General features: G+C 43.0%; 1 protein-coding gene across 2 annotated transcripts; it reads left to right on the top strand.

The window, feature by feature from the left end:
- The first annotated feature begins 29,697 nt into the window (after positions 1-29,697).
- On the top strand, positions 29,698-101,510 carry pitx1 (paired like homeodomain 1). 2 transcript variants are annotated; one of them, XM_062970348.1, is made up of 5 exons: positions 29,698-30,154; positions 74,142-74,214; positions 77,261-77,505; positions 86,223-86,431; positions 100,620-101,510. In XM_062970348.1, the coding sequence occupies exons 3-5, from the start codon at positions 77,337-77,339 to the stop codon at positions 101,187-101,189; spliced, it is 948 nt and encodes a 315-aa protein (XP_062826418.1). In that variant the 5' UTR covers positions 29,698-30,154; positions 74,142-74,214; positions 77,261-77,336; the 3' UTR covers positions 101,190-101,510. The 2 variants fall into 2 exon arrangements, with proteins under 2 accessions (XP_062826418.1, XP_062826419.1); XM_062970349.1 differs by lacking the exon at positions 29,698-30,154 and adding an exon at positions 38,586-38,873.
- The last annotated feature ends 34,049 nt before the right edge of the window (positions 101,511-135,559 follow it).

Genomic DNA, 135,559 nt, shown 5'->3' on the forward strand with positions numbered 1-135,559 from the left:
CATCTTGTGGAGATTAAAAATGGAGGCAGGTTATTTCCAGTTTTGCAACAGACTTCCAGAATGGCCTTCGGCAGTTCACCTAATCCAGTAGTTCCCATCACTGTTATGAAAGAAAAGAAATAATTACCAATTTTGCAACTTACTCATTCTATCAGCAGTGGTTAATTCCTACCCAATAGCACTTCTTCAGAGTTCGGTGCTGTTCTATATCGGCAAGACTTTCATGTTTTTTTACCTTTTGTGGGTGGAATTAAAGTAATTAAAGACTTAAAGCACCATATGACTCATAGATTTACAGAAGTGTGATCTCTGATGTTTTATTTATCCTGGTTTAATGGAAACAAAATGAAAACAATTCAGCCTATTTCGAGCAATTTAAAGTCAGATTGCCTTGAATGGGAAATTTTAAAAAAGAATGTGCTAGTTTCCCCCATTAAACCCACTGGAGCTTCATGTGCTTAACATTGAGTCACTTGTGACCAATAGTTTAAAACAATTTAAATTATCCCAATACAATGCTGTATATCAAACTGTTTTTAGCTACTGACATTTTCATCTTACCTTAAAAAGGGGGGGGGGGGGAATCCATCAGTATTGTAATGAAAATGCTAATACCTCTGTGATGTGAACTTTATAATTAAAAATAATGAGAAGGAGGGATGCTGCCTAGTAATTTAGCAGTTCCATTCCTGTTGTTGAGTGAAGAATGCTGAACCATCAAGAAATGTTGGCTTTCTCTTTTGGCTTTTCATTCAAACATTATGTTCTACAGCTTAAGGCCAAAGGATCCCAACTCTATGATGAGAGCAATAACCATTCCAAAACATGTATAAATGACCCTCTTAACTGTTTATGAGACATTATCTGAGTTAAAGCAGAGTTGGAGAAATAAACTTGAAGTAGGAAGAGCTGGCTCGTCTCCCAGATGGAGTTTGATAAAGTGTCTTTGTCAGTGTTTCTTCTCAGTTTTATGGCTGCCTTTAACTGCTTGCTGTTCAGGATTTTTTATCAGAAGATGGGGAAAGGAGTGGATCCAAAGCAAAGTGGCTTTTCCAAACAATATTCTCCAAATGACTTTATGTGAGCAGATACCATGTTATCTGGCTATCAAGATAACACCATTTATTCCTTTACTTGCCATGGCAGCCTGTTGTTCAGATTCCTGGATCTGGTATGTATAATGAATTCCTTAGAACAGCAATAAATTTTCAAAGGGCATCTGGTTCCACCAACTTCTTTCCCAATAGCATTAGTGGCCATATTTTTTAAGTGAATCAACATTGAAATTAACTGAATCCAATGGGCCCTTCATGTCTTCTTGAATAATTATTCTGTGGCTATTTACAGGTTTCATTCCACTATGAAACTGGAGAGTGCTAAATAATATGTTTCAAAAAAAACAGAAACAGAAAACAAACACAAAAAATGTAAGAGAACAAAAGGATGCAAAAGCCCAGATTGATATATGTATGCTGCAGTGCTAATAAGGACAGCTCAAATTGTGTAGTTGGGTCATTAAAAGCTCATCACAGTTTGTTTGTTTGTTTGTTTGTTTTTTAAAAAGAGATAAGAAAGCTTTCAATGGATTCTTAGTTGTCTGCAGACACAAAGCCATTTTAATTTGTATCACAGTAAGCAGGAGAATTAAGGAGGCCAAAGGCAAAGCTGTTTGCTCAACCTCCCCACTCCACACACAGAACCCCACTCTGTCCATCCATTTCCCCTGCTGATTGGGCTTTTGTGCTCCACTACACCAGTGGAAGCAAGTTAAATTAAGAGCTGCCAGACAGAACACCAATGACTCCATAATAGGACCAGTGCTACTCTCATTCAATGGTACCTGCATATAACAAATGCCTAGCATGAAGGGAAATCTGATAGCTGGTTATATGCATACACAGTATGACCCCCATACTTGCAGGACCAGTACCCACAGTTTCACTAACCCATATCCAACAAAATATGTCCTCTCTAGGAATTCTCCTGATCCTCCAGATAATTCTACAGTATGTTTTGGCCAGATATTACAATAGAGTTGCCTGGGAGGACCTTACAAATTCCTAGATGAAATATTTCTCTAGGAATATTCTAGGTCTTTCAGCATGACTCAATAGTAACCTGGGGCAGAAGTCTTTCATTTCTATATTTTTTGATATTATCCAGAGATTTATATTTCTATGGTAGGTTTAGGTACATATTCTCAATGGACACAGAGATTGTATGGTACATACAAGTTGATTTTTAGTCATCAGTTCATGGAAATAACTTCTACTTTGGACATAATCTTCACACGTTTATTTATATCTTTGTTATTAATTTCTATAGCTCCATAAACTCCCCTCACCCTGATTCAGAATTGATTTAATATTTGCAGGTCTTCTGGATGAGTATTAGGAAGAAACATCTCTACTCTCCAAGAGTCCTCTCCTGGAACAAAATGTTGCTATACACTTGTGATGATTTTGAAGATACCATTTTCGTTTCTCTACAAGAGTCTTAGATCTGAATGAGAGTCAACCGCAGCATAAACCGTTTGTAAGAAATAATGAATTGAGCAACTCGGTTTCAGATTATTCTCTAGTTTAGTCATCTACTCACCTGCCTAGTCAAGTAATCTTGTTGCATCATAGCCACAAGCTGAAAAGGAACTCATGGCTGTGGACATGACCCTAAACTGATACATACTAGTCTAGACGATTGCTTCTTAAACTGTTGAGTCCAACCCCAAATGTTGGGGTCATGAAAAATTTGGCAACAGTAAAATGTTTCCGAATGCCACTCATTTACATAATTCTTTTAGGAACAACATCACTGTTTACAGTCTGCAAAAAATGCTTCTGCTGTATTCCAAAAAAAATGGAAAACCAGCCTGATAGGCAAGCCTTGCAAATGCTGCTTTATTCAGTATATCTTTTAATTTATATCTATTTTATATACCTATTTATCTGGGGGTCACATAAAATCTGTCGGGTGGAAAGGGATGATGAGTGGGAAAGGTTTAAGAAACTCTGGTCTCTCCACCACACACAGACACAGTTCAGCCCAGACCTTGCAGTATTGAGCATCAAGATCTGGAAAAAAAAAGTTCCACACATGTTTTCTTGAACATGAACAGATCTCAAACCAGAATTGAGGAGGCTATCTCAATGAAAAGGTCACCCGACCTCTCACTGAAAATAAGTAGTTAACTTTTTTAAAAAAAAAAAAAAAAACCCTTTCCCGAAATCCCATAAATACCAGCAAAAGACATTGATCCAAATTAACACACGTGTTCGGAATTCCAAAAACAAAACGGGGGAAATTATATTTCATTAGCAATACAGCTAACCATGACAAGGAGAATAAATGTACACAGCAAATGAGATAAAAATTTGGTGATATAAATATCTCAGTTTCTTATTTTGCCATTCTTCATTGGGACCATGTGTGCTGCCTTGCAGTCTTTGGAGAGAGGGTAGGATACAGATGCTGGAAGGAGAAGAAATGGATGCACTGTAACTGGAAGTTTGGCAGTGAACAAATGGATATGCTGTACTCCAATACTGTGCAGAGATACACTGTTAACATTATTTTCATTGTAATCGAACTTGTTCCCCATGAGAATCAAACATTCTTTACTCATTACGAGAAAAGCAAAATTGACTGGTGATTTCAGCAGTTCTTCCTGTGTGTCTTCAAGAAGTTTCCAATCTATGGTAACCTAAGGCAACCCTGTCATGGAGTTCTCTTGGTAAGGATTGATCAAAGAGAGTTTTCCTTTGCCTTTCTCTGAGGCTGAGAGATGGTGATTTTCCCAGGGTCACTCAGGGTGAAAATGCTCAAACCAGAAATTCCCAGGAGAGGGGGCATATTGGTTGAAAAAGTGGACAAAGGTGATGCAATATCATTTATAAACACTACTTTTATCATTTTTTTACAAGGAAAGGCTCTAGAGCAGTGGTTCTCAACCTGTGGGTCCCCAGGTGTTTTGGTCTGCAACTCCCAGAAATCCCAGCCAGTTTATCAGTTGTTAAGATTTCTGGGAGTTGATGGCCAAAACATCTGGAGACTCACAGGTTGAGAACCATTTCTCTAGAGGCTTGAGGGGGGCACATATTTTGGACCTGGAGGGTCGCATATGACTCACTGCTGCAGTTTTCCCATCCTCACTCTACATAGACTATATATTGACTGTGTTAATGGAACTATATAACAGTGATGGCAGACTGGGAGATTTCACCTTCAGGAGCCACCTCATTTCTATGTCTGTCTGGGTAGCTGACAGTATTTCTTTTAAAGATACTGTGCCATACATTAGTTTTCCGAAGAAAACCCTCAATATCATCGAAGCCCAACTCTGGCCTTCTTAGGCCCCTTCTACATTGCCATATAAAATTCAGATTATCTGAACTGGATTGTATGTCAGTGTAGACCCATATAATCCAGTTCCAAGATGATAATGTGGATTATCTGTTTTGATAATCTGGGTTACATTGCAGTGTAGAAGAGGCCTTAGATAGTCCTTGCCTCCTAGTGAGTGAGCCCCCATGCTTCTCAATGACATCAAAATGGCATGTGTTTACTGTATTGGAAGTCATTATTGGTCTTATATAGTCTACTGGCATTACAATTTAAACCCCTGCCCTAAGGGAAATATCTTTTTTTAAATACTGTGAAATCTTTCAACTCCCAAAACGTTTCTGAAAGTCCCCAATGGAGTAGGCCCATTGAATCAAAGGGACTTATATAACCTTTGGCATGAAAAGTCTCACTCTGGCCCCTTCAACACTGGATATAGCAGTGTAAAAGGGGTCACAGTCAGCAGGTCTGTGCTAGTTAAGATTCACAATTGTTTGCAGCCCAAGAAGTTTGACTTTTCACAAGTCAAAACATCTCATCAAAATGTCCTGCCCTTTGGCCTCTTCCAGTCAGATGTTAGGAGCCAAGCTCACAAAATAAATGGAGTGTACTCCTCAGATGCCTGCAAACAGGTTTGATTTTAAGTGGGAAAAGAACAGTCAAGAAAGTGAGCAAGAGCTCAAGCAGATGTTATTCAGTTCTGCTCTAAGTATGTTACCCCTTTTAAGCACACTTATGCAGGTTATAAAAGCATATGGTTGAAGAGTACATAACCAAAGTGCGATTCCTTCCACCATCCCAGTGGCTCTATAAAGTACACAGCTCTTTCCTTAAAGAAATCTCCTGCCTCTTTAAACAATGGAGCTGAAAAATCTGGAGTCAGTGCTTAAAGCATTAAGGTGAAGCTGCTTTATGCCAGAAGTCTGCATTTGCCATTCTTTCATTCTCAGCTCTGCTATCCAAGTAAATAGTAGAAGGGGGAAGACAGGATTTGGATTTGTAGGGTTATTTAAAAATTATTATCTGCTGTCAAGGCTGGATCCCTTTTTAAAAACATGTTGCCCCTTGGAAACCATGTGTCAGAATGAGAACTATAAAATGTCTGCTTTTTATCCCATGGAGCACCATTCAGAAATTTACAAAGGACCAAAATATACATTTCAAATCAGGTCCACCTTTTTGAAACACCCTGTATTAAGAAAGAAAGAACCCCTAACATTCATGCAAATTAAATAACACTATTTTATGATAGTCCTGTACCATACTGCCATAGTAAATGTTTTGGAATGTTCTTTTCCACATGCTCAACTCCTAACTATTCACATTTAGTAAAACTGCATTTTTAGCATGAATGTCCTTGAGATGATGCAATCCTTGGGAACAAGATTGAAACCACATTCTAGTGTAAGGCCCCATCTACATTGCTATACAATGTAGTTTGAAACAACATTAAATTGTCAGTGTAAACTCATATAATACAGTATAACTGCATTGAACTGCATGATAAGAGTCTACATTGATCATATAATGTCATTTGTAGCTGCATTATATGTCAGCATAGATGGGGCCTAATAGCTTGTTTCCAGGAATTCCCACTAGCCAAATATTTTCATGACATCCAGAAACAGGCAACTGCCAGAATCACTAAAGAAGTCAGATAATGGATGCCTGGACTTCTAACTTGTGCCCAAATGAAAACATACACTGCTCAGAGCTTTTCAACAAATGTATTGCCATTTTTAATGAGAGCTTTTAAATAAATGCCTAAGACATAAAATGTATTTTTTTGAAACAATATTCAGCATGAAATAAATCATATTTGAAAGAAGTATTTCTGAAAAAGTACATTTTATGCCCCATCTACACTGCCATAGAATGTACCTTCAGAATACAGTTTAACTGCATTGAACTGAATTATATGAGTCTACACTGCCATATGGGGCTGCAGTGGCGCAGGTGGTTAAACCACTAAGTTGCAGAACTTGCTAACTGAAAAGTTGGCAGTTTGAATCTGAGGAGTGGGGTGAACTCCCATTTGTAGCTTCTGCCAACCTAGCAGTTCAAAAACATGCAAATGTGAGTAGATCAATAGGTACCGCTTTGGTGGGAAGATAACGGCGCTCCATGCAGTTATGCTGGCCACATGAACTAGGAGGTGTCTATAGACAATGTTGGCTCTTCAGCTTAGCATCACCCCCCCCCCCCCCAGAGTTGTTCACGACTAGACTTAATGTCAAGGGGAAACCTTTACCTTTACCCTTACACTTCCATATAATGCAGTTAAACTGCATCCTGAAAGTACATTATATGCCAGTTTTAGAATTCTAACATACAATCATCCAGAGTTATCAAATCTACTTCAGATAAAATCAGTGAGCTAGCTATCGAGGACTTGTGTATGTATGTGTCTTTAAGTTATTTGTTAACCTATGTCAACCCTGTGTACTTCACAGGATTTTCACAGCAAGGAATACTCAGAGGTGGTTTACTATTGCTTTCCTCTGATCCTGCTTACTTTCTAAGATCAGAAGGGATCTAGTGCCTTGAGGGTGAATTATCACATAAAAAACAAAAGACTGGACATCTGGGTTTCCGGTTCCTTTCATAAAACTTAAACTGAGCTGCAATGTTCAGACCCCAAGTGAAATCCAAATTTCAGCTTTTAAAGATATCAGTAGTATCACATAAGTGTTGGTATGTGAACTAAAATATCAAGCCACTATAGTAAAGTAACCTCAGGCAGTATTGCCAATGATAGAAGATGCTAGAGTTGCCATCCTAAAATACTTTAAGGACTCCACTTTTTGTTTTGAAGCTTGAGTTAGAGGTTGGTGCTGCCTCTTTCATCAAGCAACAGACTCCACATGTCACCGGGTGTATCTACACTGGAAAATTAATGCAGTTACACACTAAAATCGCTTATCTCAATATTGTGGGATCATGGGAGTTGCTGTTTGGTGAAGCACCAGCACTGGCAGAGAAGTCTAAAGATCTTGGAAAACAATAATTCCCAGGATCCCATAGCATTGAGCCATGGCAGTTAAAATGGTATCAAACTGTCATGTACATGTACCCACAGCTCAGCATTCACTGCCTCTCAATACAAAATACAGATTTGCCTGACATGGCTAATCACCATATTGGCCTCTGAGTTCTCTAGGTGCAGCATGGGAATTCCCAAATGCCACACTTACTGGTGCTGCCTAAAGTTTGCACTGGGACAAAACTTGGCACCTAAAACAATATGCAATACAAGCCAACATGGGCAAACGCAAATAAAAACTATTCAGCTGATAACAGTATAACATCAGCTGTGCAAATTCTAATTATCCATATGCATACACAACTGGGCATAGACTTAACTCTTTAAATTTACTTGGTATGTCATAGATAGGTGAGTCTCTTTAAAAGAATCAAAATATGGGCCTTTGCCAGAGAAGGCAGGACGTTGGGTTTGATGGATCAACACTATCTGGATTTTTTTAATGTTCATAGGTTTACTTAAGCACAAAGTACAGTAAACTTGTGTGTTTAAAAGCAAACTTTTAAGTGCATTCCTTAATCCTGAAGTGAACAATATATACTGTAATTGCACTTACACACCTTGAATATTTTGGGCAATTATTAAAACTCTTCCCCAGAAATGGGTGTTTTCTTTCACAACAGTGCATCTAACATTCAATAATAATAACAACAATAACAATAATTTTATTTTCATATCCCACCACCATCTCCCTAAAGGGACACCTTACAAGCAGGACCAAGCCCAACAACAATAGAGTTTTCCAATAAAAAACACATTTAAAAACATAGTAAACAAATAACAATCTAATTAAACAATTTAAAACAGCAGAATATAAAATCCATCATTAAATGAACCAAAGCAAACTCAATAACCAGAACCAGGAATATGGTGGGCAGATCAGAATTTAGAGAGGGCTGGGCATAGGCTTGTGCAAAAAACAGATTAAAGGGCCAGGACTGCTGGTAAAGTGCCTGAGTTCAATCTAACAGTTAATTAGGGCTGAGCATTCATGGACAGGTGCCTAACCATTATCAAAGGCATATTAGAACATCCAGATTTTGAGGTCCCTGCACAGGCCCGTAGCCAGGATTTGATTCGGGGGGGGGGGGGGGGGGGCTGAGTCTGGGTGAGAGAGGATCTACCCTAACAAACCTTTTGTATCATTATCCCAATACCCCGATGCATATGGGATATATTGAGCTTGGTGATCAGATCATGATATGAATAAACATAACATTAAATAATAAATGTTATTTATTTACTTTAATTAACAAAATGTTTAGAATACTTTTTGGTCTGTGTTGCGGCGGCATCCTCTTTGGTGCCTGGGCTGTCGGCGCACTCCCCTTCCTCTCCCAGCACCGAAGGCTGAAACCAGGGGCACCGAAAAGGAAAGAGAGTGCGCCAAGGGCCCAGGCATGGACAAGGACGCCACTGTGCCACGTACCAGTAAGGCCTTCTCGTAGACCACCCTGAGAATTTGGGGGGGGCTGAAGCCCCTCAAGCCTCTCCCCCCTGGCTACATGCCTGTCCCTGCAGAAGGTGGACAGAGTGGGTGCTAGCCAAATCCCCCTGGGGAGGGAGTTCCAGAGGTGGGAGCCACCACCAAAACAGCCCTCTTTCTCGTCCCCACCAACCATGTTTGTGATGATGGCTGGAGCAATAGAATGGCCTCCCCAGCAGATCTTAGAGTCTGCACTGGTTCATAGGGGAAAATGCAGTTATGAAGATGGGCAGCACCTGAACCATTTAGAGCAGTGGTTCTCGGCCTGTGGATTCCCAGATATTTTGGCCTTCAACTCCCAGAAATCCAAACAGCTGATAAACCCACTGGGATTTCTGGGAGTTGTAGGCCAAAACACCTGAGAACTCACAGGTTGAGAACCACTGCTCTAGAGCTTTGTAATTGATAACCTGCATTTGAATTGGGACCAGAAACTTATAGGCAACGAGTGGAGCTGTTTTAATAGGGGCATCATCTGCTTTCAATAATTAGCTCCAGTTAGCAACCTGGCTGCTGACCTTTGTACCAGTTGCAGTATCTGGGCCATCTTCAAAGGAAGTCCCACATAGAGTGTGTTGCAGACAGTAATCCAATCTGGGTGTAACTAAAGCATGGTCCACCATGGCCAAGTCAGGCTTCTTGAGGTACAGCCACAGCTGGCACACAAGTTTTAACTGTGCAAAGGCCCTCCTGGCCGCCACCAAGACCTGAGAATCAAGTATCAGCGCTGAGTCCAGGAAGACCCCCAGACTGCAGACCTGTGTCTCGAGGGAGTGTAACACTGTCGAGCATAGGTTGCCACCCTATACCCAATCGATCTCGCGACTGACCAGAAGAACCTCTGTCTTGTCTGGATTAAGCTTCAGTTTGTTAGCCGTCATCCAATTCATCATGCGGAATGAAATGAACCCTTGTTGTGTGCACACCTTGCATGAAAAGTCAAGGAATTCCTAAGGTATGGAAAGGATGTATACCTACAACTCTAAGAATTCAGAAGGAATGCTGAGCAGAATTAAAATATGCAATCTATCCCCACTAAATTATATATACAAACAAACTGCACAGTCTATAATTTCCTGATTTATCCGTCTGTAAATCATTTTGGAAAGGATTTTTGCTTACTTAACTATGTAAAACTCCCCCCCTCCTTTTTCTTTTCTAGAAACAAGAATCTAGATGGAATGCTCTTTTTCTAAGATAAAACTGCAAGTTCCATTCAGTTTTCAGTCATACACTCATATATTGCATATATACTAAATCTATGTGTTCAGAACTTTCCACATTATGATGTCTTAGTGAAGAAAAATTTGCATTTTCGAAGGTGTCACAAGACATAAGATTTTGTTGTTCTTGATGATTTCACTATTGCAGATTAACAAAAGCTATATGGAGCCCTTGGTGGCACAATGGGTTAAACCCTTGTGCCAGCAGGACTGCTGACTTGAAGGTTCGGTTGTGGACCTGAAGGTTACTGGTTCAGATAAGCTCCCTCTATCAGCTCTAGCTCCCCTTATGGGGACATGAGAGAAGCCTCCCTCAAGCATGGCAAAAACATCAAAATACCCAGTGTCCCCTGGGCAATGCCCTTGCAGAAGGCCAATTCTCTCACACCAGAAGCGAATTGCAGTTTATCAAATTGCTCCTGACAGGAAAAAAAAGCCATTCTTCTGGAAACTCATTCAAAGATTGTGCCATTAGATTTGAGTAACAATGTTAGTTAGATCAAAACATCAGGGACAACATCTGAGCCAGATTTGATACAACCATATTTGCACTTACAGATCCTTAATCCTGGATGATTGGGATCTCCAGCTGAATATTATGAATAAGGAAATTATCAAGCCAAAGTAGAACAATTTAAATTCCTCTTGATTTCCGCTGGAGTGCATACAAACTCTCCAGTTCAAATAAAGTACTGTAATTTCTTATGTAATAAAGGAATTGATATAGATTCAAGAAAAGAAGTAATATTCTTTGAAAACACTTTTCAAAATCATTGCAGTTCTCCATGTATGTTTATTATATGTTGGACCTATTATTGACATATGATTAATTTTTCCTTAACCATTAAAAAAAGTTCTAGAACTCTATATATTTGGTGTGGCAAAGTGTGACCCCAAACTGTAGCCTGGAGCCCGGCAAACCCAATTTTTAAAAAATTGTGTCAATTTTCAGGTGATTTGTTTTACCTCAGAATCTACCAAATCAATTCAAAATGGCAGCATACACAGTATTTTACTTCCTGCACTGCCCAGTCTGCCAATACCTCCAAATTCCTGGGGGGGGGGGGGAATCCAAAAAACTGAGTATCAGCCAGACTCTTGACCAGAAGTGACTTTTGGCACACTGAAATGCAATGATAAACTCAGCTAGTGTCCTGCTCACAGAAGATAAAACATCACCCATCCCCTCCATAGTTGGCTACCCTGATATAGAATATACGTGTCATTACCTGAATTAGTGGTGGTGACTTTGTGTTTAAATTACCCATGTTAATACAAATGAAATTATGTCCAGCATTTGTATCAGCTACTTAGTTAAGTAAACTTTATATTATTAGGTCCAGTAAGTACTAACTACTAAACTACTTAACTATTAAGTATTCTAAAATACTACCACTTTATATATATACTTAACTAATTAACCTGCTGCTAACCATTCTGCCTCAATAATGCAAGCTTGATTGAAACAAGGTTTACTCATGTGCCAATCACTAGCAGAATGGACCTCCTTCTCATGCAGCTGATGCCCTGTAAAGTAGATTAGGAGTTATGATCATGGCAACAGGGTTGCAATCATGACTAAGCAATGACCATGAAAATTGAATAGTTACCAAGTTTTACTCATTTATGAAGAAAATGGTCCATTCTGCCAGTGAACAAAGCACAAGTGAGTAATGTTTCCATCAGATTTAGGAAGGTCTGGCCAGAAGATACTTAGATAGGTAAAGGTTTCTTCTGACATTAAGTTTAGTCGTGTCTGACTCTAGGGGTTGGTGCTCATCTCAATTTCTAAGCTGAAGAGCCGGCATTGTCCATAGACGCCTCCAAAGTCATGTGGCCGGCATGACTGCATGGAGTGCCGTTACCTTTCCACTGAAGCGGTACCAATTGATCTACTCACATTTGCATGTTTTCGAACTGCTATGTTGGCAGAAACTGGGGCTAAGAGCAGGAGCTCACCCCACTCCCCGAATTTGAACCACGGACCTTTCAGTCAGCAAGTTCTGCTGCTCAGCAGTTTAACCTGCTGTACCACCAGGGGCTCCCTGATAAGAAGATACTGATCAGCTCAGGCCCATAGGATTTTGATTCAGGAGGGGCTGGGATTTTGGTTCGGGGGGGGGGGGGGCTGAGTCTGGGTGAGAGAGGATCTACCCTAGAAAACCTTTTGTATCATTATCCCAATACCCCCATACATATGGCATATATTGAGCATGGTGATCAGATCATGATATGAATAAACATAACAGTCTAAATAATAAATGTAAAGCCTTCTCGTGGACCACACTGAGAAGCCCCTCAAGCCCCCCCCCCCCCCCCCCGGCTACATGCCTGGATCAGTTACTTGATTAAGATACAAAATACTGGCCAGTTTCATCAATAAAATCATTAATCTATATCACTGTGTCACTTTCTCATTGTTAAGATGGAGACAAATTAAAACACTGTCAACATTAGACTACAATCTTTTAAATGTATTTTACATCAAGTTCCATGAAAAATGAACCAAAACTAGTAGGTCTAGGAGAAGTGGAGATGAGATTTGCCATATGAATGTGTGCAAAAAGGTTTGATCTATCCAGTTTGATCAAAGTAAGTTGATAAATTTGAGTCCTAGAGCAAAATAAAATGTAGAAATCAAAAGTATTTGTTTGGAAATATTTGACAAAAGCAAACTCTCACTATCATCTCATCAAAAAACAATTTGGTTCTCTCCTTAATCTGACATCCTTTCAAATGTTAAAACATAGCTGCCATGTCACCTCTAAACCTTCTCTTCTCCAGGCTAAACATATCCACCTCCTGAACTGTTCCTTTTACTATTTTGCTCACCCCCATCTGGACACATTCTTGTCAATATCCTTCTTGAATTGTGGTGCCCAGTACTGGAGAAAGTATTTTAGATGAGTCCTGACATATTACTTTCCTCAATCTAGACACTATACTCCTATTGGTGCAGCCTAGTATCCCATTGACTTTTTTAGCTGCTGCATCAAAGACAAAGAGGAATATTGCCTTACAGATGGATAGTCTCAACCAAGAAAGCTACACGTCTGGGATTTGAGAGCTCATTGAATAACCAGGGAACTCTCATTCATTGGGTCTCTCATTTGAGGTCTCTCATTCAAAGGGTCTCCATCAGTTGAAGTCAACTTGAAAGTAAATAACTATGACAAAGAGATATTTTCTCAGTCACCAGCATGTGTAAGCAAACATTTCAAAAACAGCTTCCAAGACCCAAAGAAGTCCACCTTCTCCTGTTGGGGACAATTTCCCAATGGAACTTCAGCAAGATTTAGAGCAGTTCTATTCTACCTTGACACCACTGGCCTTTCATTTACAGCACTGGTATGTCTTATAGATTTGCCACACCACTGTGGCCTTTATTCCTGTGGGAGATATGATAGCAGTGTGACATTTGGGCATTACAAATGTTGGCCCAAGTCCACCAGCAAAGGTGCTGAATAGGAACTGCCGGGGAGCAACCAGCTTAGTTTGTATCCTGAATTTCTCCAAAATTACCCCAGTGGCATAATACATTTTCAGAACACAGACCTGCCTATTGTGCTTAAAACCCTGCCTATTGTGCTTAAAATATACAGGCTTTGGGAAATGAAATAGGAGTTTAGAATATAAATTGATTCTGTATGCTGATAATGTGGTAGTCTTTGCTTTTGATCCAGTATTGTCACATGGAGTAAAATAATCAATGTTACACTAGCAAAAAAAGATGATGTCAATTTGCATAAAACATACATTTTTGTACATTGATTTCAGAGTTTTAACATGTGTATTTGCATTTTATTGCAAAGGCATAGCTGTGTTTTAATGGTTACTGGTTATCAAATGTAATCAGGCTCCATGTGATGTTTCATTCTAGCTGAGGAGGTCTGATTCCAAAAACTCTGATACAGTGTTTTATATAGACAGATCAATGTCTACGGTTGAGTACTTCAAGTTAATGCCTAAATCCCTCAAATCCTATCCTTTGACAGAAAGTCAGTAGCAGACAGAGATCTTTACAGTTATTTCCAGCATAGCCCATGGGATTGCTGGTGATGGGAAATCCTCTAACAAGAACAATTTATCAGTACAAAACATATTTCATATGTGCAAAATCATCTACAGTATCTCAGTAGTACTTCTAGTCTTCCAAAAATAAGAGAACCATTCAGATGGGAGAAAGAATGTTGTTTTAAATATATTCAAATCTGGCAATGAAGAAAATATATTACTCAGTCTTTAATAAGTTTCCAAAAGACTACATTTTAGAACAGTTATTCACCGTGATGGTTAACTTAACAGTGCTTATAATGTGGCAGTCTTCACTTTTGATCATATATTATCATACACACTGCTATTTAAAAGGTTGAGTGTTAGACCGAGAGTGCATCTATGCTGTAGAATTAATGTATCTTGACAACATTATAATTCCCAGAACTCAATGCTATGGAATTCAATGAGTTGTAGTTTTTCAGTCTTTTGCCTTTTCTACCAAAGAAAATTTTCTACCAAATTACAAATCCCAAGAGTCCATAGCATTGAGCCATGGCAGCTAAAGTAGTGTTAAACTGCATTAAATCTATAGTGTAGATGGATCCTAGTACTTAGAACATCAGGTTTGAATCTTTGCTCATCCATGAAAACCCACTTGGGGATGTATATACACTGCCAGGTTATAATACAAGTTTAAATGGAATGACTCAATACTATGGACTAATGGGAATGGTGGTTTTATAAGATCTTTGGTCTTCACTGTCAAATAATGTTGATTACTCGCCAAACTATATCTACCATGATTCCATAGCTTTGAGCCATTGCGGTATATTGAGTGTCAAACTGCATTAATTCAACAGTGTAGATACACTCTGAGTTATTGATTTGCTGTGATCGTGATCTTACTTCCAAGTATAAAGAAAGGTGCTGGTAGGATTTCATGTTTTGCTCCAAAATAATTTGTTGGCTGTGGTGACTATTTTGGACAAGTCAGAACACTGGTTGCTGCTCTTCTTCAGACAGCAAAATGCCCAATATCTAGTGGAAGGTGCAAGAGTTGTTAAGCCAGTAAGAACAATGATTATTGCTGTCATGGTAAATCTATGTGTCTTATTCTCCAAGAAGTCCAATACCAACATATTTTATCATGAGGGTAAATCTTTTTTAAAATTACACTAATTGGTTTTAATTTATGATGTTGATCCTTTTCACTGTTCTCATTGTTTAATTATATTCTATAGTTTTAAAGTTTGTTGTAAATTTTGTGGTAAGAGTTCATTTTTAAAGGTAATTTGCCAATACAGTTGCTGCTGCTCAGTCGTTTAGTCGTCTCCGACTTTTCGTGACTTCATGGACCAGTCCACGCCAGAGCACCCTGTCGGCTGTCACCACCCCCAGTTCCTTCAAGATCAAGCCAGTCACTTCAAGGATACCGTCCATCCATCTTGCCTGTGGTCGGCCTCTCTTCCTTTTTCCAATACAGAAGAATATCACTTATCCAACATTTGCTTATCCAATGTTCTGGATTATCCAACGCAGTCTGCCTCCTGCCCAAATCCACAGCTGTTTCTCTAGGCAGCAAGGACTGAACTTTTTATGCATTTAATTTCTGACAACGTTGTTACTGTAAGTTCATTTTATTCACTTCTATCTTTATTTGTAGTCAATTTGTTAGTAGCCAATGTTTTTGTAGTCAATATTTTCAATACATTGTGATGTTTTGATGCTAAATTTATAAATATAGTAATTACTACATAATGTTTTTGTGCTTAATTTGTAAAATTATAACGTACTTTGGCGTTTAATAGGCATTTCCTTAATCCCTCCTTATTATCCAACATTTTCACTTATCCAACGTTCTGCCAGCCCGTTTATGTTGGATAAGTGAGACTACTGTAATTTCAGTAACAAAATGAAAGAAAAATAGATAGTCTGACCTCATTAAACAAGTCTGAAAAGTCCCATTTGAGAATAACAGGGACAGAAAAGGTGCAGGAAAAATCTATTGCAGTGATTCAATGGAGGAGTAACCTTTATACAAGGCACCAGCAAGGTGTAGTGGTTTGAACATTGGACTGACTGGTGACCAGGATTTGAATGTCTGCTTAGCTATAGAAACGCATTGGATGACTTTGAACAAGTCACACTCTCTCACGCTTGTTTGGCACACAATGGTCCTCAACACGGCTACCAAAAAGGCATTTTCTATCATGTGTACTGCCCCAAGGATGTGAGTTCGCATAGCTTTTTGAGGTGGTGGGGACAACTAATTTCTGGAGGATGCCAGAAATCACTGCCCAGAAACTGTAATACTAAATGAAACCTCTCTTTTCAGACAAAACATACCTCTTGGCTTACAGAAGAGTAGGTTTTGGCTGACACTTTGTAATGTAAAGGTAATTTGGCCATAGAATCCAATATCTGTAGGGGGCTCTTTCCCACAACTGCTACCTCTGGATTTCCTGCACTAAGACATGGGTTAGCCTACCAAGCATCCCACAATGCCTCCTCCAACTCTATTTTTCACTTTCTGATATTTTTGACTGAGGTTGGTGGGCCATAACATGGGAAGTCACCTACCTTTCATGCTCTGCTTGTTAGATTTCTAGAAGGATAGATGGACTGGATGGAGTCTTGGTGTACTCCAATAATGCTCTTTTATCATCTTTATTTGCACTCCATTTGTGTCCTGTCATGAACTAACACTCATGACAGGGGAGCTGGGAATCACATGATCCTTCAGATGTTGCTGTATTAAAACTCCCAAGATTCCTCATCATTACCTGTGCTTAGGACTGGTGGGACTTGTAGTTCAACAACATCTGGAGAGCAGGATGATCACCATACCGGATAAATAGCAAGGGTTTTTATCTGTCGTTTCTCCCAGTTTTCTCTTTTGAACAATTCCAGTCCCAAGGATTGAAGAAGCCATGGCATAATCATACGAGGCAGCAAAACAGCAGTTAGCATTGGCATGCCTGCAACATGTTTGCTGATCCATGTCTCCTTTTTGCAACTGTAGCCTGTATAAATGTTTGCATTCCTTGTCATGGATCAAGTAGCTCATGCGCTGAAATATTAATAGCAGGCACGAAAGAAGAAATACCCATAAAACTATGACTACTAAGAAATATAATATAATCACAACAGATCCCACATTTAGAAACATACTCTGATATTATCAGCACCTTTCAGATCAATAGCATTATGTATATATGTTTGGATGTTAAAACTCACAAAGAATATATTACCATCTAGCTTGATGTCAGTAAATACATTTCTGTTTACAACTAATAATGCCATAGGTTTTTAAAGTATTCATTTGAGCACTTCAAATACCCATAAAATTGCTTGCTCTTTGTAGAATATGAATGTAGCCTCTCTGTTTGAAGTTGCAACTAGCTAGCAGACTTTACTAAGGGAATGTATATAAACACATTGATCTGAAAATCCAGAGCCTCATACCAACATTTCCTTTGAAAGTTTGGAGAGAGGAATTTCTTTTAAGTGAATGTTTACTACCGAAACATAGAAAAGGGTTGCAACACATTTCTAAGTATGGTCAACAACATAGGAGAACAGGAAGGGGGGGGGGATTTTAGGAGCTTTGGTCCAAAAAAAATAAGCTGTGCATGTAGGCAGGGAAGAAAAAGAGAGGCAAAGAGAGAAGAAGATACAGAAGGAGAAGAAGGAGAAACAGCAGGAGGAGGAGGGGGGCAGGTGGCTCTCATACCCAATGCAGCCATCTGTTCCCCAAAAATGACTTTTCCAACAGGAATAAAGGGTGGGGGGAGGCTGTCCAACACTTTCTTCTATTCTTCTTCTTCTCCAAAGACCTCATCACACTAGAACTTGGATCCACTTTAAATCCCCTTTAGGGAGAGGCCTTTAACAGCTCAGCCACATAAGTCCTGGGCCTCACCAAACTACAAACCCCAGAATTCTGCAGGAGGAAGAAACCGGATTAATGGTGTGATGAGGCAGCAAATGTCCCTCCAGCAGTTGCTGAACAAAGATATACTTTATTCCAGTGTTTCTCAAAGTCTGGTCTACCAGATGGTTTAGACCAATTCCCAGAATCCCTGATCATTGACCAAGGCAGCTGAGACTTCTGTGAGTTGAAGTTCAAAACACCTGGAGGATGAGAGTATGGGAATCACCGCTGTATATGCATATCTGCTTCTATTTGAAAGAAAAATAAGAAATAGTTGGCTTTTTATCCCTGATGAAAGCAACATCTTTTTAAAGAAAACCTTGGGACAAGTGAAAATGCTCAAGCTGGAACAATTGGCAGCTAAGCAGCAGGGATGCAACTGTGAAGGCTGCAAAATGAGGGTATTGAGCCCACAAAATAGGAGTATGGCAGTGAATATCCTTCATACTTAGAACTTATATATTCACATTCCCTTCTTTTCTTTGCATGTATTTGAGTCATTGCGGGAAAATAGAGCAGAACATAAATGATGATGATGATTATTATTATTATTATTATTTCCAAACTATGTTTTTAAATACTCAGCTGAACGTACTGCAATACTAGAACTTTAGGAACAGAAGAAGAAAAAATCATGATGGGACAGAATTCATATTTGGTAAAATGTTCTCATTTTGCCACCCCCAGACACCCATAGCTATAGCCCGGTCATACTAATATTGCATGCTACAACTACAATACAAAACATATATCCATCCAATTGAAAGGAGCCAAAAGTTCAAGATAAAATGGGCCCCTTTTGACCACTTCAGATTTTTTGTTAAAGAGACCTTGCTGATCCCAGATTTCCCAAAGGGTTTTGGCCCTGCTCAGATTTAGGGATTAATCTGACTTGGGTGCAAATCCTTAATAAATACAATAATAATAACCACCTATATGAAATATGGCTCAACATATATTGTGTGCCAATGTGTGTTATGAATTGCTTCCCTTCTCCAGTGTATATATCAAGCACATAAATACTGAGCACAAAACATTAAAATAAGCAGATCCCAGGGTGGAATCTTCAGAATGCAGGAAGGTTACTATTAAAATGGTCATGGCATAGCAGATTTGCCTTAACACACTAGGCATCCCTGTTTGGAAATGTACCTTAACAACTGATCATTAGGAGAGTCTTCCCTAGAGCTAATTTGCAATGTTTCCCATTGCAGCATGAATGAAAGAGCAAAATGCAAACATTTCCACTGGAGCCATTAATGAATCTCGGGAAGGGGGGGGGATGAGGATTAGATCTCTCATTATAGACAAGGAGACCAAAAGGAGGGGATGAGAGATTATAAAACAGAAGTTGAATACTCTAGTGTGCAGGGGCTGTAAACCATTTTGTTACACAATCCTTAATTGTATTATCATACAAAGCAGGTTTTTAGATACATTGGCTAAAGTTATCTCATCTTCGGAATTCCTCCAGTGGGCGCATCATAAAGTTGAACCAGATAGACTAAAATAACTATTTATTTCATAATTGAAAAGAGGATATAGACAGGGAATTGGTTTTAATATACCCTTTCTGACTGACATTAATAGGACTGAGAGCATTAATCATTCCGTTGATGTGATTAATCACTTAATGCATCACAGAATTATAGATCTACTCCCTCTGAAAAAGTGTTTGACAATGCCATTAAAGAAAGACAGACTTCCATAAGACATGGCCTCTCATCCTGCAGTGAAAAGGTGAAAGTTTTTTTTTAGTCCAAAAACCAAATTCAACATCAAGATCAAATTCTAGTAGAGCCTAAGGCAAAAACGTAGGACCAAAAATAGCAGCATAGTTTAGCTCAATGCTGGAACTGCCACTGAACCTTAAAAAGTCATCTCCATCTTTTAGGACTGGGACAAACCTATGCAATACTAAATAAACCCACAAAACAATAATAGCTGAAGAAATCCAGAACCCCAGGAGCCAAAACTGAGGGATTTTGAGCACTTCAGTCAAGTGAGATCTAATGAGACACATGTTCCTCATCCCTGTGATATCCATATACTTCCATTGTAAACCGTTCTTATTTCAAAGCAATGAACTTGGGGAGGAGGTCCACATTTCAAGTGGAATAAACGCCTTTAGCCCTAAACCATTATTAGTGCTATGGTTCTGTTTTTACTGCCATGACAACATCCCATGGAGTCCTGAGATTTTCTGTTTGGGAAGGAAAAATTAGAATTCTCAATGCAACAGCAAAAGGAGCCCAGAAAACTGAGGGATAACAGTTTGTGGAAGCATAGTGCTGTGACTGTGTTGTATGAGATGGCTGAAGCTTACTTGACTTGGCCTCCCCTGTAAGACAGTGAAGGATAGTCCAAATTTTGTTCTGGGTGTTTTGTACTTCAGATCACAAAATTCCTGATTGTTGGCCACGCTATCTTGGGCTTCTGATAGTTGAAGTCCAAAACACCTAAATGGCCAAAGATTGGGAAGCACTGTTCTAAGATGCGGCTTAGTCTTCTCTTTGAAATGCCTTCACATGTGCAAATGGACTGGTGTAGCTCTCATTGAAATGAGGAGGGCAGTCCCTTTGTGCTGCCAGTGAATTAATACCGCCTGTCTCACCCCTAGTCCATATGCTACCTTCCCACAGTTTGCTTTCATACTTGAATCCTTTCAAATCCAAGGATTTGGACTTTAGAGGGAGGGCATTTAGAACCCTCAGCCCAAAGACTAAATCCAAACTACAAAGCCCAGGATTCCATAAGATACATCCATGGTTGTTAAAGGGAAATGAATCATAGCCTGGTTCTTGTGTAAGGGTCCTTCCTAGCAGGAAGAGGATGATGGGAAGGTGACAGCAGCTAAGAGGGAACCAGGCCTGGGGCAGGGATAGAAAAACAGGATAAAGGGGCCAAAAAGAGCAGGGGAAAATGAATAGGAAGTGATGAGCATACAAAGGGGGGAATTGAAATAAAGGGAAGCAGAAGGAAGAAAAATAAAAGTGGGGGAATGGCAAAGGGAGGCAGTATCTGAGAGGCTATCAAGAGACAATAAGAAGCAAGGAAAATGGAGAAGAATGGGAAATAAACAGTGAAAGGATACAGTACAATATACACAAAAGAATAACAGTTTATATAATTTTTAAAAAGTACTTTTCTAGAAGAAAAGCAGAAATCTTTTTTCTCTCTCTTTCTCTATAAATTGATAGTTTAAATATGTATTTTGCCTGTTGTTTATGTTGTTGTAGTTTTCTGGGTGGTAGATATGTATCTCTTTTTAATTTTTCAGTTGATGTTGTTATGCTTTGTTATGGATATGATACTTGACAAACATGAATTTTAAAAAAACTGAGGGGAGAAAAGCAGAATTGGGTGAAAAGGAAAGCAAGGGCTAAACTCAAGCAGAACTCCTAGTGCCACCTGCCCTGACTACTAACCTATGTCTCTGTGGCACAAACAGGTGAAGACTGTAGCTGGAAGCAGGGGCGGTTCAACAGTTAGGCAAACTACGCGGTTTCTGAAGGCGCCATGAGACTGGAAGGGTGAAGCCTGCCTCCCTCTCCCTCCCTGGCTCCCCCACCCTCTTTGCGCCTTCCAATCTCTTCCCCCTCCCCCTCCCCCTCCTCCTGGGTCGGCAGAGGCCCCAGTGGCGGGCTTCGGTAGCTGTGGAGGATGGCGTCCACCACTGGTGGGAGGAGGTGGTGGAAGCGCCCTGCGGCCTCACAGTTCTCGGAGCCCAGAGGGGGGAGTGGTGTCACAGAAGTCACTGCCGCCGAGAGGAGGAGGAGGCGGAATAGGCGGAGGAGGCAGGGACAAAGCAGTGGAAGGAGAGGAAGGCCGTGCCTGGGCCTCCCTCCTGGTCCTCCATCCGCAGTGCCCTCTGCCCAGTCATGGCCTTCCTCTCCTTCCACTGCTTCGTCCACGCTGCCTCCACGGCCGAGGCCTGGCCTGCCTCCACAACCAGGCCTGCCTCCGCTGCCTGGCCTGCCTCTGTGGCCGCAACCTGGCCTTCGCGACCTGGCCTCCTGCCTGGCCATGTTCCAGAAGCTTTCTCTCCTGACAGTTAACCCACACTTATGGCAGGCATCCTCAGAGGTAGTGAGGTCTGTTGGAAGCTAAGTAAGTGGGGTTTATACATCTGTGGAAAGTCCAGGGTGGGAGAAAGAGCTCTTGTCTGTTTTAGGCTAGTGTGAATGTTGCAATTGGCCAGCTTGATTAGCATTTAATGGCCTTGCACATTCAAAGCCTGGCTGCTTCCTCCCTGGGGGCATCCTTGGTTGGGAGGTGTTAGCTGGCCCTGATTGTTTCCTGTTTGGATTTCCCCTGTTTTCAGAGTGTTGTTCTTTATTTAGTGTCCTGATTTTAGAGGGTTTTTTAATACAGCCCTATAACCAGAATATCAAAGCAGAATAAACCACAATATCTGCCTTGATCTGGGTTATCAGAGTCCACACTTCTATATAATCCAGTTCAAAGCAGCTATTGTGGATTATCTGCCTTGATATTCTGGGTTATATGGCTGTGTGGAAGGACCCTCAGGGCTCTTCCACACAGCCATATAACCCAGAATATCAAAGCAGAATAACCCAAAATATCTGCTTTGAACTGGGTTATCTGAGTCCACACTGCCCTATATCTCAGTTCAATGTTTGGTGCTAAATATAATAATTCCTGCATAACATGACACTGTATTGAACTGCTTTTTCTGTTGATTTGTTGTAAAATATGATGTTTTGGTACTTAATTTGTAAAATCATAATGTAATTTGATGTTTAATAGGCTTTTCCTTAATCCCTCCTTATTATCCAACATTTTTGCTTATCCAATGCTATTATTTTTCAGTGATTGGTTGGGGGGGGGCAAAATTCTGTTTTCTTACACTTGAAAATTACCTGGGGCCGGCCCTGGCTGGAAGCAAGTAGTAGAAACCCTAAGCTGCACCAAATACTGGTTTGAAAGGAATCTCTAGGCAAACTAAGATTTTTATGAGTGGAAGCTCCAATCCCATGTAGTTAGAAGCGCAGCTCAGGCAGGGGAGTAGCTCTGAGGCACACCAGAGACTTCATTAGGAGGTAATCTCCCTCCCTGCTGAACCCTAATCATGAGTCAAGAAAAAGTAGGGAAAACATTGGCTGTAATTATTGTTTTCTGGTTCCCTTTCCTGACATTCCTTTCTCACCAAGTTCCTGCGATCTCAAACCACACCAGGAAGTAGTCCTTCTGTTCATTTCTGTTTGGATATCTGTATGTGATCCTTTGTTTAGGGGGACCAAAAAACCCCAGAAATACAATGAAAAAATGATTCCTAATAATACGTTATTAAACACTGATTTAAAGACGATCATCTTTTGCTCTCTTTAATTTTACAGCCCTTTAAACAACTGCTCCATTGCTACATGGACTCCCAGCCAAACAGGAAGCCCATTGTTAGTTGCCTGAATTAAGTCAGTAGAATGCATTAATTTATGAGCTCCCCAGTGGGTTTTTATGACCTTCATACCACCTTGATGTCTTGAGCAAGCAAAGCCTCTCTCTCTCAGTGTGTACCATCCCAAATCAATCCCACCTCAGCAGTCTCCTTGGCAAGCACAAGGCGCTCATAAAACGCTCACATTAATATCATCCTACCATCTAAAAACTGACTAATTCCCAACACATGAATTCCATCCACCTCTTTCCTTGTAGGACATTTGGTGAGTGTGCAATTGGGCAGTTCCTCATTTATTGAAATTTATCTTCTGGTCCATTCCATACTAGGTCCCCTTTTTGTTTTATATGGAGAATAAAAAGGTTTTGTCATAGATCTCTTGACACGATTGAGACTCCCTTCCTTAGTGAAAATCTCTAGCATTTGTGGATGTTATGGAAGTGACCAGGTTTTATTGAATAATTGAAAAGGAAAGAAAGGGTGAAAAAGAAGGGAAGGCATGTCTACAGTCTTAGTTCTAAATCCAATTGCTGATCCTATATAAAGTAAATCCACTGAATCAGATACTAAATGTTAAATTAGCACTTACGTTAAGCATGTGATTTAATGGTTCTACTCCAGTTTGGCATCGCAGTTGGATTTAGGCCCTGGAGAATGCGGTCAATATTAATTTAATAAACAGAAAGCACAACTTCTGGATCATATTCTGGGGCCCAAAACATCTTTTGCTATAGATGCACAGATTCAAGAAACCAGACCTATTTTTCCTATCCTGTTTACCCCAAAATAAGACAGGTTCACATTAATTTTTGCTCCAAAAGATGTGTTAGGGCTTGTTTTTAGGGGCATACTTAGTTTTCCAAATTTACTTTTTTAATGAACTATATCTAAGTCATTTTTGAAATAAGGCTTAAATTTCGAGCATCCTCAGAAATGCTGAAAAATTGCAATAGGTCTTATTTTCAGGGTAGGTCTTATTTTGGGGAAAACAGGGTATCTATCAGTTCTACATACCTGGAATATGACCCAGTACAAGTAACATTTCCACTTGGCTCTCAATTGTTCTATAGGAATTTATTTTTAACCAGAGTTTGGGAGTGCTACTCTTTGCTTTAACTGTAATTCCCAGAATTCCCTTGGGTTTTTTTAAAAAAAAATCTGGGAGTTATAGTCCAAAAAGTAAATTTCCATATTATAAACCAGTCCAGAAAAGGTAATGGAAACACTGAATGAGCCCAGTGTAAAACAGATACTGCATCTCAAGACATTAATTTTTTTTAAAGAACAAGGGTAATTTTCTTCTCATTACATTCACAATATGATGGATTTCTCAGGAACCCTGTTCACATTGTCCATGTGGATTCCCAGCTTAGCTAAAATTTGTTCTAGACCATATCTTACATGTTAGTTGAATTCCAAACTGATTCTGGGACTATACTTTATTTTAAGGTACATTCCACAATCAAAGTCTAGCAATGCCAGAGAAATCTAGGAATGCTTGAAAGCAAAGTGTGAGTTGTGCTCTTAACTTTGACCTGGATGTTTGGCTCCAGACCATACACCATAAATCATGTTAAAATATTCATTAGAAAACCCCACCATTCTAATGGCTTAACCCTAACCCCTAAAAGCTAGCCCAAATAGATAGGCCATAAAGACACATGGCCTTTGCAGGCATCCAAAGGAAGAAAGTTCCAGGGATGTGAGTGGGAAGCGGCTGTCCATGAACCCTTGATGTCTGGATCTGAAGAAAATGTGCAGTCATTGAGAGAAGCCCTCTGTTGATTTCAGAGATGGTAATGGGACTCCTGTGTCTGCAATTTTCATGTAATTCTCTTCAAAAAGAAGATGCTCTTTTACTCCACCATAATATGAGGAAGCTTTTGAAGTCTCATGAAATGAATTGAAGCAAGATGTCAGTCCAATAAGTGCCAAATCTTTTTTAAAAACCTGCTATCCAAAGTGTCAAAGTGGGTTCCAACCCATTTTTTCTATGCATACTGTCAATGTCTATGCATACTGTCAATCTTCCTTTCCACCATTTCATCCTATACATTTATTTTCCACTTTCAATATAATTTATTACCTGTTCAGGTAAAACAGTTCATTTAAACTGTGTGCATCTCCTTAGAACCAACTCTTGCAGTTCTCAGTATGTCTTTCTGCCAATGTGTACAGAACTGCCTTCTGAAACTAATTTTCATCCTAGTAGTAAGCAGTGCCAGCCGCCTTAACTTCATATTTTTTTTAAAGTCGGTTTAAATCTATAATTTCTCATCTGAATGCAGACCACTGAAATAATACCACTAATGTTAACCCATTAGAATGGTAGAGGTTTCTAATTAAAATTTAATATTACTAATTCATCATCATATTACTAAATTCCTAATGTAATATCACTAATGTTCCAGTCTTTTAGCATACATACTGAACCCTGTTGGATGAGGAGAAGGGCTCTCCACATGATGGAGCTGTATGGAGCATACTTTGAACAGATTTGCTGAAAGCAGTCGAATACAGGCTAGTGATGACTGACTTAAATCCCATTTATTTCAAAGGGAATATTAGAAGCATGGTTAAATGGATTTTGGTTGCTGAAATGGGCATCTGTTTAACCAGTCTGTGGCGAAGCATTTCTGCTGCTGCAGCTATCTGCATAATGGTCTGGTCAGCACAGCAACTCTGGTGGTAAGAATATAATTGTTTGAAATCCATTTTTAATTAAATGACTTGTTGACAAGATTAGCCCTTGCATAATTTGGCTTGGCATCCAATTCCTAAACTCCAAAATTAATCTCACTGAGTACCCATTGCCTAGCAAATATAGGATCTGTGCATATTGTTAGTCTATAGGCTCTGGCAATGGGTAAGAACAACAGAGCCAAAAATGGCGTGGATATGCATCTTTGGCCCCTGTATAAAATTCCACTTGATCTGCTTTGAACTGGGTTATATGGCAGTGTGGACTCAGATGACCCAGTTCAAAATAGATATTGTGGACTATCTGCCTTGGTATTCCGGGTTATATGGCCCATTGTTTTCAAATGCATTGCAAATCCAAAATTCAAAATGGAACAATATCTTTATGAGAATGAACTAGATAGTGTGAAAGCTTTGGAGGTCCCTCTTAATGGGTTCTGGGGATGTCTGCTTCCAGATCACCTATCAATTCATGATGATCTCATGAATTTTGTAGGCTTTTCCTAGGAATACTTACCCGTTCTTTCTTCTAAAATATAGCCTATAAAACATGGTATTCGATGGCAGTCTTCCATTCAAGTACTTATTGTACCAGATACTTCTCAGACTGATGATGATGATGGCGAGGATGGGGAGAGTAACAGGGCAAATCAATGGCCATGAGTCACAGGAGCTTTCTGGGCTTGATCCCTTTGTTTCCTCCCCCATCTCCCCAAACTCCCCAACATCCTATATCTCGCGAGACTAAAGGATGTGGTATTTACATACGAAACAGAGGCCGGCTACTATTCCTTCCATCCACTCAGAAGCAGTAGTTTGAACAAGAAAGGCCGCGTGGATTGGGTTTTCAAAGGCAACGCCAAGTTAAAGGGGCAACGCCGCGGCATCGTATTTGCCTTCTTCCCCGCAAACATTGAGAAGGAAGAGGGATACGAGTTTTCTCTTTTACCTGCCCCTGCATCTGAGTTTGGCGAAAATGGAAAGCAGAGCTTGAAAAACTGTTGTTGTTCTTTGTTTGTTAAAGTTGCTAGAAAACACGGCGAGGATACGGCAAAAGCTTTGTTGTCACTTTTTCCCTATGCCTTCGAGTACTTTCTGATGTATGTCGACCCTAAAGAGACTCTGTCACAGAGATTTCTTGGCAAGATACCTACAGAAGCGTTTTGCCTTTGCCTTCCTCTGATGCTGAGAGAGTCTGACTTGCCCAAGGTTATCCCATTGCTTTCAATAGCTGACTGGGATTTCAACCCTGGCTTCCTGAGCCATAATCCAACACGCAAACCACAACACCATGTTGATTTATTATAACATTATAGTATCATCACTAGCTCCTGCCTTTTCATTTGGCTCTGTTGTACAGACTCTGGATTTGTAGCTGTGGTGTACTTAGGCCCCATCTACACTGCCACATAATCCAGTTTCTGGTCCCAGAATATCTGCTTTGAATTGGATTACATGTCAGTGTAGGAATATAATCCAGTTTGAGGCAGATAATCTGGGATCGCATACTGGATTATATGGCAAATTAGATCCAGCATTAGGGCTTCCAGACAGGCCCTATATCCCAGGATCTGATCCCAGGTTTTCTGCTTTAAACTGAATTATATGACTCCACATTGCCAGATAATCTGGGATAAACAGAAAACCTGGGATTAGATCCTGGGATATAGGGCCTGTCTGGAAGGGCCCTTAGGTTACTGAAAAAAGGGCCCGGTACTGGTTCTGGTTGAGGGCCATAGACTACAGAGGCACTGAAATTCTCCAGGAAACTATGATTATGATGACAATGTAGCAGAAATATGTTTGTGGTCATTAACACAGAAAGATGTTTGAGACACATTAACTTTGACTTCCCTGCTAGGGAGCTCTAATGCTATTTAGTTCAGGATACTGTGCCTCAGAACAATGGTTCTCTGGCTGTTCAGTACTTTGGTTTCCAGGTTATCCCACTATCATCCAGAGTAGATGGGGCTTCACCTCCAAAGCACTTAAAGGACCAATATTTGAAAAGCCATGCTGCACAAAAGGGAGGAAGAGGCAAAACCACCTCTCAGAATTCCTAAGAAGAATCTATGAAATACATGAGGTCACAATAAGTTGACAGGCCACTTGAAGGCACAGACAAAGAGAGTGATGTGGTGGTTTGGTCATTGGACAGTCAACCAGAGTTTGCCATTAAATGTTGGTTATACATGTTGGAAACTGCCCTGAGTCCCCGTGGGGGAGTGGGCAGTCTACAAATAAAATATTATTATTATTATTGACACAATGACATTGTATGACACAGCAAACAAGATAGATATGCTGGATTATTATTATTATTATTATTATTATTATTATTATTATTATTATTATTATTATTATTATTTCCTTGCTCTGCCTTGGAAAACCCCTGGCTGACCTTGAGCAAGTCACATATCCTCAGCCCCAAAAAATCCCATGACAGGGATTTCAAACTACATTATATGGAATTGTAGATGGGTCCTTAGGGAGCTGTGACAGGGAAAAACAGTATCAAACCACTATAATTCTGCAGAGTGAAACCTAAAACTGGGAGTAGGAGGTTCAGTGAAGATTGGAGCCTCAACCTAGGCAATGAACTCATCCTCACTGTAGAATGAATACTGTTTGAAACCGCTTGAATCGCCATGACTTAATGCTATGGAATGGCGGGGTATCAAACAACAGATCCCACGCTTCCATAGCACTGAGCCAAAGTGGTGCCAAACAGCATTCACTCGACAGCACTGGTTCCCAATCTATGGTCCGTGGACCACCAGTGGTCCGCAAGAATTAAAATACGGTCCACAACCTCACTGTTACTACTACAGATAATAACACAGTTCAATCAAAAAAAAATTCGTGAGTCTTCGTTTTTAGGCCTGTTCCTGGGATTATTTAGGGCGCTGATTCGGAAAATTGCATTTGGATAGACCACACCAGCTCTATATTATTAAATATGGTTTTCTGTGGGCGAGCAGGTGGCGGCTACTGGATGGCATATGTTCTGTACCAGAAACTGGAGCTGATGTGGTCTATCCAATGCAATTTTCTGAATCAGCACCCCAAATAACCAAACCGAATCTAAAATTGACCAAAAACTGATTAGTAACTCTTTTGGTACTAATGTTGGAGAGTGGTCCCTGGTAAAAGTGGTCCCTGACTTTAAAAAATGGTTAGGAACCACTGGAAGTAAATGAACCTGGCGAAGAGCGGGGATGAATGGGGGTCTCTCCCTCTTCCTTCTCAGCGGGAAAGAAATCCCAGGCCTCTCCCCTTTGCCTCGCTGGATGGCAAGCCCTTGCTCGGTTGAGGGAGACGGGGGTCCCCCTCCCGCGCCTCTTCCTGGCCTAGGAAAGGGATGCTAATGGGCCTGTCCCTTGCAATGGCAAGGTAAGGGGGGGGGGCCTGGGGGCGCCCCGAGGGGAAAGGAAGCCAGGCAGCCAATTTGTAGCCAGGGCCGCGATGGAGAGGGGCTTGATTGGGAAGAGAGAGGCGGGCGAGGGAGGGAGCGAGGGAGGGAGGGCAGAGAAGCGCTCGGCCAGGGACGCGCTCTCTTGGAGGGAGGCCACCGGGATGCTCCACGGCCAATCTGCTTCCCCCTGGCTTTCCCAGCTCGCGAGGCCGGGCGAGGGAGAGGGCGGAGGAACTTGCCTTTGCCCCTTCCCCAATCGCACACTGAACAAACCCGCCCCGGTTTCCTGACTCGACGGCGCCGCGGTGCCAGGCGGAGTGACGTCAGGAGCGGCCCTCCGCCCGGGAAAAGCCCAGGGCCCCGTCCCGGCTCGTCCGCCCCACTGCCGCCGCGCAGAGAGCTCCACGGACCCGCTCCTCGCCCCACGCCGAGGCCAAAGGGCCGCCCTCTCTCTACGGCTGCCTTTCCAGGGCTTCCCCTGGACACCCGCACACACCCCGAACGCCTTCCACGCCTGCGGGAGCCTCGGGGGCCCCATGGAGCCCACTCTGGGCGCTCGCTGAGAAGAGACTCCTTTCGGGACCCGCGAAGGAGGCCAAGGTAAGCCAGGCGTGACCAGAGGGGTGAGTGGGAAGAGTGTGTGTGTGTGTGTGTGTGTGTGTGTGGAGAGAGGGTCCCTCCAGTCCTGTCCTCCAAGCTTTTGGTCCCAGAGAGCGCGAGAAACGGCTTCCTCGAGGGGGCGGGAGGGAGAGAGGGAGGGAGGGAGGGAGGCCGCGGGGAAACAGGCTCCGGCGTGACTCCCCAGCATCCCCATCTCGGGCTGGAAGCCTCTCCCTCCTCCTGGTCACTCCCACTCACCCCAAACACACACACACTCAGCCTTCCGCCACAGCCCTAGAGGGCAGGGCTCCGTCCCCCACTTGGGAAATCATGTCCCCCTTTCTCTCCTTCCTCTTGCTCATCTTCTTCTTTTCCTCCGCTTCGTCTTCTTCCTTCTTCTTCATATTCTTCCTCCTCTTCTTCTCTTCTTTTTAAATCGTTTTCTTTTTCTTCCCCCTTTTCTTATCCCTCCTCTCTTTCTTCTTTTTTGTCTGCTCCATAGAATCCTAGAATTGGAAGAGATCTCACGGGCCATCCATTCCACCCCCCTGCCAAGAAGCAGGAAAATCGCATTCAAAGCTCTCCCGACATATGGCCATCCAGCCTCTGCTTAAAAGCCTCCAAAGAAGGAGCCTCCACCACAGTCCGGGGGAGGGGGGAGAGAGTTCCACTGCCGAACAGCCCTCACAGTCAGGAAGTTCTTCCCAATGTTCAGGTGGAATCTCCTTTCCTGTAGTTTGAAGCCGTTGTTCCGCGTCCTAGTATCCAGGGCAGCAGAAAACATCATCCAATTTCATCCATTTCTCTTTCTTCCTCTCCTGATTCCTTCTTTTTCGTTCTCATTGTCTTCCTCTTCCCTTCCTTTTCTTCATCAACTTATTTTTCTCCCCCTCCTTTTATTTTTTATTTGCTTTATTCCCTTTCCTCTCCTCTTCCTATTTGTCTTCTTTTCTCAATTTTCTTTTCTGTCATCATTTTCTTTTTCTTCCTCCTCCTATTCCTCTTCTTGTTCAAGTTTTTTATTTTCCTCTTCCTCTTCCTCGCTCTCTGAATTCCGCCTCTTTTTCTTCCATCTTCTTCCTCCTACTCCTCTTCTTCTTCATTTCCATTTTCTTCCTCTTCTTCTTATTCATCTTCTTTTTCTTCTTCATTTTCTCCCTCTTCTTCATCATCATTTTCTTTTTCTTTCTCCGCCTCCTCTTCCTTTTCTTCATTATTTTTTTTCATTTTCTTCCTCCTCTTCATCACTTTTTCCTTCCCCCTCTTCTTATTCCTCTTCCTCCTCTTCCTTTTCTTAATCAATTTCTTTTCCTTACCCCTCTTCCTATTCTTCCTCTTTTTCTTCCTTACCCTTGTTTAGTTATATCTTTCATTTTCTTCCTCATCCTCCTCACCCTTCTTTTCTTTCCCCCTCTTCCTCTTCCTCCTCCTTTCCCCGCTTCTTCATGGATTTCTTTTTCTCCCCCCTCTTCTTATTCCTCCTCTTTTTCTTTTCATTGTCCTCCTCCTCCCCTTCCTTTTCTTTATCATCATCTTCCTCTTCCTGTTGTCGAAGGCGTTCATGGCCAGAATCACTGAATTGCTGTGAGTTTTCCGGGCTGTATGTCCCAGAACTTGAAGCATTATCTCCTGACGTTTTGCCTCTATGGCAGGCATCCCCAGAAGTTGTGAGGTTTGTTGGAAACTAAGCAAGTGGGGTTTATATATCTGTGAAATAATGTTCGGGACAGGAGAAGAAATTCTTCTCTGAGGCAAGTATGAATTCCTGCCTGAGGGGATTCCTTTGTTGGGAGTGTTGGCTGGCCCTGATTGTTTCATGTCTGTAATTCCCGTTTTCAGAGTGTTCTTTATTTACTGAAGCCATTGAAATCCACAAACATGTGAACAATTTTAAGAGAAAGGAGGAAACCATGAAAATGAACAAAATCTGTCTACTGGTATTAAAAAAAAAACCTAAAATCAGAACAGTAAATAAAGAACAACACTGAAAAGAGAAGGAATTCCAGGGAGGAAACAATCAGGGCCAGCTAAAACCTCCCAACAAAAGATTCCCCCAGGCAGGAAGCTGCCAGGCCTTGAAGCTGCAAGGTCATTCAATGCTAATCAAGGTGGCCAATTGCAATATTAACAGGCAAGAGTTCTTTCTCCCCCTCTGGACCTTCCACAGATATATAAACTTCCCTTGTCTAGTTTACAACACACCCCACAACCTCTGAGGATGCCTGCCATGGATGTGGGCGAAACGTCAGGATAGAATGCTACTGGAACATGGCCACACAGCCCGGAAAACTCACAGCAACCCATCTTCCTTTTTGCAGCACTTTTCCTTCTTCCTTTCTGCTCCTTCTGTGGACCGTGGGCCTTAAGTCTCTCCCTGCCCCCTAGCTGCCCCCCTCCCCATTGCCCCCCCCCCCGCCTTCCCTCCTTGGGTCTTCGGCGCGGCTCCCCTAATTGCGTCCCGGGCTTAGCCTTGAAGTTGCAAGTCCTTGACATCTTTATACCTTGTATAAATTCTCGAGGGCTCCTGCGCTTCGTCAAATCTGACAAATATGCCCGCAAATATCCTTCCGCGGCGAGGCTGGCTTGGGGGGGGGGGGGGGGTGCGGCCTGGCTGTTCCTTCCTCCGGGCAGAGGCCCCTCGGAGCCGGACTCCTCTCCGGGCGGCGAAGGGAAGCGAAGGGAAGGGCCCCGGGCGGCGGAGGCCGAGCCACGACCCTCCTCCTGCCCATGACAAGCAACGCGCCCTGAGGCTCCTCATAAACGTTGTATTTTTATGGAATTCGATGTTCTTTTTATGGCCGCAGCTACTTGATCAGTCCTGAAGGCTTCTTCCGTGTGTGCAAGATCTCTCTCCCAGGGATTCAAATCTGGCCAGCTGCTGAAAACGCTCACTTAATATTTTACAGGTGTATTTGTCTAGAACTCATGTAACTGTTGCTTATGAATTATTATTATTATTATTGGGTGGCAGTGAGTTTTCCGGGCTCTATGGCCAAGTTCCAGAAGCATTCTCTTCTGTGATTTCGCCTGCATCTATAGCAGGCATCCTCAGAGGTTGTGAGGTCTTTTGAAAACTAGGCAAGAGGAGTTTAGATATCTGTGGAAGGTCCAGGGTGGGAGAAAGAACTCTTGTCTTTCCGGGCCAGCTGACACCTCCTAACAAAAGATTCCCCCAGAAGTAAGCAGCCAGTTCTTGAAGCTGCAAGTCCATTCAATGCGATTCAAGCTGGGCAATTGCTAAATTAACACTTGTCTCAAACAGACAAAAGTTCTTTCTCCCACGCTGGACTTTCCACATATATATAAAATCCTCTTGCCTAGTTTTCAACAGACTTCACAACATCTGAGCATGACTGCCATAGATGCGGGAGAAACGTCAGGAGAGAATGCTTCTGGAACATGGCCATACATTTCGGAAAACTCACAGAAATCCAGTGATTCCAGCCATTAAAGCCTTCGACAACACATTATTATTTATTATTCAGACTATTTTGGTTGTTATTTCTACTCGGGACTTGTATAATTTTACTAATTATTATTATTATTTTTTAGAAATGGGACTGAAAAGGGATGATTTTATACCGCCAGAATATTGTGCTTTTAAAAAAAATAGACCGAAATAAATATCCGATCTAACTAGGAAACTGGAAGTGAGCGTTTCAATAACAGAGAAAATCAAAAATACTGGACTGACGTAAATGAAAAAGATATAGGAAACTAAACTGCGGCTCCTTAAAACGCAAATGAAAATTATGGCATTAGTAAAGAATCTATTTCTTTAAAAAATCACTTTAACTAAGAGTACTTCCACACAGCCATATACCCAGAATATCAAGGCAGAAAATACCACAATATCTGCTTTGAACTGGGTTATCTGAGTCCACACTACCATATATCCCAGTTCAAAAGCAGATAATGTGGGATTTTATTCAGCTGTGTGGAAGGAGCCTAACTGTTCTGCTAAGGTGTTGGGGATAATTTTTGTTTCCTTCTACGATTTAGAGATTCGGCCTTAGTGAGCGTCCTTTACACTCGATGTGTGGTTTAGTCGAATTAAAGCATATTGACATGGTCCACAAATATAAAGTAGGTTTACCCATTAGGCTTTAAGACTCAAAACGCACAGCTCTTGACAAAAATAGAACCTGATTTTCATCTTGAAAGGGGCTCCAACTCTTTAAAAACTGCACTCTAACTGCCAAGTCCTTTTTCTATCGAGATGAGTTACTTTTTACAAAAATCACACATATGTTTCAAATCGGGCTGTGAGTTCCTCAACGGGCTTCAATCCAAGCAAAACTCTGGTGAAAATGGATTGGGAATTAGAAGCCTTTTACCCCAATGACATAAGAAGGAAAGCAATTGTGTAGACAGTCAATATAGGTTATAGCTTGTTGAGATGGTGACACTTCCAGCCCCAGTCCTCCCAAAGGATAAGTACCACTTCTTCTAAGACTTGAATTGGTCCCTAATTTGGAAAAAACCAAACAAGGTCTTGGTCATCGATTTTCTGGTGGGTGAAGGAGAAACAGTGGTCCGGTTGTTGTAGAAAGCTTTCATGGCTTTCACTGGGTTGCTGTGAGTTTTCCGGACTGTATGGCCTTGTTCCATACAGTCAGTTAACCCCGCCCAACAAAGGATTCCCCCACGCAGCAAGCAGCCAGGCTTTGAAGCTGAAAGGCCATTCAATGCTAATCAAGGTGGCCAGTTGCAACATTCACACTTGCCTCAAACAGACAAGAGTTCTTTCTCCCACCCTGAACATCCCACAGATATATAAACCCCACTTGCCTAGTTTCCAACAGATCTCACAACCTCTGAGGATGCCTGCCATAGATGTGGGCGAAACGTCAGGAGATAATGCTTCTAGAACATGACCATACAGGACCGAAAACTCACAGTAACCCAGTTCATATTATTATGTTTCTACACGGGATACAGACCTGCGCTCTCCAGATATGCAGTTTGACTCCTCTTTAACTGCCATGGCTCAGTGTTAGGGAATCCTGGGAGTTGTAGTCCGTGAAGCACCCGCACTCTTTAACAGAGACGCCATGGAGCCATGGCAGTGAAACTAGTATCAAACTAACTGCGTTCATTTTACAGTGCGTGCACACCCATAATCTTGGGGAATATCCCATTGAACCCAGAGTGATTGATGCAGGAGTAAACGTAGGCTCGGGTTGCATGTCAACTCCTGCCCAACATTACCCGCCTTGTTCCAGTGTGAAATGGCTTTCTAGGTGAATACTATTTTCTATTCACTTTGATTTATTTTGCATCTAAAAAGGAGGTTCAGTTTCAAACCGCTGCCATTTCCCTTTCTCCGGATCTTTGTTGTTGTTGTTGTTGTTGTTGTTTCCTTGCTGAGTGCCTTCAAGTCGACTCTGCCGTTCGCGGACCGGTTTGCTTGGCAAGATTTGTCCGAAAGGGATCCTCCATGGCCTTCCTGGGGTGAGAAAGTCTTGGCAGAATGAATGGAGTTTGACACCCCTTTTATTGCCATGCTATGGAATCCTGAGAGCTGGAGTTTAGTGAGGCAGAGATGGCTAAAGACCTTGCCAAACTACAGCTTCAATGCTTCCATAACATTGGGCCATAGCAGTTAAAGTGGTGTCAAGCTCTATTCATTTTACAATGTGAGTCTCCCAGTGGGTTCCAGGATCGAAGTGGGATTCTGAATCTCCAGAATCATAATCTAAGTCGCTGGTTCCCGATCCTCCTCCTGCAATGTATCTGTTCATATTTAAGTCCTGGGAGAGGGCGAAGAATTGATCTGTGCCTGGGATGATGCCATTGTCGTCTCATATAAATCAGTGAAAAAATCCACTACGAGTTGCAGATGGTATGAATGAAACCCAGATTCTCTGTGTGTAAGTCTTTACCAAGACATAACACCTCCCCGGTTAAGCCTGCCCAGAATGGCATTGCTTGGGGTGCCCGTAAACCAGAAACAACTAGAAGGCACACAACAACAACAACACAGCCGCTCTCGAGCCCTGCTTTCTTCCTCCTGTTTCCCCAAGGATCCCTGAAAGGCTTCGACCCATGGCAGGCCATTTTGAAAGGCCATTCTGCCATCCCTCGGGGCACGAAGGCTTCCTTCCAAAGAGATCTAAGCTCTTCCCTTTCCCCTCGACTTCAAGGGAAGCGAATGAACTTTCCTTTTAGCCACTACCGTGCTGGGCCCACCTTTCAAAAGGATTCCCTTTCAGAGAAATGCTCGAGGGCGAAACGATCCAAAATAAACGAACTGGGGGCGCGTCTAAAGGGCAAAATTAATAGGGACAGTGCCTTTGCTTCTCCGTCGGGTGTTGAAGGCAGTGAGGCTGAAAATCTGTTTTAGAAAGGAAGCAAGAAAATCCGTAGACCACGATTTGCAGCAAAATCTGTGGTCCAATCGGTTGAAACGTGTGTTTTCTTTTCTTTTCTTTTGTTTTTTGTTTTTGTTTTTTTTTTTGTCAATGGGGGCGAGGAGGTGGCGTGGAGATGGCTCACTATCTTGAAATACGTTACAAAGATATAGTCAGTGGCCCTTGAAAGGGCTTTTTTGGCTGAGGTTTTCTCCATTTGTTTCTTTCGATGTGGAAAAAGAGATCCACAAAGATACATTCTGTTTTTTTTTAAAAAAATTCAACCATTGTTCTTACTTGAGGAAAAGGATGGTGGTGATGGCGGTGGTGATGACGATTGGAAGGCGGAAATAGCAAGCCTGTAGTGGTTCATGGGGGGGGGGGGAGAGAGACAGGATCCCTTCCCGGCTGGCTCACCTTCAGCGGCCTCCCGCACAAACTCCCGTTTCCCCCTTTTCCCCTCAATAGATTGGAAAACAAGTCTGTTCCTAGAAGAAGGGGCAGGCTGACCCTCATGGGACTCAATCTTTTCCCTTTTTTTCTGTCAAACTCATTTCAGGAGGGCTATCCGAGTAAACTAGACCCCCCCCCCCAAAGGCACCAGATCCCAAATGATTTTGGAAGCGCATAGATAGATAGATAAATAGATAGATATTCATATACCGTATTTGGTATATATATATATAAACTAATTATTTTAATGTGTTGTCGAAGGCTTTCATGGCCAGAATCACTGGGTATTTAAAAAAAACCTCTAAATTCGTGACAGTAAATAAAGAGCATCACTCAAAAAACAAAGGAATTTCAGACATTAATCAATCAGGGCCCGCTGCCAGCTCCCAACAAAGGATTCCCCCACGCAGCAAGCAGCCAGACCTTGAAGCTGAAAGACTATTCAATGCGAATCAATGTGGCCAATTGCGACATTCACACCCGCCTCCAACAAGCAAGAGTTCTTTCTCCCACCCTGGACCTTCCATAGATATATAAACCCCACTTACCTAGTTTTCAACATACCTCCAACCTCTGAGGATGCCTGCTATAGACGTGGGAGAAAGTTCAGGAAAGAATGCTTCTGGAACATGGCCAGACAAGTCGGAAAATTCACAGCAATCCTATGATTTTTAACTTATGAATTTTAACGTGCATTTTATTGACGTGGTCTTGTGTGTATGTTGTTATATATCTTTTAATAATGTTGTGTTTGATCGCTCTTTTTAACCCTGTTGCACCCAGCCGCAAGGAGAAGCGGGTAATATGTTTGTTACTGCTGCTGTTATCATTACCATCACCAAACTCTCCGCCAGCTCCCTCCTCCGTTCCTCTGTGAGTCGGGGCGGGGGGGGGGGACGTTGAAAGAAGTTGGCGAAGGGATTCGGGGGAGGGATTTGCCTCAGGCCTGGTGTTGTTTGGCGGGTCGTGGGGCCTGCAGTTCTGGGGCAAGAGGGGTCCCGACGCCAAGCGGAAACCCCGTCCCTTTTCCGGGAGGGAGGAGGGGTCAGGAGCCTCTTTTCCTCCCCACTTTTGGCCCGCAGGTTAACACGAGGAGGCCGGGAACGGGACGACAGCCACCGATTCGGCAGCCAGAGAGCCTTGGGGTGTCGTTTGTATCTGTCAGGATGAATTAAGCCTTCGGTCTTTCTGGCCCCCTTCTGTAGTCCCTTCTCCCCTTGGACAGCAATGTATGAAAGACTTCGCCTGGTGCCTCGTTCTGCCTTGTCTCCTCCTATTAGAATGCAGACGGGCCTCCCCGCTTCTTCCCGCCCACGGGAATTCCCGCGAGTGGAAAAGTGGCAGGACTCTGCCTTCTTCTCGACTGGGTTGCTGTGAGTTTTCCGAGCTGTATTGCTATGTTTCAGAAGCATTCTCTCCTGTCGTTTTCCCTGCATCTATGGCAGGCATCCTCAGAGGTTGTGAGGTCTGTTGGAAACCAGTCAAGTGGGGTTTATATATCTGTGCAATAATGTTTAGGGTGGGAGAAAGAACTCTTGTCTGTTGGAGACAAGTGTGAATGGTGCAACTTGCCGCCTTGATTAGCATTAAATAGCCTTGCATCTTCAAGGTCTGGCTGCTTGTTGGGAGGTGTTAGCTGGCCCTGATTGTATCCTGCCTGGAACTCCTCTGATTTATTTACTGCCTTTATTTTAGAGTTTTTTTAAATATTGGTAGCCAGATTTTGTTCATTTTCATGGTTTCCTCCTTTCCTCTGTATTTACTGTTTGCTTCATGTGGCAGTGTCGATGGGCTACTTTGTTGGACTTCCATCCCCGGTGTGCTGACTGGGGAGTTCTGGGAGACATAGTCCCCGAAAGCTTCCTCGGAGTCTCGTAGGCAAAGTCGGAGAGAGGGGGAGGGAGAGAGAGCAGGTAGGTGGTCCTGGACCATCGATTCCACTAATCTGCTTTTTCTAAACTGACTTTATCCACTTCTCGGGGGCTTAAAGCTGGAATGTCACTCGAAGGACCCGGTGGGCGCCTTGGCAGGCCGGGATCCCAGGCAGCAGAAGCCAGTCTGGCAGTGTGAGCTCCCCATTCTCCTTTCAAGGGGGAGGATAACGCAATGAAGCTAAAAGGGGGCTTTGCCTTCGGGCAGGGAGGCGGGAATGCAAACATGGCTCCCAGTATTGGAAATAACTGCACCCAGTTTCTGGGCACATATCCTTTTGGAACTAAATAGCAACCATAACCTTATTGAAAAGGAAAAATGATGTTCATATCCATTTGGAAAATGTGAATCTCCATGAACATGTGGAGACCACCTTTTAAAAACCACTAGTCAAGAAAGCATGATCTTGTTAAAAGTCAACTCTCTGAACAACTGATATTCACAAGCATTCACGTAATGGCACACAGGTAACTCAGCTGTTAAACTAAAGAGCCATGTCTTTAAACTGCCAAGGATAAAGACATGCCACTACAAAAATATATTTGGTTAGCAGAAGATGGTTGTTTCTTTTGAGTTGAGATTGCAGTTACAGTTGCCCAAAAGATATGCACTCCCTTGAAACCTCTTAGTTTAAAATATGCACTCGGAGATAAGCAAAACAAAACAAAAACAAACTCTTCTTTGAAAAGTAACATATCTTGTTTACTCACAAACATCTTGAATTTATTCATCATATGGGCACATTTCTTATTAAAGTTCAGTTATAGATAGAATGTAGTTCCCTCTGTGTTGAGTACACAGGGTATCATTCTTAATCAATCATCCATAGTTTTTAAGTATAGTTGTACTCACTGAAGTCCATAAGTCACACTCCTGTACTGAAGTACAAACAGCAACATGCATCCACCTCCACTGAGGTGTAAAACAGATTTAACACACTGAAGTCTATAATCACACATATCCACCTCCATTGAACACAAAATGGAGCCCTGAGTCTGAACATGCTCAGTGCAATCACATGTCTATAACCCCTCCCACACCAAAGAGGTACAGTCAAACTGACAAATCAACATACACGTAGAATACAGGTTAGCAAATAAACAGTGAAAGGCTTGGGTGGTTGCTATTTCCAACACCCAGCGCCTAGGCTTCCCTAGGGGCATCTACACAGTGCAATGAATACAGTTTGGCACCACCCGAACTGCCAGGGATCCATGCGATATAATCCTGTGAGTTGTACTTTGGAGAAGTACCAACTCTCTTCGGCAAAAGAAGCTAAAGACTTTGTGATGCCAAACTGCATTCATTCTGGCCCAGTTTGAATGAGGTTCCAGGTCCGAAAGCAGCCCTCGGAAGAGACACGACCGAGGCCCTTGCCTTCTCTTTCCTTCTCCGCCCCTCCAAACAAGCCCCCCTCCGCCGGCATCTCTAGACCACTTCTCCTCCGGTCGAGAGCGGAGGGATTCTGTTTCTTCGACACAAGAAATTGTGGGAACTGTTGTTTCCTCTCTCCGCTCCCCGCTTTCCCTCTTCCTGTCTTTCTCCCCTTCCTTCCTTCCTTTTGTTAGGCTGGGTTCCAAGTGTTGCCTGCCGATATAGTGGGTTTATTCCAGGCATGGGCCAACTTGGGCCCTCCAGGTGTTTTGGACTTCAACTCCCACCATTCCTCACAGCCTCGGGCCCCTTCCTTTTCCCCCTCGGCCGCTTAAGCGGGCCTGAGGCTGTTCGGAATGGTGGGAGTTGAAGTCCAAAACACCTGGCGGGCCCAAGTTGGCCCATTCCTGATCTATTCTGACCGGGACTGAGTGGGGTCTTTCCCCCTCTTCTTTCTGGCAAACGGTTCAAGGAGCTGTTTTATTGTCCCGCGTAAAATAAAATGCTCTATAAAACCCCGCCTGGCCCTGGATGGCTGCCACGAGGGGAGGCCCGTGGGGCGCCTCAAGCGGCGCAGCCTTTCCCCCCTCCGCTGGGAGTCAACCGAGACCAAAAAGGGGGCGAGGGATACCGAGCCCGAGACCCTTTGAACCGCCACACCTCGATGCAATGGGATCCTGAGAGCTGAAGCTTAGTTGACACGGTCTTTAGCCAATGCCTCACCAAACTACAACTCCCAGGATTCCATAGCACTGAGCCATGGCACTTCAAGCTGTGTCGGGCTGCATTCATTCTGCAGTTAGAAGGACCCCGAGAGAAGCCTCCCTTCCCATCCATCAAATGTGTTTGGAATCGAGACTCCGAGGCGGACTCCCAGTTCGACTCCAAGCCCTCTGTGGATACAGAGACCTCGTTTCAGGAATCTTCATTTATTGAGCCAGATACCTCGGTTGTCTTGCCTACGTGGTTTCGGACTCCGTTGGGGAGAAAAGTCTTACCCAAAGCCCATCCTTTCCTCCTTTAAACGTCAGTACTGTATTCCCTTCCTAATAAAAGACCCCTGAAACCGTGCTTCACTGTCGGCTCTGTTGTTGGGTTTTTGTGGGTTTTCCGGGCTGTATGGCCATGTTCCAGAAGCATTATATCCTGACGTTTCGCCCACATCTATGGCAGGCATCCTCAGAAGTTGTGAGGTTTGTTGAAAACTAAGCAAAGGGAGGTTTATATCCCTGGAAGGTCCAGGGTGGGAGAAAGAACTCTTGTCTGTTGGAGCAAGTGTGAATGTTGCAATTGGCCACCTTAATTGGCATTGAATGGCGCCTGGCTGATTCCTGCCTGGGGTAATCCTTTGATGAGTCTTGTTCTTTATTTACTATTCTGATGTGTACTGGTAGCAGATTTTGTTACTTTTCATGGTTTCTTCCTTTCTGTTGAAATTGTCCACATGTTTGTGGATTTCAATGGCTCTGTTGTTGTTGTTGTTGCCAAGGGACGCTTCCCGTTTGATGGCTGTGGCGTGGGATCTGGTCTTTTGTTGCCACAGCCAAGTGGACCTTTGAACCTTTGGAGACTCGAGTGGGGCGTGTTTTAGCACTGGGATGAGAGCGATTTACCTTCCGTGGAGGTGAGTGCTTCAGACTGAATGTAGTCATTGGCTCAAATGGCCGTCTTGATGTAACGGTCTGAACATGGGATTGGGATTTCGAAGGATCTGGGTATCCACTTAGGCAAGTCCCATCTTCTCGGTCTCAGGGTCGATGGTAAACTTCATGATTGCGTGGCCATGTCTAAAGGGACAACAGCACAGCTTCGTTTATGGGTGCTCCGGGTCCACCTATAGAAATAGTGTTGATGGGTAGGTGTGGGTGTTATTCTATACTTCTTTAGGTTGTATTGTTTATATCCTTGAGGTCTAGACTCTATTACTTGCTACACCAAACAACCAGATCGATTAATCCGATTTCCTGGAGTTTAATCGGTTTTTCTTTCAGCCCCTTTATATCTAGCAGCCGGAGCCCCCGTGGCGCAGTGGGTTAAACCCTTATGCCGGCAGAACTGCTGACTTGAAGGTTGGGTTGCTGACCTGAAGGTTGCCGATTCAAATCCAACCCGGGGAGAGCATGGATGAGCTCTCTCTGTCAGCTCCAGTTCCATTGGGGGGGGGGGGGACATGAGAGAAGCCTCTCACAAGGAAGGTAAAACATCAACACGTCCTTGCAGACGGCCAATTATCTTACACCAAAAGCGACTTGCGGTTTTTTAAGTCTCTCCTGACAGGAAAAAAAATCTAGCATTTGCCGTTTAAGACAAAGGTGTTTGGAGTTGCTGGGAGAGTCTGGGCGTAAGTAAAATGAAAGAAAGGGCATAAGTAAAAAAAAAATACCGAAATGGAATATATGCTAAATATTACGGAGAGCATTTTTTCCTCTTAGTCTGGATCTACACTGCACATAATGCACCATATGGTCAGTGTTGATCCATAAAATCTAGTTCAATACAGTTCAGTCTGCATTATATGGCAGTGTAGATTCAGCTTCAGAGATACAAAGTAAAGAGCAATCATCTTTAATTGTGGAGACAGCTCAAGGGGGAAATCAATAAAATACTCCAAGTCCACTGGTGGTCAACGGGGAGGGTGAAGCCTAATATAGTTATAAGGGGTATGTTTTAACTCCAAAGGTCAGTAGAGAGGTCCGATGCAAGCCCAAGCGAGGGTCCTGCGCCCAATGGGTCCTGAATGTGAATGCGCCTGCGGTGGGTGCGTGCCTGCTTCGCCCATGGAAAGCCTCGAGACTTAAATGGGAACCAGGCCCGACATCTCCCAGTGATGGCTGCAATCTGGAAATCATTTTCGACAGGGTATTGGAAACTGATTTTGGACTACAACTTTTGGAAAGGCGTACAAAGCAGCTGTTGATATGAGAGAAAACACCCACTCACCCCTAACCCTTGCGTCCTCAGATAATCAGCTAAAAGGTAACTTACTCCGTAAATTATGGAGTCCATTTCGCTCAGAAGGGAGTGCCAGTTAAACTCAAGGCGAAAGTGTGCACAGGAAGGCAGCTTGAGGGGTTCCCTTTTTCACTGGGCCTTTGACGGTAAGGGGTGGTCGGGGGGCCTGGATTGTTGGCCTGGGCCTCATGCTATAGTGACACTAAATTACTTATATAAGTTATACACTGCATTTAACAACTAGCTAGGCTTCGTTTAATGTTTCAATACAATTCCTTATAGTGAACAAACACAACTTCAGCCAGCCTGGTGCTCCATTTCAGATCTCTTGCATTTGAGAACAACCACCAAGAAGAATTCAATTAACATTTGAATGTCCTCATACTGAGCAAAAGTCCATTTTGGCCGCCTCCAGTACGTTTCAGTTTTCTGGAGTCTTGTTTCCCTCTCCTTCCATCCATCCATCTGTCTCTTCCTCCTCCTGCTCCTCCCTTTCTTAGCTGCAGCCCAGAAGGAAGAAGCTCTTGGAGACCGAAGTCCTCCTCCTCAAGCCCTTCTTTCTGGTCGGTGGCAAAATCTCTCTGTTCCTCCCCGAGGCTCTTGCTTCTTGGCTGGGGTCCAACGGACGGGACCGGGGCTGCCCAGGCCGCGTACCCTCGCCCTTTAATCCAATGGGAAGCCACTGCTGGCAGCCCGAGGGGAATGGGAGACGCCAAATCCAGGGGTAAGGAAAGGGAGCAAGTTTCTCCCTGGACTCAAACAGTGCTTTACTCCCGATTATTCGATCTGAGTAATATGGCTCAACCCACGGCATGAAGCTACTGAGAAAACGTCACACAATCTAGAGTGCAGAATTCATACAGTTTGACACCACTTTCACTACCACGCTCACTGCTATGGAATCCTGCGAGCTGTGGTCTGCGGAGGCAGCAGCACTCTTTGGGCGAGAAGGCTAAAAGCAATGGTAACGTTTCCCCTTGACATGAAGTCTCCTTCTGCTGGACTCTGGGCGTTGGTGCTCATCTCCAGTGTTGTTCGTTGTCGTTAAACACCTCCAAGGCCATGTGGCCGGCATGAATGCATGGAGTGCCTTTACCTTCCCGCCGGAGCGGTACCTATTGATCTACTCACATTTGCATGTTTTCGAACTTCTAGATTGGCAGAAAGGGAAGGCTAAAGACCTTATAATAAAACTATAACTCTCATGATTCTATAGCATCGAGCATGGCAGTGGTATACAACTGCCTGAATTCACACGCATGCCCAGTGTTTTGCTTCTCGTTTTTTAGGCACCATCCAGTTCATTTGGGCTGGGCTACTATGTCTCCTTTCTAGCAACTGGTGTGCGTCTGTTTTTGTGTTGTTTGACCTTCTGACCTCACTTGGAGGCCTAGCCAGCCGATCCCATCCTCAGATAAAAGCTCTATTGAGACCCAGTGGCTTACAAGCTCCTCTGAGACCTCTACTTTCACATACTTCGATTTTTAAAAATCGAACCCTATCCCTCCAGAATCGGGCAACATTCACTGGATTCTCCCATTCTCTAAATCCAAGAAGCTGAAGACTGATTCTTGGTGTGGTGCCCTTTCTGGAGGTAACACGCCTCAACGGTTATAACAAAAATACCAGTTAAGAGATTATTTTAACCACTCAAAACTCAAACCCTTTCCGTGAGTAAACGCGCACCAGAGCCCGTGTAAGGGCCAACACGCCTGAATGCTTCGATCCTTTCCCTTAGGATATTTCATTCCTCTTTTGAAAAGGGCGACAGGGAAACGCTGACGGTTTCAAAGATATATCGTGTATACACAACACTTACAAATAAATAGGCAGCCAGACAACTCTGGGTCCGCGTTGGCGAGGTCCCTGGGAGAGCACCTTCTGCGCCAGAAAAAGAAAATAATCAGGGCTTCGTTCTAATAAGCTTCTCCTTGGACTTGGAGAGGAAACGGTGTCACTTGCTGTTTAACGATTTTCAATAATTTATCGGCCAAGCGCGAGGCTGTGGAACACTAATAAACCTGCCCCAAATCCGCCGGGGGGACAACCTTGGGCCGCCAGGTGCCTCCTCTGCAAAGCCATTTCGGGGGGAGGGGAAGGCGGCCAGGTGAGGACCAGACTTTTGAGGGGACGGACAACCGACACCTTTCTCCGCAAGAATGCCCTTTGTAGGTAGGAAGGGAAAGTCTAAAACTGAATAGAAAGGCAACGGGTCAGCTTTGGAGAAGTCCCTAGGAGCGCGCCTTTTGCCTCAACAAAAGCACAGTTATCTCAGTTTGATGCCAATTTCAATGGTGGAGCACGCCTTAAGAGCGTCAGAACAAAACAAAAAAAACCCTCTCCAGGTGTCATAATTATATCAGTTTGATCCCAGTTTCAACCGGCGGCACCATCCTATGAAATCTTGGGATTTATAGTTCAAGAGAGACTTAAGAATTATTTCGTCCCTTCCCCCCATAACCACAGGATTTGAGGTTATCGTTAGATTGAAATCCACAAGCATGTGGACAATTTCAACAGAAAAGAGGAAACCATGAAAATGAACAAAATCTGTCTACCATAGAAAAACTCTAAATAAAGTAAATAAAGAACAACACTCCGAAAACAGGGGAAATCCAGGCATGAAACAATCAGGGCCAGCTAACGCCTCCCAACAAAGGATTCCCCCAGGCAGGAAGCAGCCAGGCTTTGAAGTTGCAAGACTTTTCAATGCTAGTCAAGGTGATTAACTGCAACATTCACACTTGCCTCCAACAAACAAGAGTTCTTTCTCCCACCCTGGACCTTCCACAGATACATAAACCCCACTTGCCTAGTTTCCAACAGACCTCACAACCCCTGAGGATGCCTGCCATAGATGTGGGCGAAACGTCAGGAGAGAATGCTTCTGGAACATGGCCATATAGCCCGGAAAACTCACAGCAAACCAGGTTACAGGAGCAATTGAAACTCCAAAGTCCAAAATTCCATGGGATGGATCCATGGATGTTAAAGTGGTACCCTCCGTGTTATGATTCCGTATTTTGGATACATGGGAGACATTTCTTTGGGGCATCTCAAAACCTCATCCAGGCCTTACCTGGCCATATATTTTGTTTGAGAAATTGCCTACTGAAAAGGATGGGTGACTGCAGAATGAATGCAGATGAACACCACTTGAACTGCCATGGTTTAATGCCATGGAATGATGGGAGTGGTAGTTTTACAAAATCTTTATCCTTCCCTGCTAAGACTGGTGCCTCACCAAATTAAAATTCCCATCATCCCATAGCCCTGAGCCATATAGCACTTCGGACTGGTGTAAAACTGCATTAATTCTACAGTGTAGATGCACCCCTGGCCGATAATCCTTTAGTAGGAGAGGGTGTGCAGGCCAAGGGCCATCTCAGATCCACCACGGTAAAATGCCTCCATAAAAGATCCAAGGGAATAAATCTCGGGCAATCAAAACATATATATCTTTTAACGTTTTGTTCAGTGTTAAAGGATATGTAAGAAACTCAGAGGCAACTTCTGAAAGACCCCTTTGGGAGGCACCCTCCCTCAACCCAAAATACATTTCCCACGCGTGCTTTGAACCTGCTGCTGCCCACAGTTGGTCCAGGGCCTCTGTGTGAAAGGGAGAAAGGGCTCCCATCAAAGCGCAAAGGGGTGGTTTTGGTGGGGTTATGTTAAGATATCAATGAATAGCAAGGTAGGAAGTTTGATTTGATTTACAGCCGCTTTTTTGGGGTCTTCCCGCCTGTGTTGGGAACAGATGCTTTCTATTTGGGGCGCATTTTCTCCCTGCCCGCCTCCTCCTTTTGTTCCTGTGGAATGGGAGGCATTTGGGACGGAGTTCTTGAGGCGTTGGAACCCTCCTCCCCCTAGAGAGAAGTCAAGAGAGGTCGGGATCTAATTCTGCTCTTTCGTGAAACTCCTAAGGTTTGGCTTCTCAACGGTAAGATAAAATGCTCCGCCCCAAAAACTTCCGTTTGATAGCCAGTCCATTTCTCTCTGCCCAGAAATTAGAATATAAATGGCCCAGATTCGAAATGAAAGCATAAATGCGACTTCGATTTTAAAACAGATTTTGACCTAAGCGAAAATAATTCTTCGGGGTTCCAGTGTCACTGAGCTTCAAGTCAGTTTAATTACAATATGTATGGGTTCTACACGGTAGAATTGATGCAGTTTGACACCACTTTAAGTACCACAGTTGAATCCTATGGTATTCTGCGAGTTGCACTTTGGTACTGCATCAGTATTTTTCGTCAGAGAAGGTTTAAGACCCGTGGCAGTTAAAGTGGTGTCAAGCTTCATTCATGCTACAATGTAGATGCACTCTATGTCATGAATAAATAAATGCATATTTCATGCATGTTTGCTTACTCCGAAGTAAGACCTATTACGTTTAGTGATATTTCCTCCAAATAAATGGATATAAGTTTGCTATTTAAAACCGGAGCAGCCTTTCTTTGGAGGACAGTGTTGTAGAAATTATGTTTAATCCTACCTTTCTTTGGCATATTGACATAACACCCTGATATTTGGAATATTCCAGGAAAGTATGTTGATAGATTTTTTATGAGGAAGTGTACATATATTTAGGTCCATGAACTTACTTAAAATATATATATTTCACTCACACGCATACATATATATGCATATGTATGCGTGTATTCTGTCATGCAATATTTTTAGCAGTTAGCTGTTCAACTGGATTGCCTGAAAGGAGGCACCCTTGCAGGCCTAGATACAGAATATAATTTCAATGCAGGTATATATCTTCTTAGCCATTGTGATGAGCGTTAGACTACAACCTTGAAGATCAGGGCTCAAGTCTCTGCTCCGCCAAGGAAAGCTACTGGATGAGTCACACTCTCTCAGCCTCGGAGGAAACCTCCTCTGAAAAAATCTTGTCAAGAAAAACCTATACAAGGGTTGCTATAAATCAAAGTCGGCTTGATGGCATGGGGATGTTTACTTCTTATGTTATTATATGGCTCGAGACATCCCATATAAGGCTAATAGAGTAGCTGGTGGAAAGTAAATAATTAATCGTTTAGGTCCTCCGTCGGAAGATTACTGGAATTCCCTGAACGCAAACAAACCTCGCCCTTTCCCCTAAAGTTTAGAGAAAGATAGAACAGAATTGCATTGGCCTTGGCATGGTTTTAGGTGAGCCGCGACCTGGTTAAGACGGGGGTGGTTCGTCGGTTTAGGTATGTTTGCCTGGAAGTAAAAGAGCAGCACAATCTAGGTTTTCAAATTGAGCCTTTTTGTGAAGCTAGGGGTATGAAGCTGGTCTCCGGTCTGTGTGTTGCAAGTAAGTGAATGAATGCAGATTGACAGTTGACGCACCACTTTAATTCCGAAACCTGAATGCTGTGGAATCCTAGGAGTTGTAGTTTGATGAGGCACTCTTTAGCAGAGACTTTGTAAAACGACGGTTCCTATGATTCTAGAGCACTGAGAGCCAGCAGTTAACATGTTGTCAACCTGCATTCATTCTACACAGTAGATGCACCCCAAAGCACTCCTGCAACGTTCCCTTATCCTTAGGGTTTGCAAAGTCAAATCTGGGGCTGCTTCACCAGCAACAGCTGCCCTTGTCTCTAGATTATTTCCTGTGCCCAGAGTCCTTCCTTTCCTGTTCCGGGTCACTGCCATTTTTCTCTCTTTCCGCTCTTACTCAGCTGCCCAAAGCCTTTGGAAACTTGTCCTACATCTCCCTGGCGACGCCCCACCATCACAACCTTCCCCCCGCATTTCTTCTCTGTTTGTTTCTCAACAAATGAAGAAAAGGACGTCGGTTCGCATCCTTCTCGCCTTTCTCGTAAGGCAGTGATTCCCAAACTCTAGTCTTCCTGGTTTTAGGACTTCAGATCCCAGAAGCCTCGTCTGCTTTGCCCAATGCTTAGGGATTCTGGGACCTGAAGTCCCAGAGTCTACTCGTGTAAGGCATAAAGGTGAACTCAACCAGCCTCAAAACTTCCTGACTTAACAGATCAGAAGAAACCATCGGGAATTCTCATGCATTCAAAGACCACGGTGATGTCGCGGCCGCATGGGTGCTTTTCCTCTCTCCCTTAATAAACACATAGGAGAAAAGGACATCAAATAGAGGAGTTAGGGAATGCAGGGAGAGGGAAAGGGGTTGAAAATAGCAACCTCCCAAGCCTCTCACTATTTATTTATTAATGTATATATTTGCCAAACTGTATTCTATGTGTATGTTGATTTGCCAGTTTGACTGTACCTCTTCGATGTGGGAGGGGTTATAGACATGTGTACTAAGCATGTTCAGACTCAGGACTCTATTTTGTATTCTGTCTGCTTTACACCTCAGTGGAGGTGGATACATGTTGCTGTTTAGACTTCAATATAGAAGTCTAATAATGAACTTCAGTGAGTACAAGTATACTTAAAGAGTATGGACTATTGATTTAGAATGATACCCTGTGTACTCAGTACAGAGAGGCTACATCCTATCTGCAACTAAACTTAAATAAGAAATGTGCCTGTATGGTGAATTAATACAAGATGTTTATGAGTAAACAAAATATGTTATTTTTCAAAGTTATATATTTTGGAAAATTACAACTGCAATTACAATTTTAAATAAACAACCATCCTCTGCTAGCCAAATATATTTTTTGTAGTGGCATGTCTTTGTCCTTGGCAGTTCAAAGACATGGTTCTTTAGTTTAACAGCTGAGTTACCTGTGTGCCATTACCTGAATGCTTGTTCATAGGGTTGACTTCTAACAAGGTCATGCTTTTCTTGACTAGTGGTTTTCAAAAGATGGTCTCCACATATTCATGGAGATTCACATTTGACAAACGGATATGTGCCCAGAGACTGGGTACAGTTATTTTCCAATAAAGGGAACCCCAGTTTGGAGCGTAACACCACCTTCACTCAGGGTGCATCACTGTAGAATGAATGCAGTTTGACACTTCAATTGCCATGGCTCAACCTTATGGAATTCTGGAGTTGCAGATTGGCGAGGCACTACCATCTTTTGGCAGAGAAGGCTAAAGACCTTGTGAAACTACCAATCCTACGAGTCTATAGCATTGGACCATGGCAGTTAAAGTGGTGTTCTACAGCCTAGACGCACCTTGAGACTCGTCCTCCAGGTCTATGAAGTCAGCTAGACACAGACTGGAGAGGTTGGATCCCATTCATGAGTCAAAATGGAGGGGCCCTCCCTCCTGCCCTGTGCCAGGGACTCGGTGTGCCTGCTCCGGTTGAGACCAAGGGAAGCTCCGGGTCGGATCTGTCCAGGTGCCCGATGTGGACTGCAATGCGGACCCCGCCCCGTGGAGAGGTCTGCAAAGGAAGCTTTGGAGCCGGGTTAATCGGCGGCCAACCCTTCCCAGGCACGCTCGGCCCACAAGGCCAACACGCCTCGTTGGAGACATCGATCTTGCGTGATCCCCAATGATCCCTCAGCCCTCTGGACCTGGCAAGGAGCGAGGTTTGATGCTAGTCTGACGGGCAAACCTGCTCCTCCGCCCTTTTGCCCGAAGGGCTGGGAGAGTCCCGCGAGGAGGCGGACCGACCGCATTTGACAGCAACATGTGCAGAGCCCACAGCCTGGCGGGACTGTCTGCGCATGCCCAGAAAACCGCGTAGGAGAACCTGCCTATGTCGAAAGGGGAAGATCAGATGAATCCTAGAATCATAGAGTGGAAAGACACCATCCAGTCCAACCCCATTCTGCCATGCAGAAAAACACAATCAAAGCACCCCTTACAGATGGCCATCAAGCCTCTGCTTAAAAACCTCCGGAGAAAGAGATGCCACCACCTTCCCAGGCAGGATATTCCACAACCGAACAGCTCTTCTGATCATGAAGTTCTTCCTAATGTTTAGGTGGAATCTTTTTCCCTGCAATTTTGAATCCATTGCTCTGTGTTCTAGTTTCTAGAGCACCAAAAAGACAAGCTTTCCCCTTGCTCAATGGGACATCTTTTCAATTATTTAAACATGTGTTGTCGAAGGCTTTCATGGCCGGAAACACTGGATTGCTTTGAGTTTTCCAGGCTGTATGGCCATGTTCCAGAAGCATTCTTTCCTGATGTTTGGCATCCTCAGAGGTTGGAAACTAGGCAAGGGATGTTTATATATCTCTGGAAGGTCCAGGGTGGAAGAAAAAACTCTTGTCTGCTTGAGGCAAGCGTGAATGGTGCATTTGGCCACCTTGATTAGCATTGAATAGCCTTGCAACTTCAAAGCCAGTTTCAAGGCCTGGCTGATTCCTGCTTGGGGGAATCCTTCGTTGGGATGTGTTAGCTGGCCCTGATTTATTCATGTCTAGAATTTCCGTTTTCTGCCTGGTGTTTTTCATTAACTGTCCCGATTTTAGAGTTTTTTAAATACTGGTAGCCAGATTTTGTGGCTGTCATGTCTCCTGTCAGCCTTCTTTTCTAAAAGCTAATCACACCCAGCTCTTTGAGCCACTCCATCTAGGGCTTGGCTTCCAAACCTTCGCTCATTTTGGTCACTTTCCTCTGGGCACATCCAAACTTATCAATATCATTCTTGAGCTGGACACAGTTTTCCAGGCGAGGTTCTGGAAAGCAGAATAGAGTGGGACTAGGACTTCCCTCGATCTGGATACTAGACTCCTTTCCATGCAACCTGGAATCACACTGTTGACTCATGTTCAGCATGGGGTCTACTAAGACTCCGAGATCCCTTTCAAGCCAGGAGTCCCCCATCCTGCATCTGTGCATTTCCTTTTTAGGGCCAAAATGCAGTACCGCAGATTCCTCCCTGTTGACATTCACTTTGTTAATTTTGGCCCAATTCTTAGACGGGGGGGGGGCTTGAACCCTCAGCCTCGGCGTCCGTAGATCCCAGAAACCCTGGAGAGGGAGGAGGAGGCGGAGGCCGGGGCTTGGCCGGGCTGATAATCGCCGGCTGGCAGCTCGATAGCTTTGCACTCTGCGAAAGCTGCTAACCACCCGACGGCGGTTGTTGTGTTGTTTAGCTTGGAAAATTTCTCCAAGCCACAAACCCGAGGCTCCGCGGGGAGATTTCATGGAAAGCCACCATTGGCTTCTCCCTCCTCTCTCTCGCTTTTTCTCCGTCCTGTGCAATGGAAAAGGCTTCCTAACTGGAGGAGAGGGATGGAGACCCCTCGGCACTTGGAAAAGATGATCCGCCGCGGACACGGATCCATTTGCGAGGCGCCAGGAAAGCAGGCAACCCAGCTCTCAAGGGGTGCGTCTACACCGTCGAATTAATACAGTTTGACACCACGCGAACTGTTCTGGCTCAAGGCTATGGAATCCTGGAAGTTTAACAAGGTCTTGAGCCTTCTCTGTCGAAGAATGTTAGTGCCTCACCAAACTGCAAATCCCAGAATTGCACAGTATTGAAGCCATGGCAGTACGAGTGGGGTCACTGTCCCATATGGCACTGTAGGAGAAGGGCAGAGAAACCAAAGGAATAGAAACCAAGGAAAAGCACCCCTTTCCCATCTAGGTAGACTATTCTTACAAGGCTGTGGGCTTGCTGAAGGCGAAGGGCCTAAATTAAGTTACATTGGCCTGGCCAATCGGATCTAACCTCTTTCCCTGCCATTTGGCGGCGACAGCAGAGTGTTGAGGAATCTGAGCTGTTAGACACAAAATAACCCTCATTTGGGATGATTCCACCATAAATATAGCAGTGTACCAGAAATAAACTTCATAACCAGCAGAAACGTACGTGTAGTGAGCTAGGATAAGAAAGGCAGAAGACTACCCAGGGCAAGAAAACTTACAAGGAAGTTCCCTCATAGAATTCCATTGCTACATCATCAAAGGGGGAGGAGACAGTGGCCAGCAGGAGGAGGGAAGTCAAAGTCTTTTTGGGAATGCATGCATAGGAATGTGGGGAAAGGAACCCCTCAGCTTAACCCTGTCTCAAGCCTAGCTACTCATTGAGGACTGGGAACTTGGTGACACAAGAGACTTGTGCAGTTCAGATATGAAACCACAACACATTTTCCCAAAAGAGCTCTGCGAATCCCAGAATTCTGTAGGATGGACCCATGGCATTTAAGGTGGAATCTTCATAGTGCAATTGTGTAGTGTGGAAGGGGCGGGGGCTCCCTTTGTGTCTGGAACTCCCTTCCAATTCCCTAAATTGGATCCTTCCCTGTTGGGTTATCTAAGCAATCATGCATGCATTTTCAATGTGGGATGGTTTATGTAGTTAGTTTTGTTTGTTGCTTAGTAAGCTGAGCCAAGCTGCATTCCAAAGTTGATGGCGCCATTTTAAGGGTTGCGCATGTGAAGTGAAAAAGGGGAGTATCCTTTCTGGGGACACACAGGAAGTGATGTGCACCTTTAGAATTTGGGGCATAAAAAGGGGAGACTCTCTTCCTGCTCTCTCTCTACTCTTCCTGTTTTCTTGATCCAGCCATGCCATACTGATGTTACTCTTTGTTAAACGATATGTAGTATCCTGAACTGTATTCTTTTGGAACTAAGATGTTTTTGCCTGTATGACCATCATCATACAAGATTGTAAACATATTTTTACTATTTTATTTTTTGATGTCTCTGATGCTTATTTTATGCGCATGACTCTTTTAAAAGGAAATGGAGGCTGGTTATTTTTGCTCTTTCTCACCTCTGCTCGCATAAACCCCTAGTCTTCTGCATTTTTGCTACTCTGCACCAATATCTAACCATATTGGTATCATAATCCTAACAGGTTATGAGTATATTCCTAGTATTCCCTACTATCCTTAGAGTTAGACTTTTCTATACATGTTGGTTCTTTAGAAGGGCTTGGGCAACTGGGTTGGTGGAAGAGGGACTTTTAAGGAGGTTTCCCCATTGGTTTGTACTTTCAAAATGATTTTTAATTCGACTCTTATCTTGTTGGGGAATCTGAGCTATTAGGCTCAAAAATAACCCTCAGTTGGGGCAATATCGATGCAGCTACATTTTGCCTAGAGACAGTCAAAGTGTGCATCCTCACAGGGAGAAAGGAAAAGCAGAAGACCCTGAAAATGGTAGAGACAGCATGGTCCAGCGAGGACCATTTTTATTTAAGAGAAAGTTCCCTCATAGAAATTCCCTTACTACATGGTCAAAGGGGGAGGAGATAGTGGCTAGCAGTGAAGACAAGGCCCTTTAGGAAACATCCATAGGAATGTGGGGGAAGGAATCCCTCAGCTTAGCCCTGTCTCTAGTCTAGCTACTCATTGAGGACTAGAAATTTGATGACACAAAAACTTGTGCAGTCCAGGGATGAAATTCAACGTATTTTATGTTCTCATTGGTTGAACAATAGATCAATGGGATAACTAAATTGTTAGAGAGAGTCTGTTTTTAACCCTTGTGAGCCGCCTTGGGTCCAGGAAGAAAGGCAGGATAGAAATATATTAATGTCTTAAACCTGGATTCCGATTCCGCTTCTGGGGTGATCCTGAACCCTTCTGCATAAATGAGCTGCAAAGTATTTCGAATAAATGGGAAAGGGACAGAGAGGTGGCATTAGGAAGGATTTTGATATAGAGAAATAGGACAGGACGCTAATGTGAAAATGCCGGGGTCATGAAAAGTGCGAGTCGGAAATAAATTGTGGGATTTTGGAACCGGCATCGTTGTGGGGCAGAGGCAAGATGTGGGCATTGCCCCAGTTTAAAAAAATCTACTCACACATTGAATTTTTCCTTTAGTTCCCAAATATTTTGAATAGCACACAAAGAGACTCTGAAAATAATTCACGCTTAAGGGTGTAAAATTAATGGAGTTTGAAATTACGTTAATTGCCATAACCAAATAATATAGAATCATGGAGTTGTAGTTTTACAAGGTCTTCAGCCTTCTTTGACAAAGGAAGCTGGTCACCAAACTTTGAGCCATGGCAGTTAAAGTGGTGTCAAAACTGCATTCACTCTATGGTGTAGATGCATTCTGAAACTCATTGTTTCTGTGCTGGTGTTCCTTCGCTTGTCTAAATTCTACTTTAACATGTTTAACTGATGTTTTAAATTGCTGCACTATCTGGAGATGAGGCGATGCCTTCAAGTGTTTGGAAAAGCAATGCCTTCATTTTACCAGCTTCATCCTTGCTTTCAGCCAGCTAGAAGCGACTGTCCCATTCTGGAAGACCTTTCCGACCTTCTGAGGCTCTTCCTGTCCTGGGTTATGGGGGCTGTAGTTCTTCTGGCAAAAGTAGTGTCTTGCCACTTCGCACAGGACTACAAGTCATGTGCTACTGCAGCCAATCCAGTCAAGAGGCTTAAGCTTTGGGGCTTCAAGATGCCATCAGAATCTTGGTTTGGCTGGTTTAGATTTCACTTGGTTAAAATGCCTTCATGAGCTGCTCGCTGCATATCCTTGGTCCAGATTCTGGAAGCCTGTTCTTTCTTGAATTCCGTGACTTTTGTGGCAATATAAAAACTATCTTGAAAGAAAAAAAAATATCTAATTCTATTATGGTCTTTGAGACATGCTTCTGGAGTTCAACTCTCATAATCCCCCAGTACTGGGCTGATTCAAGCTATAGGACAAAAACATATGTAGGGCCTGATCTTGTCCTACAGGAGCAACCAACCTGACAATAGGGAGGAATAATGTGGCAAGACTAGTTAAAGGAGAGCCTCCTTGACAGTTTGAGCTTTGGATGATGACTCTGGAGGCCAGGGTTCAAAGCTCCATTCAGCCATGGAAATCCATGACTGACCTTGGGCAACGACACTCTCTCATCTTCAAAGGAAGACCATGGCAAATCTTTCTATGAAAAGGGTCGCCATAATTCCTGGAAAGCACAAAACAGCAAGATTATGACCAGATTCAGGGCTGCCTGGAGAAGAAGATGACAAAAGCAATTTATTCCCCGCCCCCCTATATACACACACAAACCAAGATCCTGTCCCAGATCCTGGCCTAATCTTGCCCGTTCATCAGGAGAACTTCTCTTCTTACTTATTCCAGCATACATAAGCCCCTGAAAGGCAGAAGTGACAAAGCAAACATCACAACTATCCAAGACAAATTCTCTGGTCTGCCATGGCTAGATCTTTCACAGAGAACTGTGCAGAGGGGTGTTAGGTCTTTGCGGAAAGGGCCTTTTCTCTGGTAGGATCTCAATTCTGTAATGCTTTCCCCATTGAGGTTTAACTGCTATCAGTAGTATTCAGGGCCAGAGTGTTCCCAGGCCATGGGACATCATGAAATAAACTTTGCTCCATCTAGTTTTGTGGTTTGATTCCTGCTATATTATGTTATGTCATTGTTTCCTCTTAGGGTTGTATTTTTATGTTACATTTATTGATTTTATGTGTATTTGTGTGTATATATATGCATTAATAATTTTATTCACATTTTTGCAGAATGCCTTAGAGCAGTGTGGGTTCCGAGATATTTTGGCCTTCAATTCCCAGAAATCCTAACAGCTGGCAAACTAGCTGGGTTTTCTGGGAGTTGTAGAACCACTACCCTAGAGGTCTTTCAGTAAAAAATTATTACAAAGTATTTTAAATAAGCAGCACAATTCCCTCTTTATCAAAGTATGCATTTCTTTTTGTTGGGAATCTATGAGCGGTTAGACTAAAAAAATAACCGTCTTTTGGGGGTGATTCCTCAAAAATACAGCAGAGTGGAAGAACCACGATCAAGATTGGAGATGCCTTTGTTTCTCAGGATGGCAAAGGATTGCAAAGTCTCCTTGAAAGTTCAAAAAACATTTATTGAGGTAAAAAGAAAACCGTTGTAGATAGAAAGGTTTTGGAGCTAACTAGCTCTCTAAGCTAGCATCTAAGGAAGGTAAGCAGGTAAAAATAACAAATATCTAAATAGCTACATTTTGCCAGGAGAGTGGGCAAAATGTGTCCTTCTTAGGTAGAAGACAAAAAAGGAAGAGATATGCCTGAAGTCATGGTCCAAGCCTTTGGGGCAATTAGCATTCCAATCTAGATAGAGGAAGTTGCCTCATCCCTAAAGGGTTCACATTACTATAACAACAATGTGGGGAGTGGATGTAAACAGGAAAGCAACAGAGGGAAATCAGCAAAGACCTATCTAGGCATGCTTGGAATATAGAGAGAGGGTTCCTGTGATGACCCATGGGCCTTGTAGTCCTGCTCAGGACATTGTAATTCCTGATGAGGAGGAAAACTTGGGTTTTTTACCTTCCCAGTCTGAACTGGATTCCTCTCAGCCAGATCTTTCCCAGGCAGATCTGGGAACCTTGCACCTGCAAGAAAGTTGTCTCCCAGAAGTATGTCAAACAAGCCCAGAGCCTACTTCTCCCGTGTTCTTGCGCCGGGAGTTTTGTAAACAACAGAGAAGTTTGGAATCAGCTTCGCGCAGGAGTGCGAGGATTGCAGCTAAGAATGTAGCCAATTAAGACTGCTTCTCGTGAGAATCTTTAAGGAGTTTAACATCTGGTCTCAGAGTTTAGCTTTCGTTTCTGATTCCCAGAGAACTGCTTCGGTGAGAAAGTTAGACTCTATATAGGTGTTTTGCCCGCGTAGTAACTTCGCGGAGTCAATTCGTCAGCCTACGGAGCGAGTTGTGTCTGGACAGCGCGCTCCGATTCAAGCCTCGCTCCTGCTCAAGCCTTGCCTTGCTATCCAGCCTTCGCCTTGCTTCCCAGCCTTTGTTTATCTACGGACCTTGCCTTGTTTCCCAGGACCAATCCTTGCCTTGTTCCACGGATTTTACCAAGTTATTCCACGGACCTTGTTCTTGTTCCTAGTTACCTTGTTCCACGTTTTAAGCCTTGTTTCAAGTATCAAGTTATTTCCTAGCCTTGCTCAAGTTTATGGACTAAAGAACCTTGTCATCTCCCCTCACTTTGCCTGGCAAAGTGAGTGTTTCGGTTATTGGATTACAACTTTGGACCTTAATATTTCATATTGGACATTGCCTTTTTGGACTAATTTTGACCTTTCCTGAAAGGTCTGCTTCTGGACTAACTTTTACATCTGCTTTTATTAACTTTATATATTCCTTCAATAAAGATATTAGTTAGATTCTGGCCTCTGTGTTTGGTTATTGGTGCCTTTGCAACCTGGGTCGTGACAGTTTGACTCCGCCACACCCATAAGCACCAATTAACCAAGGCCAGAATGTCTACCGGAACCGTGCCGGGTGGGCAGCCGCTTACCTACACCATCGACAAGGATGAGGTGGATCGCATCCGCGACAGACTCAACGCCCAGGATGGAGAAATAAAGGGCTTGCGGGAGCGCGGAGTCCGCCTCCCGGCCATGGCGTTGCCTACCAAGTTTACTGGAGAAGCTTCTAAGGTTCATGTTTTCCGTCGCCAATGTCAAGCTTATCTAGAGGCCCGAGATGCCGAGTTTCCCCAAGAAGACATCAAAGTGGCGTGGGTTTACAGTCTTCTAGACGGGCCAGCGGCCAATTGGGCGACGGCACTGTACGACCAAGCCTCTCCACACCTAAGATCAGCGCAACACTTCTTGGACCACCTCAAGGAGACTTGGGGAATCGAGGACAATTTGGAGGCAGCCGGTCACAAACTCCGTCGCCTTTTCCAAGGAGACAGACCTATGTCTCAGTATATAGCCGAGTTCCGAGTGCTGGCCCACAACACCGGCTGGAACGATGTAGCCCTCAGAGGACAATTCCGGGAGGGTCTCAACATTGAAATGCTGGAAGAAATCTCCAAGGTGGATCCTCCCCAGACCCTCGAGGCACTCATTGATCAATGTTTACGGGCTGAAGTCATGATTGCCAACAGGAAACAGTGGGTTCGAGGCCAGGGCAGTAGAGCCGGGGCAAAACCCCCCGCTCCCATCAGCGTTCAGCCACGTCCAGTGTGGAGACCCCCACCGCCAACCCCATACCCCAGAGGAGGCGAGGAGGTGCCGATGCAGTTGGGCAATGTGCGTCCCAGACTGGATGCCGCCGAGAAGGCCCGTCGTCAACGCTTAAACCTCTGTTGGTACTGCGGGAATGGGGGCCATTTCGCCAGAGAGTGCCCAGCCAAAGGGAAGACCGCCTTCCAGACCAAATTCGGATTATTCGAGTCCCGAGTTATGAATTTCGGTTTATGCGGAGCTCCCGCAACGTTCCAGCATTTTGTCAATGACATTTTTCAGGACTATTTAGACAGGTTCTTGATAATCTACCTGGACGATTTTTTGGTGTTTTCTAGATCACAATCAGAACATGAGAACCACGTCAAAATGGTGTTACAACGATTGCGGGATCATGGACTTTATGCCAAGCTGGAAAAATGCGCCTTTGATCTACAAGAGGTAGATTTCCTTGGTTACCGCATCTCGCCTCTAGGGCTTTCCATGGATCCAGCCAAGGTTTCAGCAGTATTGGAATGGCGGGCGCCAACTAACAAGAAAGAAGTGCAGCGTTTCTTGGGGTTCGCGAACTATTACCGCAAGTTCATTCCAGATTTTGCCCGCTGGTCTGACCCCATCACTAGCTGCATCCGTGGAAAACAGCCTTTCCGCTGGACTGATCAAGCAGAGAAAGGGTTCCAGCAACTAAAGAAACTATTCACGTCCCAGCCAATTCTACAGCACCCAAATCCTGGAACCCCTTTTGTTGTGCAAGCGGACGCCTCTGATGTGGCAATTGGGGCGGTACTCTTACAACCGGTGGGAGATCACCTCCATCCCTGTGCCTTTTACTCTCGTCAACTAACCACACCAGAGAGGAATTACACCATTTGGGAAAAAGAACTACTGGCCATAAAGGCAGCCTTTGAAACTTGGAGACATTGGCTAGAAGGGGCCAAATTTCCCATTGAAGTCCATACTGATCATCGTAATCTAGAACATCTAAGAACTGCCCGCAAACTGAATCAGAGGCAGCAACGTTGGGCTTTATTCTTCGAACGTTTCAACTTCCAGATTCATTACGTGACCCCAGCCCAGACCAAGCAAGCAGACGCCTTGTCACGTAAACCGGAATACGCTGCAGGACGTAAGGAGACCTTTGAATCCCAACTATTACAACCCGAGAACTTTGCCACGCTCACAGTGGGGAACACCAAATCCATTTCCATTGGTTCAACTTCCTCTACCCCAGGACCCATCTGTGCTCAAGAAATCAGGGCTAATCAGCAAGCAGATGCCTGGGCGCAGGACCAACTTCGCCAAGGTCTGCATTTTCCCTTTTCACTTAGAGATGGGCTGCTTTGCTATAGAAATCATGTTTATATCCCACCCGGACCGGGCAGGGAAAAAGCGCTCCGTCTGTGTCATGACTGCAAACCAGCAGGACACTTCGGACTATTTAAAACCATGCATCTGATCCTAAGGGATTTTTGGTGGCCCAAGATCCGCAAGGATGTGGAAAAATATGTCAACACCTGCCCAGTATGCCAGCGCTCCAAGATAAGAAGGGAGAAGCCCTCAGGGCTTTTACACCCCCTTCCTACCCCATCTCGCCCATGGGAAATAATTTCTGCGGATTTCATCACTGACCTACCACCTTCCTGTGGATTCACCACGATCTTAGTGGTGGTGGACCTTTTCACCAAGTTAGCCCATTTCATTCCCTGCGAAGGCCTCCCTACGGCCAAAGAGACTGCGGATCTATTCCTTCAACATGTTTTCAGACTACATGGATTGCCCAAGAGTTTAGTCACAGACCGTGGATCTCAATTCACCTCTCGTTTTTGGAAGGCGCTACAAAAACTATTGGGCATAGACTCCCGCTTATCTTCAGCTCATCATCCCCAAACAGATGGGCAAACGGAGCGCACCAATGCCACTTTGGAGCAGTATCTTCGCTGTTATGTAAATTACCAACAGGACAATTGGGCTTCTCTGTTACCACTGTCTGAGTTTGCCTACAACAATGGAGTTCAAGCTTCTACAAAAGAAACGCCGTTCTTTGCAAACTACGGCTTCCATCCACGTTTCTTTCCCCCTGTCATTGAAACTTCAGAAGTTCCCGCAGCAGAGGATTGGCTACAGGAACTCACAGCGGTACAACAACTTTTGCTCCAGCAACTGGACCAAGCCAAGGAGGACTATAAACGCCACGCTGATAAACACCGCCAGCCGGGCCCTGAAATCAAGGTAGGAGAACGGGTTTTTCTGTCCACTCGCTTTCTGCCCTCCCACCGCCCTTGCCGGAAGTTAGATGCCCGTTTCATTGGCCCCTATCCAGTGGTGGCGCAATTAAACCCCGTGACTTTCAAACTCCAACTTCCGCGTTCAATGCGCATTCACCCAGTGTTTCACCGTTCCCTGCTCCTTCCGGCGGATGGTGTGCGTCCTGATACAGACCAACCGGCCCCCCCTCCTGTTTTGATGAATGGGGAGGAGGAGTTCGAGGTTTAGGACATTTTGGATTCTCGCTTTCATCGCCGCCGCCTACAATATCTCATTGACTGGGTGGGTTTTGGCCCTGAGGAACGCTCTTGGGAAGACGCCTCCACAGTCCATGCTCCTGATCTAACCCGCCGCTTTCATCAGACCTATCCCGCCAAGCCGCGACCTCGCGCCTCGGGGAGAGGGCCCCAGTTTGGGAGGGGCCTTGAGGAGGGGGATAGTGTGATGACCCATGGGCCTTGTAGTCCTGCTCAGGACATTGTAATTCCTGATGAGGAGGAAAACTTGGGTTTTTTACCTTCCCAGTCTGAACTGGATTCCTCTCAGCCAGATCTTTCCCAGGCAGATCTGGGAACCTTGCACCTGCAAGAAAGTTGTCTCCCAGAAGTATGTCAAACAAGCCCAGAGCCTACTTCTCCCGTGTTCTTGCGCCGGGAGTTTTGTAAACAACAGAGAAGTTTGGAATCAGCTTCGCGCAGGAGTGCGAGGATTGCAGCTAAGAATGTAGCCAATTAAGACTGCTTCTCGTGAGAATCTTTAAGGAGTTTAACATCTGGTCTCAGAGTTTAGCTTTCGTTTCTGATTCCCAGAGAACTGCTTCGGTGAGAAAGTTAGACTCTATATAGGTGTTTTGCCCGCGTAGTAACTTCGCGGAGTCAATTCGTCAGCCTACGGAGCGAGTTGTGTCTGGACAGCGCGCTCCGATTCAAGCCTCGCTCCTGCTCAAGCCTTGCCTTGCTATCCAGCCTTCGCCTTGCTTCCCAGCCTTTGTTTATCTACGGACCTTGCCTTGTTTCCCAGGACCAATCCTTGCCTTGTTCCACGGATTTTACCAAGTTATTCCACGGACCTTGTTCTTGTTCCTAGTTACCTTGTTCCACGTTTTAAGCCTTGTTTCAAGTATCAAGTTATTTCCTAGCCTTGCTCAAGTTTATGGACTAAAGAACCTTGTCATCTCCCCTCACTTTGCCTGGCAAAGTGAGTGTTTCGGTTATTGGATTACAACTTTGGACCTTAATATTTCATATTGGACATTGCCTTTTTGGACTAATTTTGACCTTTCCTGAAAGGTCTGCTTCTGGACTAACTTTTACATCTGCTTTTATTAACTTTATATATTCCTTCAATAAAGATATTAGTTAGATTCTGGCCTCTGTGTTTGGTTATTGGTGCCTTTGCAACCTGGGTCGTGACAGTTCCCTCATTCTGATCCTATCCACTACATAGCTAATTGAGACTTGTGTAGTCCAAGATGATATCCAACACTTTCATGTGGTTACAGCAGGTACATACTGTATAGACTTCAGATTTTCTACACTTTTCCTTTCCAGAAACCCATGTTCCAACAGGTTTGAAAAAATCATTAGAAAACAGGATAAAAGGAGGAAGAGCCAATTAGAATGAAACATTATTGTTCTTTCAAGCTCTTAGTCAATACAGCAGTTCTTATCTTTCACACTACAGAATTATAGCACCATGGTTCCAGCTTACCTGTCATGGCTAAATTCTATGGAATCCTGGGATCTGTAGTTTGGTCAAAGTCACCAAAGAAACTCTCTGGCTGAGATGTCTAGGTGTCCTTGAACTACAAATAACAGGATTCCACAGGAAGTGTCCACAGCAGTTAAAGTGGGATCATGAAGCTATCATTGCCTAGTGTATAATGAAAGCATACGTAAATTCACTTGTAATTTCTCCCCTAAGTTTGCTTCATTTCACCTCATAAGAAGTTGTGGCTCTTCTGTAAAGATTCAAAAGTAAGATCTTATAACTCTCCAGATCTCCAGACATTGTCATTTACAACTGATGCTTGGTAACAATAGAACTTGAGTCCAATATGGGAGGATGAAGTTATTCCTCTGTTACTCAAGTACTCCTTAATGGAATTTATGAAATGGGAAAATGTTCAGTAAGGAACTTTGGGAAAGCTTTTCTAAGGAACAGTTCCACAGATGAATTCTATAGTAAAGCTAACATTCCCAAGATCCTTTGGGAAGCCCACAGTCCTTTTCAATCAGATGTGATTGATGTTGTGGTTTTAGCAATGGAGTATGACTCTGGGGATCAGGGTTTGAATCCACTTTCAACCATGAAAACACACTGTTGTCCTTGGATGAGTCACACTCTCTCAACTAAAGAGGGCAAAGACAAACCCACTCTGAATGAATCTTGTATGTGATAGGTTTGCCTTAACTTGAAGGCATAGAGCAACAGAAATATTTGTCATGCCTTTATCTCCAGCAAAGGAGTGGCCAGACAGCTAATTTTTTTAGTGGCAGCTGCTTATCAAAAGAATGAAGGCTCATGTGTGTTAAAATGCAGGGAGTCTCAGGAGCCAGAAATTATTACTGACCTTATCAAAGTCATACAGAAGTTGGAGGAGAGACATATTGACAGTAATCTGGTGCAATAAAAGATAGGGCTTCTGTATCTCTGCTGTGTTTATAATTGTTAAACATTTTCCCTCAGTTTAAGGGAACAATGTAAAGTGTATGACTAATATAGAAAACTTTATCATCCGGGAATTCCCACCCACCCTTCCCTCCAAGTATATCTGAGTAGTATTGGCAGGCAGCTTTTCTGGCTCATTAGAAGGAAATCCAAATTTCAGAAGATGTTAAGCTATCTTCTATCAAGTTGAATTACTGGCCCATCAAGTTCAGTGCTGTCTGCTCTGTCTCCTGCTGGCTGGGAGAATCTGGAAGCTGTAGTGCCAAACAGCAGCCCTTTCAAGCTCAGCTCCAGATTTTCAGATAAGAGGAAGTAAAGGTCAGTGTATTCGTTGAACTCGTATTCAGACAGTAATACTGAGCATAACATTTGGTATACCTGGTTATGTTTTAGCATAAACCCTTAGGTCTGAATAAATTAGAAAGATCACTAGTTTTCAAGTTCAGTAGAACCACTGTCAGATGTCGTGCAAAAGCCAAAATAGATAGAGGGGGAAAAGATTATGTTGAGCATGATTAAAGATCCAAAGTCCAAACTCTGGAGTAATTTGTATTGGAAACTAACAAGGACAACAAAAGCCTGGACCCTCTCTTCCCTCTTTTGTTCTTATTTTGTTCCTCATCCTCATCCTGACAAAGACTTCTGCTGAACTGTAGGGTTCTTTTTTGTAGGGCGTTTTTGTTGTTAGTTGGTTAGTTTTATCACTCTTGCCAAGGAAATGAGAGAGAGTCAAAAGAAAATAATTTCCCCAAGTTCTGCTGACCACTGAAAGAGGAGATCTCGGAGGACTTGTCGCTTTTGTTTTTATGTTCAACTTAAACAAAAAGAAAGAAACATCAAACTGGCAAGTTACTGACTTTGGAGTAATTTCAAGGACATTTACTTTGCAGGAAATGATTTGTGTCTCTTAGATTTAGGTATTTGCTGGAGATTACCATTTTTCACAATATACCCACTTTTAAAAAAAAATGTGTCAGGCTGTAATCCTATTCACCCTTACTTCAGAAAAAAGTTTTTTCTGAACTCAGTGGGGCATGCCTTTGTGTAAACCTATCTGGAGGAATCGCAATCAACTTAAAAAAAACCTACATCTGAATTTGAATGTTATGTATATTCAGGGGAAATAACTCCATTTGGTATTTATTTGAAATGGATGTTCTTTAACATGTTGCCTACCAGAGTCCAAATAAGAAAGAATTAATGCTGGCTAGGGCTGTTGGGAGATGCAGTCCAGCCCGTCTGTACAGTGGCTGGGTGCATCACACTTGTACATTGATGGGATTTCTAGTATGCCACTGGGATGAGTTAATACAAGTACTTCGTTAAATTAATACTCAAGGTAGGGATCCAAGTCTATTAGGAAACAGGTTTCAGAATATTTTACGGGTGGCATCCTGGGAGTTGTCGTTCAAAGGGTCATTTTCCCCAAGCTCGATCTGGAAGAGAGGCAGGAATACTAGCCCTGCCATTTGGCAAAGGGAGGCACCAACCACATTTTCGGGAGATGTGAAAGGGCACTCAATAGCGAATAATTAGTTGAATATGAATGCTGAAAACGGGGCCTAGTGGTTTGAGTTTGGATTCAGAAAGACAGGTGTTCAAATCACCCACTTGGCCCATGGGAACTCACTGGGCGGCCTTAGGTGAATCACACCATCTCAGCCCCTGAGGAAAGTATGAGCAAATCCCCTAAGGACAGACTCGGGGATAGACTCTCCTAAGGCCAAGAACAACTTGAAGGCACACAATAACAATTCTGTCCTTTCAAGTGTGAAGGGGAAAGGCAAGACTGAAGGGGGGATTTTAAGCCACTTGATCCAAAATAGAAACTTAGCAAGTTTAGAATCCTGAGCATCTCAACTTGTCTGCAGGAAAGTATCTACCAACTCAAAATCGGCCTTTCCTCTTAAAGGAAATACAGTAGTGCTGGAAAGAAGAAGAGCAAGAATAACAGCGACCCGGGACTTTCCCCTTGAAGCCAAGAAAGTTTCGAACCAGCATTTCCTTTTGCTTTTGCAAATTAAAGTGAATAAGAACTTATGAGGTGCGCTCCTTGCCCCGCGGTTTGATTTGCGGAAGGAAGAGCAGCAAAGCCCTGTGTCCAGAGCAGCCGAGAGGCGAGGAGAGGAAGCATCCTGGCTCGGGTCAAAAGCATGCGCGTTTTCCTCGCCTCAGAGGAAGGCAAGGCAAATGCAAACCCCCTCTGAACAAATCTCGCCAAGAAACCCCCACTGGTTCGTGTTAGGGTCGTCATAAACAGGAAAGAATTGAAGGCACACAACAACAACAACAACAACAACAACAACAACAACAACAACAACAACAACAACAACAACAACAACAACAACAGCAGCAGCAGCAGCAGCAAATCCAATTGGCTGTGAATAGCTACTTCCCGGTAAGGAACTTCCGGTTTACACCCTAAACCCTGCCGGAGCCATTCCAAAGAACTGCTTTCTCTTCCAAATGCCACAGAAGAGTTTCCTCGAGGGATGTGAACATGAACTATTTGATCAGAATGGTCAGACCCCAGCTAACAACCACCTCTTCCTTCCAGTCAGTTGTCGTACTTCTTTATGATTCCATTTTAATTGTAGCCTGTGGAATTCTGGGATGTGTAGTTGGTGAGGCACTAGAGCTCTCTGGTTGGGAATTCTAATTACCCCACAAAACTACGAATCCCAGGGTTCCATAGGATAGAGCCATGGCAGTTAATATGATATAAACTGCAATCATTTAAGGCTGCTCCAAGACCAAGATGATGTATGTAGGCTTCATTTCAGAAGCAGAAACTGGCAAACTTGCCTCTGAATATGCCTTGCCTAAGAAAGCCCTATGAAATCTCTGAGGTCGCCATATTTCACTTTAAAGGCACGTACACACACAATTTAACTGTTGTTTTCTTCAGTTCGTTGCTTAGTACTGCTAGCCTTTAGGGTTTTTTGGAGTGCCTAGTTTCTCTTCCATGCGGAGAGAAAAACAGGGTATAAATAAACAAAATAAACATATGTGTTGTCAAAGGCTTTCAGGACTAGCTAACCCCTCCCAACAAAGGATTCTCCCAGGCAGGAAGAAGTCAGACGTTGAAGCTGCAAGGCCATTCAATGCTAATCAAGCTGACCAAATGCGCCGTTCACAATTGCCTCAAGCAGACAAGAGTTCTTTCTCCCACCCCGGACCTTCCACAGGTATATAAACCACACTTGTCTCGTTTTCCAACAGACCTCACAACCTCTGAGGATGTCTGACATAGATGTGGGCGAAACGTCAGGAGAGAATGCTTCTGGAAAATGGCCATACAGCCCGAAAACTCACATCAACCCATAACAACAACAACAACAACAACAGAATTTGAGAGAGACCTGTCTGTTTTGTGCTGGGCTGAATTTGATGGTTTATTCTCTGAGGGAGCTGAGTACCTGTAGATCTAATCTCTAAGTAGTTTGGGCTCAAGGGTCTTCTAAGATAGACCTTCATCGTTCCTCTAATACGAGTAGTCGTGTCATTTCTTGGTTCATGTCAAAAGTCGGGTTTGTGATGTTTGTGGGGATCCTCTAAAACGAGTAGTCGTGTCATTTCTTGGTTCATGTTGGTTTTAATGTTTGTGGGGAGGGAGGCTTCCTGCTATTTATGTTCCGGACTTTGGAGCCCCATGGAGACTTCTCCCCACTCCCTTCGGGGAAATTGAGATGTTCAGGATTTAGGGTCGTTTTTTTGAGACAGGCTATTATAGGAATCCAGCAAAGGACGAACAAGCATTGTGGGTCCCGACTTCCTCATCCCACCGACCAGGAAGGTTGCCTTCAACAAGTTTGAGTTCTGTTGTTGATGTTTTAAAAGGTGCTTTTAGGATGTTTTTAAGGTGTTTTTAAAGATGTTTTTAAGATGTTCTTTAAATTGTTGATTTTAGCTGGTTCTTGTAAGCCGCTCCGAGCCCTAGGGGAGTGGCGGCATATAAGTTTGAAAAATAAATAAATAAATAAATAAACAAACAACCTCGGACTGTTCAGACAATGACAAAATACCCGTGACATCCCTCGGGATGATTCGCCCTGACGCCAGTTTTGGGGCCCGCCCTGGGGGATGTTGACTGTAGAAAGGTTGCTTGACCGAAACTGGAGTCACCCACTGGGCCCGCTCATTTTATGTTGGAAAACTCCACAGGATGGAGAGGAATCGCCCCAGTTGGGCTTCCTTGTCTCTGAAATCAGCATAGGCAAATATTTTGCCGCTTTTAAAGTCCAGAGGTCGCGGGTTTGAAACTGAAGGGAGAGGGGAGGAAAGATACCACGGGACTGGGAGAAGAGAGAGAAAACCACAGAGAAGAGTCTTTGGAGACCACCTCCACCCCCATGGGTGTGGGGGGCAGCTCTGTCCGCAGAAATCCGTCTGGTCTGAGGAAGCGGGCAGGAGATGGGGAGTTGGGAACGCGTTTGTGTAACGCGTTACCCACCCACTCCTCCTCCTCTCGTTGTATTGAAGTGGGGGTCGAAGGATGGTGGCACTTGAAATGTATTTGTACTTGGGTGAGCTCCCGTCTGTCAGCTCCAGCTCCCCACTCCGGCGTCCCTTGGGAAACGTCCTTGCAAATGGCCTATTCTCTCACACCAGAAGCGACTTGCAGTTTCTCAAATCGCTCCTGACACAAAAAAACACCCCTCCCAATTGAGACCCTGGCTCAATCCCACGTTCTCCATTGAAACGCTTAGATCCTGTTGGTTTAAGGGTGTGAACCCCAGAACCTTGGTTCGGTGGGTGTTTGAGCCCCACCTCAAACAAAGTGAGGGGAGGCTGAGTTTCTTCAATGCCCCATGATTCAGGGTGAGGCTACACCAGGCACGGGCAAACTTAAGTGGCTGAGGGGCGAAAGGAAGGGTCCTGAGGCTGTTAGGAATTGTGGAAACTGAAGTACAAAACACCTGGAGGGCCCAGGTTTGCCCATGCCTGGTCTACACTGTAGAATTAATGCAGTTTGACTCCACTTGAACTACCATAGTTCAGTGCTAGGATGACCCGAAAGTTATTTGCTCTGGAGTCCCTTGAGAGAAAAGTCAACCTGTCCACTCTCTGGTCCCTCATTCCACACATTTATGGGGGAGAGAGAAACCAGAGCCAGTCCAAGGAGTGCGAAGTATCGTGTGCTTAAGGAGTTGGCCAAACCGAAACTGTCTTGTCTTTTTGGGGGGATGGGCGTCTCTTCTCCTTTGGAAACATCTCTGGAATATGAAATCCACCCCACCCCAGCCTCCAAAGGGGCAGCTTTGAGGCGCTCTCTCTGCCCATGGATTTAAGCCAAGGCTGAATCTTGGGGAGGGACAAAAGAGTCTAGACCAGTCAGGCACCCGAAATTCTCAGGGTGGTCCGGGAGAAGGCCTTACATGTATTATTTAAACTGTTATGTTTATTCATATCATGATCTGATCACCATGCTCAGTATGTCCCATATGCATGGGGGTATTGGGATAACGATACAAAAGGTTTGCTAGGGTAAACCCTCTCCTGCTCAGACTCAGCCCCCCCCCCCCAACCAAAATCCCAGCCCCTCCCGAAACAAAATCCTGGCTACGGGCCTGAGACCAGTGGTTCTCAACCTGTGGGTCCCCAGGTGTTTTGGCCTACAGCTCCCAGAAATCACAGCCAGTTTACCGGCTGTTAGGTTTCTGGGAGTTGAAGGCCAAAACATCTGGGGACCCATAGGTTGAGAACCACTGGTCTAGACTCAAGGGCTGTCTAGTTCAGCCCCTGCTAGTGCAGGAATCCACAGCAAAAGCACCCCTGAGAGGTGGATCCAGGGACACCCAACCTCTGTTGAAAGGCCTCCAGAACAGGAGAGTCCACCATCTTCTAAGGCAGTTTATTTCATTGTCATAGTTCTTCCAGTAAAGAGGTCCTCATATTGGGTCGGAATATCTTTTCTTCTTACTGGGAGACATTAAATGCCCTAGCATCTGTAGCAGCAGAAAACAAGCTTGCTTTTCCTTCGAGATCTCCTAAATTAAGATCAGGGACAGACCATCAGATCCTGGGGAACTGCAACACCCTCCAGACCTTGCCAATAAACCCAAGGGTAAGGAATGCTGGAAGCTGCAGCTCAACCAGATCTGGAGGGATGCATGATTTCCCATCCTTGCTTCAGAAACAAGGAAAACTTAGCCAGATGTAGCGATCACAGTACCTTCCAAACATAGAGCCTGGAAAGATGTCACAGGACGCATCTACATTGTAGAACGAATACAGTTTGAAACCGCTTTAACTTTCTTGGCTCAATGTTCTGGAATCCTGGGATTTGTAGTTTGGTGAAGCCGCAGCATTCCTTGGCAGAGAAGGTTAAAGTCCATGTGAAACTACAATTCCTATGATTCTATAGCATTGAGATAAAGCTGTTAAAGTGGTGTCAAACCGCGTTAATTCCACAGTGTAGCTGCACCCATATTTGGATTCTAGCTTCAAAATCTGGAAAGGTTTTCTGGAGTGGGTCATTCCAAAGAAGCAACGTTCCCAGGGTCTGAACGGGAGTATTCTCTTCCTGGAATCTTTCAAACTTTCACCTTAGGCCTATTTTAGCCTGGTCTTGGGACACAGGCTGGTTTTCCAAAACAAAAGAAAAATAAAATAAAACCTTTTGTGTTGGAAGGAGTCTTCCTGGTTGGTTTCTGATGGAGAAGTTTCCCGGGCAAGGAGCCCAGGTTTGGCATTGAACTTGGCACTACTGGTAAAACTAGCTGGAAATAAATTTAGTTCCCGTTGAAATGAATGAGAAGAGACACCTGGGCTCAAGATTTTATTCTTTCTCTTCCATTTCACCGAAGTCTGAGAGTTGCCTGACTTCGACCTAAGGTGCATCTACACTGTAGAATGGAGGTAGTTTAACACCACTTTAACTGCCATGGCTCAATGTTACAAAATCGTGGAAGTTGTAGTTTTACAAGGTATTTCACCTTCTCTGCCAAAGAGTGCCGGTGCCTCAGCAAACTGCACATCCCAGGATCTCATAACATTGAGCCAAGGCAGTAAAAGTGGTATCAAGATGCGTTAATTGGGCAGTGTAGATGCACCCATTGTTGGAGGGACGGCAAGAAATGGGGATATGCCCCACAACCTGGTAAGGGGGTGAAGGGAGACAATCTGCTTTAAGGAAGAAATGGAAACTTGTTTTGATTCCGATCCTAATTGTGTTTTCCCCTTAAATATACAGTGAAGGAATTCCTTTCCAAACGCCTATTCTGTCGGAAAAAGAAGAGCAATGCCAAATAACTTTATTGTCAATATTTATTATGTAATGCCTATCCTAATCCAATAAAGATGTCTTAGAAACGAGGCCTGGAGAGCAGATTTCAAGGCCTGGTCGAGAGAGAGAACACTTGGGCCTAGGATGCATCTCCCCTGCAGAAGGAACGCAGTCTGATGGCCCTTTAGCTGCTATGGCTCAGTGTTACATAATCCTGGGAGTTGTAGTTTTACAAAGCACTTCCCCTTCTCTGCCCAAGAGTCTGATGCCTCGCCAAACTGCAAATCCCATGATTCGATTGCATTGAGCCATGCCAGTTTAAGTGGCATCAAACTGCATTGATTCCACAGTGTAGATGCACTCCAAGAGACACCCAAACAAATATGCAAACATCCCAGGTTCATCCCAGAAGCGAGGTGAGAGCAATCCCTTTTCCAAGACGAAGGTGGAATGTAATACCCGCCAAGGCTGAGAGTTATTTATACCGCCACGTGAAGGAACTATAAATAAGAGCTTCTATGAGTTGCCCGCTGGTTTATGGGCACCGCCGAAGCCCCTCGTAATGACACGCATTATTATATTTTGATACAGCCGAGAGATTAGGGATTAAAACACAAGGCATCAGGCCCTGAGATTTAAAAAAAAATCCACAGAAAACGTGGTTTCCAGTGTATCTGGAATGGTTGTCTATACTGTATGAGGCAAAAGACTTCACTTTCTAATTTAAGACAAGTTCCTAAAGCAATCCAAGTTTAGGGAAGATCTTTCAGCGACCAGGGATGATAATTCCACGGTGTCACCACTACAGTTTCAGCCGCCCTCAGAAAAAGTTGGGATTTGAACACACAAGCACTTGGGGAGCGCCTACAGGGTTGAATGGATGCAGTTTGGCACCGCTTTCAACTGCCATGGCTCGATGTTATGGAATCCTAAGAGCTGTAGTTTTATGTGTTGTCGAAGGCTTTCATGGCCGGAATCACTGAGTTGCTGTGAGTTTTCCGAGCTGTATGGCCATGTTCCAGAAGCATTCTCTCCTGACGTTTCGCCTGCATCTAAGACAGGCATCCTCAGAGGTTGTGAGGTCTGTTGGAAATTAAGCAAGTGGGGTTTCTATATATATATGGAATGTTCCGGGTGGGAGAAAGAACTCTTGCCCAGGCATTATGGTTGGTTAATCTGCTTCACTATATTCTTCTGTCTCCTAATGGCTTTATAATTTTGTATTGTCCTGTTTGTTTCTTATTAGTATAGGTCCATTTTGGGGACTCATCTTATACATTATCCTAATATTATTAGGATTATTAGTGCTTGATTAGCACTGAATAGCCTTTCAGCTTCAAGGTCTGACTGCTTGCTTCCTGGAGGAATCCTTTGTTGGGAGGTGTTAGCTGGTCCTAATTGATTTATGTCTGGAATTCCCCTATTTCCAGAGTGGCGTTCTTTATTTACTGTCTTGCAGTAAGCAGCCAGACCTTGGAGCTGAAATGCTATTCAATACTAATCAAGGTGACCAATTGAAACATTCACACCTGCCTCAAACAGACAATTTTTTTCTCCCACCCTGAACATTCCACAGATATATAAACCCAACTTAACGAGTTTCCAATATACCTCACAACCTCTGAGAATGCCTGCCATGAATGCAGGCGAAACGTTAGGAAATAATGCTTCTGGAACATGGCCACACAGCCCGGAAAACTCACAGCAACCCAAATGTAGGTTTTTTAAAACCTTTTCTGCCAAGGAGGGCTGGTGCCTCTCCAAACTACAACTCACCCCCCCCCCCCCACACACACACACACACACAGGATATCAAGGCAGGGAACCCACAATATTTGCTTTGAACTAGATTATCCGAGTCCACACTGCCATATCATCCAGTTCAATGTGGATTTTATACCGCTGTGTGGAAGGGGCCTCAGAGGATCTTCCAAGAAGTCCCTCTTCTGTTTTTTTCTCTCCCCACTTCCAAGGCTACTAGACAAGTTGCTTTCAAGGCTATATTTCAGGCAGAAAATAAAACAACCTGAGAACTTTCCTACAGTCACCGTTTCCACGGCATCATAAATTCATTCAGCGCCGGCGCAGAGGGTGTGCGAGAGGGGGAGGTTTGTTTTTTCCTGAAAGAGAAAAGTGCGAGGCCAGAAAAAGTGCGAGTGTCACCCTTTTAAGTCCTGTCGAGTTTCATTTGCTCTTCTGCCCCAAACCTAGGGAAACTGGTAGGATTGTGGCTAAGACATGGAGGGATTGTGGGGCTTGGGGTGCACGTTTGAAATACGATTCCTGCCCTTTAAAATAAAAGACTTCAGGAAGCGGAGAGAAAAAAACATATTTCAATGTTGATTTTGATCCTTTACTATGGACTCTTAAAGACTTTTTCTGCAGGGTGAATTAAAAAGTATAGCATAATGCAGGAGGGTGCATTCTATCCAGAAGCCTCACTGCTTTTAGGAAAATATAGTCTACCAGCTTCAGTTCCCTTCCCACAGAGGCTGGATCAACATTGCATATAATCCAGATTACCAAAGCAGATCATCCACATTATCTGCTTTGAATTGGGTTATGTGTCTACTCTGCACTGCCATATAATCCAGCTTAAAGCAGATAATGTGGATTTTATATGGCAACCAGAAAAATCCCAGCGTGCATCCACAATTTTGAATGAATGCAATTTGACACCACTTTCACTACCATGGAATCCTGGGAGTTGTAGTTTCACAACGTCTTTAGCTATCTCTGCCAATGGGTGGTGGCACCTCACCAAACTACAACTCCCAGGATTCCATAGCATTGGACCATGGCAGTTAAAGTTGTGTCAAACTGTACGCATTCTACAGTGTAGACATGCACCCATGGCCAAAAGCCCAACTTCCCTGGCACCTGTGGGCACAGTCCGATATTAGTTCAAAATAGGGCTCTGTTTAGACTGTGTTTAGGGTCATAATCTTGATGTTTTCAACCTTTTTTATTCCAAGGTCACGTACGCCGATCCTATGCATGTTTGCTGGCAGTTTAAGCCCTCTCCTATCCGGGTAGCTTCATCCACAGGTAAGTTGAGTTGTTGCTGTCCTTCAAGTCAACTCTTATAGTCACTCTTATAGTGGCCGAGTATTCGGAACGGGTTGCCATTGCTTTCCTTAAGAAGGAGAGAGAGTGTGACTTTCCAAGTGGCTTTCCATGGCTGAGAGGGAATTGAACGCTATTCTGCAGGACTCTCAAAAGTCAGAGGGTGCATCTACACCAGGCATGGGCAAACTTGGGCCCTCTGGGTATTTTGGACTTTAACTCCCACCATTCCTAACAGCCTCAGGCCCCTTCCTTTTCCGCTTAAGTGGCTGAGGGGAAAAAGGAAGGGGCCTGAGGCTGTTAGAAATGGTGGGAGCTGAAGTCCAAAACACCCAGAGGGCCCAAGTTTGCCCATGCCTGATCTACACTGTAGAATGAATACAGCATGACACCACTTTAACTTGCATGGCTCAATGCTATGGAATCTTAGGAGTTGGCTTTGACATGGTTTTAGACCTCTCTGCCAAGGAGGGCTGGTGCCTCACCAAACTACAAATCTAAGGATTCCATAGCATCCAGCCTTGGCAACTGAGGTGGTACCAAACTGCATTCATTTTCCGTGTAGATACTTCTCCAAAGTATTTCTTTGCCTTTGCCATAGTCACCTCATGGCAGTTATGACATATTTTAAGTGAACACATATGATAGCCATTTTAATGTATTTTAATTGACTTACAGGATATATGTTTTAATGTTAATTCATATTACTAGTGTTATCATGCCTATTGGATTATTTATACTGTTTTAATTCTTTTGCTATAACTTTACCGTTATTATTGTATATTACTTTGGTTTTTGAGGTGTCTGTATTATTTTGGGCATTGAATATTTGTCTTTTTTCTGTGTGTAAACTTCCTTGAATCCCTTTTGGGAGATAGGGAGGTTTAGAAATGAAGTTTTATTATTATTGGGGTGCTGTGAGTTTTCCAGGCTGTATGGCTATGTTCCAGAAGCATTATTTCCTGACATTTCGCCCACATCTATGGCAGGCATCCTTCGAGGTTGTAAGGAATATTGGAAACTAGGCAAGAGAGGTTTATATATCTTTGGAAGGTCCAGGGTGGAAAAAAGAATTCTTGTTTGTTGGAGGCAAGGGTAAATGTTGTAATTAATCATCTTGATTAGCATTTGATGGCCTTGCAGCTTCCAGGCCTGACTGCTTCTTGCCTGGGGGAATCTTTTGTTAGGAGGTGTTAGCTGGCCCTGATTGATTCATGTCTGGAATTTCCCTGCTTTCAGAGTGTTCTTTGTTTACTGTCCTGATTTTAATACTGGTAGCCAGTTTTTGTTCATTTTGATGGTTTCCTTCTATCGGTTGAAATTGTGCACATGCTTGTGGATTTCAATGGCTTCTCTGTGTAGCCTGACATGGTAGTTATTAGAGTGGTCCAGAATTTCTGTGTTCGCAAATATTATGCTGTGTCCAGGTTGGTTCATCAAGTGTTCTGCTATGGTTGAAATCCACAAGCAAACACTCTGGAAACAGGGGAATTCCAAACATGAAACAATCAGGGCCAGCTAACACCTCCCAGCAAAGGATTGCTAATCAAGGTGATTAATTGCAGCATTCACACTTGCCTCCAACAGACAAGAGTTCTTTCTTCCACCCTGGACCTTCCATAGATATATAAACCTCCCTTGCCTAATTTCCAATATACCTCACAACCTCTGAGGGTTTTGTGTGTGTGTGTCAAGAGCGACTTGAGAAACTGCAAGTCGCTTCTGGTGTGGATATTTTTTACCATCCTTGTGGGAGGCTTCTCTCATGTCCACCGTATGGAGCTGGAGCTGATAGAGGGAGCTTTTCTGCGCTCTCCTCGGGTTGGATTCGAAGGGGCAACCTTCAGATTAGCAACCCAACCTTCAAGTCATCAGTCCTGCCGGCACATGGGTTTAACCCACTACGCCACCGGAGGCTCCACCTCTAAGGATGCCTGACATAGATGTGGGCGAAACGTCAGGAGAGAATGCTACAAGAGCATGGCCATATAGCCCGGAAAACTCGCAGAAACCCAGGGATTCTAGCCATGAAAGCCTTGGACAACACAATGAACATTAACATCATCATCAAGGTGGCACCTTAAATGCGTCCATTATGAGGGTACTAAACTTGTACTAAACCGAAGTAAACCTGTCCCAAGAATGGGTAGACTTCAGAACCCTTCACCCCTCCCCTCGTTTGGATGATGTCAATGGGAATAGACCTTGGACTGCTCCATAAATTCTGGAAGCGGTGGAAGGAGGGAGGGAGGGAGGGAGAGAGAGAGAGAGAGAGAGAGGAGAGAAAGCAGCCTCCTGATTGGCTAAGACTCCCCTGGGCGAGGAGAGCCGACGTTCCAAGAGGGTGGATTCTTCTTGAAAGGCAAAGCAGCAGCCAGAGGGGAGGAGGCACTAGGGGGCGGGTGGGTGGGGGAAGAAGGGAGAAAAAGGGAGGAAAGGCGCGCCTGGGGTGAGGGGGGGGGGGGTTGAGAGAGGGCGCGCTGTCTCTTTAAGAAGGGCGCCGCCGAGACAGGCAGCCTCCGGCTGGGGAGCTTGTCGGGAGCGCGCGAGGAGGGCTGGCTGGCTGGACGGACGTGTGAGGAGGAGGAGGAGGAAAAAGAGGAAGGCTTTGAACCCTGGGCAGGGCGGAGCCTCGCCTCCACTTCCAGGCGCCCCTTCCAGAGCAGGTCACTCCGAGATCCCTCGCTCCACACCAGCCGCCTCACCCCCTTTCCCCCCATTCCTCTCTCTCCCTTGAGCTGCTCTCACTTCGGCTTGAGTATTCTTTTTCCCCTTCTACAGTAGAAGTGCGAAGGGGGAAAAAAACCTCTGTTTTCCCCGCACATGCAGCCGCGGAGCCCTTGGCGGTGCCCCTTCTCGCGTCCCCTTATTCCGAGGGGATTGGAATCTCTTAATACATAAGAAACCATAGCTTTTGTATAAATAGAGAGAGACGAATATTGAAACCAAGCAGACTTCTCGATGGAATAATCCTCCTCGCCCTGTGTGTGTACTATATACATATATCTTTTCCTCTGCACGTCCCCAGAAGCAAACGACGGCTGAGCGCCTCCCTCCTCCTCCTCCTCCTCCTCCTGCTGCCTCTGCTCCTTCTTCTCCTCGCCATGGATTCCTTCAAAGCGGGGATGAGTTTGGAGAGGCTTCCGGACGGTTTGAGACCTCCGCAGACTTCTTCCCACGACATGGCTTCCAGCTTCCATTTGCAGCGCGCTTCCGAAGCCAGGGAACCGCTGGAGAATTCGGCTAGCGAGTCCTCGGACACCGAAGTCCCAGGTAAAAAACCGGCACTCCTCCGTGTTGTTCTGGCGGTGGTGGTTGTTGTTGTTGTTGTTGACGTAATGTAGGCAAGGGGGGGAGGGATTCCCTCGCAGGGAAAGATTTGTCAGATAAGTTTGTACTCGAAAATATAATGAGATCGGATTAGGGTGGAAGAATGCCACTGAATTCATTACCTTCCGAATGGGCGAAGGCGCCCTGGAGAGATTAAGGCTGGAGCTGTATTGCCATGTAAATAATGCAGTTTCGGAATGCAGATTAACTGCACTGAACTGCATTATTATATGAGTCCACACTGCCATATAATCCAGCTCAATGAATCACTATGCATTCCGAAACTGCATTATATGGCGGTATAAACCCAGGCGTAAATTGCAATCGTATCCTGACTTTCGTGGGAATAAACCGCATTGAAAATTATAGATCTTCCTTCTGAATGGGGCCAAAACTCTTTCTTCCGTGCATATTATATCCAGTACACTCAGAACCCTCCTATGCAGCCATATAACCCAGAATATCAAGGCACAAAATCCCACAATATCTGTTTTGAACTGGGTTAGCTGAGTCCATACTGCCATATATTCCAGTTCAAAGCAGATAATGTGGGATTTTATTCGGCTGTGTGGAAGGGGCCTCAGTGTCAACCTGGGAAGCTGAGTGTTGTCAACACAGAGACACACACAAGACCTGCATCTATCTACATATATTCAGATTGAGGTTTTGAAATGCTGCAGTGTAGACACATATATCTGTTTTGAACTGGGTTAGCTGAGTCCATACTGCCATATATTCCAGTTCAAAGCAGATAATGTGGGATTTTATTCGGCTGTGTGGAAGGGGCCTCAGTGTCAACCTGGGAAGCTGAGTGTTGTCAACACAGAGACACACACAAGACCTGCATCTATCTACATATATTCAGATTGAGGTTTTGAAACGCTGCAGTGTAGACACATATAAAGCTGTTCGATGTATGGGTTGCTGTGTTTTCCGAGCTGTATGCCCATGTTCCAGAATAATTCTCTCCTGATGTTTCACCTACATCTATGGCAGGCATCCTCAGTGGTTGTTGGGGTCTGTTGGAAACTAGGCAAGAGGGATTCATATATCCGTGGAAGGTCCAGGATGGGAGAAAGAACTCTTGTCTACTTGAGACCAGCTAACACCTCCTAACAAAGGGTTCTCCCAGGCAGTAAGCAGTCAGTTCTTGAAGCTGCAAGTGCATTCAATGCTAATCAAGGTGGCCAATTGCAGCAGGCACACTTGCCTCAAACAGACAAGCGTTCTTTCTCCCTCCCTGGACCTTCCACAGATATATAAACCCCACTTGACTGGTTTCCAACAGACCTCACAACCTCTGAGGATGCCTGCCGTAGATGTGGACGAAACGTCAGGAGAGAATGCTTCTGGAACATGGCCATACAGCCCGGAAAACTCACAGCAACCCAGTGATTCCGGCCATGAAATCGTTCGACAGCACAGTTCAATATATTTCACACAATATTATTTGGGATTACACTGACAATATAATGTCTTTCACAGTGCATTATTTGACAGTGTAGATCCAGCCTGAGCAGCATACATGTGAAAAGGTTTATTTTTAAAAAATGCAGCAGGAATTATGTGAGAGAGGGAAAGAAAGCTGAGGCAGGAGCCGAGTTTCCAGGCCTTTCTGTGCCGTCCCATAAGGCAGCGCATTGCACAGAAACCGACTCCGTACGAAATGTTTCCATACAAGAAAAGAAGCCTCCTCTTTTGAAAAGACAACCAAGGGATCGAGAAGTGTTGATTCTCCAAATGCAGGGAAGGCTTTTGTTGACCATAAGACCGAGTCCAAAGTCCTTGTTGTGGCCAGACCCTCCTGAGGCGCAAAAATGTTGATGCGAGACGTGTATCCGATGCGGATTCGCTCAGCCATAGATCCCCACCGAGCTCAATGGCGCTTGCTCACAGGCAGAACTGCGTTGCAGGCAGAAACTTCGATGCCTTACAACGGCCATTTCTTGGAGGCCTTTAGGGACTTTGGAGGTGGCAATCCCTGCTGCCTGCCCGCCTGGATCGAAGCCGGAGAGCTCCTCCTCTCAGGGAGAAGAAGTTCCCTTCCTTTTCAGACTCAAAACCCAGAGACAGAGGCCGACGCTCAGCAGCAACCCTTGGGTGGGAGTATCCTTCTGCTCACTCCCAGAGGGAAAGCCAGGGGGAAATGGACCTCCTGAGATTAAAGTCATTGCATTTCTTCCTCCCAAACCGGTCTAGTTTTTGGGATGGCGACCCCATAGTTGTCCTCTTGGGTTTATTTTCACTAGGAAGGCATAGCCCTGGACATGCTAGAGGCAGCTTGCATCTGAACGCGGTTTCTCGTCCCAACGAGTTAGGCAGGGAAACGGCCATAGGGCTGTGCTTTTCCAGGAAAATTGTGCCGCGGGTTTGAGTCTAGGCCCCTCTTGGGTTCCTTTAGCACCATCCTAATAGACTCTTACCTGGGAGTAAGCCCCGCTATCATCTACAGGACTGGCATCTGAGTAGACGTGCAATAAGATGACAGTTTTGAAGCATTTGACTCTATCTCCAAAACCTCTCATTGCCAAAATGACTTAAATGTGTTGTCTTCATGGCCGAAATCACTGGGTTGCTGTGAGTTTTCCGGGCTGTATGGCCATGTTCCAGGAGCATTCTCTCCTGACCTTTTGCCCACATCTATGGCAGGCATCCTCAGAGGTTGTGAGGTCTGTTGGAAACTATGCAAGTGGGGTTTATATATCTGTGGAAAGTCCAAGGTGTCTGTTCACAAGAGTGAGAAAACCAAGTGAGTGTGAGGCTGGATCCAGACTGCCATATAATCCAGTCTGTTTGAGTCTATATTGCCATAGAATCCAGTTCAAAGCAGATAATCTGGATTGTATATGGCTGTGTTGATGGAGCCTGAGACAGAGAGATGGAAAATGCGCATAGATTAAGTATAAAGAGAGAGAGAGGGAGAGGGAGAGAGAGAACGATTATTTATCTATATACCAATCCAACCATATCATATCATGAGCCAAGGGGCTGGTTAATATCTGCCGAAGATTGTGTATCGAAAGCAGGTCTGTGGTATTAGCTCAGTAGAGGGAAAGTTCAGCTCCGCAATAGTCTCTCAGTCTAAATTAAGCAAACCTGGCTCCGGTAGTAAAGCCAGAGAGCCTGGAAATCCCTTCTTTGGAATCGGAGGAGGGGGAGTCTTGGGGAACCTTCCACATAGACACATGCACACATCTGCGCGGATTTCGGCCCCAGCACCTGAATGCAAGCGCCTGAAAGCCTCCTGGACGTGACCGGGCCTGTGCTGCGTGGCGAAGGAGGAGGCCTGTGGGGGGAAAGGGGGTCGCGGCGCCCCCGACCGCCGCCCGTTCTTGCCCTGCTCTCCCACGGCAGGCACCAAGTCCCTTTCCTTCCGTGGGAGTGGAAAATGTCCAAAGTCGACGCGGGGTCCTGCTTTGAAACTGCACGAGAGGCCCTGATGGAGGAGGCGGGCAGGCCTTGAAGGAAAGAAAGGGAGAAAGGCAGGCGAAGCGAAGAGCTCAGTCCTCTCGTCTGGGGGAAGGAAAGTGGTGCCGAGGAGGCCACCGCGTGTGTGTGTGTGTGTGTGTGTGTGTGTATGTGTGTAGTACGTAAAGAATGGTTTTTCTCTGCGTGTATAGAAAGAAGCACATATAAGGCCCCTTCCACACAGCTGAATAAAATCCCACATTATCTGCTTTGAACTGCGATATATGGCAGTGCGGACTCGGATAACCCAGTTCAAAGTAGATATTGTGGGATTTTCTGCCTTGATATTCTGGGTTATATGGCTGTGTGGAAGGGCCCTAAGAGTGCGTTTCTGTTTGTTTGTTTGCTTGTTTGTATATATGTGTGTATATACACATATACACACACATATACAAACAGAAACGCACTCTTATATGTGCTTCTTCCTATACACGCAGAAAAATATACTCCTTGCATATTATATACACATATATACATAACATACACTATACATTTGTGGTTTTTCCTATACACACAGAGAAATATATTTTACATATTATATATACACAAATATATATACAAATATACGCGCACACGCTTCTATGTTCTATGCAGACACAGGCTACACCAAACTGGCCCTAGATGTGTATTTCGTACACCGTTTTAGATGAATTTGCAGAGCCTGGTGGAGTGTTTCCAGACTGGAGCCTAAGAAACCGGGGCGGGGAAGGGGAAGTGTGAGCAAATTGCCCTCTCTCAGACCCAGAAAAAAGATGTGGCCATGTCCCCTGAACATATCTGGTCCAAAGAGCCCTGTAGTAGCGTCACAGTAGATCAGCATGAGCATGAAGGCGCAGAACATATAATATTAAACACAAACACAAAGGCGCAGAACATATATACATTAGATATAATAAACACAGACACAAACACCAATGCAAAAGAAACATACAGCTGTCTCTTTACCTATGTGTGTGGATGTAATTTGTGTATGAGTTTACATGTGCACACAGACATAGGTACAGTATATATTTACATATAATACATTCGGAATCCCTTTCTTCGGTCTTTGTGGGGAGGTGGGAGAGTTCGGCGGTCGTGCATGGATGTGTGGCTGGAAATGTCCTCTGACCATCACCAGGGAAGCAACAACTCCTTCTCTCCATTTTTGGCTCTCCCTTTCCCTTCTTCTTTTTCTCCTTGGTCTTCTTTTTAACGAGGCTGGCGCGTCCCGGCCTTGTTTGCTTTGCCAACCGCTGCCTGGAAAGCAAGCGACAGCCTGGCCACGGACCGCGGTGGGGTTTCCATTTTACCGGGTTGGCTGCCGGAGTCACTTGGGAAGGGAACAAAATAGTGTTGCCTTTGGAAGAGAAGGGAGGGTGAGAGGAGGAGGAGGAAGAGAAATAGAGCTCGTTCTTTTAGGATTTCAAGTGAAGAGACATAATATTTATCGCATGCTCAGTACAGAGCAGGCATAAGCAAACTTGGGCCGGCTTAGGTGTTTTGGACTTCAACTCCCACCATTCCTCACAGCCTCAGGGCCCTTCCTTCCGCTTAAGCGGCTGGGGGGGGGGGGGGAAGCGGCCTGAGGTTGTGAGGAATGGTGGGAGCTGAAGTCCAAAACACCTAGCCGGCCCAAATTTGCCCATGCCTGGTATATAGAGCCAGGCAATGCGGTTCAGTGCAGTTCAAACTGCATTAAACCATACAATTTCGTACAACAAGCTACATTATTTGGCAGTGTAGACCCAGTCTAAATGTTTTGTTTCTTTTTCCGGCTCCGAAGAGCATTTAGATACAAATCTAAGGGGATCAAGCTTTTCCCTGGGCCTTTAAATCAGATTTTTCACGTCCAGAAAAACAACAAAGAGACTCAGGCTTTCTCTTTCTTTGGACGTTGTTCCTCATCCAAGGAAAATTCAGCGCTTTCAGCTCTCCTTGGGTTTCGATAGCGAAGGTCTTTTAATTTTCACCAGTGGAATGAATAGGAAAAGGGATTCATTTTTTGGAGGGATCGTGGCCCTGCGGTTTGGGGATTTTTGAGCCGGCTGTTGTTCAGAGGTTTCTTTAAGCGCGGGTTCAACGCCTGGCTTGCAGAAATACGAAGGCGACAATCCGAAGCAAATTCCCTACATAAATTGACTTCTAGTAATAGTGTTAAGTCATGGGATGGAAAGAAAATCCGCTGTGGACTCCGTGGCTGAGAACCGCCAGCCCTCTATTCCATTCCTGGCATTTATTTTGGTTTTTATAATAAAACGCTATGAGAAATAAAAAGGGCGGGGACCGTCCCGTTCAAACTGAGGCCCCTTCCACACAGCTGAATAAAATCTCACATTTTCTGCTTTGAACTGGAATATGTGACAATGTGGACTCAGATAACCCAGTTCAAAGCAGATATTGTGGGATTTTCTGCCTTGATATTCTGGGATCTAGGGCTGTGTGGAAGGGCCTTCAGAGAAAGGACACAAATGGTTATTTCCAAAGATTTTCCCAGAAGGGGTTGCAAGCCTTCCGGGAAAGGGCTCTGGCTCCATCCCGATTCATCTCTTGCCTGAGGATCATTCCACAAAGCCATATAACCCAGAATATCAAGGCAGAAAATCCCACAATATCTGCTTTGAATTGGGTGATCTAAGTCCGCACTGCCATATATTCCAGTTCGAAGCAGAACATGTGGAATTTTATTCCCTGTGTGGAAGGGGCCCGGGTCCAAACCTTTCGCTGTTTGGAAACAAGACTCTCCTGGTTCACTCGCCTTCATCCCGTTAAAAATCGGGTGCAATTGCGAGGCACTCCACTGGGTTTACTTTGGAGTAAGCATACAAGGGTCGGTCTCAGGTCTGGAAGCCTACCCGGCTCAGAAAATGGACTTTGCATCTACATTGTACAATGAATACAGTCGGATCCACTTCACCCGCCCTGGCTCAGTGTTACGGAATCCTGGGGCTTGTTGGTTGAGGCACCAACCCTCTTCGGCAGAGGAGGCGAAAAAAAGGCCTTGTAAAAATACGAATCCCGGCATCCCATAGCACTGGGCCAGGGAGGATCAAGGAGCGTCAGACTTCATTCCTTCTCTTCTCGGTCAACATCCGCCCTTTGCAGGGTTGGTTTTGATATTTGTCCTGACAGGGCGATCCTATAGAAGCCGGCGTTGGGGCAAGTGTTAGGATGGATCGACATTGCCATATAAAGCAGTTTGAACTGGATTATTCGGCAGGGTAGATCCAGGGCCCTTCCACACAGCCCTATATCCCAGAATATCAAGGCAGAAAATCCCACAATATCCGCTTTGAACTGGGTTATCTGAGTCCACATTGCCACATATTCCAGTTTAAAGCAGAAAATGTGGAATTTTATTCCGCGGTGTGGAAGGGGCCTTAGCCGGATGGGGGTTTGAAGTCTTAGCGGAGGATAATCCCGTGTTTGTCTACTCCGGAGCAAACCCCAGGGAGTCAAGGATGGCTGAAGCTGCATCCACTGGCTGTATCATGTACTTCAAACTGCAATGTATGGCAAGGGATATCCAGCCTGAGTATTACTAGGTAAACTGGTGTGGGATTGTAAGTATAGGGTTGTGGGTGAAAGCCCCAGGCCTTGGAGGGGGGGAAAACTGGGTTGAAATTGCAGCCGTAAACATTACAAATAAATGTAAGGCTTTGAGGGTAATTTTTGCGTCCTAGAATATATATCTTCACCTTCCATCTATCAAATGGAAAACAATTCAAATGATACATGTATGCTGATACTAAAAGTATAGGATGAAAGGGCTGTTGTTGCCTTGTTCATCTTTAACAAATTCAGAGGAAACCCTGACTCTTGCACAGATGAGAAATCCACTGAGTGTTACACTCCCAAATCCCAAAGTCATCACTAATCATTTTTTTAATTCCACCTTTATGAAAAAGCCTCCTTCTCCGGAAATTTCACAGCCTTCCCAGCGGGGGGTATATTTTCTTTGATATTTGTTATTTTACTCTCCGCGGGAGGGCCAAATGTCCAAAGGCAACAACACAAACCTCGAGTCTGGTGACGTTGAGAAACACCCGCGACGCGGAGAGGATTTGATAATAACGTTTTGAGCCTCTTCCCCAGGGTTATTTTATATATAACAAAAGCACAATTTATTAAAATAGCAATAGCATCTCCACTAGGTAATTTTCAGACCCTTCTGCGAGGAATAAAGTCGTGAGAAATCGAGTACAGTACTAAATTTGGTTGGTTCTTGTTAAAGAAAGGCCTTGTAAAGAACGTTTTCTGCCTGGGTTGCTGTGAGTTTTCCGTGCTGTATGGCCATGTCCCAGAAGCATTCTCTCCTGCCGTTTCACCCACATCTATGGAAGGCATCCTCAGAGGTTGTGAGCTTTGTTGGAAACTAGGCAAGTGAGGTTTATATATCTGTGGAAGGTCCAGAGTGGGGGAAGGAACTCTTGCCTGTTTGAGGCAAGTGTGAATGTTGCAATTGGCCACCTTGATCAGCACTTTGATTATGAAATGGACAAAATCTGGCTTCCAGCAATAAAAACCTCTAAAATCAGGACAGTAAATAAAGAACAACACTCAAAATGCGATTTTCCTGCTTCTTGGCAGGGGGTTGGACTGAATGGCTCGGGAGGTCTCCTCCAACTCTATGATTCTATGAAAAACAGGGGGATTCCAGACAAGAAACAATCAGGGCCATCTAATCACCTCCCAACAAAAACTTCCCCCAGGCAGGAAGCAGCCAGGCTTTGAAGCTGCAAAGGCCATTCCAATCAAGGCGGTCAATTGCAAGATTCACACTTGCCTCAACCAGACAGGAGTTCTTTCTCTCACCCTGGACATTCCACAGATATATAAACCCCTCTTGTCTATTTTCCAACAGACCTCACAAGCTCTAAGGATGGCTGCCATAGATGTTGGCGAAACGTCAGGAGAGAATGCTTCTGGAACATGTCCGGAAAACTCACAGGAACCCAGTGATTCCGGCCATGAAAGCTTTCGACAACACAGTTTTTTGCCTGTTTCCCACTTTGCATAAATAAACCTGCAGAATCTAGATAGCAGCTGCAGCACCAATGAGGTGTGACTTTCGGGCCCTTCTGAGTTGAATAAAAAACCTGGGTAGAGAAGGCCCAAAGGGAAGAAGCAACCCCTGTATTCAGGGGATTGGTCTTGTGTTGTTGTTGTTGTTGTTGCTCTTGTGATGATGATGATGCTTGCCCCTTCCCCAGACAAGGACCGGGTCGGCGTGCCCAAGAGCGGCGACGACGGGGCAGCGGACGACCCGACCAAGAAGAAGAAGCAGCGGCGGCAAAGGACGCACTTCACCAGCCAACAGCTCCAGGAGCTGGAGGCCACCTTCCAGAGGAACCGCTACCCGGACATGAGCATGCGCGAGGAGATCGCCGTCTGGACCAACCTCACCGAGCCCCGCGTCCGGGTGAGCCACACATTCCCTTCCCCCTTTCACCCCAGAGACCACGGCTCAGGGTGGATCCTCCACACGGTAGAATTGAGTACAGTTTGGCAACACTTGGACTGCCATGGCTCAATGCTGTGTACTTAGCTGCAGTGCCGTGAGGTGCCAGAACCCTGGGAAAGAAGGCGAAAGATCCCGAGCTGGATCTCTGAGGCCCCTTCCACACAGCTGAATAAAATCCCACATTGTCTCCTTTGAACTGAAGTACATGGAAGTGTGGACTCAGATAACCCAGTTCAAAGCAGATATTGTGGGATTTTCTGCCTTGATATTCTGGGATATAAGGCTGTGTGGAAGGGCCCTGAGTCCACACTGCCATGAATTTCAGTTCGAAGTAGATAATGTGTGATTTTATTCAGCTGTGTGAAAGGGGCCTCAGTGTTCAGTTGCAGTTTGAAATTGATTATTTGGGTGACCGGAGGGAAATTTAAGGGGGGCACGCTTCCTGTTTGGGGGCAAGACTCTCATTTGGAGCCCCTCCTGTACCTGTTGGTCCTCAGGCCCCTTCCACACAGCTGTATAAAATCCACATTGATCTGGATTATATGGTAGTGTGGACTCAGATATCCCAGTTCAAAGCAGATATTTTGCCTTGATATTCTGGGTTATATGGCTGTGTGGAAGGGTCCTATCTTGTAGGACCTCGTAAATTTAAAGCATCCATCATGTGGCTGCTTCCTTCTTGCAGAATCCTGGAGTTTGTAGTTTTGCGAGGCCCAGGATCTCTCTGGCTGAGCAGTTGATAGGCCCCTCCCTAAACTAGAAACCAGATGGGAGACCTTGGGGTGGGAGACTCCTGGGGCAGGAAAGGCAAGGCGAGGGAGGGCCCAGGAGAGAGGGCAGGGCTCCAGGGAAAGACGCTTGGCCCTCCCAACTAGAAACCAATACTGCTGTTGTTGTGTGCCTTGTAAATCGCCTTCGACTCAGGGTGAACCTGTGGAGAGTTTTCTTGGCAAGATTTGTTCCGAGAGGGTTTACTTTTGTCTTCCTCTGAGGCTGAAAGAGTGTAACTTGCCCAAAGTCACCCAGGAACTGGGAGGGTCACCTGACCTGATGGAGGAAGGCCTTCCTGTATTTCAAGGTTCTTGGGCAACTTGAACAAAATTGGAGAACATGATGGTGGGAAGTTTTTTAAATTTTAGACCACTTGGCATGGGCTGACCCATATAATATAAATTGTTCACATTTTAGCACCAGTCAGGTGTTAAACTAGGTTGCTGATCTAGACCCCCCCCCCCCTCCCATATCTGAAGTGTATGTATATCAGGACACATTTTGATGCACACTTTGAGTCAACTTTTTGGATTGGGTTTTGCATCCATAACGTTAAAATTAATTTAATCGGAATCAGCAGAAAAAACTCTACAGGATTTCAATTTACTAGCCATTCTTATACATTTAGTTTCAATTTTATTAGACCCCCAAAATGGCATTTTGTTTAAACGTGTGCGCAGACTGACTGACTATCCTTCAGATAAGGGGGTCTAGATCAGCAACTATTGCAGTTAGAGACCTCAAATTTTGGGAAACTTAGTTCAACATCTGACTGGTGCTACTGCTAAAACATAAACAAAATAGGAGAACATGATGGTAGGAAGGTTTAGACCACTTGGCATGGAATGACCCATATCTCATATATTGGTATACGGATATACGGATAGACAAGTATAAAATCCCAGTTGGCCCTAGAGATGGTGAAGCCCTTGCTTCTCTAGAGAACCTTTCTCATAAATAGATAGACAGATCTCAATTTCCCCCTTCCCATTATTATTATTATTATTATTATTATTATTATTATTATTATTATTATTTGGGGGGGGTCTCCAGCCATTGCCCCTTTCCTTGTGGCTTGGGAAACACAGGACTTAGCCAGGATAGACGCCTTCCAGGATTTATTGTTCTTCCCTGGATTAATTAAATGCAGCCATTTAATACCAAGCAGGAAATCTCCTTTTTTTCCGGGCTATAGTTGCGGAGACGAAACAGAGAGAGAGAAGGGGGGAGGTGCCGGCATCCGGATAACAGGGCTTCTGAAGGACATTTGCCCCTCCTTTCCTCGCGGGCACCGGGCAAAGGGGGCGGGGGGGGAGAGAGAGAGAGGCAGAAATGAATGATAAAAAAGGGAAGCCGGTTTAGACGAGGGGTCGCCGTGCTTTTCTCCAAGAGAGAGAATCCGCCCAACCAAAGGGGGGCACATTTCCCCTTGAAATGCTGGGTCTGACCTCGAAGTGGGACCTCTCCGATTCCTAGTCCCGGTCAGAGAAGATCCATTGAATCCTCGTAGAAGCGTTGGCCTCAGGAATTGATATAGGCCTGACTCAATCGGATGTAGGACTCTTGTGAGAAAAGGGCAAGAGGAAAGGTCAGGAATCACCAGAGGAGGTCAAAATGTCGCCTGAAATAAATCCCCAAAATACTCTGTATTTTTCATTAAATACTTCAAATAAATTATTATTATTATTATTATTATTATTATTATTATTATTATTATTATTATCCTCGAAGGCTTTCGTGGCCGGAATCATTGGGTTGCTGTGAGTATTTCCGGCTGTATGGCCATGTTCCAGAAGCATTCTTTCCTGACGTTTCGCCCACATCTATGGCAGGCATCCTCAGAGGTTTTGAGGTATATTGGAAACTAGTTTGCAATTTACCTCACTATCTCTGAGGATGCCTGCCATAGATGTGGGCGAAACGTCAGGAAAGAATGCTTCTGGAACATGGCCATACAGCCGGAAATACTCACAGCAACCCTATTATTATTATTATTATTATTATTATTATTATTATTATTATTATTATTTGAAGGCGTTGCGGGTGTTTGATTCAAACTGGTTGGGAGCTTCTGAGAAGTGTAAACATGAAAAGTGAAAATTTAAGTCCTCTGTGTGTGTGTGTGTTATGTATATAAAGGACATATATATCTATAAAAAGAGCCGGCCTGTGGTCTTGGATAAGGCAGATTTTATTTACAGGTTGTGCTCAAACTAAACAGTAATGTGTAAAGACGAATGTAAGGGTTTCGTAATAATAATAATAATACGCTATAATAATAATAATAAGCTAAATAGTAACGTGTAAGGACGAATGTAAGGGTTTCTTAATAATAATAATAATAATAATAATAATAATCTATAATAATAATAAGGTACACAGTAATGTGGAAAGACTAATGTAAGGGTTTCATAATAATAATAATACTTCAATAATAATAATAATAATAATAATAATAATAATAATAATAATAATAATAATAATAATAATAATAATATCGACATCACAGCAACCCAATATCAACATCCCTGTTGATATGAAAAGGAGGTAACTCCCATCCTGGACCTTGGTCTAAAATACAAACGCATAGTCGGAGTCCCACAGAGATTGGCAAGGCTGAATTGCAACGGAAAAAACTGGACTGCATTTTGACTGGCGAACAACAGTGTGAATTTTTTATTTTGCTGTATGGCCAATGCGGCTATCGAATGTATTAACTGAATTCAGCAGCTGCATCGGGCGCAGAATTCATACTTTCTTCCTTAGGATGCATGGAAATTACTGACGAGAAAACAGGGTACCAAGTAGCCATTGGACTCTCCCTGGAAAGTACACTCTTCTAAGTAAACTCACTCCAGGGTCGCGCCATGACGTGGGTTGTAGGGAACTTGACGTTGTCGCTGTGCTACGTCCAGTCGCCTTCAACTTCGGGCAAAGTTTTTATAGAGTTTTCTTGGCAAACTTCCTTCTCCTGAATCTCGCCTTAAAGCCCCGGTATTCCTTGGGCAGGAGGATCCGGGGCCTTTCGGACATTGAGGCCGACCGTGCGCCCTTTGCGTGGAAGGAGATCTCAGTAAAAATGAAATTATAAGTTTGATTTAAGACGTTTGTATTCCTAAGTGTGTGAAAGGCGATGAGGGTGGTTCAAAATGCCTAAAATTAACAGGGAAGCATCAATTACGTAGGGTTTCTGGAGGGATTTGTTTGGTTTGGTTTTGAACATTACTTTTCGCAGTTTTCCCCAAAGGTTCTGTCTGGAAATTGAGGATTATAATTCCCCTCAGTCTGAGGGCCCTTCCACACAGCCATATAACCCAGAATATCAAGGCATAAAATCCCACAGTATCTGCTTTGAACTGGGTTACCTGAGTCCACACCGCCATATATCCCATTTCAAAGCAGATAATGTGGGATTTTATTCAGCTGTGTGGAAGGGACCTTAGCCAGAAGGGAGAGCTGAAAATTCAAAATATCTGGAGGGCATCAGGCTGGAGAAACTTGCCGTCTAGTAAAGCATTTTCTTTGTTTGGACCATAACGATGGCTGAAACCGGTATAAGAACCGGGCTCCAATGGTTTCAGGACAAAAGCCGCTTTGAGTCTTGTTTGAGAGAGGAGTGTGGGATGTAAATAAACATAATACTAGTAATGGTATATCCAGGAAATAGTGATTAATTTCCTACACATTTCTATCGAGAACTCGACGGGAGACTAAATAAATTTTATTGGAATTTAAAGAGGGTCTAAACCGGGCAAATAATGTAGTTTGAACTGCATTATATGGATCTACACTGATCATATAATACAGGTCAAAATGCAACATTTGCCAGTGTAGATCCAACGAGAGTGATAGTCACCTTCCTTTGAATCCTTAAATAGTTCAGTATTGTGGATGTGTGGGTCTATAAGTAAACAAACTCTACCCCATAGCTTGTCAGTGGAGATAGGTTTTCTCTGGCATCCAAGGCAAAGGCGCAGCTCAAAGGTAGACAAGCCGCGCCTCTCCAAATGTTGTTAGACTCCAAGACCCATCAATCCCGGCTGGATCCGGTTGGTGCTGGAGTCCAGCCACATTTGGGCCTAGAGAGGGACCCGGGCGCGGAGGAGCCGGTCGCAAAGCCCCCCAAATCGGCGAGGAAAGGCCGGCGCCCCGGCTCCTGAAGCCTGCCTCCCTCCCTCCCTCCCTCCCTCATGGAGCCAAGGCGGAGGAAAATGTGGCTCTCCTTGCCCTTCCAAGGCTGGGCCCGCTTCTCCCTTTTGCTTTCTTTCTTACTTTCCTTGCTTGTTTGTTTGTTTAATATAGGCCAGTGGCAGAAAATAAGCTGCGGTAGGGGAAGGATTAGCATTTTATTGGGCTTTCCCCTTTGCTTGTTTCTGCCTTGGAGTTTGGGTTTATTGGGCTGGTTGCCGGGGAGTTGTCTCTCCTCCCCTTTTCTTTCCCCTGTCCCTCTTTCTTTCCCCCCAAGTTGGGCTTTTAGATGGAAGAACTGGGGATCTGGGTGTATTTCATCCCTGCAAAAGCCGTCCACATTGGGATGTTTGGATGTGTGGAGGAGTCATGGGTGGGTCCAGGCCGCCCCTTTATGGATTTCCACCACTTTAAGTCTTCTTGTGGAGAGAAAACGCGGGGTGTAAATAAACATAATGATAATAATAATCATTCCATTGGCAACCACCGAAAAGGGGGACTGGCAAGGAGACAGAGACCTGGGGAAAGAGGTTTAGGCATCCACCAAAAATCGAGAAAGGAAAAGAAACCTGGACACAGCATATTATTTGAGAACACAGAAATGCTGAACCAGTCTAACCACCACCAGGTCAGACTACACAGAGAAGCCAATGAAATCCACAAGCATGGGGACAATTTCAACAGAAAGAAGGAGGAAAACATGGAAATGAACAATATCTGGCGACCAGTATTTTAAAAAACTCTAAAATCAGGACAGTAAATAAAGGATAACTAGGGAATTCCTGACATAAAGCAATCAGGGACAGCTAATAGCTCCCAACAAAGGATTCCCCCAGGCAATAAGCTGCCAGATTTTGAAGCTGCAAGGCTTTTCAATGCTAATCAAGGTGATTAATTGCAGCATTCACACTTGCCTCCAACAGACAAGAGTTCTTTCTCCCACCCTGGACTTTCCACAGATATATAAACTTCCCTTGCTTAGTTTCCAATATACCTCACAACCTCTGATGATGCCTGCCATGGATGTATGTGAAAAGTTAGAAGAGAATGCTTCTGGAACATGGCCATACAGCCCGGAAAACAAACCTTTCGCATATCCTCTTTAATCAATAAAAGTTGGTCGGCTTGTACCACTTGGCCAAAATCCAGTCCCAAGTCCCATTTCTATAAGGAAGGGCCAAAAGTCACAAAAAATGTGATATAAACTGCATGTGATGCTATTGGCGTTAGACACCTTTTGCGAGGTTTGATTTATTTTATTATTCGCATTTATTTATGCCCTCTATATATATGTAGATGATGGTGTAGTGTTGTAAATTAAAAACAAAAAAGGAAATAAACCTTGAAACCCGCTTGTGACTTTTGGGCCACCCTGCAGTTTGCAAGGCTTTGAAAGGGGTGGTCGGGGAATCTCGGAGGCCTCTCCTTCGAAGGATTGCCCCAAAGTCGATGCTGAGCTGCCGGCAAATCGTAACAATAACATGGACCCATTTGAAATCCGTGGGTTTTGCGTCAGTGTTGACTTACCCTTCAACGGTTGATTCACTAGGGTTGTTCTAATCATGACTAGAAAACTAATTTGAGATTAGTTTGGGCTGCTTGAGAAAAACACCCAGACTAACTAACGTTATCATTTTGGTCGGAAATGAGCCCTAACAGTCCTCCCAAGTCAGTCTTGCCTCTTGCCCTTCTTTGGGCTTAAAGGGATCCCATGGCTTGGTCTCCTTCCCAAAGAAAGGCTTTGGAGCAGAAAAACCTCCCAAATAAACGGGATGGATCCACACCTTAACTGGCTTATGGATCTCTTCGCCATAATCACACAACCCTCCGTTCAGTGACAACGATTGCCTCCTTGAAGTGAAGTGGTGTTTTCCAGAGGGCTAGCCCTTTTGGGGGGGAAAGTATCCATGTTTTGAGGTCTGTTGCTTCATACAGAACCCCATCAATTTCATCAGGACACCTACGCATTCTGTTCAAAGCCTGCTTCAATGACTTTGCGTTGCTTTCCTGTTTGCAGTTCCCTTGTTGACTCCAAAACATAAACAAGGAAGGCAGTTGGAAACCTTAACTGGTTTGCGGATCGCTCTGACCTAGTCACACAACCCTCAGTTCAATAATAAATTCACTTTAAAGAATAAATTCACTCGAGAAAGAATGGGCTCGTTTTGGGATCAGGAAAATGCCTTGTTTTTATCAGGCTTGCTTCGGAGTAAAATATATAGTCGGGGGAATGAATGAGATGTAAAGTGTCATGGTGATATATAAATTATTATTATTATTATTATTATTATTATTATTATTATTATTATTATTATAACAACAACAACACGTTTCTTTCTAAGTGAGGATTCGATCGGACAAAGGAATTTTTTTGCCAATAATAATTCTTCCTAAAGGTGGATTTGGATTGGGCAAAGTGATTGGTCAAGATCCGCTCAAAAATTATTCAGTTTTAAGACCAACCGATCTTGGCGGAGGGCGATCTGTATCCCTGCCCATGGGCTTGTTTTCCAGGGCCGTCTACACTGCCATATCATCCAAATTATCAAAGCAGACAATCCACATTCTTTGAACTGGACTATATAAATCTACACTGCCATGTAATCCAGTTCAGAGCAGATAATCTGGATTTTACATGGCCGTATAGAAAGGGCCTAAAACATAGATTATAACGAGAAGGCAATGAACATGGTTTATTTTGTCCTGAATGGTGAATCTTTGAATTCTTCATCTCCCTCAGGATAGATAAATAATTTTCATAACTTTGGCCTGTAGAAATAACTGAGAAGTGAGCCAAAAGGGGAGCCACAGTAATCTCCTGTGCATTTCCCCACGAATAAATGCAACTGCATTATAAATGACACTTATATACCGCTTTTCTCACCCCTGGGGGGACTCAACATGGTTCACAGCACAACCAGTGGCAAAATTCAATGCCTCAGATATGTGGACATCAAATATCAAAACAACAACATTTAACAATAGAGTAAAAGCCATTCAAACTATAAAACTGTGATAGCAATCATGGACACAATATTTCTGCCCCCCTCTTAATTTCGCTGGGTAGGCATGGCGAACAGGGGCGAAAGCACCCCAGAGGGACCCCTTTCCTGCACCCCCTCTTCCTGCCTGCCCTTCCAAGGCACCCATCCTCTCTTGTGTGGATGCCTTTTTCGGAGCGGCCCTCCTTCCCTCTCTGGCTGAGTCAACCCAGCCTTAATTCGCTAAGAGGGCCTTCCTCTGAAAATGTCTCGAAGCCATCATTAAAACGATTAGCCTCATTTTCAGGAAATTCCTGTCTGGAAGCCCCTTCTGAGAAGTGAATTTCTGGGCTTGAGTGGGAGGCGTTGCTCCGTTTCCTGGTTTGAGATTTTAAAAGTGGGGAGGGTGTTTCTTTGACCCACCTGCCCCTCCCCCCACACTTTCGGTTCTCCCCCCCCCCCCTTTCTGTTTTATGGCTCCCAGGTCTCCCCTACCAGCCCCAGGGGCATCTATGGCACTAAGAATCGGAGGCAGCAGTTCACCTTTATCTGGGGGTACACATACACAGTGCAGTTTGATAATAGTATGAGATCAAGGGATTTGTAGTTTGATAAGGGACCAGCCCTTTTTGGAAGAGAAGGCTAAAGGCCCTGCAAAACTACAACTCCCAGGAGTCCCCAGTACTGAGCCATGGCAGTGCAAGTGATGTGATTAATTTGACTGTCGATGAACCCAGAAAGAACTTCTGGTTCGGTGGAGACTTTTCTATGATGAGAACACTGTCAACCGCCCACTTCCCTCTTTTGGGGAGGAAGTAGAGCTTGCCTAAGGGCAAAAAAATGTGTTGGGTCTCATTCCTGAACTGCACAAGTCCCTTGTGTCATCAAGTTTCCAGTCCTCGATGAGTAGCTAGACTAGAGACAGGTGGAACCGCCCCAATTGAGGATTATTTTTGAGCCCAACAGCTCAGATTCCACAACAAAATGCAAAGTCATAATCTCCCACCTGAAGCTTTCTGGCTACTCTCTTTTGCTGTTGCGTTTAGCCTCAGGCAGCACCAACAACGACTTTGGGTGCATCTACACTGTGGCATTAATGCAGTTTGACACCACTTGAGCTGCTGTGACTCAATGCTATGGAATCCTGGGAGGTGTGGTTTCCCAAGGTCTGCCGCCTCCTCTGTCCCTGCTTGGGCTTAGGAGCGGGAGGGCTCTTCCTGTGCTCTGAGCCCTGGCTTTTAATGAAAGGCGACTCAAAGCGTTTCCCTGAAGATACACTTCCCGCAAGTCTGCATCAGCTCCCCCCTACCTCGCTCCCTCCCTCCCTCCACGGTTGCTGGGTTTCTGTGTGGCTTCTGGTAGGGTTTCCCCCTCCCCCTCTGCGCCGACCCCCTTTTCCTTTCCAGCAGCAAAGCTGTAAATTCAGTCCTGAGCGTAAAGGCAGATTCCGCCCTGAGAGCCAGGCCTTCAATCAATCCTCCGATCAATAAAACGCAGGGCTCGGTGGGCTCTGTGTTTACCTTAGATGGTCTTGTTCAATCTCCCTTTTAGCAACAGGCCTTCCTGGAGGAAGTCAAGCAAGCCGCCTGGAGTCCCAAATTGGCAGGATAGAAATCAAAAATAAATATTGTCTTGCTATGGAGACAGAAGGCTCGCCAGCCCTAACCAGAACCTGAGAATATTTGATCAGTGAACTCGGTTGGGGAGACTTAATACTGAAGGGAAAGAGGAAATATAGAAGGATTCGAAGTGAGAAAGGTTAGGGAAGACATTGGGTGCTTCTGCACTGTGGAATTGATGCAGTTTGACACCACTTTAATTGCTGTGGTTCAATGCTACGGGATCCTGGGAGTTGCAGTTTGGTGAGTTACCAGTACTATTTGTTAAAGAAGGCAAACTGCAATTCTCGGGATTCCACAGCATTTAACCATGGCCTTAAAGTGGTGTCCAGCTGCATTAATTCTACAATGTGGATGCACTCAGTGTGCCATGACAGCTGGGGAATTTTTAAGAAATGGGTTGCAACAGCAAGGCCAAGTTAGTTTGTAGACATCAAGAACAGTGTAAGCCAAAGACTGGTAAAAATAGCTCACACATCTCTGCATGCCAGCTATAGGCCTTCTTGCATGGAATACCAGAGTCACAAGGCTTGCCAGAGGGGTGCCATGGACTTAAATCACCTTCCAAAGAGATTTTCCCCCCAGGACAGGTAGGAAAGAGGGAGAACTTGTGTGGCAAACCCAGCCTTCCCCCTTCCTTTTTTACAAAACATTTTCATCACCCAAAGGCATAGTCAGACTTGCTGAGACATGGACTTGTATTTTTTTCAAGGATGGTGGTTGCAGATAGCCAAAAAGAGACACACCAAAGTGACAGCTACCTTGTCACACCTGAGGGGTGGGTTATAGACAAAGACCCTACTCTGACCCAGAAGTTTGAAAGTAATTTGGCTCCATTTGTGCGAGGGAAGTAATGTAGATGTGTGTTTAAGTCATCACCATTCCCCATACCTAGATTGAGGGTCTGGAAACAAGCACATTTATTTCAATGCGGTCAGTTCCTTGATTAATCCATTAAAATGTTACTGCCTATGAAGTGGTTTAGCTTGCTTGCAGCTACACATTCTACTGTTACTGCTCCCTAGAAACTGAAAGCTGGATCCTAGGAAATTCAATGAGAAATTCTACTCTGTTGACCTTCTGGGTTGACTGCTGAAGCCATTCCTTTTACAGGATTGGAGTCAGGCAGGGCTCTGGAGAAGCAAAGGTTGAATGGGTCCCCTGGCATAATATCAGACTACGTTTTCTGCAACATGGCCAGTCTTCCCTACTTGGATGAAAGGCTAGGACAACTGACCAGTATGACAACAAAAGTCATTGTCAACAAATAAGCTCCTCCATTTTTTAAAATCCAACATTTGTTTGTATTAGGAGGAATGGCCAAAGGCTCTATATTGCCTTTTAATCCTTGTAGGAAAAAAACCTTTGACACTCTACATGTTGTAGACTACAAGTCCCAGAAGCCTCAGCTAGGAAGGACTGTGATAAAGCATTGTGAGAACTGAGGTGCAAAACATCTGGATGGCCATATTTGTTTGCTTTGTTGTTAAATTTCAGCCTGCTCATGGAGTGAGCAACTTGTAGCCTTTCAGATGCTCTTGGTCTGCAACTCCAATGAACTCATGCTGGGGAGGATTATGGGAGTTGGAGTTGAACAGTATCTGGAAGGCCAGAACTAGTACCTGATTCTTTAGGCAAAATTAGGAGAGCGAAGGTGGTACAACTGAAAAACTTGTTCCAGAAGGCTAAGTTGCTTATTTATAACTATCCCAAACCCCTCAAAGTCCACTGAATGTGATATGGGTCAAACCACACCCACTCGATGTAAGAGTCCGAATATTGGACTTCGAGAGACCAGGGTTTGAATTCTGCTCTGCCTTAACTTCCCTCAGAACAAATCTTGCCAATAAAACCCCTGATGGGTCTGGTATAAGTCAGAAACTACTTGAAAATGAACAACTATAACAATAACAGCCATAAAAGAAGGCAACTGCATGTCTCCCCTGACTAACCCTGGCCAAGAAAATGCTAGGAGGGCAGGGCCGTAGCCAGAAAAAAAATTCGTTTTTTTTTTAAATTTCGGGGGGGGGGGTTTGAACCCCTAGCACCCCCTACCCCCGCTACAAACCTGTCAATATCTGCTTGAGATAGTGCCTGGAGGGACTCTTAATGTTTTGCGTCTCATAGATTTAGCATGGGGATTTGGTTAACCAGTTAAAATTCATGAGTAAACCAGGTTGAGCCCCTACCCCCCCCCCCCTTCGCTACAGGCCTGTAGGAGGGGGTCGCTATAAATTGGACCTGACCTGAAGACCCTTAACAATAACAAACAACAAGATAACCATGTTAGGGATTAGAAGAAACTGATCTAGGTCAGGCCTCAGCCTAGAAAAGGAGATGGGAGGGTTTATGAGGAAGTATTTGTTGTTGTTAACTGCTCTCAAATCAGTTTAGACTTATGTTGACCCTGTGAATGCGGGGCCTCCAAGTCAACCTGCCATCCACAGTCTACTCGAGTCTTGCAGACTGGGACTTTCTTGACTGAATTTACCCACCTAGCATGCCCCCTTCGTTGTTGCCTTTTCCAAGAAGTGCACAAGGAGCCAACATGGTCTTGGAGGGTGCGTCTAGACTGTAGATCGGGCATGAACAAACTTCAGCCCTCTCGGTGTTTTGGACTACTGGCTGTTAGGAGTTGTGGGAATTGAAGTCCAAAACATCTGGAGGGCCGAATTTTGCCCATACCCAATGTAGAATGAATGGAGTTTGACACCACTGCTATGGCTCAATATTATGGAATCCTGGGGGTTGCAGTTTGGTGAGGCACCAACACTCTTTCACAGAGAAAGCTATCTCCCAGGAATCCATAACATTGAGCCATGACAACTAGAATGATGTCAAACTGCTTGAATGAGATGCACCCTATTGGATATAACTGCACCCAGTCTCTGGGCATATATCCCTTTGGAAATAAATGATAATCGTAACTTTATTGAAAAGGAAAAATTATATCATATCCGTTTGGCAAATGTGAATTTCCATGAATATGTGGAGACTACCTTTTGTAAAACACTAGTCAAGAAAAGCATGACCTTGTTAGAAGCCAACTCTTTGAACAAGTGATATTCACAAACATTTATGTAATGGCACACAGGTAACTCAGCTGTTAAACTGAAGAACCATGTTGTTAGACTGGCAAGGATAAAGACATGCCACTACAAAAATATATTTGGTTAGCAGAGGATGATTGTTTATTTGAAGTTGAAGTTGCAGTTGCAGTTGCCCAAAAGATATACACTCCATTGAAACCTCTTAATTTAAAACATGCATTTCTTAAACAAAGTATCATGTTTACTCACAAACATTTTGCATTAATTCGCCATACAGGCACATTTCTTATTAAAGTTCAGTTATAGATAGGATGTAGTTTCTCTCAGTGTTGAGTACACAGGGTATCATTTTTAATCAATAGTCCATAGTCTTTAAGTATAGTTATATTCACTGAAATCCCAAACTATACTATATCAATTGAAGTCAAAAGCATACTTCTCTACTGAAGTCCAAACAGCAACATGCATCCACCTCCACTGACGTCTGATGCAAACATGCAACAATCTCCGCTGAGGTGTAAAGCAGACACACATCCACCTCCACTGAGGTGTGATGTAAACTGAATACAAAATGAAGTCCTGAGCCTGAATGTGCTCAGTACAATCACGTGTCTATAATCCCTCCCACACCAAAGAGGTACAGTCAGTGTTGTTACTGTAAGTTCATTTTATGCAATTCTGTTGTAGCCAGTGTTTTTGTAGTCAAGGTTTTCAATACATTGCGATGTTTTGGTGCTAAATTCATAAATACAGTAATTACTACACAACTTATCAAACTGCTTTTCTGTCATTTGCTGTGCTTAATTTGTATCCAACTTCTGCTGGCCATCCCGTTTATGTTGGATAAGCGAGACTCTACTGTATACATCAGGGGTCCCCAAACTAAGGCCCTCCAAGGTCATTTACCTGGCCCCTGCCCTCAGTTTTAGACAAGCTCGCCCAAAGTCTGAAATGACTTGAAGGCACACAACAACAACAACAACAACAACAACAACAATCCTAATTAACTTGACTAACTCATTGGCCAGAAGCAGGCCCACACTTCCCATTGAAATCCTGATAGGTTTATGTTGGTTAAAATTGTTTTTATTTTAAATATCTTATTGTTCTTTCATTGTTGTTGTTATTGTTGGGGAGGAGGGGGTTGCACTACAAATAAGGCATGTGCAGTGTGCATAGGAATTTGTTCCTTTTTTTCCCCAAATTATAATTCGGCCCCTCAACAGTCTGAAGAGTTGTGGACCGGCCCTCTGCTTAAAAAGTTTGAGGACCCCAGGTATACATTAACAAATAAATAGTGAAAAGCTTGGGAGGTTGCTATTTCCAACAGGCTATCTATAGTATTGAGCCATGACAACGAGAATGATGTCCGACTGCTTGAATGAGATGCCGCCTGGGCTCTGCCATGGCAGATCACACTCTCTCAGCCTCGAAGGGGGGGGCAGGGCATGGCATGGCGGCTCTCCCATGTGTCTCTTGTGTCTCCCCCCCCCCCGCCCGCTTTCCCTCTCCCTCTCCCTCTCCCTCCCGGGCGCAGGTGTGGTTCAAGAACCGGCGGGCCAAGTGGCGGAAGCGGGAGCGGAACCAGCAGATGGACCTGTGCAAGAACGGCTACGTGCCGCAGTTCAGCGGGCTGGTGCAGCCCTACGAGGAGGTGTACGGGGGCTACCCGTCCAACTACTGGCACGCCAAGAGCCTGGCGCCGGCGCCGCTCTCGTCCAAGGGCTTCACCTTCTTCAACTCCATGAGCCCGCTCTCGTCGGCGGCGGCGCAGTCCATGTTCTCGGCGGCGGCGGCGGCGGGCGCGCCCAGCCCGCTGCCCTCCATGGGCATGGCCTCGCCCATGGGCCACTCGGCCGTGCCCTCCGCCGGCCTCAATAACCTGGGCGCCGGCGCCGCCGCCCTCAACTCGGCCATGGCCTCGCCCGCCTGCCCCTACGGCCCGCCGGGCTCGCCCTACAGCGTCTACCGGGACACGTGCAACTCCAGCCTGGCCAGCCTCCGCCTCAAGTCCAAGCAGCACTCGAACTTCGGCTACGGGGGCCTGCAGGGGCCCAGCGCCGCCGCCGCCGCCGCCAGCCTCAACGCCTGCCAGTACAACAGCTGACCGGCGCCCGGACGGGGAGCGGGTCCCACGCGGAGCCGGAGGCGCAGGAGGGCCACCAGGAAGGGCCGCGGGGGGCAGAGCCGCGGGCGGGAGAGCACGGACCCGGCAGGAGGGAGGGGGCGGGAGGAGGAGGAGGAGGAGCAGGCCAGGCCCACGGATGAGTTGCAATGTGCGCCTTTGATTGTTGTGCTGTTTGTGCTTCTTCTCCTCGGGATGATGCGGGTTTTGTAGGTGTGTTTACTTGAACTTGCACAGGACTGTCTTCGACGAGCGTCCACTTTATACGAGGAAATACGGTAACGCTTTGCCGGGGGGGGGGGGGGAGAGAGAGAGCGGGGAAGGGGCTCCGAAGAGGGATTGAGCTCAGCTCGGGGATGGGCGATGGGGGCGGAGGGAGGGCGAAGGAAGAGAGCCCCCCCCCCCCGTCGCCCCAGGAAGGAAGAAGGAGGGCTGGGAGGGGGCAGAGGGCGCCCCGCTCACCGAGGGGGACACTCCTCGAGCAAACTCGTCCTGACCAGGGTCAACCACTGCAGACAAGGTCCCGTCCCCTCTTCTCTTCCCTCCTTGTGCTTGGCCATTGAATCCGGTGTCGTGGTCGTGGGTGGTGCTGTTGTTGATTCCCGGCGCATGGCTCTTCTTGGTAAGCGAGGAGGATCCAGCCATTCCCAGCACTAAGCCGCCCCCAACCCAGCACCCACCTTCCTTCCCTTCCTTCCTTCCTTCCTTCCTTCCTTCCTTCCTTCCTTCCTTCCTTCCTTCCTTCCTTCCTTCGTTCCCTCCCTCCTTCCTACCTTCGGTTGGGAGTTTCTGCTGGTTATGAAGTTTACTTCTGGTACTCGACTATATTTATAGTGGAATCACCGAAGTGTGGGTTATTATGAGCCTAACAGCTCAGTTTCCACAACAAAGGGTTATGGGCCCAGCATGCTTTTGCTGTGCCACTCTGCTATATTTATGGCGGGATCACACCAACTGTGGGTTATTTTGAGCCTAATAGCTCAGATCCCCAACATCTACCTATCTTCCTTCCTTCCTTCCTTCCTTCCTTCCTTCCTTCCTTCCTTCCTTCCTTCCTTCCTCCCTCCCTCCCTCCCTCCCTCCCTCCTTTCTTCCTTCTCCAAGAGGCAAACTCCCAATCTTACTCCCCTCCCCTTAAAAAGGAACTTTTCTCAACCCTCCGCCCCTCCCCACCACACTTTGCAAAGTCTTACCCAGATAATCAAATTATCACCCAACTTTATTTAAAGGTGTAATTTTTTTTAATTTAAAAAAGGGGGGAGGAAAGAAGAAAGAAATCTCCTAGAGAATCTAGGGAAAATGGTTTTTAAAGACACAGAAAAGGACTATCCTACAAAAAGAAACCTTTGTTGTTGTTCTTGTTGTTCTTGTTGTTCTTGTTGACACTGCATCTTGAATAAAGGAGTAGAGTGACCTCACAGATGGGGAAATGTGTGAAAAAGTGACATTTGTCTTTCCAGCTCTGAACAAAAACCAAGGATCCCAAAACAAGAAATTTTAAAGGTGTTATGTTGTAAATGTAGATTTCCCCTCCAAAACAAATGAGTTGCTTTTGTGGGCAGATAAAAACCCACGGAAATATGATTTTAAAATATTAATACGCATACAAAACGCATATGAAGTTTTCTTGCAGGCATATTTGTTGCTTCTTTCTGTCTCAATACTTATTACCTGTAGATGACAAAAAAAAATCCCCGTAATATAAAATGCACAAGGTACTTCTTTCCCCGTGTATTCCCACCTGTGGTAACCCTTCCGCTGGATGTTTCAATAATGCTGTTGTGGAGGATGCAGTCTATATATTGTTTTATAAGTTATGTTTTTGTGATTTTTTCCAAATTAAGAGCATGGGAATAATAATAATAATAATAAAACCCTTCTGAAATGCGTCTATTCTTTCTTTCTAGCTATGTTAATGTCTAGACCTCTAATTTAAAACAAAAACAAATCCTGCAGGATATGTTAAAATGCAAAGGATGACATTGAACATGGCAGTCTGATGGTGGTGGGTTTTTATTAGTTTCATAGATTTCATCATAAGCCAGAAATATAAACATTTCTATGAGACCACTTGATTTTAAAATAAAAGTATAATGGTATGTGTAGAAATGGGAGCACTCACTCAGTAACCTTGTCTCTGAAAACAGCATATTGGCAGTGGATTCCCAGTGGGTTTTATTGCCAAAGCTCTGGTTTAGCCACCTAAAACTGCTTATATTTTAATGAATTCCTATTAATATTACACTATTGCCCCTCTTTACTTGGAAATTATAATTAATAGGGCATACAGTCTGCACAGAAGTCCTACAGAATTCAACCAGTTGTAGACTTACAGAGCTGTGCATGTACAAGACCTTCAGTATTTTAAGATCCAGATTCAATTGTTGGGAGAGAACATTTGTACTACAATTGTATGTTGATTTGCTTAAATGTAAATGCCACTGCAGAAAAGGAGTTTAGGCCCAGGTAATAGTGGCCCCCGTGGCGCAGTGGGTTAAACTGCTGAGCTGCTGAACTTGCAGACCAAAAGGTCGCTGGTTCAAATCCGGGGAGCGGGGTGAGCTCCCGCTGTTACCCCCAGTTTCTGCCAACCTAGCAGTTCCTAAAATGTGGGAAAGAACTGGAGAGTTAAACATTAATTTGAGAAAAATAAAATGAGCAGTTTGGGGTATCTAGAAAATTAGCCAGGAGAACTTAAGTCTGAACTTCAGTTTCTATGGATTCAAAGGGGATTCGTGAATGAGGATGGCCACCTCTTTGTTTTTCTGACAGACTCCTTATATTTAAAAGCAAAATGGCAGACAAATACAATTCAGTCCCCTCCAGGCTGGAATAGCTGACCTATTGAATTATCAGTGGAGATAGGTGAGAATTCCCTTTGGTAGAAGTTTTAATAATATCTTACCAAAACTTGCACATTTTATTATAAGTAAAATTGAATGGTATTTGGGAGTGGGGCTGAAATATGGAAGAAAACTGAAATGATATTGGAAGCAAATCAGGTTCAGTTCTGGTCAGTTCTTGGTTGGGAAACAGTCAAGGAATACCAGTTGATATGAGATATATTTCAGGGAAAGGATTAGGCAAAACTACCTCTTGAATCACAGAATCTTAGAATCATAGAGTTGGAAGCAACCTTGTGGGCCATCCAGTCCAACCCCCTGCCAAGAAGCAGGAAAATCACATTCAAAGAGTCTTCCTTGCCTAAGAAAAGCCCATGAAATTCATGAATTTCGTACATTGACAGGTGGCTTGAAGGCTCATGTGCATACATGCAATTATATATTGAGATTGCTCACTCTTCTGCCTGTAAGGTTTAAGCACTAACAGATCATTGCAATAAACTCTCTGAAAAGACAGGCTTCTGTGATGACTAATTTCTTTGCAACAGCCATTACAGATATTTCCAGCCTATCATTTGGATCTTACAAATTGCCTGGGCAAGGAAAAACACCTCCAGCTTCTAAGTGGGAAACAGTATGTGGCAACCACCACATTTCCTATGCAGTTCTGTTTCTGAAGTTTATATTTTCACCAGATGATGTAAACCAAGTCATTTCCAGGGCATCAATGACGGACCCTTATGTAGAGATGTAAATCTTCAACCATTTTATTTTCACACTTGAGGAGAAATAATGAGTTTTCTTCTCACTGTGGCAGAAAATTAATATTCCTTCCTACACAGGGTTCGTCCTGTATTGAAATGTCCTGAAAAGTTGCACAGGAATTATTCCGAGGAGAAAAACACATGCTTTCTTGCACAAAATAGTGTTTTATATGCTGGAAACATTCATTCCTGTGCAATTTTGTGCAAAAAAAAAAAAAGCCCTGTGCATCACTTTGGAATACTAAACACCAGGATACATTTGTTCAGAATTCCTGCTGATCTATTATTGTGAATATTCTGAATATTCTTTCCATTCCTAGCCCTGTGTAATATTTCTTTGTGAAAATGCTCATTATCATAAAATACCTGTTTCCCCAGCTCTTTATCCTCATTTAGCCTGTTGGATTAAAGTGAAGCAAGAGTACTGCAGTTTATCATGGGAATTGGGCAGGGGAATAGGAGTATTTGAAATTAGGCCCTCTCAAAAGAAATTCCTGACACTCCAAAGGAAGAGATGGTGGAAAACTTCTGACCCCAAGTGAGGTATCTGATTAAATTAGCAAGACTCCTTATGCTTTGGGAAGCAATTGAACTCAGTAGGAATTACTTTTTTTTGCTTTATTGCTTAATAAGATTGGGTCCTGTATGTGTTTGCCCCATTCTGCCTTGAAGGCAGCTAACCGTAGTTTTCCAGTATTTAAATGTCTAGGTCAGACTTATCTTCATTTTTGTTTTCATCCAGTATCACCTAGTGTAGCAAACTAGTCACTGAGTGATTCCAGTTTTTGTCTCTACCTCCTATTATTCCTCCCTCCCTTTCTTGCTTCTACAGTGGCTTGTTTCAATTACCCAGAACTATAATCTACCCAGAACTATATGCAGGGCTGTACAAATCTTAATCAAGGCTACAGCCATAAACATTATGGCAGCCAAGTCCATGTTACTTTTAAACTGTATTTTATATTGCGTACTACATCTTACTTCCCTTAACCATGGGGCAAGTGGAAGTAAATCAACATTGTGCTGGATGTGAGCTCCTTACCCTGTGGGAATTCTAGTATGCTTCTCACACATGAGGTCAACATTTTACAAGCAAATAACTCTCAAAATGCCAAAAGTCACCTTTTGGCATTCTGAGAATTATTTGCTTCTACAATATTGGATTGGATCCAAACTTTGGAATGGCATTCAGGATCAAAAAAGTAAAGCGGAAGCTTGCCAAATGCCTACTCTAAGTAAATCACATCTACCTTGGAAGCATTTTTCCTTGGTAATCTCTAAATGTCCATTAGGGGATATATATACCCAGCTTCCCCTGTATTTTAAAGCAGGCCCTTTTTGGCATACTGTACTTCCTCCATTCCTGTTTTCATTTGGGGAGGGTTTTGTTTGAGTTGTAACAGTGAAGATATTCCTCTGTGTTTTACTTTAGGGCATTGTTTGAGAACCTTCTTTTTCTAATGGTTCTGTGCTCAAGAAAGTCTACTTCAAAAAAACCCCCCAGAAAGATGAGATAGAGGGAAAACACTTTTGCCAGGCACATAACGGAAGAGGAAACGGAACCCCCACCCCTTCTGATAAACAGTCCAGGAATGAAACTGAGCAGAAATCAAGGCAAGTATGCCATTTGGCAAGTTAAGCATCAGAGTACAATAACACAAGCCAAAGGGGAATTTGAGGAGCTACTCACTAAAGACATTCAAAGCAAACAGCAACAAAAAAAGTTTCTTCCTTTTGTTGGTCAAAATAAATTGCAAGGAGGAAGCCTGCCAAAGGAGTGCTGCACTCTTGTTTAGACCACCCAGGTGAGAGAGAAGGGCTTAAGGGATACTTCCATAGACTATTAAGTAGAAGGAATTCTTTGCTTCTGTCTGCACAAAAGAGGGGTTTTTTTGGGGGGGCTGTGTCATCCCCAGCCATTATTTTCAGTTGGTAGACCTGAACAATCATCGCAAATTGCCCATAAAGTGGATTTGAATTGCTCATAAAGTGGGCTGTAGTTTAGAGTACATATTGGTAGGCTTCAGCTGTGCAAGATGGCTTTGGCCAAATTGTTTGGAACTCATTTAAAAATTGACTTTGGTGTTACATAAGAGGTAGCTAATGCAACAGTAATTTAAACAAAACAAAAAACAACCAGCACTCCAGACTCTGGAAGGAAGTAAACTTGAATTCTGGGCTGGGTAAATTGATATAAATGAACAAACATTCTACACATGGATAAAAGCTGTTGTACTCTAGAGAAGAATATTTTCAACACAACAAAAATAAAAGACTGGGCTATGTTGATAGAGCCCACCAATGCCTGAAACGGAATCTCTGGACCTCTGATTTTGGAAGGAGGGTTACAGCTGGAGCTGAAGAAAAGGCACGCATGCTATTGATGTCCATGTACTGTAAACTTGAGTTTCATATCTTGTATCTTCTTGCACTGTGGTGGTTACATTCTGCAAATAATTTGCTACACTTCCCTTCACTTACTCCACATGCACATTGAAATCATTTATTCATGTTCTTATCATCACTCAGTTTCTCTCTTAAAATTCTTTGCTTCAATTCTATTTTATTAAATGCCAAAGCATAATTTTTGCCTAAGATTTAGATGTATCTACACTGTAGAATTAATGAAGTTTTTACAACACCTTAGCTATCATAGTTTTACAAGGTCTTTAGTTTTACAAGTTTACTTTCACTGCCAAAAAGTGCTGATGTCTAACAAAACTACACCTCCCAGGATTCCATAGCATTAAACCATGCTGCTAAAGTGGTGTCAAACTGTATTAATTCTACAGTGTAGATGTACTTTTTGTGTCCCATGTCTTGACTTTCTGGCACGGGACATGCATCAGGTCTCACTATTCCGTATGTCTTACTTTCTCTCAGGCAAATCATTCAAATTGGATCAGCATGCCTTCTCCCATTATGAGTGAAAAATCTGGATTTTAAATCTTGGCCCATTTTGGTTCCATTCCCCTTCTTTTTCTGGCTTTAAAATCAGCAACCTGTTATTATATTTATTTGTTAATTTGTTATTAATGATATGTTTCTAGTATCCTTTTTCTGAAATTCTATGGTTTATCATTCCAGATTTAATAAATTATACACTGTTCATATTTATGAGCAGTGAACCTAAGTATAATTTCTTATGTCCTTTTGCACTATAGTATCACATAGGTAAATACCTTCTTCATTCTGTGTCACTCTTCTGTCCATCTTGCTCTCCCAGTTGTAGAAGAATGTAATCTGAAACAGGCAATTCTACTCCAGTTCCAAAATGATTGCCATTAGTGGTATCAATCACTTAGATAATGGATTGTCAAGAATCTATATCAAGATTGTGGATACAAAACTAGGAAGGATAGGTAACATATTGGAAGATAGAAACAGAATTCAGAAGGACCTTGATAAATTAGAAAATTGGGCTTAAACTAATAGAATTAAATTTTAGCAGAGACAAAATTCACATTTAGGCCACATAAAAATTTTAAAAATGTGGAATCAAGGTGAAAAATCAACTACATGTAAATCACTCTTGGTCAGATGGCAAAAAAATAAATAAAATGAAATAGCAGTTCAAATCCGGGGAAAGTGGGTGAGCTCCCTCTGTCAGCTCCAGCTCCCCATGTGGGGACACAAGAGAAGCCTCCCACAGGATGGTAAAATATCAAACATCCAGGCATCCCCTGGGCAACATCCTTGCAGATGGCCAATTCTCTCAAAGCAGAAGTGACTTGCAGTTTCTCAAATCGCCCCTGACATAAAAAAAAAACTTGAAAGATAAAGTTGTAGATCAAAATAGCTATTAAGGAGAGTGCAAATCAAATAGCTGACCCCATGTGATTTTATTTCAAAATCCATTTTAAATTTGATTTTAAAGATTTTTCGTGGAACCTCTACAGTACTTTTGGAGAACCCTTTGAGGAACACAGTTTGGGAACCACTGGGCTAGAGATATATGTGAACAGGACCTTGGGTTTATCATCGATCATAAGTTGAACATGATCCAGTAATGTGATGCTGCAGCAAAGAAAGAAAATAATATTTTAGCATTAATAGATCTGTAGATTCCAAGATAAGAGAAGTAATAATACCACTATATTCTGAACTAGCCAGGTCTCATCTGGAGTGAAAAGGTAAAGATTTCCCCTGACATTAAGTCCAGTCATGTCTGACTCTGGGGGTTGGTGCTCATCTACATTTCTAAGCCGAAGAGCCGGCATTGTCCGTAGACACCTCGAAGGTCATGTGGCTGGCATGACTGCATGGAGCACCGTTACCTTCCCGCCGGAGCGGTACCTATTGATCTATTCACATTGGCATGTTTTTGAACTGCTAGGTTGGCAGAAGCTGGAGCTAACAGCAGCCGCTCACGCTGCTCCTGGGGTTTGAACCTGGGACCTTTAGGTCTGCAAGATCAGCAGCTCAGTGCTTTAACACACTTTGCCACCGGGGCTCATCTGGAGTACTGTGTTCAATTCTGGACATCTCATTTTAGGAAGGATTTAGAGAAGTTGGAGCAGGTTCAGAGAAGGGCAACAAGTATGACAGAGGTCATAGATAAGAAAGCCTATGGGCATATTCAGCTTGGTGAAGAGAAGACTGAAAGTTGGCATGAATGTACTCTTTACATACCTCAAGTGTTGTCACAGAGAGGAGGAGCCAAACATGTTCTTTGCTACCCCAGGTGGTAGGACCAGGTCTAATAATTTGAAGTTATTGAAGGACAGATCTTGATTGAACTTTAGAAGGAACTGCTTGACAGTAAGAGCAGTTCAACAACAGAATCAGCTAACTAGTGATTTAAACCTTTCAGCTTCACCATCTCCTATATCACCACTCTATGTCATTCTGTGTCCTCCTGCTCTGACTATTTTTTTTTTTTTGCATGCAGGCAGATACCACAAATGGGCATTAGTATCCTATATCACATTTTACTCAATGTAACTTACATATGAAGTACATAGCTAAGTAGCAGAGGCAGTAGGAAACACTGTGAGTAAATTTCAAAGAGGGGTATTGGGACACCAATAAGACTACATGATGCATATTGGTGCCTAATATATATATTGATGGGTAATGTGTATTGGTTCTGTTGTGCATTGGTCCAATTAAGCAATGGTCATTTTGCAGACTCTCCTATATAGTAACACAATAGCAGCCTTTTTAAACGTCTTTATCCCATAGAAGGCTGCTCTTGTGTTTTGTAAATTGCCCAGTTTTAATTTCTGGTTATGCACCCAGGAATAAAATCTCCATTTACAAAGATACAGTTTCCATATAGGATTCGGGCTAGGGTTTGTTGCTAAATCAAAATCCCAATGCACCTTTCACAGAATTTCTGGCGATACAACATGTGAGTCAGCACTTCCAGCTTTTTGTACCAACTGGGCATCACGCCAATCCAGCTTGCTACATGAGCTGAGAATGAAGAGAGCATCCTTGCAATTGGTGCATTACAGGTGAAAAATGATCCTAGGGGACTTGTCTGCTGTGTCTAGTCCTTTCACTGAAGATACCAGCAAGGTTCAGAAGAGTGCCAGTGTTCCTTGGTAGACAGTAGAAGCCCAGTGCTGATTGGAAGTCTCTAGTCACTTCAACTTTAAGGAGATGATGCATAGCAAAATGCAAAGGGAGTGCTGGGAGTTGTATCTTGTCCAAGCTCTGGTGCTATGGAGATATCACTGACATTCAAGAGACTATAGTAGCTCTTACTCGAAAAGAGGAATGCTCTTGATGTCTTCTCCTTTTCTCTCACAATATGAACTATAAAGCAATTCCTCCATGAAAGATAAACACTTTCCATATGAAGTCACCTCACAATCCATGTAAAAAAACCCATTATAACTTGATACGGATACGAGTCATCTGGTAAACAGAAACATATAAATATAGCTTGAATTGGTGCCACTGCAGTTAGTTGCAAATTCAGTCTGTATTTGTGCTCTTGTTATCATATAAATTAACTATGACTTTACTGATTCAAACAAGATTTTGTGAAAAGCGATTGCATCCAAAATTTGTAAGCTGTGTTCTGCATATCTGATATCTTTAAATCAGTTTAGGATCCTGATTCAAATCCAGATCTACTCCTGCAATAGTGAAAAATTTCATTACGTGGTGGTTTTGCCAGCAGAAATGGTGTTTAGCAAACAGTATTAAGAACAGCTCTTCCTCCACATGCTTCATATCTGTCCATTAACAGAAGTATATCAGCTAACTCCAAAGCACTTTCCTGTTGACTCCCCAAGAAAATACTGAAAAAAGTGTTAATATAAGTGTGTGTGGGTGGCACTGTGTGTGTGTGTGCCCTTCAACACAACACTTTTAGGAGTTTTTCACAGAAGGCTGCTAAAGTACACGTATGCCAGGATAAAAGTGCCTGTTGATGGGAGCAGATGATGATGTAGTTGTCCCATATTTGCATTGAACATGATTTGTGATTGGATCATCTCTTTTCACTGATGGGAAAAACTGATAATTCAATATCACAGTTGTTCTGTTGTTCCTCTCTGTGCGATAATCTACATCCACAGCAGTCTGAGTACTGTGAAGCTGAGGAAGCTTACAAGAGAATGTCAAAACTATGTGACTGCTAACTTGATGGTGACACAGTCCTAAATTAAAGGAGTGAAAAGTATAACAGTTGCAGATGCAACCCAACATTCTTGCTTTCCAGTTTGGAAAGAGGACTTATGGAAACTATGCTCATGGCTTTCCCCCTTGTTAGGTGAAGGGATGTAATTGCCCCGAGGGCAGATTTGGGGGAGCAGCAATTGTAGGCTCCCAGATTTTCCTTATAAACACTCCAGGTCTTCTGCCAGATTGAAAGACAATTCTCTATGTCTTGACTGCAGAAAAGCACTCTCTTGTCCTTCATTTCAAGCAACTAAATGCTATAGGCCTGCCTTAGTAGTGAACAGCTGAAAATGGAGCAGCATTTATCAGGTCTGTACATATAGAGAGGAATGAATTGAAGTCAAGAGCAAGAACAGTGAGTTATCCTATTCTCAGACCATGGAAATAAAAGGAGAAAACCCAGACCTTGGGGAAATTATCTTTTGGAGTACAACACCAAGAATCCTAGTTATTTTTTCCATGTTCTGAAAAGAAAATAAGATATTAAATCTTGATCTTGCCATTTATTTAACAGATAGCATTTTACTGTGCCATTCTATAGATTGAGAATTGACCATTCACAGATTTTGATATCCACAGGGGATCTTGGAACCAAATCCCAGCAGATACCAAGAGCCCACTGCATGCTTGCTTGCTTATACACAAAACTAAACATTTCTGTATACTTTAAATGTATCACTAGAACAGGAACGTCTGTGTGTGTGTGTTTGTAAGAGAGCAAGAGAGAACATCAGCATGTGAATATATCTTTCCTGCACTGAACAAGGCTGAATACATACACAATCCATTTCAGACCTTATCATACATCATATCCTTTGGCATTTAAGCAGGAAAGTAGCCAGGGGATGGAGCATGACATTGTCATCTGTTGCCCTGCTGCCCATCTACCCCAAACACACAAACACCAACCACAAAGCAAATTGTATTGATCTGTCATTATTAGTTTTAAACAAAACTTCGAAGACCTCCACATTTAAATTTATGGCTGTTCAGCTGAATCATAGTTCTGTGGGAGAGTTGAGGGTTTAGAAGCACTTTGTCTTACAGGAAAAATTAAAAAAAATCAAGACAAACTTTTTGTTAGTGTCTGCCAGAGACTTTGGGCCCCTGAAGGCAATATTTGATGACTGCATAGTCTCTTGAGCGTTGCTTCAAAGTCAGACTAAAACTTATGTTTTTTAGCAAAGGAGAGGTTACAGTTTTTCCTCCTCCCTTTCCTCCTGTGATCCCTTTAGAATCATTGCATGCTCAGCCAACTAGCAGTGTGTATCTAGTGATCCCAGTCCGTGGAGGAGCAGGAATTTGGCAGCAAGAGGGAGTTGTCAGTTGTGGGGGGGGCATCAAGGACTTTAATAAACAACTTTGAGGGCACTCGTGGGCCATGGACACTGACTTGCATACCTCTGGTGTGTGTGCACAGTCATGCACAGAGATCATTGTGATTCATGGCTGCAGTTCTGGTAGCAGTAAGAATAATGGTCAACCTAATATATTTTAAATCCATTCTGTGGATATGTACTTTTAATTATTTCAAGGACCATCTGGATGACTGCTTTGTTTCAGCCTTGCACCTTTGGAGGTGTGTGGGAGTTCTAATTCATACATGTCTGAAGAAGAACTAAGTTTGATTCCCATATGTCTTTACTCTCTTCATAATTGTAAAGTCATAGATGACATATTTTGCAGGTTTTTATGAAATAGATAATCATTTAGCACATGTTTGGGTGCTTTATTTTTTGTTATACATCCTCCCTGTTGCAAATAATAAATTATAATAATAAATGATAACATATAAGTAACTCATGCAAATAAAACTGTTGATCATTCACAAAACCAATACTCATGATTTCATGTACTCACTTCAGAAAAATATGTATAGATATTTTCTAGATTCTCTAGTGCAATTCTGTGGCATGCTTCTACCAAAAGTAATTCATTTCAATGATTTGCTATTATGTATAGTTTTGTATTTCCACCATAAGTCCAGGAATGTATCCCCCATGGATATGGGGTCCTATTATCTTCATTTCCAAAATATAATGGTTTTCAGGATATGTGTAACCTGATAGGCACTGTCTGCCAACAGAAACATGTATTTAGCTACCTTGTTTTTAAAAACTCCCATTCTATTGATATAAAAGATTACACCTCTGCCCATAGATTCCCGAGGGATCTCCATCAGGGAAAACCATGACCATTTCTGGTGGTTGAGCTACAGGGACACCAAGAATCTCAAGAGTTTCCAAGAGAACTGCTCTGCATATGTTCTCTATTATCCTGCATTTTAAAAATATTGTTTATTAAAAAAGCAGTAGTACACTAGAACTATTTTGATACAATCCTATTTAGGATTAATGCCCAGAGAAACCACAGGGTTCAGGAAAAAGTGAAAGAAGAAATACAGAGTTAATTTACAAAAAAATAAAGGCAACAGCAGAACCAATTAAGTGATTGTTCACAGGGAAAACATAGGAAAGTGCTTTTAGAAGTGGTAAAGTATGGATTCAAGAAATGAAGGTGGTTCCACAGTGGCATATTACACAATTGCACAGTCATAGTTTTCTGGTTGTTGGGTTTTTCTTTAAAAAGTCACCAATCATGGAGCAGGAGGTGGAGCAAACGTTAATATTAAGTTAACAGAGAGTTTTATTAAGATCACAGGTTATAAATATTAGTCATGGTATATCAGAGACAGAGAGGAGAAAGAAAAGGAAAACAAGTTTCAATATGGTTCAGTCTGATTCCTGACAGAAGGTTATGCTTTTACAGTGCTTTTCTTCCTTTATTTTTCAGGCCAGAGATGTAAGTACAATTTCTTGGCAGTTTGGTGATTTTCTGTGAAGTTCTTTAAAACAATTATTTTTCATTTCTTTTTCATAATGTGATGACAGGCTTTGACAGATATCACTGTGTATGCTCTGATTTGAATGAGATGAAATCAGGCAGTATTTTGAAAAAGATGTTATAGCTTTACCTTTAGCTAATTTAAGCTGATACATCAAATTTTCTGCCAAAGCTGTGTGCCAGATCTGTATTAGAAACTCTGCTATGTTCCAACTTTTTGCTGTTACTCAGATTTCATTCATACTGTATTTCTGGGAGTGACTTCAGAAGCATGTCTTTTTTCTAATCTGAACCTGAGCATTTCGGTTTCGTATCCTCCAGTTCAAAGGCTAAAGGAAGCTGCCGTGCTTTGTCTTCGTATGTTTACGCAAGTTAGCCAATGCTTAGTATTTTTTTTTTGCTTTATGTTGAATTATTTGCCTTATGTTAACAATAATATCTTCTCTTAATAAAACCTTCTGTTCAGTTCTGCTATATTGGTTTATGTATTTTTACTGAAATATTTACCACTTGGCAGTCCGCTGGAGCTCATGAGGCAATATGCAGCAATAAAACTAGGTCAAAACAAGGTAAAACCTGAAAATAAAACAAAACAATTTTTACAAATAACTTTTAAAATATGTACAAATGAGATGATCAGAAAAGTAATTTCTGGTTCTAAATGCCAGAACCTATACAAAGCAATTTTGGCCAAGATTCTGTGTTACCTACATAGCTAGATAATCACCTTACTGATGTAGCCAGATAGTTTCTTCAGATCTAGTTCCCTCAGAATCCTTATTTAATGAGCAGCAGCTGCTTTGAGTAACAGGGGTCTGTTCTCCTGTAAATCAAGAAACAGCAGACTGACATTTCCACCATCTCTGGTCTCTGGTGTAATAGTCAGAAGCAGGGTCTGTGACACAATTTTCCCCTGGCACCAGAGATTGCTCACTATATGGGAAATGGAAACATCAGTTGGCTGCTTTCCAATCAATAGGGGAACAGATCCCTGCTGTTCACAGCAGCAGCTGCCATGTAAGTGATGACTGGGGAACTTTCATTTTCCCTTTGGTATTCCCTCAACTAATGAATATGAATTATTCACAAGCACTCTGAATTTTTGTCTTGGGTTCCTACACTGCATGGGATATACAGCGACTGGCTACAATTAATTTTATGATTTGAACCAGAATTTCCAGTCAGTTTTTTAAAATGCTCTTTCTAGCTGGATGCACACTGCAGGGCACATTTGGTGTGTACATTTTGTTAGACACCTCGACCTTGAGCTATCTTGAAACTGAATTATGTGGCTTATGTGGAAAGCCCTATAGTAGCAGATTAAATGTGTGATGCCCAACGACCAACTAGGTAAGTATAGAGAGGCTCAGCTGCAGAAGGATGACCACCAAGATAATGAATTGGAAACTCCAACAAGAGAACACTCAACCATGTGGAATACATGCAATCTACATCACCGGAGAGATACAATATCAGGTTTGGTTGGGTGTCCTTAAGGTAGCAACATATACTTCTTTCCCATTCCTTCAAATTCCAGTACAGTTTATTCATAAATTAAGAAAGTGGAATGCCCACTTGCACATCTGCTTTTTAATGTTTCTTATAATCAGAAAAAGAGCCGCAGACTACAGCTGCTTTAAAGCAATTCTGGTCCCATGCCACAAATATGCTCCTAAAAACCACATGCTGTTTTAAAATAAATAGACCTTATAGACCGTATGGATCACCTATCCCAATCTCTTGCCTGTTGCAACAGCCAGTACCTGATATTTCAGAACATTTACAGAAAAAAACCATGCCTTCCACTAACTCATTGCTTCGACAGAGCAGAAGTTTCCAAATAGTTGAGTATGAAATTGCATCCCCGTGTCATTTTGGCTCTCAGCCACTGAATGATTTAATCACTGTGAATTTGTTTAAAACTGTGCTGAATCGAGTGATTCAACTTGGACAAAATCCTTGACGGCAAGTTCCAGAAGTGCTCACAGCACGGACAGGTACATAATTATTTTGAACTTGATACATATTAATGTCATCATGCTTTCCCTAGTTTTTGTTTCACAGGAAAGGAGAAATAAACGTTCCTAATTCATGTCTTCCATTCTTGATCTTTTATGGTTCTTATATGGATTGAAGGGCAAGGAGTTCGATCTGTCAGACTTCCAGTTGTTGAAGAGCTCTTGCAGGAGGACTATCGGGACATGACATTTAGCACTTTAAAGCTAAATGCACACCATTACACACTTGGACAGAATTTGCTCCATAAATCCAATAATAGAATATTATAGATGGTTGATGACAATTCCCAAGACAATTCCAAACTTTTCTTTATGCTAATGCTGATTACTTGACTAGGAAAAGCATAATCTTGATAAGAACAATTGAAAGGATTTGGAGTAAGATTAAACATAAACACCCTGAACAGTAACTGTAGGTGCGCTAAAGCATTGCCTATTTAATGTATAGCTTTTATGGATATATCTTTTACACTCTCAAACATCACACATCAGTTACAGATATAACCAGCACTGCTGAAAAGAGCAGGAGTGACTAATCGTGGATCCCCAGATATTATTGGAATGTAACACCCAACATCCCTCAGCATTGGCCCAATTGGCTAATGTTGATGGTAATTACAGTCCATTAATTGGAAGGCCAACATTGCTCTCCCCAGTTTAGAGAAATAAAATTGATTTAAGCTGTTTCTTGAGGAATAGCTGCATGTCAGTTGGTTGTAGCAAAAATAAGCGTCTTACAGTACCTTAAAGCTGAACTAATTTATCAAGGTCTCTTGGAAGTCTCTCATCCATAGGTTCACCATAAGTTGAAGCTGAGTTGTTGGCACATAACACTTACACCAATGATTGTGTAGTCTAGAGTCCAATGAAATGGACTCTGATTTAAGAAAATTAAAATCAAAAGCTTTTGTCATTGTTGCTCTCCAAAAGTTTCATAAAACTGTACTTCATTAAATCACACACATTGAACTATTTTGTATTCCCAAGAAAAGTATTTGTGATAGGTTAATAGGTCTATTATAGCTATTTTTTTCTCTATGGCATTTGCAGCATGCTCAAAAATGGAAAAAGATACTTCCTTGAAATATAATTCCTAGTATTCTACAGTCAACAGGATATTCCAGGAACGGGAATGTGGAAAAGTAACTATTTCTAGCTCAAAACTCAGTTTCTACAAATGTTTTCTCAAAAGCAAGTCCGTGTTGAATAGGACTCACTACCAAAAAAGTATGCATAAGATTGTGGTACTAATATAGACAATGATCATATCCTATTATAAAGGTCAGTGTTGCAACAAAGTGTAATTTAATAGCCTACATTTATTGCTGCTCTTTAATTACATTTAGGAATGTTTATTTTCAGAGCTTTTTCTTTACAAAAAAAATACATGTTTCTATTTCTTCTGCCAGATAGCACTGTGTATTGTCTGCTGCATATTGTTCCTAAGCCTGGATAATAAAACTTAGCTTTTGTTCACAAGCTACTACAATGCTGATGGTTCCTGATTTCAACTTTTATTCACTAGATTATTCACAGCATGTTTATAAACTATACATCATGTTAATAAGATACATTTGGGTTAAGAAATTAAAATGAGCCCCCAGTGGAGCAGTTGGTTAAACCGCTGAGCTGCTGAACTTGCTGACCAAAAGGTTAGTGGTTTGAATCCATGGAGTGGGATGAGCTCCCACTGTTAGCTCCAGCTTCTGCCAACCTTGCAGTTCGAAAACATGCAAATGTGAGTAGATCAATAGGTACCGCTTCCACAGGAAGGTAATGGCACTCCATACAGCCATGCCAGCCACATGACCTTGGAGGCGTCTACGGACAATGCTGGCTCTTTGGCTTAGAAATGGAGATGAGCACCAACCCCCAGAGTCAGACACAACCACAGGCGGTCCAACCATAAGGCGAAATAGGCATTTGCCTGTGGCGCCATCGTCCCGGGGGCACCATCGTCCTGGGAGGAGGGCACTACTCTCCACCTCCTTCTCTTTCGGGCCTTCCAGCGGCCGCGCTGGGCCTTCCGGCCGGCGCAGACCCACCTTTGCACCACGCAAGCCCACCTTTGGGGCCTTCAGAGATTGTGAGGTCTGTAGGAACTTGGAAGCTAGGTATGTGGGGTTTATATATCTGTAGAAGGTCCAGGGTGGGAGAAAGAACTTTTCTTTGAAGCAGGTGTGAATGTTGTAATTAATCACCTTGATTAGCATTTAATGGCCCTGTGGCTTCAAGGCCTGGCTTCTTCTTGCCTGGGAGAATCTTTTTTTGGGAGGAGTTAGCTGTCCCTGATTGTTTACTGTCTGGATTTCTTCTGTTTTCAGAGTGTTGTTCTTTATTTATTGTCCTGATTTTAGAGGGTTTTTTTTAATACTGAGGGCTATCTGGGTTATCTAAGTCCACACTGCCCTATATCCCTGTTCAATGTTTAGTGCTAAATTTGCAAATATAGTAATTCCTACATAACATTACCATGTATTGAACTGCTTTTTCTATTGATTTGTTGTAAAACATGATGTTTTGGTGCTTAATTTTTAAAATCATAATGTAATTTGATGTTTTATAGGCTTTTCCTTTATACTTCCTTATTATCCAACATTTTCGCTTATCCAACGCTTTTATTTTTCAGTGATTGGTTTGGGGGGGCGCCAAAATTCTGTTCGCCTACACTTGAAAAATACCTAGGGCCGGCTCTGGACACAACTAGACTTAAAGTTAAGGGGAAACCTTTACTTTTATTTTTAAGAAATGAAATACTGTATATATTTCCATTGCCCAAAACATTTTACCAACAAAACTCCTGTTAAAAACTCATGATTTTCATGACTTCAGCATTGTGCTTCTCTGTGTTATAAAATTATAAAGCATCCCACCTGATTAAAGCTACAATCCTATAGCTTCTTAGATAGGTTTTGAATTATTGTAAGATGTAGCAGAGATGCTCCTTTGATGGTGGAGTGGCATTTATTCTCCTGGAGGAATTGCTATAAACAGGTAGGAAATGCTATTCACCTAAATGTACCACCACCAGTGGTGCATTCTTGATAGAATTCCACAGATATGTTTGGACAAATCATGGAGGGTTTTTGAAGGGTCCAAAGCCCGATCATTATCTTGGCATGACTGCTAGATAGAGAAAAATTGCACTAAGCCTTGAGCTGACATCCGGATTCCTCCTTCTATTAGTATTAGTCAGGTTTGTAGGTATGAAGAGTGTGAGGCTATTGATCCCCAAATAAGGAATTTCCTTCCAAATGAATTTTTTTTCTTGATTCTCCAAATTTCTAGCCTTGCAGAAACGATAAATTTCAGTTGATCATTTAGAAAAAAAATAATTTAGACAGACAAAGACCCCCCCAAGGGAATCCAAACATAACAAATAGAAGAGTTCTGGGTGCAAAGTGTCTCACACGGCAATATTAGAATCTTGGGGATCAATAGAAAATTTCAAGGGCAGCAGAATTTTTATTTTTCCCTCTTCCATAGCATCCCCCTGAGTGTCAGTTCGAAAGAATTGTTGTTTTTCTTTAGGGGTGTGTGAAAGGGGAAGAAAGCCCAGCCCTATACCTTCTATGCTTTGGGACGCTGTGGTTCTTTACTACAAAATCTCCACACACACACGCGCACACACACACACACACACACACACACACAGAGGTTATCCTTTTCATGAATGTGGTGATTCATTTCCTCTTTTCCTTTTCCATTTTCAAGCCTAGCATTTAAAAATTGTTTAGTGAAATAGATTGTTGTGGTGATTCTGTTGTTATAAAAGTTAACATCTCAGCTTTTATATAAAAAAATCAATTCCATATTTACCTGTTGCAGCAGTCATCTGGAACAATTGTGCTTACTGTTGCTAATGTGAGTCTTCAAGTTGTTTCCAACTTATGACAACTCTATCATAAGACTTTCTTTGCAAGATTTATCAGGGGCTTGTCTTTGCCTTCCTTGGAGGACTGAGAGAGTGTGACTTGCTCAGGGTCCCAAGGCTGAGCAGGGATTCAAACCCTGGTCTTCAGAATTGTTGTCCAATGCTCAAACCACTACTGGCTCTGTCTTTGTTTAATGTAGATTGCTTTTCCTATTTACCTTTTCCAAAATTTTCTCATGTAATGAAATCATGCTCTGGATTAGCTCCAAACAAAGGTTCCAGGAACCGTTTTTGAGGAGTAGAGTCAATAACTCAACACAAGGCAAGCAACAAACTCCCTTCTACAAAACGGTTATGATCACATTATATATAACAAAACTTGTCTCAGAATCCACCATATGTGGGACTAATCCATTGTCGAGTCTTCAAGGGAGTAATTGATGTGGATTTCTTATATTTTGTTTTAAACTGAAATGTTTCAGGTCTTCTATTTCCTGACCAATAAAAGACATATTGGGACTTTAATCAGAAGATTTCAATTTATTTGTTTGTTCGTTCAATTTCTATCTCACCTTTCTCCTGATAAGGAAAGGGTTAGCTAAAACAAAAGTTGTTAAAAATCAAATGTCTGTTTTATTAGGAACACATAGTTAAAACAGTTTTTAAAATACATTTTAGGACACAATTAAAAACATTCAAAATAAAAACAACAGAGGGTCTCACTTTAAACAAAATACTGCTATACTTTTGTTGAGAATATGCAATGGTTGATTCCATTCAGGGCTGCCTCCAAAGATAGTTTGAAGAGAACAGAGAAACAGATCCATTGTGGTCATATGAAACTTTGTGTATCTGTTGCAAAAGGATTGCACTGTCACCGTCCTCCTCCCACAATGTGAACATCTGAGGTACAGAGTTTTGTTTGCACCGCACCACAGAAAAATGGCTAAGGGCCAGAAAACAAATGACACCAGTGCCAAGCATCCCACCCCCACACACCATTAGCACTTTGAAAAGTCAAACAGAAGAGAGAACACATGTTGTAGCACTTGCCAAGCAGATATCACACATGTCGGTTTGGAACAAAGCCTATACATTAGTGCTTCCTCTCACTTGCAAGTACAGTATGTGAAAACTCCTGGCTCTCTACCATCAATACTCTTGTAGCAACAATGAAGGAGCACTTCCATGCTTTCAAAGCCATGGAGGCTGTTGGATCACTGATGAACACTGGGGTTTATTCCAAAGTTTAAAAGAACTACTAGCCCAGGTGCTGAACCTATTTAGGGGATAGGTTCTTTCATAATTGTGCTAAATTCTCTATCAGAGTCAATCAACTATATGAGTCAATCATTACTTTTGAATGTAACCTTCCAAGCTCTACTCTCAGCACAGGTTTTGCCACATTTCATTTTTTGAATGATAACTTACAGCACAATTATGGCTTCAAATCTTTTTAAAATATTGGGTCTGCAAGTGGGAGAAATGAGAAAGATTGCATGCTCCTAATTTCCACTCACCGAGGAAGACCACACACTCCTAACACCCATTCACCAACGCCTCCACAGAATCCATGCCCTTGCATTTTTGGAGGGAGGCCAGGGCAGGCAGAAGGGCATTTTTGGATCCAACCCACTGTACAAAAAAGATCAATTTCAATTTGAGGATTGGGAGTGTTACTTTTATAAAAATCTCGAACCTCCAATTCTCATTAAAAATAATATATGCCTTATGGTTGCCAATAAGATTGCAGCAGTACATTGCATCTTGGTTCAGGAAGTAAATGGCTCCATGAAGGTTATTGTGCTTATTCAGATATTTCAAAGTAACATAAAGCTTCTTGTGTTTATTTTAGTTCTATATTTCTAGTTTTTAGTTATTTAGTTATTTCTATATTTTAGTTCTATATTTAGTTGTGGTTCTTGACCTGTAGGTCCCCAGATGTTTTGACCTTCCACTCCCAGAAATCCTAACAGCTGGTAAACTGGCTGGGATTTCTGAGAGTTGTAGGCCAAAATACCTGAGGATCCACCGGTCTAGAACCACTGTGTTAGAGGAACACTAGATTTGATGAGATTTTGGCCTGATCCAAGAAAACAATTCTTACATCCTTACCCACATTTTCATCTTAGATTCTGTTTCTAGACATGATGTTGAGAAATGAGCATATGTAGTCAAATTTAGAGCTAGGACCATGGATAAGAGGATCCGTGCCCAGTGAGCATTGAGCTAAACCGAAACAGAGAAACTCAAGACAAAGAAGTCATTCACCAGGATAAAGACAAGCCACAGAGGTTTATTCGGTCTGGCCAGAAAGGATGCAAGTACACGCGGATGCTTTCAAAGGTACAAGCATAACATGAATACAGAGACATGAGGGTATATATTTGACAGCTATTCAAACATCCCATTTCCTTTCCCTGGTGGGGAGGATATAACATTATTGGTCCAGGAGGGCAAATCAGCTGTGGGAGACGTCTCCATGGAAGGGGCAAGCTCTGGAAGATCCGTGTTCATATTTGGAAAGGCTAATGAGTTTCCGAGTGGCCTAATTGTTCATTTTCAGGTGATGGGGAAATGCTTTGGGAAAACAAAGGTGCAAGACCCCAGAAACAAAAGGGGATGATCTCTTCAATCAAGTCTTGGGTTTGAAATAAAAAAGTCCACAAATGTACATATCTTTAAGTTTCTGCAGTCAGCAGTCTCTCAGGCCAAGTGGAGTACTTGACGACAAACATCAACTCACGTTAATAGATCAGACACGGAAACTGTCTACTGTTCCATACATACACACAATTATTGCCCTGACCAGAGATAGTCAAGGGATTAGCCCAGCCTTTCCTATTCAGGAAATGTCTCTGCAGGGGTGGCTGAAAAGTGAAGATGTCTGCCATGCATTTTATATATTATATTATAGAAGTAGTATCAAAAGATACAAAGTAGGCAGAAAGTTAAAATGAAAAGATACAGTTTATTAGAGTGTTGAAACAATATAACTTTTGTGGGCGAGTTGCTGCCACTGGTCCGTTTCTGATACCCTTCTCCACAATTGCAGAAAAGAATTAGAAAAGGAATAAAAATTATACATTTTATTCTCGCATCCTTAGACAAACTATATGTCGTTGCCATCATGTTAGATAACATATACACAGAGAAGGGCCTGTAAGCAAGGAATATATGAAAATATACATACATCAGCATCATACAACATCAGATTAATTCAAATTCAATGTGATACAATGAAATCAGTTTAGAAAACGTAAAAACAAATGCCATACAGTAAAGTATATTTATCATGGTAAAATCCAGAGCCCCCGGTGGCGCAATGGCTTAAACTCTTGTGCTAACAGGACTGCTGACTTGAAGGCTGGGTTGCTGGCCTGAAGGTTGCCGGTTCAAATCCAGGGAGAGTGTGGATGAGCTCCCTCGATCAGCTCCAGCTCCCCATGCAGGGACATGAGAGAAGCCTCCCACAAGGATGGTAAAAAAAAAAAAAATCAAACACCTGGGCATCCCCTGGGCAACGTCCTTGCAGACGGCCAATTCTCTCACACCAAAAGCGACTTGCAGTTTCTCAAGTTGCTCCTGACACAAAAAAAGGTAAAATCTAACTAGGTTTGCACAAAGCAAATTCCTTCCCCGGCTATAATGCATTCCTCCTCATTTGCCTTTCCTATTCTTGTTTTCCCTGCTCCAAGAGCAGGAAATAAATTCCCAACTTTTCAATTGCTAGAGACAACACCCAATGATATATTTCCATATTCTGTACCAAGAACACCAAGACATTCTTTCCTTCCACCACCCACCCCATTCTTCCATGGCCTCAAAACTGCTCCAGTGGGTTTCCTAACTATTGGGGGCATCTTTTTACGAGGCCTGGGGTGACAAATCTGATGGAAGTGATGGGGGATCTAATGGATGGATACCAATGGATCCTGACTAAGATGTAATATTCATCCAATACATACAAATATTATACAGTCATGCTAAATAGGTAGGGATGTTCACATAAGCCTTGCCCCTCCAGTTCTTGCTCCTGCTTTTGCATGCTATCAACAAGATGCCCTCTTTCCCAGGACAAGGGCTGAGAATCATATTCTCCTTGCCTACTTGCTTTCAGGGTATCATAAAACTGAGACTAAATCATTAAAAGCTTTTGAATGAACAAAGTATGAAGAGGCTAAGCAGCTCACATAACATTGCTGCCAATTCAGTTGCTGTACACTACAACTATGTGAGTAAAGCATAGTCTGTAAAAACCTTACAACTTACCAGTATTGGACAGGGAATTATTTCACAAACATTCAAAAAATATTCTTAAATTCTTCTTGGGCTGCACATCCAAAAATAGCAGAAGTCATGACATATGTGTTCCATCCCAAAAGTAATGAGAATGATTTTTGAGCAGCACAGAAGGGCCAGGAAAGGAAAATAGGGGGGGGTGGGCATACAGTTTTGGCTTTTTCAGTTGAGTCCGTGCCTTTGTAGCAGTGCAAATGCAGAGACATCTGGAGCAATGCCCTTCAACTTCAAGAACTGAAAACCAATTGGCTCATGGTGTGAAGGCTATTCTGAACATTTCCCCTCCCAACGAACAGGTCTGATTTGGCTCCATGCGATTTCTTTCCCCGAAACACCTCAAAGGACATCATTTTGGGACAGGTGAAAACATCTACGCAGCTGCAACAAGGGATTTGAATAACATCTCAAGTGAAAACTTCACTGTTATGAAGACTGGCAGCAGTGCTAGAATTGCTGTAACCGATCACAAGGAGCCTATTTTCAAGGGCTAAAATTGTAATGGCATGTATGTTCAATAAAAAATTACAATAATTCTCTTTACATTTGGGACAGACTATGTATATGGCTGTTTGAGATCCACAATCATCAAAGTGAGTTAAAATTTGCCAGTGGGTCAATGCCCACACTCACCTTGACCAGTAAAACTAGAAACCTGAAAATGAGAATGTTGTTAACAGCAACAAAAAGCTAAATACTTAACACACACAAATTCCTCAAAGTTATCTATTTGATGAACCAGAAGGGGATCTTGTTAGTGCGTTTAAGTAAAGAGATTCGACAACTGAATTGTCAGAATTTTTTATAAGATGAAAAATCCATCTTTTCCAGCAGGTCTACCAAGTCAATTTTAACCTATGAATTGTAAATTGTTATTTTATAGTGATGATTGTTTGTATTATCTGTTTTAATCATGTCAATGTACGTTTAATCTACATGTTCTAACCGGATTTATATTTTTATATATTGTTATGTTTCTATCTATTGTATTTCAACTTTATTATAACTCGTCTTGATCCTTGGGGAGAGGCCGGCAAGAAATAAACAAAATAATTATCATTATTTTGAGTCCCACCCATGGAGAAAAGCGGGAGAAAAAGAAATGTATTATTATTATTATTAATAGATTTTGGAGATTTTGCCCTTTGATTTAAAGAAATTTCTCCCTCTGAAAGAGGAGGAACAGATTAAGTTTTTCTTTCCTTGTTCCCTATATACTGAGCTCCAGGCTGTGTGTGTGTGAAAAGATTGAATTTCAGTTTGCAGGATTATGGAAAAGACTTTTAGGGGCTCTTTTCTGGGGACAAAAACAGACCAAAACAGCTGGTAGAGATTAGGCCTAGCTGTTGTCTGCTTCTCCAAAATGAATGATCCCATTTTGATCTGCAACACATTGTATCTGAAACCTAGTCAAGCCAAAATAATATTAGTTTTATCACAGCGTAAGTGTTCAAAGTCTATTTATAGTGTGTTGGAGGTACTATTTTTGAATAAATACCCTTCAAACATACACAGTTTTTGTAACAGGTCTTTTCTACCCTTAGAGATTTCAAGAATAGATACATTTCAACAGTGTGTATTTCAATTCCTTTTTTAAAAAGTGTGCCTTTGTTGAAAATGGCAAAAAAGTCCAAGTAAAATGTATACTGACCGGCTGACTGACCACAGCTCTGAAGATTTCTTCCCTTTGGACTTCAAAGTTATGCTTGAGCCCATTTTTATGTTGAAACTATCCCACAGAGCCAGATGTGAGAGGTTTCAATTGGTGGAATGGAGTGGAAATCCACTTTCCTGTGGCTTTTCACACTTATCCTCCTCCAATCTAAATGCAAGTCACTTTGATTAAAAAACCTGCACAACCAGGTTCCTGATGGTATGGTAGCTCCTATTCAAGAGTATAGGTCAATGTTTGGAGGCCTTCAACTCTTACAACTATTTAGATTCACACAAGCTTAGAAGATGCAGAATTTATTGTTCTTTAGATCTTCTTGTCTTAAGTTACAAACCAACTGTCCTTACCTCCCAGCCATGCAATAGAAAACCTGAGGTCAACTATCTGTACTTACTCCAGGACAGTCTCAGATGGTTCAAGGAAAGGATCTGCCACAAACACTAGAAATCATTCTCACATGTTCCATAAATAGGTGAGAAATGTGAAGATAGAGCTAAGGAATGATTCAAAGAGGAGGGAAAATATACCCAAGGCAACATGTAGAATAAATAAATTCTAGTATTAGATAAACACCTAATAAAGAAGCATAAGTAGAGCATTCAAGGGCAAGATGGTTCACATCCACAGTGTTAGTAATCGTTGCAACAACGCTTTAAAATAGACCATTTGTTTTCCCCTCATATTGCACATGAATACACAAGGATGGTCAATGATATAACATCAGAGTAGTATGCTCTCCAAAAAAAGTTTTACACATTAAACTAGTCTTACAGCAATTGACGTAAACTGAGAATAAAGAAGGAAAATGGAAGGAGAGAGCCAAACTGGAATATTAGTCTGTTGCAGCAAAACCAAAAGAGGTTTTACAGGATGAACACGTTTCATTTGGCATGGCAAAGTGCCTGGAAGATTACACCAAATAAAACTTGGGAGTCTTTAAGGTGCCAAAAGACTCTTTGTTTTTACCCTGCTGCTGACGTTCAAGAAATAATCAATAGCCATCCTAGTTGGCTTCTGTACATAGACTGCAGATGGGGTAGCATCTTGTCCTTTGCCTCAGGCAACAAAAGTTTTGGGCTGGGTTTATTTAATAGATCTGGTAATGTGGACATGAATTGCCTTCCAATTTTCTGTTCTCCCTTCACTTCCATCACTAATAAAAAGATGCATAAGTGTTCATTTTATGTTATTTTATTGATATCCTACTTTTACCCCAACATGGGAGTCAAGGCAGATCACAAAATGAGTTAAAAGAAGAGACACATAGAAAAACAAACAGTACAAAAGTGTTAAGACAATTAAATTAACATAGTAAAACATTTGAGTTAAAACATTTTGAAAATAAGATGAACATATCATTATACAAATACAAGCAATTACAATGTGTCCCAATTAAATGATCTTTTGCTGCATAGCTAACACTCAAAGGCTTGGGCAAACACAAAGGCCTGTGCCTGTCAGCAGAAAGAGAGCAAAGAAAATGCCAACCTAGCATCCCATGGGAAGGAGTGACACAGCCTGGGAGCAGTTCCTAGTAGGCTGACTCCCATGCCCTCAGCAAAAATGCCTAGAGTGGTGATGGGACCAAGAGAAATCCTCCCCTAAAGATCTTAAAACTCAGGTAGGCTTATAGTCAGACTGTCTCTCCAAAGGTTTAGACTGTAGTCATGTAGAATTTTATAGATTACAACCAGCACTTTGAATTGTGCCCAGTAACAAACCAGCAGCCAATGAAGGTGTTTCAAGAGGCAAGTTTCAACAGGGGAGAATCTCCATGAAGATTCTCCTTAACAAAATCTAATTAGCTCCAAAGCACTGTAACATTAATTTACTTGTTTCTGAGATGGCTGAGATCATGCAATGAGAAGGGAGAACATTGTGCCTTAGGAGGAGGAGGGCAAGGGAACACAAAAAGTACATTTCATCTCTCTCTCGCACACACACGTGCAGTTTCTCAAGTTACTCTTGAAACGGAAAAACACACACACACACACACATATACTAAAGCCTACAAAAGGACACATATGAAGCATTTTGTAAAACAAAAAAAATCCTTTTCAGCCTCAAATATTTTCATAGGAAAAGAGTTACTCTGCAGTGAGTTTCTTCTGCATGACTTCACATTTGCCACTGGGTAGCATTTGCTCTTAGACAGTTTGCTGTCATGATCCAACGTTTACTACAAAATCCAGAAAAAAGGATAATTGATTAAATGTCTTCTGTTCTTCTAAGACTACAGTTCTGATGCAACTCTCAGCTAAAGAGTCATTAACACTATGGTTTACCCCAGATTAATAGTCTGACACTCCATCTCAACACAAATGTGTCTTCTGGAGTATTTTGTGATATTGCATGGACTGAATATAAAAGCAATTCAGTGGCACAGTTAAGCAACACATAGACTCCAATTTAGCATTAGAAAAGCATTGGGGCAGAATGCAAAAAACTGACAGCCTGCTCAGTACGAGACCATTCTGAAAACCCAGCACCTCATCTCCATGGTCAACTATCTCTCTGCACAAAGTTGCCATTGGATATTCACCAGTCTAGGAGTGGGTAAGTATCACAGATATTATCTATAATACTAAGGAACTGGTCCTTCATTAAAACCACGCGGCAAGAAGAAAGCACTTAGAAGCCATTCATTTTGGAGTAGATTCTCAGTCAAGTAAGAATGAATTAGACTCTAAGCTGTGAACAGGGGCTGACATGATGAGGGTGGGAAGGCAGTAGGTCAGTAATGGCTAGTGAGACATGCGGGGATGGGGTGTATTCTTGGTTTTAGTCTGGACAATAAAGGGAATGTCTTCCCTCATCCTGAATCCGATTCCAAAATAGGTTCAGTGCCTTGGAGAGCTCCATAAACTGATCATAGAGAACACTACACAAACAAAAATCCCCAGGCTAAAACACTAGCATCTCCACATAGAGTTGTTAGAAACTCTGGATAGATGCTGTCTATCATCATAAAGTTAAGTGGTAAGTAATTGCTATGGGAACAGGAAACTACTTATCAGGTTCGCCAAGAGCCGTGGACCACATTTGGTTTTGGCTTTAAATATAGTTAAAATACATTAAAATTAGGCACATATATACAAATAGGTTAAAATTCAATGAAATTAATTGAAAATAATTTTCATGAAATATTATTAAATACATTAAAAGCCTCCACTCATACTTGCGTAATTTCTATTAAATGTATATCTTATTACAAATGAATCTTGAATAATTCTATGTATATATTTGAAGAAAGATGGTCACAAAAATAGCTGGAATCCAGTAGACGAGTCTCTACAAGTGCAGACCCGTTAAATCAATTGTGGAAGGCTGAGCTAATACATGGGTAAAACACATTTGTTGATGGGGGAAAACAGGAAAGACAAACAAAGATCACAAAATATTATGTGCATAGAGTGAAACAACATAAATAATGGAATAATGAAAACCCAAAAGAAGCCAAATCTGAGAAATTTATGCATCCGAATCTACAAAGGAACAATTGTCTTCTTAATCTGGATTATACTGATTTAAGAACTTGTTTTGTTGTGATTCTGAAAATTTAAAATTCATACCTAACCATGAGGTTAGAAGGCAGTATTAGGAAAACCTTTGGATGTGTTTGTTTGCATGCATTTAAATTCAGCTGCACTGAGAACGAGCAATGCTTCTTCTTCTTCTTCTTCTTCTTACAGGTTTTAGCAGCTCGTGGTCTGAGTGGAGGTGAAGAGGGATCTCACTTCAAAATGTTTTGGAGATCTCTCTCTCCTGGCTCAGACTATGGGCTAACCATGTTTTCAGAGTTATTGCAAGGATTACTAGGATACTGTATGTGGAGTTCTTTGAACATATGGGATAATTGCTGTACAAACATGGAATCCAAGTAATAGCTTGTAATCAACATTGCAAAAGTTTTAAGCATGCCTTTAAAAGGTCTGCTGATATCTTTTTCTAAAATCCTCACCCTTGGTTCTTTGTCTCAGTTGCTTCACCTTCACAATGCTTGTCAAACAAATGACTCTGTCCAGTCCCTTTAAAAATTATGCTTCTTTGGAATAAGTTCATCACCCTACATAATCAAGGAGTATTTCTTTCCTTATCTCACCTAGCCTTCAGATAAAGCCCAATTATCCCATCCTTACTTTGATGGGGTAGTTCTGCTCTTTGTTCATTGATAGATCTTGCTGATTTCTTTGAGACAATGGTGGTGTTTAACACAATGAAATTACTCCCTTGAACCATGAGCTAATAAAGTTAAGCCACCAAAGATTTTCTGCGGGAATTTCTCTTACTCTTAGTTTATTACCAGTCACAGGGTTTAGGGTTATAAATAGTAACAAATAGTCCCATTTCCACATGTTGTAGAAATGGTTCTTTATTGTTTGTTTGTTGAAGAGCTATGGACTTGAAAGGAATGGCTTCAAGGTGGGGTGATAGGGCAAGGACCAAGGAGCGCATGACACTCACCATAGGCATACTGCTGAAACCATTTAAAAAAAAAATCCTTCCTCTTGCCACAACACTTAGAACTGCAAATCTTCCTACATGGATGGATCCCTTCCATCATATTACCATTCTCCAGAACTCCAGCTACAACTGCTGGACATTTCATTGGTGGAGATGCAAAATGTAATTGAATTATAGTCATCCAGATTTTTAAGTTGAAGAGGATAAAAAATATATTTAGGCTTCAGGTCTTGATTTGGTTTTTAAAATCACATGGTTGCTTAAACAAAGCCATATCAAACAAAATAGGCACGGAACTGGTTTCTCTTAGATTACCAATAATAAGTAGTACTGTTAACCCTCTCTGAACTCCAGACTAGCAGCTATGTTAGAGTACAACTCTCAGAAACCCTAGTCCTCCTCTGAGCATTTCACACAATCTCAGTTATGGCATCTTGAATCCCTGGGTATGGTGTTTTAGCTGTGTTGCACCCTACCTTGAGTCATGAAGAGAGGTGGGTAACAAATAAAAAAACGGACTGACTTATGGATAAAGCACGAGGTTTTTTGGATGAATGGATTGCAGCATATGTTTTTTAAATTTATATATTGTAATTTTATATTGTATTTAATAGTTTTAATTGGTTTTATGTATTTTTTGATACTGATTTTGTGTAGGCATTGAATTGTTGCCAGTGTTGTAAGCTGCCCTGAATCCCTTGGAAATAAATAAATAAATAAATAAATGGTGTTTGGCTGACAGTAATTTTTTCCTTGATTTCTTCATCAGCATCTAGTGTTGATACATAGTCACTTATGATTGTTGCCTGTTGGTTTTTGGCAAGGTTAATTCGGAGGGTTTGAGAGACGTTGGTTAATGCTGATGAGTACTTCAGACTGATGCTTCTCCAGATCTTTTCTGATAGCCAAGCCAACTCTGTGTATTCTTCTCTCTTCTTCAAGCAGACTCTTCCAGAAGAAAGTGTAGCTTCCTTTTTATTCCTTCAGCTGTCCCTCTTCTGCTCTCTGGGTCTATGTTGATGTCAAAGTGTCCCAGCTCCCTTGCAATAATAGCAGTCCTGCATTCGGGGCATTCGCTGTCTGTGTTGTTCAACAGCGTCCATACATTCCATGTTCCAAAGTTCTTGTTTTGGCCACAAGGTGACCCCTCTGGATGCAGCAGTCCAGTCAGGGATAAGAGAGGGAGACTATGTTTAGGACACCTTTTCAAGCCCTCTCCCCATGGAGGTAGAATGACTAAATCCATATTCACCAACAATGTGCCAGTCTATGACTAGAGGCTTCCAGATTTCACAATTCTGCCCCTCATACCACGCACTGATCACCATGGGGCCTTTGATGGTTTTGTTTTATGTAAGGGGTTTAGGACTGGAGAGAAGACTCTTTTGCCAACATAAAACCCTTTCTGTAAAATGATCTCAGAGTTTTGCCAAAAAAGACAGCTGGAGAGTATGCTATGGGGTGCACTTATAGTACTAATAAAGTGCTACAATTCTGCATTCTGAAAGGGGTTGCAATAAAAATGAGGTGTACAGTGATTTTATCATAATTTCCTAATGTAAGTTCAAGCAAAAAACAGACAAACCTTTCTTTTGGCAGCAACTGCACATGAGCTTTAAGATCTGCCGGGGAGGCCCACCTCTGGCTTCCGCCTCCGTCTCAAGCGCAGCTGGTGGGGACAAAGGAGAGGGCCTTCTCAGTGGTGACCCCCTGGCTTTGGAACGCCCTCCCCAAGGAAATTAGGCAAACCCCCCCCCTTGAAACACTTTTGGAGAGAGTTAAAAACATAGCTTTTCAAGCAGGCCTTTGATAACGTTTAGGTGTGATTGCTGTTTACTTTGGCACTTTAATAATAATAATAATAATAAATAAAACTTTATTTATACCCCGCCACCATCTCCCCAACGGGGACTCGGGGCGGCTAACATGGGGCCATGCCCAGAGCAATACAATATAACAAAATATAAAACAACAAAATGATGACATTTTAAATTGGTTCACAGCTGGGATGTCTAATTGATTGTATGGCCCCTTTCAAATTAGTGGCTACTACTGCCGTGTTTTATTGTGCACTTTATTTAAATTGAGTTGAGCTTTGTTAATTTCTGTATTTTGTGGTTTTCTGTAAATTGGCATGTTATTGATTTTATAAATGCTGATATATTGTATTTTATATATTGTGTGGCACCATTGTGTGTTGTTTTGTAAGCCGCCCCAAGTCTCTATGGGAGATGGTGGAGGGGTATAAATAAAGTTGTTGTTGTTGTTGTTGTTGTTGTTGTTGTTGTTATTGACACAACGACATAGTATGGCACAGCAAACAAGATAGATATGCTGGATTTTGTATCACAAAATCACAAGTCGAAAACTTCCCAAGCATTTAGGACTGTGTGATGTATTTTCGGATGATGCGTGCAGATCCCAGTAGAGTGGCTTTTTGCAGTTGGCAGATCGTTCTTTTGTCAATGTCTATTGTTTCCAAATGCCGGCTAAGATCTTTTGGCACTGCACCCGTTGTTGTTGTTGTTGTTGTTGTTGTTGTTGTTGTTGTTATTATTATTATTATTATTATTATTATTATTATTATTATTATTATTATTATTATATGTTCTTAGAGAATGCTAAAATATCACCATCCAAAGTTAACCTTCACAGAACATTTTTATTTGCCTGTGTTGCCTCTTCAATATTCAGGCTGTATTTTGTAGTTTAAGGCTGCAGTTAGTGGCAGATCACAGATAAATACTAGCAAAGAAAAGGTTAATAAGGGAGAATTATGAATAGTAGGAGACATTATAGGGCCAAGGCCGAGGAGGAGAAGGAAGGAACACCACAATGCCTTCTTGTAAAATATTTACAAAATGCTAGGTAATATTCTGTGCCAAGGATTGGCATCTATGCAAAGCGCTTTTATTTTCACATCTGTAGTGAACATCCACAAATGTAATAAATGAATGGCATATGGTGCTGTAATAAAGGGAAAGAACTTTTATGCTGAAAAGAACTGGAACAAAGAAATGGCTCTGCTTAAAAAGATGGTGACATAAGGCATAAGGTCAGCCATGTTCCCTTTCAGTTGCTGGGGAAAATACAGTAAAGTAATTTAATGAAAACATTTAAATAAGCAAACAAGGAAGTTAATTGAACCCATATGTATCAGGAAGGAAATCGAAAGTATACAGATTCATTAAGTTTTATATAACTGTAAACCCCAGTACCTAAGAGAATGTAAGAAGCCATGATACAGTGGTAGCTAGGAAGCGGCCGTGCACTAAACTGTCTTCAAACTAGTTTGTTTTCAGACAGGAAAAAAATGGTTTTAATGTGTTCAGCATACATTTCGATCCACTGTCACATTCACATTTTGTAGATTTGGAGGAAACATATCCTCCATTATAGTGACTACAAATTTAAGTTGACGATTTTAAAGATGTTTTCATGTTAGTATATCAACAGATTACTGCTGCAGCCAGATTAGGTAATGTAAGAAGCAGTAGTTGGTAATTTTCCCAGCATATTTAAACCAACTGAACTTTCAGGACTGTTTAGCAATCGCCCTGATGTAGGAGAATATTTTAAGTGGACTCTAAACCTTATTTTGATATGTAAGGCATTTGGTAAGATCTCTGTGCATCAACACTGTGGTGTTACTGCAGTTTGACACCAAACTTAAACTGCCATGTCTCAATGCTATGCGTTTTGGAATTGTAGTTTTACAAGGTCTTTAGATTTTGTGCCAAAGAGTACTGGTGCAAATTAAAAATATCAATCTGTAATTGATATTCAAGACAGCAGTTATGGTAACATATTCTTTCCTTTTTCATTGTCACAACAAATGGACACAGAAATATAGACTGTGTTGATAAGAAATTGTTTCTTTTTCTTTTCAACTTAGTCTATAGTCTTTGATTTGTAATGGTAGCCTGTTTTGACTTACTCTGACATCTCTGTCCTTCCGATGCAAATCTTCAAAAACCACATGCCACAGACATTCCTATTGGAATAGGGAAAGTGCCTTCTGAATTTGAGTTTACCGGTTTTAAACTAGTAAATACTGAGACAGAGAGAGCTGTATACGTAGGTCTACATCTGTCTTCTGTCCTCAACCCCAAGACTTGATAATGAGTTGGTGACCCTACCAAAGTGCTCACCAAGAAATGGAAGGCAACATTTGAAAGCTGAATTACTCCAAGCAAGTCCCCATCAGGATTTGATTGGTAAACATTTAACAAGAGACCTCCCTATCCCCTCCTGGTACATGTTAAACTAATGCCTTTATTTTAACAAGGGAAATTGGCTTCTGCTCAGTACGAGTTCTACAAAAGACTGAATGAGAGAAATGCTTTCAGGAGTATTTTAATTCATTTGGGAAGAACCAATAAATGGCTGGGAGACAACAGCTCGCAGCCTGAACTTGAGAACCTCCCTCTGACCAAAATCACATGAACATGAACCCTCCTGTTGCCCTCAATAAAATAGGCAAGCATCCTATATAGCAGTTCAGCCACATTTGATCCATAGCGTCCCTCCTTTTTCCTGTGTGCAAGGCCCAGTTGTTACTTGACATCTATTGTGTCAGGGGAAACAATCTGAAAGACTAAGCAATTTTGGTACATATCCAGCCACAAATGAACACTTTTCACAAACTTCTGGTTGACGATCAGATGAATGTTCAGGTATTGTGATTTTTGGGGATACAGTATTGTAATATTATTTAGCAAAATCCAGACATTCCAGGCAAGTATGCTCTTCTTCACATTTCTATCTTCTAATATTCTGTTCAGTTTAGCTTGTTTGGGTTTTTTTTTCCATGCAGATGTCATACTTTAATTTTGTTATAGGCATTATCTGTGTAAGTTATTGGTCCACATAATGTTATATTGTCTTCATAGTACAAAAAAGAGAAACAATGTTTATTTTCTGGGTCAGGTATTTCTT

The sequence above is a fragment of the Anolis carolinensis genome, chromosome 2 (assembly GCF_035594765.1).
Source record: "Anolis carolinensis isolate JA03-04 chromosome 2, rAnoCar3.1.pri, whole genome shotgun sequence".
Classification (NCBI taxonomy): Eukaryota; Metazoa; Chordata; class Lepidosauria; order Squamata; family Dactyloidae; genus Anolis; species Anolis carolinensis.

Bases quoted from the DNA above. Each gene is read 5' to 3' on its own strand.
- pitx1 (XM_062970348.1), top strand. From the start codon at position 77,337: ATGGATTCCTTCAAAGCGGGGATGAGTTTGGAGAGGCTTCCGGACGGT. The intron at 77,506-86,222 runs GTAAAAAACCGG...CCCCTTCCCCAG, and splicing joins CTCGGACACCGAAGTCCCAG to ACAAGGACCGGGTCGGCGTG. The intron at 86,432-100,619 runs GTGAGCCACACA...TCCCGGGCGCAG, and splicing joins TCACCGAGCCCCGCGTCCGG to GTGTGGTTCAAGAACCGGCG.